Source organism: Lytechinus variegatus, chromosome 2, assembly GCF_018143015.1.
Source record: "Lytechinus variegatus isolate NC3 chromosome 2, Lvar_3.0, whole genome shotgun sequence".
Classification (NCBI taxonomy): domain Eukaryota; kingdom Metazoa; phylum Echinodermata; class Echinoidea; order Temnopleuroida; family Toxopneustidae; genus Lytechinus; species Lytechinus variegatus.
The window spans coordinates 47495633-47616742 of record NC_054741.1 but is presented as its reverse complement, the minus strand read 5'-3'; the positions used below and the strand labels follow the sequence as shown (position 1 = coordinate 47616742).

Here is a 121110-nt window from a genome sequence, read left to right as displayed (position 1 = left end):
GTTCCCTTTTTCTTCAAGCATTGTCTACGAACTTGCCGTTTCAAGTCATGACCTTTGTCTTTCTTAGAACCAGGCATGTCAACAAAAGTCTGTTGATCCATCCCACAATAATCGTGTCACCATGTACAAGGTCTAAAATTTCAGTAGGTAGTGCAAAGTACTATGCAAACATCAAAATATCAGAATGCTTTAAAAAGACATTCATACAAATTCATTCCCAGAGCTTTTTTTTTTAATCTTCCTCTTGATCAACTGCCAAGTTTCCTAAATATTAATGCTTTCACAACCTAGTGTTTGATGTGATGTCAGCACTGTTATACCATATTAACCTAATGTTAGTGAGATAACAGTTCGTAATAAATGATAACTTAATCAGGAAGGTCTATATATGTTCCATGTGCTTGCATTGGCACGTGGCAAAATAGAGTCATTATCCTGTCAGCAAATAGTTTTCATATGATATATTGTAAAAGGTAGTGAGTGCATCATTGTTAAGTCTGCAGACAAGATATGTTTACAGCTTGACGTGAACATATGTTCCTGCCAAGGTTTACACTTATACTGCTCTCCTTATTGGTTCATGTGATATGAAGTTTTTGTTCACAGGAAGAGGGGGGGGGGAAGGTGGGGATGGAGGGCACTCCACAAGATTGTGACCATCCCCCAAAACTGTCTATTCCAAATGTCAAGAATAGATAATACCTTATTCATGTATTTTAACTTGCTTGATATGTCCCCTCTCCATTTTCAAATTTGCTCTTGTCGCCACATCTACTTTGAAATCTTGAATGTGGCACATTGGTAAACTTCAAAATTTATTCAGTGTTTATCAAGTCGCAGTATGTATTGTATTAGATCAGGCTGCATGGGACTTTGACATCATTTTCTTTTTTGTATCATTATAAATGCCTTCTTATCTCTTTAGGATTTTATGTAAATTAACCCAATGACAGTAAATGTGTAAATATCATGTGTGTTTTGTCACAAACGGGAAACGTGTCTTTTGGTCTTAATGTCTTTTGAAGGAAATGTGTCAGTGACATTGATTTACTTTTTCCCCCCTAAAAAACTAATTGCCCCCACAAGATTTATTACATACATGTATGGTTAGCTATCTTTCAAATTTGCATTGTTCAATGATTAATCAATCTGTATTTTGTAAACACTGAAATCTATGCTAAATGAACCCAAGGGAGACAAGAAAATGGGTCTTTAAATAGGAAGGTAATGTTATTTGACAATTTGCTCAAAAAGCGAAGTTTTCCTGTAGTGCATGTTAAAATGATTTAAAGTAGCCCTATCCAAGGAATAAAGAAAGCATGATTTATGAGACAGGCAACCTTTGAATCAGTTTTTATCGCTTCCCATTTTTTATTAAGCTTCTCCTTTTTTTAAGTAAGTTGGCAGATAACTGTTTCTTCATTTCTCCATTTTGGGCATTAGTGTTCCTTTGTTTTAATTTTTTCAGGTTTGTTTTTATAATTTAAAGAGGAACAGTGAGCTTCTACATATTTTAGTAGTATATTTTAAAGTGATTTTTAAAAGCAGTAACCATGAAGTTGTATTTTATCATTGATGTACTTATCATCCATGTTTAGAGCAATTCTCTCTTATTGTCCTCACACTTGAAAAGCACTGTAATGGTCTGAGGTTATTTCATATCTTACAGTATTACCTAAAATATGTCTTTTTATCATTTCAAATGGAATTTAAATTTGTTGATGTATGTACACTGTACATCACAAATCATGTACTTTCTTTTTTATCTCTTGTGGTATGTTAAAATTGGAATAAGCATTGTTTATGTAACTTGTTGACAGTGATGTCTTATCTTGTCTTGTATTAGTTGCATAGTTTATTGCTCATTTGCATAAGTAGGGGATGAAAATTAGTTGATATTGCTCTGACCTGCCAAACTTGCTAATTTTGTAAATAGTTGTTGTAGAAACAAATGATTTTGATTGAGGCATATTATCTTTTCATTTGTCATTGACTGTATATAATGTACAGACATTAATGTAAAGACAATATTTAATTATTTATGCAGCTTGTTTGTGTGTGTTGTTGTGTGTATAAGTAGCAGTCTAAAGATAAGTGATTCGTACCAGGTTTTATGAGTGAGTGAATGCATGTGATGGAGAGAGAGAGAGAGAGAGGACCATATTTTATTTAGAAGCAGTTAACATGTTATGTGTGATTGATATATTTTTCTTCATCTGATGTGTTTACATGTCCATGCAAAAAAAAATAAAACTGATCAAAATATCAAACTGTAAAATCGAGTTGTCGTGTCTTTTGTTCTTGATATTTTCCCTGTGTTTATTTATCTTGTACGATGTTGCCCATTACTTTCTTTACTTTGAGTTCTGATAACAGTGAAAGTCCAGGGGGCCGTTTCATAAAGCTGTTCGTAAGTTAAGAGCGACTCTAAGAACGACTGGTGAACCTTTCTTACGCGCTAAACCATCGCCAACGGTGCATACCAGTACCAAAAGAAAGGATCACCAGTCGTTCTTAAAGTCGCTCTTATCTTACGAACGGCTTTATGAAACACCCACCAGGATTCCAGCTTGTTTGAATATGATGCGGGGTGGATCTTTCTCATAACCACTTGGGTAATTTCGTACCCTGGGGATGTTTCACAAAGAGTTAAGTGTGACTTAACTCATGCTTAAGTGTGACTTAAGTCATGCTTAAGTGTGACTTAAGTCATGCTTAAGTGTGACTTAAGTCATGCTTAATACCGATGCTCACATGATATGTTACGCTCAATCATTCTGATTAATACACAGTAGCGTGCATCCTTTTGTTATGATTTGACCAAAGTGATGATGCCTTTCATACCACATGTAACTGGGACTCTTTAAAGGTCAATTCCACCCCAGAAAAATGTGGATCTGTATAAATAGAGAAAAATCAAACTAGCTTTTCGCTGAAAATTTCATCAAAATCGGATGTAAAATAAGAAAGTTATGGCATTTTAAAGTTTTGCTTAATTTCACAAAACAGTTATATGCATAACTAGGTGACATGCAAATGAGTCAGTCGATGGTGTCACTCACTATTTCTCTTGTTTTTTATTGTTTGAATTATACAATATTTCATTTTTTACAGATATGACAATAAGGACCAACTTGAATGAACCATATAGCATTAAACAATGCTAATTCTACATGCTCAGGGAGGAATCAATCATTGTTTCACTTGACAATGAGGGGAAAATTAGAATATTTCATATAATATGAAATACAAAAGAAATAGTGAGTGGATAATGTCTTCAGTCTCCCATTTGCATACCGACCAGGATGTGCATATAACTGTTTTGTGAAATTAAGCAAAACTTCAAAATGTCATAACTTTCTTATTTGACATCCGTTTTTCGAAGTTTCAGTGTTATGCCGGTTTGATTTATCTCTTTTTATTAAAATCAACTTTTGGTTAAGTCACACTTTGTAAACACCCCCCCCCCCTTGTCTTTCATGAATATGAAACCTCTTTATTTGTGAAAGGTCAGGTCCAGTATTTTGTGCCGGCCGAATCTGATCAGATCGAGAACTGAGTTATTGAATGAAAGACCTGCATGGTTTCTTCACAAACGGGTGAGTAAGTGAATAATTCTTTGAATGAAGGAATACATGAATGAAATTGAATGAAATATTGATATCATGAATGGTTGACTGAGTGAACATTTCTGTGTTTGAATTAGAGAATGTGATTGAAAGGATAGATTGATTTTATGAAAGTTTGACTTGGTGAATTATTGTTTGAATGAGGGAATATATGATTGAAAGATACTAGTTGACTTACAGAATAAAATATTGGTTTCCTGATTGTTGAATGAGTGAATGATTCTTTGAAAGTGAATGATTCTTGAGTTTGAATGATGAAACTCGGTTTGATCGATGGATGTTTTAGTTATTGAATAAGAGATTCGTGTTATGATTGATGACTGGATGATTTTTAGAGGGACAGTAATAAAAGCATATAATATATCTATATATATAGAGAGAGAGAGAGAGATACATCTCATATTTTTTCATTTAATTATATAGTTATAGCTCGCAATGTTTTTCTTTTAGTTGGTATAGATTTATTTTAATTATTCATTCTTTTCATTCATTATTCTGTCAATTATTCATTCACCTGTCCTTTTTTATCCTTTCTTTCACTTTATACTTTTCTCTCACATCATTTTTTTAATGAAAAAAAAAATTAAGTGAACTTGTATGTTTGGTGGGTAGCAAAATGCATGTTTCATCACGGACCTATTACAAATAGTTCCATGATTACATTGATCTTTAATACAATTATGCATATTAACAGAGCATTGTTGTGTTACCCCAAAAACATACATAATCCCTTTTCACACAATATTTGGGAAACTATTTTTTAGCAATGTTACAGTTTGGCCAATTATGTAGCATTGGGCCTTAATTTTGTTTTTGTCTTTATCATTAAAACATCTCCCCAACGTCATACATATTTTTTTCAGGTTTAATCCACTGGGTTTCATTCTTTCGATCTTGTTCATTGATAAGTTGATTTTCGTAATTTGGGGCTCACTAACTTCTCTCACTTGCAAAATTGAGAAGTTTTTATTTTCTCAGAATCATTTGATCTCGATCTCCCGTCCGTTATCACTGAAGCCACACCCCCTCCAGGCCCAGCCCAGACCCCACCCCTCCTACGCTGTCCAAACATCAAACAGTAAATATGGCTAGTATTAATACTAGACCTCAGTTAGACCTCAGTTTGTAAAAAGGCTTGTTTTTTATTTGTTTTCAATATATACCAACCTCCGTATATGAGTCTATAAGTAACTGTTTTATTTAAAGGTAATATCTTATAATTCTTCAACTAAGTCTAAGATTTCAACTGAGACTGAATAATCATATAGTTAATTGATAAATACATGTATTTTGTAAAAAGGGTATGGAGATTAAGACAAACATGCTTTATTTGTTGACAAGTACCGATTCGAGTCGACAGTCACGGGGAATTAGGCAGTTTGGATAGACCCGCACAAAGCCCGCATTTATGTCACCAGTCTATCTGTCAGATAAGTGAATTTTGTCTGCTGTGGTCAACGTCAGGATGGTAAGATTCTGAAATGATAATCATAAGTACTCTACAATTATTTTTGTACAATACAGATGAAGTCGAGAGTACGAACTACCATGGACCATCAGAGTGTCTAAGCCCAGGAAAGGGCAAAATTTATTTTTTACTTGCCAAATTGCGAGCGAGTGGATGCGAATCGCATTGCGATGCGATGTCGAGATCGAGGCAAGTGTTGTTGTGACCAGTCAGTGTATGTACTGTAGTGTTGTTGTGTTGTGGGTGTTTAAGGACGTTCCAACTTCCTGATCCACAGTTCATTTTCACCAAATTTTGCAGTCTATGTACAGAGTTACTTTAGCACCAGAATATTTCAAATATGCAAAAACTAGGTTTATGTGCTTGATTGTTTTTTTCTATCGAACTTTGAAGTTTAACCAATTCAGTTGAAAGTTCTCGAGTCGAGAATAGAATTGCGCATTCAATTTCAAAAGAATTTGGTATTTTTACGAAATTGTAGACTGCACAAGATCATGTTTTAGTCAAATTCCATGTAAATCATGTAAATCTCTTCAAATTTTACAATATAACATTGTCGTTAGATCTAACGTTAGACCTAGTTCAGAATTGTAGACCCAAAGTCCACCTCGGGAAAATGTTAATTTGAATAAATAGAGAAAAATCGAACTAGCAAAAGGCTGAAAATTTCATCAGAAGTTGGATGTAAAACAAAAAAGTTATGACATTCTAAATTTTTGCTTATTTTCACAAAACAGTGATACATGTATGCAAAATTTGATTTTTTTTTTTTTTTTCTTTGAATTATACAATATTTCATTTTGTTATAGATTTGACAAAAAGGGCCAACTTGACTGAATCATATAGTATTAAACAATGCTAATTTCAATCACATGTTCAGGGAGGAATTAATCGTTGTTTCACTTGACAATGAGGAGAAAAATAGAATATTCTCTATTTCATTTTAAAAAATACAATTTAAGAAATAGTGAGTGGATGATGTCATCAGTCTCCTCATTTGCATACCCACCAGGATGTGCAAATAACTATTTTGTGAAATTAAGCAAAACTTTAAAATGCCATAACTTTCTTATTTTACATCTGATTTTGATGAAATTTTCAGCGTTATGCTTGTTGGATTTTTTCCTTTTCTTCAAATCAACTTTTTTGGGGGTGGACTTGTCCTTTAAGATTGGGAATTCATTTAGTAACAAAAAGTTAGGTACTGGTAAGTAGAAAAATCGTTCAAGGTGAGACTCAAACTTTCATCAATGACATTGACTTCAGTGAATTCATAATAGCGCAAACTTTTACTGATCGCGCCACACCAGACGAGTGATCGACACGTTGAAAATTATGCTGTTTTCTGTACTATGAATATTCAAGGCATAGTCTGACTAAACAAACCCTAATGTTTATTGAGTACTAAGTCTGTCGAATCGACGCCAATATGGTCTTAACAGTTGTTGTGTGTCCAGACAATCAATTTGTAGTGCAAAGTCTTAGGCAAATATTAGAGAGAACAAAACAAAAAAAATACAACTAGATCAATTGAACATATATTTTTTTGTGCAATCCAAAGACGAACAAGAAGGTTGCAAAATTTGCGTACAAACACCTGAACTCCCATCTTAGTATCCTACAATACATGCTGCACTTAATTAAAAATCTGTGTAATTTTCACCCAAATTCGCAAGCTTGTAGAGGAAGGTGTAAGCAAATGAAGTGATCATGTGAAAAATCAGCTGATACCTAGGTCTATAACTGATTAATCACTTGTTCATACAGATCATGATGCACACAATGTTAACTGGAACTCCCATAACTGCACTAACAGTTGATTTAGTGCCGATCTCCTCTTTAGTGACTTTAGTGCCAATCTCTCCACAACTGGGCGTTGTGGCATGCGCCTGTAATCCAAGTTACAAATTGATGCAGAGGTTCAAGCCCTGGTCACGTCTTTCAGATGGCAACGTTAAAAGTAGGTCCCAGGCGTAAATAATCATGTCTGATTGATACACGCGTGACAAAACTCAAATGCACACACACATTTTGTAGGCTTACTACACTACACTGTAGACAGTAGTAGGCTCCACAGACCACACCATGTACATCTTTGAAGGCACGCAGTCTCTGCCTTTCACTTCAAATTTTCTTATTTATTATTCTTTCTTCCTTTTGAACAGGAGAACAAGGACAACAAAGTGGACCAGGTCTTGATAATGGACCCATCTCTGGTCTATCGGCCTGACATCTCAGATGAAGAGAAGAAATACCTGGGCTTGACTGACATATCACAAGAGACGGAATTCACGCCTGGAAAAGATGAGGCTGAATTCCGGAGATTTGATGTAAGGTGTAATTACATGTATAGGCCCATATCCTGGAACAACGGACTACAACGTATATTGTAGAAACCTATATATATTGCCATGAAGGCAAGTGAGTCTGTAAGAATCCCAGCCCGCAATGCTGCATGCATGTGAAATTGAAAAAGTTTTCCCAAATATATGCTCTTGTAACAGTTAACAATAGATTGGTTTAAAAGTCCAATTCTGTCAACCAAACATTCACTGAGAACCAATTTAAAACCATGCCATTCTTATATTAATTCCCCAGTTTTGTGTGATATGTACATAAAATTATTCAATTTCCGGAAGGACATGGATTTGATGGAATTTCATTAAAAGCACAATTTTGAAGGCCAAAAAATTATTACCCTAGTACTGCAAAAATATTTTTAGAAATCTCCTTTACAACCCAGCTTTGCATTGAATAGCAGAAAATGTTCAGTTTTAATCTTAAGGAATTATATTTTTAAACAGATATTCCTGTTAATAATTGATTTTTCACTTGTCAATGAAAAAAATAATTTGTAGCTTTATGTTATTCCAGATATTTGATAAGATAGATCTATTTGCAATTGTTACCGGAGCACTATATGCGGCTTGAACTGTTAAAATTGCTGAATAGACACTCATTACTTCCACTCTGTTTGTCAAAAATCAACCCCTAATAAAAAATTATTAGCGCATCGAGGCATTCATAAAATCTGGCTTTTGTTTCACAATAGGCTGCTTGTCAGTTACACACAACTGGTGACCCTGCTAAAAAGATTCTCAATAATTTGCATATTTATATAGAGTTTCAATTAGAATTTTGTTGTCAACAAGCATTTTAATGCAAAATTTGTTTTTATAGTGAGTATTATACAAAGAAAATTGGGGGTGGGTGGGTATCAACTATCAAATTTCACACAAGAAAGATTCATCAGTTGTGTGTTGAGTCTTTCTTACAAACATCAGCTATGAAACAGGCCTTTGAAGACCATTGTGCAAGAAATAAATCAGAATTAAAAATCATTACTCATTTTTTCCATCCGTGCAAGGTTTGAAACTTCTACTTTTTTCTTGATGAAAAGTTCCTTAACAATATTGACATATATTAGCATTGAATATCGGATTAAAGCCACTGATCTGAAAATTTGGAAATAGATTTGAATTGATGGAAATTCTAGAATTTGTATATCTATTCATGATTTAATAGTTTGATACCAGGCCTCTTGATAACAGTTTCTAGCCTTTTTTTCTAGTGCAGATTTACCTGCAACTGAAATAAAAAAATATCTGTTATTTTGTTAACTTCTTTCCTTTAATTTTCCCAATAAAGATACAATTATGATTTGTCCAACTTTTTAAGTCAGCATTGAATGATAGGTATATAAATTCAAAATCAAGCCTGAAAAAAATACATTTTTTTTTTCAGTTTTTGTCAGATGAAAATATTATCATCATCCATGAATGAAAAAAAAAAATTTCATGCTTACATGTACATGTACAAATTAATTGGCCCGAATTCACAAAAGAGGTTTCAGATTTGTGGTTCGAAATGGTGGTTTGTGCTGATTTCATATATTGAATATATTGCATAAAAGGTCTGATAATCAATGTGTGTCTATGTCAGAGGGTGCTGAATTCGTGCTTGTTGCCAGGTTGGAGCATTTCAGTTTTTAAATGAGTCCATAGTTTATTTGAATTGATTTACATTGAATTGGACTTCAGTCATGACAACAAGCATGAATTTAGTGCCATCCTACCATGATGTGCATTCATTTTATCTTTGATACATGAAAATGTGCTTTATCCACATGAATTTAAACCACAGATTCAAACCCACCTTTGTGAATTCAGGCCTTTTCATGTCATTCAGTCTTGCGTACTTTGCACGAAAGCTTTCATTTCTGCGTTTCATTTTGCGCTGTGGCTGGTGTATATTTTGATACTCGTTCACTTGTTTTTTAGCATATATTTGATGTAGTGTTATGAATTAAGTAATTCTTATTTCAAAGTTGATAAACTTGCATTTACATAGTATCAAATCAATCTTGTTGTTGATCCGAAGGATATGGCAAACTTTGGGATTTTTGCATTTCAGGGTAGTAGGGCAATGATTTGTACAACAGATCTCCAACTATACCTCTTGCAAAAACTTTTCATTTTAAACATACATGTGGTATGAAATCGGTTTTTAAATTCTAGAGAGGACAGAAATATTTTGGACTAAGTGCTGAAACTTGCAATTGAACATTTCATTGTACATTGTTTATGTAGTTTTGGTTAATAACATTAGATTTTAGTTTTCACTAAATTTTAGTATGACAATGTAATACTGTATGTGCTATAATGTGAAAATTCTTTCTTGTCTATTTTAGATATTTGAATAACTCTCAACTTAGAGATTTTACTATACTGTACTTGTAGATATTGAACACTATATATTAGGACTTTATATGCTTTCTGGTAATTTAAATTTAATATTCATTTTCAATGATTTATAATCTGGCAGGATGATGACAGCAATGCCACTATGGCGCAGGTGAAGAAGACATACTATCTCATGCATACTAATCAAACGTATGATTATGTCATGAAACAGGTTAGTTTGAATTTATCTCATTTATAGAAAAAGTGACCATATTTGATACCGATCTGCTCAATGAATATGAAGAATTCTAAACACAATTATTAAGGGAGTACAAAGCTGTGCAGCCAAGCATACATGTGCATGTACATGTAGTTTTGTTGCAAAAATTTATATTAACAAAAAGATGTTATGGCCCAATAGCAAAATCACTAAAAGTTCTACACATAAAAGAAGTAAAAAACTGACATACCACTGTAGACTATACATGTATAGTATTGCACTCAATATAGGCTGAATACCTATAACTATGCATTGTGCAATTCATGCATGAATAGCTCTTGTCCTTTGCTTTTAGGATCTATCTTTATTTTTTTTACAGTGAAAAGCCTCATGCGGAAAAGGTACCATTTTAAAGTAATTCTTGGGGAGTGCCTGAATGGATTATTTTCTGACCCCAGACTTTGTAAAAGCTTTGGAAATACTGTACATGTGTGTCTGATACAGACTTTTTTGGGTGAAGTTACCAAACTATGTATTTCCCACTCCAGCAGATATTATATAAAACAGGTATGGGGGGGGGGGAATAACGCAGTTACACTTCGTAATTCCGAAGGTTCGTAATTCCGAAGGTTCGTAATTCCGAAACACGTAAATTACCTATACCTTGATTCCGTTAATCAGAAAACGTAACAGGGTTTGTTAATCCGAACATTTGTGCCGTTAGTCCTAAGGTTTGATAATCCGAAAACGAAATAAGGTTTGATGGTCCGAAGGTTCGTTCATCCGAAAACGAAATAAGATTCGTTGTTCTGAAGGTTCGTTAATCCGAAAACGAAATAAGGTTCGTTGTTCCGAAGGTTCGATAGTCCGAAAACGAAATAAGGTTCGTTGAGCATTTAGTTTTCGGACTAACGAACCTTCGAAATTACGAACCTCATTTTGTTTTCAGATTAACGAACCTTCGGAATTACGAACCTCACTTGATTTTCGGACGAACGAACCTTCGAAATTACGAACCTCATTTCGTTTTCGGACTAACGAACCTTCGGAATTACGAATGTATGCGGAATAACACACCCTTTAAACTGGTTGTCAGTACTCACAAAGAGGTATATGGGTCTCACTTCCCCCCCCCCCCACCCTTCATTGCTAAATACAGAGAGTAACATTTGGCATAAAATTCATATACCTCCTACATGTATATATTCAATGTAAATTGATTTTTGCAGAGTTATCAAAACAGTTGCATTCACAGTGAGGTCATGTGACAACTGACCAGAAATGATCTATCAGTTTTTGTCAAGGCCATGACAAGGCCTGGTTTAGTCATTAAACAGAGAGAACGAGTCACATAATAACAGGCTCTATGAACTTTAAACACCTTATTTTACTTCAGGTGTTATACAGACAACAGTAGAATTTGTTCTATAAAGTTGATAAATGTCAAAACATTTCAGTGGAAAGCTTATTGGAGAGGAAATGAATAGTTTTGACACCTTTGAAAGAACAATGAAAGTTAAGCATACTTCATCAACTGTTGGCATTTATTATTTTATTTGACTTCAATGCAAAGTCTACTTTACAACTACAAGTTATAGTAAGCTGGCTTTTGTATTTTGATTTACTATAGAATTTTGATTGCTTCTGTCAAAGCAAAGTTTGAAAACCCCTATCTATTTCAATGGGGATTTCATGCTTAATTGGTTTTTAATGATAATGTACATGCAATGTACTTTAAATCAACACACTATCTGAGATGTGGTTTTGGAGGCCACTACCAATGTAATAATTGATTGTTACATCAACAAATCAATAATTACATTGACACTGACTGACCTCTTATACAACACATTTCAATTGAAAGACTATCTTCTATGTGTATTTTAATTCACACAGGAAAATCCAAATTCTTGTATTGATTCAGCTGTAGTACCACAATTATTGTAATTCTTGAAATTAGATTTGGGTTATTTGAATACAGTGCTGAAATTTTATATTGTTTATTTTGGTAGTGTTTAATCTAAACTTTCATGGGTCGGGTGAAGAGAGGGTAGAATCTTGTCATTTTTGGATCGAAAGAGCTGCATCAGAATTGAGTTCAAATAAGATCAACACATGTTTAGGCAAGTCCACCCCAACAAAAAGTTGATTCAAATAAAAAGAGAAAAATCCAACAAGCATAACACTGAAAATTTCATCAAAATTGGATGTAGAATATGACATTCTGACATTAAAGTTTTGCTTAATTTCATGAAATAGTTATGTTCACATCCTTGTCGGTATGCAAATGAGGATACTGATGACATCACTCACTCACTCACTATTTCTTTTGTATTTTATTTTATTATATGAAATACGAAATATTCTAGTTTTCTCCCTGTTGGGTGAAACAAAGATTAATTACTCCCTGAACATGTGCAATTAGCACTGTTTAATACTATATGGTTCAATCAAGTTGGTAATTATTGTCAAATCTGTGAAAAAAAATATTGTATAATTCAAACAATAAAAAATAAAAGAAATAGTGAGTGATGGACATCATTGATTGTGTCATTTGCATGTCACTGAGTTGTGCATAATCACTGTTTTGTGAAAAATAAGCTTTAAATTTTTAATGTCATAACTTTCTTATTTTACGTCCTATTTTGATTAAATTTTCAGCATAATTATTGTTTGATTTTTCGCTATTTATTCAAATAAACATTTTTCTGGGGTGGACTTGACCTTTAAGGCAATTTGAAGGTACATGTAATAACTTTTCAGCCACTCTTTACTAGAAAAGGTACATACATGACAGTCTAATTTTTTTTTCAGCATGAGAAATGGCTAAGCTTCACCCTAGGTGAGATGACTGTCATGGAAGCACTTGATCTTCTTAACAGCCTCATTGATGAATCAGATCCTGATGTAAGTTCAATTCGCGTTCATCTCCATGGGTGTCAAGATAAAGGTCTGACTCTGTACTGAAATTATGGGAAATAAAAAGCTCAAATATGGGAAATAAAAAACTCAAAATTTTCCTTATTGCACAGAGAATAATTTTCCTGATTTTGCATTGCAATTTGATCTACATTTTTTACAGACTGTTACTCAGAATGTCTTCTGTGCAGCAGATTTTTGCAAATGACTATAGGCCTACAGAACTTAATTAAGCTTTTCTCTTATGACTGAAAATGCTGATCGATTTTGGTAAAGCAAATTATTCCTTGTTATATGTTTCCTATGTTAATGGTACTTTACCAAAGCTGCAATGGTGATAAACAAATTATCTTAGTAAATTTAGCATGTCCAAATGTGATGGCATATTGAACTTAGAACTGGGCCCCTTTGCATAAAACTTTTTACCTGAGAAAACTCAGGTTGTTTTTACCGGAGTTTTTGCCCTGTGTTAAAGTCAATGGCAGAAACCAGACTAACCTTAGTTTTCAGTTTTTTTCACCAGAGTTTTCTCAGGTAAAAAGTTTTATGCAACAGGCCCCTGCTGTTAGAGATTTGTGTCACAATGGGCTATCTATAGTAAAACCACATGTTTAGACCAGAGTTTAGATCAAACTTGAGTTTACAATTTGGGTCAAAGTTGTATCCTTGTCACAAGTTTGCATTATGAAAAGATATTTTGTTTAAGTGATATTGGAGGGTTTTTATAACTCACTATTAAAAGCAGATGTATACTAACTTGAGGCATTGGTGTCATGAGCATTCATAAAATAGGGAGTAACTGCTTTGTGAGAGTGTATAGCAATATTTTTGCTATATATTCACATCAAAGAATTTGCATTGTAGATCTAATGCTGCCTTATAATACATGGAGTGTCTTGGCCCAGTGGATTAGTCTTCGGACTTTGAAACAGAGGATGGTGGGTTTGAATCCCAGCCATGGTGTAATTTCCTTCGGCAAGAAATTTATCCACATTGTGCTGCACTCGACCCAGGTGAGGTAAATGGGTACCTGGCAGGAATTTATTCCTTGAAATGCCACCGCGCTGTAAAAAGGCTGAGGGGCTAAAGCCAGGGTAATAATATCCAATTAAGTGCATAGGGATTATGGATCATTGTAAAGCTGAGGATATCCTCTTCTAGAATTAATCTTTAATTAAAAATTCATGGATGGTGTCCATTTGATGATTCTGTGGTGTCTTGTGAAGAAGCTGATTTTATTTTAAATTTTAATTTCTCCCACTTTTATTTTGACAGACTGATTTGCCTAACATCTACCATGCCTTCCAGACTGCAGAAAGGATTCGAGAGAAGCATCCTGATAAAGACTGGTTTCATCTCATTGGTCTTATTCATGACATGGGTAAAATCATGGCCATGCATGGTCAACCACAGGTAAGATAGGAACAGATACCAGGGCTCCGTAACACAAAGGTTAGCGATTAATTGCTAATAAAATGACCAATAAAGATCATCGTTGCATGCGCATTTTGCTAAGTAGACTGACTATGAACCAATCAGAATTGTCCTTTGAAATTAGTGATCAATCGCTAACCTTTGTGTTACGGGACCCTGGGCTCCGTAACACAAAGATAAAATATTTACCAGGGACCAATCGGTGCGGTTCTTTCGTATTTGCGATTCATCGCAAATCTTTGTGTTACGGAGCCCAGGTGGGTGTGTCATAAAGCTGTTCGTAAGCTAAGAGCAACTTTAAGAATGACTAGTGAACCTTTCTTACACTCTAAATAATCACTAATGAACATTTAATGGTCAATATTTGCCACAAGAAAGGATCACCAGTCGTTTGTGAAGCCGCTCTTAACTTACCATCAGCTTTATGAAACGGTCCCCAGTCTACTTATTAAAAGACCATGCAGTTCTTATGTAAATAGGGAGTTTTTGTTACATGATTAAAACAGAGGATATAATGAATCAAGCCATTGTGAGGGAACATGAATGAGCTCCATCTTCCTTTTTTTTAATGACATTGTTAGTATATAGTGTTAGTAGTAGTTTTGTGAGTGAAATACACTCCATTTGGGAAGAAAACAGAACAATGCTTAGTAAAAGAAAGTGATCCGCTGCCTGTCAGTAGGTACAGTTTTGGGGCAGCATGGTTGTGGCTTTTCTATATGCTTGCATGGACTTTCATGGATTTCTATTGTCCTTCCTGCTACCATCTCCTAAGCTATCTAGAAATGAAAGATCCCCACTGACACCCTTTGGCCCATTACCCAATTCCACAACACTCTTCCTTAAAACTCCTTATCAGTCACATTTCTAGATAGAAACCCCTTTTGTTAGCTACAGATATGTAGCCATTTGATTGTATTGGAGTAGATTTGTCATAGAATGGTCTCTTCTTTTATGATAAGTTTTTGTGAAACCAGGTCCAGATGTTGGGTGTAACCAAAATCATGTTGAAAGAGAATGATATCATGTTCAAATAATGACTCAGATATTTTTGTGGTTTAGAAATCAAAGTATTTTCTATGGAAATTACAGTATTAAAGGTTTTAGTTTGATATTTCAAAACTACAACTCGTCATACCATTTTCAGGTATCAGATTAAATTTTGTTGTTTTATCTAAAAATACTATGCAATCACTTGGAGGATAGCTGTCTTATGAATGCAACCATTCTGTACCCAGTTTTCAACTGTAGGTGACACGTTCGTGGTCGGCTGTCTCCCTCCCGAATCCCTGCCCTACGGCCTGAAGAGCTTCACCAACAACCCTGACCTCCAGGACCCCCGTTACAACACCCGCCTTGGTATCTACAAGGAGAACTGTGGCCTGAGCAACGTGACCATGTCATGGGGTCATGACGAGTATCTGTATCACGTCTTGATCAAGAATAAGACGACATTGCCAGAGGAGGGTCTTTACATGGTGCGCTTTCATTCTTTCTATCCTTGGCATCGGGGTAATGAATATACCTTCCTGACAGACAATAAAGATAGAGAGATGCTAAAATGGATCCATGAATTCAAGTGAGTTGTTCAGTACTCTGATTTTTTTTTCCCCCTTATTTTCTTGTTTTGTTATGAATATATATATTTATGCCCCTAGTAATCCTTAACCACACACAAAAAAATGTATCTTCAGATCATATCTTTCTGTCCACCTTAATGACAATTGATTTTGAACTCATTGTTAATTCAATATGACTAGTTTGCATTTTGGATATTTTTGGGAAAATTTCCATGTCTTGTGTATCTGTTTTGCCACACTTTCTACATGTATCATTCTTTTGTTGCACTACTTCCAAGCATTTCAAATTTATTTTTTTAGTTTGCTTCTATCAAACTTTGTCTCTCTGTGTCTTTCTCACTGGCTCTCTTTCAATCCTAGTCCTCCCTTCCACTCTCTCCTTCTTTCATTGTGATTCCTCTATTATTGCTGATGTTACCTGGAAGATTTATAAGGTAATGAAAAATAAAAGAATATCATCATAAGAACATAATGGTCCATATTCTGAAGTCGGGTTTAATTTTGACCATGGTCTAACTCTGCTAAAATGATGGGAAGCCAAAAAGTGTCAAAAACTTTTATTAAGTTGAATGTTTCTTATATTTGCTGTACTCTTTCCTGATTCATCGATGGTGAAGACAATCATCTATTAATACTTCCTAGACAATTATGAATGATTTGAGAGCCAAATGAGCTGGGATATTTTATCTCTACTGGTAGTGATTTAGGTAACAATTGGCTATCCATACTTAAACCAAAACTTTAAACTTAAGTTTAAGTTAAACCCAACTTCAGAATACGGGCCATTGAATAAGTTTTAAAGTATATTGAAGATAAAACCACAGTGTAAGAAACCCTAATCACCAGTCTTGAGACATGCATGGTACATGTTGATATTCATTTCATCAATTATCATGTGGATTTCTCTTTCTTGTCTGACAGCAAATTTGATCTGTACTCCAAGTCAGACAGCGTGCCCAACATCGATGCCTTACGACCTTACTACCAGTCTCTTATTGACAAGTACCTTCCTGGAAAGCTGACATGGTAGATTCCAGCAGAATTCACTTTTGAACTTGGCCGATTTCATCTATCTGTGAGATAGCAACGTCCAGGAAGATATGCAGGAAACCATTTTGACTTGATCTAATAATTATTGTGTGATGTGCATGATTGCTAACGCAGGGACATTACAAGGTATATGTGTGAAATGGGAATGTGATTAAAAATGCAATAAGATATTTTTGTATTAACAGATGTATAAATAGTGATGGCTTATTTGGTTGGTTTGTTCATAAATCAGTATGTTTACATATATTAATAGCTATTAGCTATAATTGTGCCCTAACCTTTCCTACACAGCTCAGATGATCAATGCATGTAAAACATTGAGGAGGCATTATCTCTCTGTTGCATTTCATCTCTTTTTTTTTCCTTTCTTTTTTTTTTCACTTTGACTTGCCATTCCTTCCAAAATGAAAAATGAAACAATTACCTTGTTCCCTATCTCTTTGCCTCGATAACCTGTGATTTCATATCAAATTTCTCCCAATTGTTCACCCCTCCCCCAATAGAAAGCAAGTCATTTAATGGTTGTTTCATGTGGGCGACTTTTGATTATGTTCAAAGGGAATTCAACTTTATTATGCTTCTCTCCCCCCACCTCTTGTACTAAGGCTAATATCACAAAGCTTAATTGATCATAGAATTGACTTCCATGATTGATTGCATGGATCATTGTCTTCAATCAATCGTACAAATGAACTGTACGATTGAATGCTTAGTTTTGTGTTTGAGGCTGGGTCTTCTCTCTCTCTCTGTCTTTACTTGCCCCCTCCCCTCTCCACCTTCTCTTTGACTACATGGTGTGTGTTTAGAGGTAATATAGTACAGTGTAGTACCGGTAATCATTTATGGTCATGTATAGTTACATGTACGCATACTTTAAGTCGAGATATCATTATGTATATATGCCTTAATATCTTTCATTCACATATTACATACATGCATATTAAATGAAGTTTTCCTTTTTTATTCCTCCCCCCCCTTTCCCATCCTGTTGAGTTCTTCCAATCAAGCTTCTACAACTACTTCTGACTGATTGATACATATCTTCTTTCAAAAATTATTAAAATATGTATTTTTCACGTTCTAACTTGACATAGTATAGCCTTTAACATTTTACCCTTAAGCATCTCCACTCATTCAGGCCAACGCTGTGACCAATGAAATTCCTGGTCGCTCTCACTGTATGTATGTTCATGTAAAGCCAATCATGCATTGGTTGAATAATCACCCAAGTATGAGCAATTTTTAAAGGCCAGAGCCGTGAACAATAGGGATGGAACTTGAACTCAGTGGAAACAATGACAATGGTCAATCTAGATCACTTTCCCGAGCCTTCTAAAAGTTTGACCAGTACTCTATCAGAAATATTGTTTACAAATTATGATTAACTACAAATCTATATTTTCAAAACTTGTATCATACTCTACATGTCTGTCTTCTGTAGAGTCAAATGAATATCTATGAGATTTAACTTAGGCATAGTTACATTACCTGAACCTGTATATGTATACAAGTCATGGGGTATACCTACTATTATTTAAAATGGAAACCACATACCCTACCCTAGTCTGCTGTGCAAACACTTCACTCGAGTTAAGGGTCTGAATGTACAGCCTACTCACGCCTTGTATACTGAAGACCCTCCAGAATTGAAACAGCAAGTTTTGTATTTGCTAGTCTTTGCACGGAGACACACTTGCTGATCAAAGTTTCAATCAGGGTCTGTGCCTGCAGACTAACCCCACCCTGCCCTCATACTGACCCTTAGATGACTGACTCTGGGGACTTGTTTGGGGTCATGAACCTCCAAGGAACCCCCTCACCTTCATGCTCGCTTCATAAGGTCAATCGGACTGTACACTTACAAATGTACCGGTACTAGTCAAACTGTTAACTATCAAGAGTGTGTGAGCAGAAACGTTATTCTAAATAACACTGTCTTTTTTTGGTGTATAGATGTTTCACTTCTTCCAATACAAGATGATATTCATCTGTTTGTGATAAATTGCAATGCAACAACATGCACATTTTCAATTGTAGAAAAATTTGTATACTGTGCATACATGAATTCATCCTTATATGCATTATTTTTGTTATACATGTATTACTATATTCTTAGTCATATATGAGTGTTATAGATATGGTTATCTTTCTGTACTATTGTATGAAATAAAATTTTAGGAATACATATATATAAAGCTTCATGTGCCCCAAGCTCGAGAGGAAATTTGACTTAAGATTATACGTGTAATGTACCTTCTGTGGTGAATTGAATCAACTATAAATACTTATATATGCATGTCTAACAATATAATTACATGTAGATATTCTGCCCAAGCATATTTACCAAATATTAATGTTTTTGCCAAATATCAATATATTTTTCAAAAAGCCCAATATTGATGTTGCATCACAAACCTATCGCTGCCTAATGTTTTCTCGTGCAAATATAGGTATGATATTGATATCTCTAGATTTCTTCTAAGATAAGGGCTACCCACTTAGGGTTTTAGTGCTAAAGGGGTTAGTTTGGTGTTGCCTCATGGACTTTGGAGGAAAAAGGATAAGTTTTTGTCTGGGAGCAATTGGTGGTGGAAGCCTAGAATGAACCAAAGGTTTTATTGCCAGGGTAAAGGGGTATCTTACTGGGTGATGAATGTTTGCAAACACAGTGAATTCAGGAATTTTCTGGGGCCTGTAAAAGGTTTCAAAGGGTTTGTACAATCTAACAAGAAAGTTAATGAACACTTTTCCAGTTTTGAGATTTTTATATGTGTTCAAATTTCTTTGTGAATCTGTTTTTGCCAACGGTTGTTTGCGTTTGCTGGACAGTCATAAACTTTTTTGCAAACAGTTTCAAAATCGTGTCACAACCATATGGATTCTAAATGAGATAACAGAGAAAAAAAGTCTCGATCATTTTTTTTTTTGTGCATCTTAAACAGTTTGCAAATAGCTTTTAATGTTGCAAATAGAAATTTGTGAAGCATTTGCAATACTCAGCAGGAAAGTTGACAATTCCAAACATTGCTAGTCACAAACATTCGTTCCTCGGAAAGATACTATCTTTTGAGACTCTCGGAGGTTTCTCCGGGATAACCCTTTTAATGAATTCATTCAGGTAGGCCAGTAAGTACATGTATTGGTAATCATGTCTGATTTTCTCAGGAAATTGTGTGGACTTTGCTTTAATCACAAAATACTGTCATATCTGTGGATGACTTTAACATAATTTGGGCATTAGTTTTGTGCATGTAAATACATTTTAATTGTATATATATGATTCCTAAAAAATGGATTATATGTAATTTAAATTTTATACAATATTTTATGTATCATGTTGAACTGATCATTTTGGTGTATAAAAGTGACAATAGACTTATTTCATTTTTAACTGTACTTGCATAAATTTTTCAAAATAAATTTATATATCCACATTTAACTGTGTCGGAGGATTGTTAGTTGCAATTTGAAATAAGGAGAGTATGAAATTAGGATTGGAGAATATATGGTGGGTAAGAGAGAGAGATGGGGGGGGGGGTTAGGCATGATATTCTCCCCATTAAAATCGGATTTTGAATATTCAGATTTTTTAGATATTTTTTTCAATTATTATTTTTTTTTTTTTCATTTTACACGTGAAATCCTTTGCTGAAGAACATTCTCATGCTGTTTTTCACTGTTTTTTTAAGTCGAATGATAAAACTATCATGCAGAGTCACCTTGAAAAATCACTTTCAATTTCTTTACTATGCAAGAGATGGCAACCCCGACCAGGTCGCTGTGGACTTCGGCGGTGACTTGGCAACCCTTGGCAATTTTTCAGATTTTTTTCAGGGGGGAATATCATGCCTGGTGTATATGATTATTGAAAACTAGGTGAGAATTCAATACAGTGCAAGGGAAGGAAGTTGTTAAATTAGATATGTCTGTGGCAGTTTAATAAAGCTGTCCCGAAAGTCACGCACGGCCGATTCTCATCGGTTGATGTTAAATCCATTAAATCCAATCTTTGTAGAAAGATACATTTGTATTAACAATTTAACATGCATCTGATTGCAAAGTTCATCACTTTGAGAATTCACTCCCACAAAAACAAGGGACCTCTCCATATTAACCTTTTGCAAGTCAATCGTAACCTACAAACGGCTTCAAGAAAAGCCATCTTGGGCCCTTTGACGACTACAATCAAGGGGCCGTATTCTGAACATTATCTTTTCTCAGAGATATGACAAAATTGGTATTCCAGTGGATGTCATAACTTTTGTCACAAAAATTGTTACAAGTTCGTTCTTTTCTTTAGCGCGCACCAAAAATATGCGACTTGAAATGTGCGTAATCCTTTTATACAAGTAAAATATATGACAAAAGTTATGACAAGGGGGTAGCAGTCATAAATTTTGTCAGAACTTTTAATACCAAATATCCCGATACCCTGCCGACTAAACGTCAACAAAATAATGATATTACCGTATTTTAGATTAGATTGTGGTATTAGTTTCACTCATCATCCATGACAATTTTCAAAATTATTTTTTCATGTTACAATTAGGCCCTACATATATTTTTTCTGTTTTCCTTCTTTTTCTACTCTAGAATCTTTCAAAGCTCCCTGTCTCTCCTTCTAATTAAGCGCATCAATATACGCGTATATACTGTATTGGGGATATGCCCTACCTGCCACTGGGCCTTCCTATTGGCTAGAAGGGCTCCCACTGGGAACTAACAATTTTAATTGGTTTGCTTCCGAAAAGATGGGCGGGAACTTAGAGAGATATGACAGGGAAAAGACAATGTTCAGAATACTGATTTAAGACAATCTAGCAGTGTCACATCTTGGAGAGAAATGACAAAATTTATGACAAAAGTTATGACAGTGTTCCAGAATAACACTCGAGGGCTCTAAGTTAATGGTTCGCCTAGTAATTATCAACTTTTTAGCAACCACTATGCAGACGCTTTCTGGATTGTTGAAAACCTATTGAAAATGCTCGTCAAATCACACTGAACAGCTTAGAGACCATTTTTACAAATTGGGGATCCTGAACAGCAGACCTTCCCAAGATTCAGAGCTGACGAAAAATTGCAAATAGGTTTGTTGTCCATAGTACACTACAACACCGCTGTTTTGATTCACAGATTTTAGACAATGGCTGCTTTGTCATTGAAGGGCTCTGGACAATAGATTCTCAACATTTCAAAGAATCTGCATCTTGGTTGCGAAAACTCTGTATTGTATAAATGTACAATCTCTGGAGTGCAGAGACAAGATCACTTAGGCCTCTGCCTTCAAAGGAAGTCATATCTGGAATCAAGCACTTGGTTTTACAAAAGCAGAAAATATGAGACAACGGAAGGGGAGAATAATGATGCCCAGTCCTAAGGAAAGTTTGGATCGACATGCAGAACTTTTTATAAATCTGGCCTTGTGTTTTATGTCATGTCGTCAAAGGCTTCCTGATGATGCCAACAGCGCCACAAGACAAAGCATAATATTACAAGCAAGTTATGCAGAATAAATGCGGAAGAATCTAAACAGAATCTGAATTATATATTTTCATATCTATATTTATTAACAATAAGAACACATGAAACCAAATAAAAAGAATTAAGTATATAAAATAATAAATAAAAACGACAAGCAAAAAAAATAAAAATGTCCAAAACTATTTCATACATGATCTACATCAGCCATGGATCTACAAAGTATGACAAATGAAAGACATTGTCACTATCCATATTAACTTCTCCAATAGGTTAACGACCATGAATTTTGGGAGGTTTTTCACATCCTTTTACAAACTTATGCACAACTTTAAAGTGACTTGAATATCAAAGCCAGAGGGATATTTTGTCTCTGTAAATTGTTTAAATTAAAATTTAAAATATTAATAAGCTTGAAACAGAATCAAATCTTTATACATCAGGAACGCGTTGGGTGTCCTGTTCGGAATCATATTCCATTCATTCATAAAATCACTTGTAACTTTAGGAAGCGCACGGCAAAACATATCAATTTTATTGTCAATTTCAATATTACTTGATCGACAGGTGGTTCCTAATTTCTCAATGAGTTGATTGATCTTGATACTTTGCGATTGAATTCATAATTTGTGTTTGAAATAATAATATAAATCAATATTTGAGATTCAAGATCATCTTTCTTTGAAATATCATACAAATTTTAATGAAAATGATTCTCTCCTGTATGCCTATGTCATACTTTGCCATGGCAATAATGTTTCCCATCACAATTTATTGATGAAAAAAATAGATAAAAACATAAAATAAATAACCATAAAATAATACCATAAATATGCATAATAGAAATAACATACTTATATCACAAAAATTGAGTGGAGATTTTAAACATAATCCAAATACACCTACATTTTACCACATAAACAGTATCCTAACATAATCAACATATTTTAACATGAAAGATACATTTCAATAGGCCCTTACTTTCTAAGGGATCTGAGTTATATAATATGTAAATTTGCTGCTTAAACAGTTATTGCTTACGGTGTCTAAATACTAACATCATCATAGCCCATTGAAGGAAGTTTGGCTTCAAACTTAAATTAAAAAGAAAAAGAAAACCAAAGTCTCAACTAGGAGCTTCTGATTGGTTGAAAATAAGGTTGCAATTGACTTTTAATGTACTTTGACTGTAACTCTTTGTGCAACCAGCCCCATTTTATATATTTGAGTTGCTTGAATTAATTGCTATATGCCTATCACAACCAACTAACTAAAACACAGGTGTACATCCATTTATATTGTATGATAATTTAAAATCAAACCAGCGGCCCGTTGCAGAAAGAGTTGCGTTTAAACGCAAGCCAAAAAATCAATTGCAAGTCCCAAATGCGCGCTTTTGATTGGTTGAAAATCAAGTTGCGCATGATTTTTAGAGTTGCGATTGATTGCAACTTGTTCTGCAACGGGCCCCAGCACTGGTAGAGGTCTACTTTCCTCTGAATAATCAGTTTCACATATGGCAAGGAATATCAGTTGAATTTGATGATATACATGTGAACATTTCATGATAAAAAAAAGTGACCAAGATGACTAAAACGAGGACAAATTAAAAGGAATATAGATGTACCATGACAGATACCCTTAAAAAGTCATGGGATAGACAGCTTGAGATAATGTCCAGAATTCATAATTTAGTATTTTATGCTGATTTGTGCTATAAAATTCCCATTATCTTCTATAATTTTCCTTTATCTTATGTGTTCGGCAAGGGCACTCAGTCCGAACTACAGATTGTTTAGACCATGGTTTCTTCAAATAAATTTATTTATTATTATTTATCTTTTCTTTTTTTTGTGGGGGGGGAATGGAATCCATATGACATGACCTATACTTTCAACTCACATGACGTTAGCACCATGTGCCTGAAATTTGCCCTTCGTTTGATATATTTGGGATTTGATATATAATTCTACGTTCCAAAAGACATGAGGGATATTGAGAAGAAATTCTGTGAAAAAGAATTTTTCACTGGAATGTTTGCAAAAATGTTTATATAGGTCTAATCAATTAAGGGATTCCAGTGAGTGATGTGATTGTTAGCTGTGCCAATTCAAATCGCCAATTTTATCATGATGGAATGATTAAGAACTGGTTTGGAAAAATTATCGGCAAAGAAAAAAGAAAAGTGAGGAAATATACTCTTGAATGTTTCAAGTTGTGGAAATTTTGTAACTTTTGTACTCTGTATCAAAATGTCTGGAGGTGGCAAAACACAAGACGTAGCAAAAGTGGCAAGGCGCATGCGCAAGGCAGGCTTCTCACATTAGGTCAAACGTACACCGTTCAAAATTAAATAAGAATTATTATAAATACAATTTTTTTTGCAAAATCAATTAAAAATTAAATGTGAATGAATATGGATGCATGAAATAGATAACAAAATTACAATATAATATTACATCAATCAACACATACAGAGAGGGATATACGTTGTCAGATTAGCATTAAAGATAGTAATATCTATAAAAAAAAAAAATTACAAAATCAGGATAAATACATGTTTAGGTCATCTTTCTTTCCGCCAGTAAATGTTCAAGCCTCATATTAGAAAAAAATCCCCAACATTTTATCTGGATCATACACTCTACATAAAACTGCAGAAAAATAGGGATTTCTACATACAATATATACATGTACAATGCAAACATTAAATACAGCACATTTGAATATACATGCTTATTATTTTACAAGTCTGAACCAAAATAGATCTATGATACACATGAACAATCTATAAAATGGCAGGATCAGGATGAATTCTGACTATTTTTCCTTTCTCACATTCCTGTTTATTTGGAATCTAATAAAAAAAAACTTGAAAATAACATTTTCTAAAAAATCAGGAAATTAATTTCATGCTAATACAGCATCTGACCAGTGCAATCTGTGTACATCAAAAAGATATTTTCAAATTCTATACAATGAAAAGTTCTGTATATAATTGTTACATAAAAATTCAACATAAATAAATTTTTTACTGTTTGATCTTGAGCAATGACAATGATGTTTTTTAATTGTTATATTGGTTCATTCACAATGATCCATGCTGAAAATATATACTGTTTTTTAAGGGCCATGAAAGTTGAAAAAAAAAAGAATCTTGTCAGTGTCTGATGGCATAAATGGACATAGAAATGTGTCAGCAATAAAAAAATATGAGAGGAAACAATCGATCCATTGATAACTGAATTTTGTAACGCCTACGTGCAGTCTGTGCCAACAGATCACCCAGTTCCAGGAGACTTACAAAGAGTTGCGATTGATCCGATCAATAGCAACTCTGGAAAGCCAGCAAAGTCAACATATCAATTATTTGTTAAAAAAATTTCTAGATATTAATGTATATCCAATAAATTCATTGATTTCTTGACAATTTGGTGTGTTCTCCTTTGTATACAAAGGACATTTTACAAATTTCCTGTATTAAAAACTATGACACAGATGGATTTCCAGAGTTACAATTGATTAGATCAATTGTAACTCTTTGTAAGGGGCCCAGGGTCTATAACAGCAACCACTTCATAACAAACGCAGTTTCATGGCAATACCACCATCAGCTAAAATACACCTATCAAATATTGTCAATCTCTAAAAATAAAGACATCTAAATGCTTGGGTTCATACAAGTAGAATGTTTAGAGACCATGATATTCTATTCCATAGTCTTTACTCCTTCTATCTTGAACATGATACATATCGTCGCACGCACCACGAACCGTCCTCTATGCGCACTTCAATGCGAAAGTTACTTTGGCAGAAAATGCATTCAAAGAAAAGTTTCTTTTAAACCAGCAATAAGTACACCCACAGGAAGAGCAAATTATTTACCATTGTCTCCGTTTGATAGCTCAGGTTCCGAAGTTCCACCCCGTATCTTTATATTTTCTTGAAGTTAATTATTTACGCTACAGTGGGCATTGTAACAGAGCGGACGGTTCGTGGTGAAATCGTGAGGCGCGATAGCGCACTGTATCTTTTCCAGAGAAGACGGTTCGTGGTGCGGATGACAATATATAAAGCAAATATGCAAGACTAAGAAGTTTATTTACAGTTGAATCTAAATGGGTTCTCAATTTGTACATTTGATACATTCCAACCAATAATTCCTCACAAGATTGGATAAGAAGAAATTAAGTCTATACAAATATACAAATATTTATACATACATTGTTGAATTTAATTACATCAAATGGTCAATGATCAACTTAATTTCATAATTATTAGAATTTCAAAATTCAATTGCTTATATTCTCAAACATCTTTATATGTCTAATTCACTGATATGGATTAAAAATTAGAATAAAGAATATGAGTTTAATTAAAGCAATAGTATAATCAATATACACAAAATAAAACCTATATAACCTGCAATCCCTGCACTGGGAAATACATTCACATTTGTCAGTGGTTTGAGTTGTCTCTAATTGCTTGAATTCATGCTGCAATCATGCTGCATTCTATACTATACTATAAATATATAGATTACTGCATTTACTAACCCAATTGTACAAAGATAGCTTGTGTTTAACAAATTTATTTTAAGTTTATTGGCAGAGGGCACATCAAAAGGTGAGGAGTTGCTGGAAATTCCACTACCCAATTCATGGGGAAAATATGTTTTGGCAGGTTCATCAGGTACTCTCTTAGCTGTTTAGTAGAGGAGTTGCATATAATATAAAGAAGTTTGTAAGACATCTGTTATATCCATAAAGACCACAAAGCCATGAGTTTACCAGCTCATATGAACTTCTTGCCAGTATTTTGTGGCTCATGTGTTATTAAGCGTGTAGGCTATGACCATGATAATGAACTTGCACATGTACTTTGGCACTTTTGAAATACTTCATCCCCTTCATTGGACTAAACTTTAAATGATATCATAAACTATTTTTTTAAAATAGAAATCCACAAATGGCAGTCATTTCTCTCACTCTCCATGATATTCTGCAAGGAAGGTTTACTAGGAGAAAGCAGTTCCAAAGTACTCCATTCAGAATGGACAACAGACTTCAAAATCAACTTGGTGCTGAATTCCCTTATCTTGGTTTAAAGATAAAAGTTAGTCCTGGCTATGAGTTTGACTTTCAATATATAATTATACTTGCTTATATAGCGCTTAATATTTACTTTGTCAGAAGTCTCTAAGCGCTCTACAGTATCTGCAAACATAATTACCCTGGCTTTAGCAGTGCAGCTGTTACGCGCGCTGGGTTCCAAAGAATAAATTCCTGCCAGGTACCCATTTACCTCACCTGGGTTGAGTGCAGCACATTGTGGATCAATTTCTTGCTGAAGGAAATTACGCCATGGTTGGGATTCAAACCCACGACCGTTTCAGAGTCCGGAGACTAATCCACTGGGCCACAACGCTCCATATGAAACTCCATATATGAAACTGTATTAACTCTCAGTCAAAGTAAAAGTGAATAGCCGTTTATATTGCACCTACATGTAAGAACTGGCATTTGGCGGTAAGCAATGGAATCACCAAAATGATGACAAATTGAGCGGATTCTTCCAACAGGTCACATGAGCTGCTAACAGAAAAGAATGAATGGAAATACACCCAAATTGTTGCATGATCATTTTGCTTCTTGCTACAAAAAATGTATAACACAACAAACTAAAAATTGAGTTGGAATAATCTACAAAAGCAGGAATGAACTGATCATTTCATAATTAAAAATTAAAAAAATGTTTAAAACCAATGATTATCGTGTATCAAGCAATGACAATCATATATCAAGCATCTACACTGCCAGTCAAGAGAGAAATGCGTATTGCATCACTACTATTATAGGATTTCTTTCTTGGTAGAGCAGGGCTCTGTAACAAAGTGCTTTATCGTAAGTGCTTGATCGTAAAGCAATTTTTACAGTTGATTGGATTGACTTCAATTCACTATCAATTGTAGAAGTCAGTTTTACAATCACTTTTCTTTGTGTCACAGGATGCAGATTTATTATAGAGGCGCTTCCCCCATTCTAAAGGCATGGTCACACCGCCTGAGAGTTGTTGGAGCAGAGAGAAAAAAATCATCACCGCTCGCTACCATTCACCATTTTTTTTTTTTTTGATTGTTATTTTTGATATTTTCCTCAATTTTGTGAGCGAAATTTGACCCTCTCTCCCTACTGCTCCACGACCGCTCCAACAACGCTCGGGCGGTGTGACCAGCGGAGCGTTTCATGAAAGGACATGTCAGACGTTTTATCCAACAAGTCCCATTTTATCCGACAGTTACCATAGGAACAGAGCCTATCAGCCAATCAACATCAGGGAAAGATGTCAGATCTGACAACTTGTCGGACAAAAATATTGATGAAACACTCCCCACGCCTTAACATACTTCTTGCCATTGACAAACATGGCAATGACTATCAACTTCTCCACTGCAAGATTGCAGAAAATCCTATCTCTTGGTGCCCAGTCAATACTTCTCAGAATATATTTCAATGTGAGAGAGAAAAAAAACAGCTTAAGTTTTTCCAACACAGAGAAAAAATTCATTGAATCCATCATACACATGTACTGAGTTGCATTATATATTGCAAGACTACAGAAGGTGCAGTGAACATGCAATGCAGATTATTGTGCTTCACCACATAAATTCAAGACAAAGAATCTGTTAACAGGAAATTAACTCGTTTCACACTGATATTGCAAAATGTGTGTAACATTTATTGTGAAAGTGAGTTGAGTGTTACCAGTATTCAGAACACAAAATTTAAAAACACAAACAAATATCTAGGCTACTTCTACACGTTACCTTCAAATGCACCAAATATATTTTCTATTGAACAACACTGAAAATAATACTGATTACTGAGGATTCCACAAGACAGAGTGAAACTAGATAGGATAGTATTGGAGCCGTCATACAAGTTCATCACCATTCTAAATTGCAAGTCTCTTTCTTTCTGCTTTCAACATTGGCAGAGAGATCTTCAGTCTGCAGTGCACTACACCGTTGTGTTTCTCCCAAGCGTTGGTGACCTTATGGGCGACTGCGTTGACGATCGCGATGACGATCGCGAGGACGATCGTGTTGATGATCGTGCTGGAGATTGCGTTGACGATCGTGATGACGATCGTGGTGGCGATCGCGTTGATGAATGCGTTGACGATGGTGGTAGTGTTCGTGTTGGTGATCGGGTCGGTGATGACCTTGGCATTGTTGAGCTTGTTGTTGCTGATTGTTGCTGATCTGTTGCTGTGAGTATCGGTAACATAGGAGCCATCTCGGCAGCAGGTGTTACCGGCATGCTATCAGATGACTGGCAGCGATTGTATGGTGGCGGACTTGCCAGAGTTGATATTGTACCTGAACCAAGGGAATGATCATGGATGGATAAAGTTTTTTCAAAACAATAAGTGCTTGGTGGTAAAAAAATATGAATATACATGTAGCATGACTACAAGCACAGTTTTGGTAATATGATATGTTTGCTTCAGGGCACAACACACAGAAATGAAAAGAAATTTCATCTCATTTCATTTTTAAAGTCATTGGTAAGAACAATTACAAAGAGTATCTGAATCAAATTAGCTAAGCTTCCTTTCATGAGTTGAAGCAAAATGTCTCAAGTTGCATACATATGCATAATGCATGATCAGTAAAAAAAAAAAATCAGTTACTCTGGAGATAACGTTGCGATTTTCAGTAGTCTTTGCTTCCCGGCTGTAGCATTCCAAGGATAGTCGGAGTGAAAACAAATTATGAGCATGAATATGGTAATGGATTATTTCGAAGTTATCAACTGAATAATTGAAGTGATCTTTCTTACTTTGTTTCTCGTTTAAGAGATATTTATTCCTGCCTTATTTTTTTCCATCAATGATAAAAAAAAATCCATTTGAGATCAGAATGAATTTCCCCATTTTGATAAATCAATTGCAAAGTGAAACATTCTACATTTGCTATTTCTAATAAGTAGCTATTCAAGGTTAGAATAAAATATAGGGATCCATCTTACTTATATCTGATGGTGTAGTTGGTTCCGAACCCGGTAAAAGTCTCACATTGTCGGGTTGATCAGAACCTCTAGAATCACGGTTATGATTCACTTCCTGTCTGCTGATGCGTTGTGAGGCGTTCTGCTGTACGTTGTATGGAGGGGGCATCTCAATTCGGTTACTGTCTTTGAAAAACCTATGAAATAAAAGACATTTTAAGGATGAAGAGATTTTAAAATTGTTCATAATCAATTCTAATGCCTATAAATGCTATTAGGGTATTAATCAATAATAGTTAATTGATTGAGATGACAGGGTCTTGTGGATTAACTGCATATGATAACATTAGAAGTTTAATCTGTTACAATGTTAAATGTAATTTCCGTCACTCTCCATAAACACCTCATCTGTCAAGTATTCATCGCTGCCACCACCGCCAATACCACCACCACCACCAACAACATCATCATCATCATCATCATCATCATCATCATCATCATCATCATCATTATCATCATCATCATCATCATCATCAATGTCATGACTATCAAAAGCACCATCATCTTCTCTCACCTGAGATGTTTTAACATTATTCTGCATCACTAAAACCAACCACTCAAACCATATACCTACAATCCTAAAATTTAGTTTTACTTACGAGTATGGAGGTGGAGGTTCTCTGAATATAGCACCATCCAGGTCATCTAGAGCTGGGACAGGAGGGGGGCCTGACCCAGGCTCAAATTCTCCATCTTGAGTATCTCTAAGTTGCTGTACTCCTAGAACATATGAAAATATATATATATATCATGAAAATATGACAAATGTGAAAATAATTCTTTTTTTTATTCGAGAGTTAAGAGTTAATTTCACCCCAAAACATCACAAAAACAATAACAAATCAATAACATAATAATATTCATAATTTTTACACAAAAGATCTTTTTTAGACCTGGAAATAAACTACAAGGGCCTGGATGAAGGTTTCTGGCAGTAAACTAGCATGACTGAAGAACAAGTTAACAAAATAAGATATACTTACTGTATCTGAGGTAAGCTATTCTCTTCTGCCTCATCCTATACACCATGAATAGCATCATACCCAGTAAGAGGAAGGATGTTATCATCGTCAATACCCATCTCATATTCTCAGACATTATAGCTGGTGAAGGGAAAGGAGAGAAGGAAATCACATAAGATTAAAGATGGTTGTACAATCATGGTATATTCATACTTGGAAATCGAATGTGGAAAATGATATCATTCTGCTTTTATGCATGTAGTATTTAAAGGGATGGTCCAGGCTGGATATATATATCTCAATAAATAGAATGAAAATCACAAAACAAAATGCTGAAAATTTGATCAAAATGAATAGCAAATAATGAAGTAATTGAATTTTAAAGATTTGCATTATTCTGGTGAAACAGTTCTCGGCATGTTATTACGAATATTCATTAGGAGGGCTGATGATGTCATATCCCACTTGTTCTTTTGTATTTTATTACATGAAATCAGATTTATTAAAAAAAATTTCTACCAAGAACTAAAACAATTTGATTCACAACTGACTAAGTGCATGAGATATTTATTGCTGCAACTTATTTCATCATAATTGAGACACATCATTTACACATGTATGAAAAAATGAGACATTTATGATTTCATGTAATAACATAAAAAAAGGAGAGTGGGGATGTGACATCATCAGCCCACCTAAAGAATATTCATGATGATGTGCATCTAACTGTTTTCACAATATATTGATAAAAACTAAAATTCATCAATAACTTTGTAATTTGTTATCCGATATTGATGAAATTTTCAGCATTTTGCTCTGTGAAATGTACTCTATTTAGATATAAATATTTTCATCAGGGACCATCCCTTTAATACATCCTGGCTTGTCGCATAAAAATTATTTGTATGGTTTCTTTGCCATCAAGTGCTTCCTACCACAGTGCCTAACAGCCAATTAAAATGATTGGTTTAAAGGAAGTTACCACTTCTTATTATGACTGAATGCAGCCAAATTCCATGTGAGCAAAGATGAGTGGCAATGAGCAAAATCGAGCAAGGGCAAGCAACAGCGAGCAGTTTATGAATTAGCCAATGCAGTGTTACTGCTTAATTTACCTTGAATAACCTCACCTCAGCTCGCATCACCTCGCTTTGCTGCATGCAACTCGATACAAGCTCTAACGAGCTCATTAGTGTGATTAAGTGTGATTGCAACCCAATATTTTCTGGTTCAGTATGCTGCATATTGCTGCTTTCAGCTAACTCAGCAACGCAGAGCTTAAAATTCAAAGAGCAAGGGTTTGGGGCAAACCACTCCTGGAGAGCTCCGGGAACTAACGTGACAACCTCTTCTGAGTGAAACTTGCTAGTCACAGGAGTTACCCTCTGATCCAGGGGAAGTTGTCCATGAATCCAACAAAATAAATGTATCCAGTGATGCCATCAAGGTTTGTTTTTGTACTTAAAGCAGTTCTCCAAGACTAACAGATCTACAACATAAAGGTACCAAGACTGAAAGGAATCTTTTTTATCTGGTATGGTAAGATCAGCATCGAGGAAGGTATACTGACATTCATCAGGGTTGTTCGCGTACTTAGGTCTCAGGTCTTGAAGAATTACAGATTGAGAACATAGGGTACGAAAGACTGAATGTACTTACGTTCGGAGGGGTCATTGCTATCTGGTATGGTAGGATCGGCATCAAGGCAGGTATACTGACAGCATTCATCAGGGTTGTTCTCGTACCTGGAGCAGGTCGGAGGGGCACACCCTGCAATGCTGCAGATGTTGGGAACGCCATGGAGACACGTACACTGGGTGCACCCATCGTGACCAGGGGGTGTGAACGTGTCGCCCTCCGGAACCAGGTGACCTTTGCGATCGTAGCAGGACTTCGAGGCAGCTGTGTCAGGGAAAGGACAGGAGGGAATTTCTTAGGTTTTATTGCTTCAATCATGAATGTGAAAGGTTTGAATGTGATTGAATTTGATTGAACGAAAGCAAATTTGCTCCAAAAACCCCTGCATTGGGAAACACTTTGCTAGTTTTACCGGTTCCATGACATTTGCTCCGGCGATAATTGCTCTGCTGTAAATTCTACACACTAATGGAACGACCATCTTCAATCCTGGATTTAACACTATACCCTGTCCTAAACTTAACGTAAAACCCTATTGTGACAAAATAAAGCCAAGAGAAATTGTTGCCAGAGCAAATACTGAGTCACCAGTTCCACCATGAAAATAATGTTGTTTCTATTTTGACACGTGATAAAAAAGGTAAAAGATTGAATTTTATTCTGACAATGAAGAAAATTCAACCTCCTAACACATCAACACATAGCATCTAAAACCAATAAGATTACGGGTAGCAATCTAACATCATTTAATGATTATTCAAGGCACAACCACATATTAATGTTGATGATCTGAAAACTTAAAATACATATCAATGCTGATTAATGCTGATAGTGGACACCACTTTCCTCTATCCTACCATTATACATGGCAGTAGTCAAAGATGCAATCTACAGGACATTACTTACTTTTCTTGCAGATGAACGGTACACTCTCATCACATTGTGCAAGGTTCCATCCCCATTTCTTCAAGAATCCTTCAAGGTAGACCAGCTTGAGTTGTATGCATACCACAGGCTGGCCCTGCAAACATGGTTTTCAAAGCAAAACTTCAGAAGTCACAGAGAGAAAAGTTAGCGATTAAATTTAATCTAATTCTAAGATTAACACTTTCAAAATCAAGTTTGATTGTCACCATATCAAATACGTAGTTGATATAATTTAGGTGAACCGCATGTGAAGAAATGAAAACTATACTGAAAACAGAGCATACTGAAAATCACCAAACCGACACATAGAAGGAGGTGGGCATATTTAACAGGACATCCATTTGAAAAATTGTGTACTAGTCATTAAAAACAAAATATTATTATGGAAATTTGAGGTGTAAACATGCTATTTAGTATTAACAATAAATTTCTCTGTATAAAAAAAGTAGACGCATGGCTTTGTGCCCAAAACTGTACAAGAGCTTCGAGTCTTCACAGCAAACATTACATTTTTAGGTGTTCAAAATATGTTTTAAATTTTCATATGACGATATCTTGTAACATGCTGGAAACATTTTGTGAGCTTCAAAACTTGTTTCCCAGTCCATCAACATTTTTAGATCATGGTAAACTACCTTCAAATCCTCGGGTACCGTGGTGGGAATGTTGGCGCTGTTGTCAACCAGTGGCTCAGGACCAGTCTGTTCCTCCGTCTGTACCTGCCACATGTTACTGGAAGTGGTAGTGTTGTTGGAGTTGCTGCCACCAGAACCCGCTGGCTTGTCAACGTCGCCTGAAACACTAGGAACCAGCATATAGCCCATCCACCACACCAGAGTACTATTACTTGGATCAATGGCCTGTCAAGAAGTGTAGAAGGAAATGGTTTTTAGTTGTCGAAACATGTCAATTCAGTCCAACTCAATTCAATTTAATTCAATCTAGGCTTATTGTAGAAGTTTACACGATTGGCAGTCACATGCTGAATTGTACAGTGTACATATACTTGTGTACACAAAGCCAGTTTTAGCATGATCAATATCAAGAAACACAATATCAGAAGGTACATAAAATCTAGATGTGAATATGAATACCAGTAGAATAGTATGTAGCTAAAATAGGTATGAAGTACATGTAATAAACTAAACACAGTATTGAATAGTTGTCATAAATACAAGCTTGGGTTAATATTTGCTAGGGCACTAATGCTTTAGGGTGTGTGTGTGTGTGTGTGTGTGTAGAATTGCGGAGTCTGATCTGGACTATTTGTCAATATCATCAAATATGAACACTGGACACAATTAGAAAATTACATGTACAGTGAATACTGAATACAGTCCGACCTCTCTTATCCGACCTCCCTTATCCGAATCTCTCTATTATCCTGACACACAATTGCCGAGATTTTTTTTATTTTTTATTTAATCTAGTACCAGTACGTGAGGAAATGAGATTTCAATCTAAACTCAATCCTATACGTAAACTCACTTTGATTACATATATTTCCCAACATAGTCACCCTACACCAAACATATTTTTCATAAAAATATCTCACCCAAATCACCAAAAGAACTTTAGGAATGATAATTTCCAGTAAATCAGGGTGCAGCGCAAACATTTCATCACGTTTCTCTTTTTGCTTCGCGGGAAAAAACAACACGTCTTGCTAGCTAACTTTAGGCCTCAATACAGACAGCGCCATCTATCATGTTTGAGCCTACAGTCAGTGTAACAATGGCTGAGATTGCGAAGCTGCGATACCCGCCGCAATGATCTAATTTTAAAACTTGGTTTCATCGAGTCATTCTCTTTCTTTCGAGGTATGCTCGATGTATACCTCAGTCATTTTAGCAGGTAAATTATCCAAGAGTTTTGGCCATCGATCGATTTAATTTCCATAAAAACAATGCCTATAATTTGCACTGACTCTGCAGTGAATACTGTCTTTACTGTACGCCCATTTCAATAGTGTAGCTACCGCCGGTGGCCTGGGGAGGCAGTCGGCAGCACAGCTGCATGTATTTAATATTGGGTCTCCCAGATCCGGATAAATCCCTTATCCGTATTGGTGCTGGTCCCAACGTGTCCGGATAAGAGAGGTCGGACTGTATGTGAGAAGGAGGTCTTGAATGACATATTCTTGTAATACAAGATTCAACATTCACTGTAGAATACTACTCAAAAAGACCAAACATTTGGTCTTTAATAATACACGGGTGGTTCTTTCTGTGGTGCTGGAACATTCTAATGAGATGCACCTTACAAGAGGTAAGCATATAAACAATGGCTGGACCCCCCCCCCCCCCCCCGACTCTTTATTTTTTATTCAGCACATTTTGACAACATCCTTCAATAAATTGGTCACTATTAGAAGCATGAATGCTGATTAACTATACACTGTAGCCAGTGATCCTCCTTCACACCTGGAAACTGTTCACTTCAGATGCCAATTTCACCATTTCAACCAAAAACCTCTCAATTGACACTGTTTCAACCATTATTACCCGTTTAGTGAGGACATTCTGTAGCTCCTGCCCAGTGACGCTCCTTCATGTCTGCAGAACTACTGTACAGCGGTGCACTTCAGATGTGTACCCGTATAAACCAAAAACGTCTCAATCAACACTGTTTCAACCATTATTACCTGTTTAGTGAGGACATTCTGGAGCTCCTGCCCAGTGACTGTAGCCAGTGATCCTCCTTCATGTCTGCAGAACTCCTGGGCAGCTGTGTGCTTGAGGGTCTGGTACTTCTGAGGCCTTCGAAAGCAGGAGTTTGTCTGTGGGTACAGATACCATCCCTCAGGACACCATGGTAAATTGGCTGTCATGGAGAAAAGAGTGAAAATTATATTTAAATAAACCTTTTTCCTCCAAAGATATAATCATAAAAGTAACAGGCCTGTCAGGGCCACTACAACTGGTAGAGTACTTTCCATGAAAAATTTGAAGGATTAACACCCCCCCCCTTTTTTTTTCATTAAAAATGAATGATAAAGAGAACATAAAGAATGAAGAGGAAACAATTAAGTGGGGAAGAGGGAAAGATATGCATAGATCTTTTTTTACATTTATACATACCTATTCTCTATCATACAGATATATGTACGTTGCAAAAAAAGAAGGTAAAACAAGAATGATGCAGGTCACACAAAGTGTATACAGGCCAGGGCTCGACACTAGCGGCGGTCCGACGGTCCCAGACCGGTAAAAATCGCTATCGGGCCGGTAGATTTTCAGAAATAGGAAGATTTACTGGTCCGACATGACCAGTAAAAAATATGATTGTCGGGCCAGTAATTTTTCCAAAAATAGCAAGATTTTAAATTTAAGGGTCCGACATGACCAGTAATAAAAACCATTGTTGGGCCAATAACTTTTCCAGAAATGGTCAAATTCACTGCAAACCATTTCCCCCCGATAAATTCTGTCATTCACACACAGAATACACACAGAATGATTTGCACGTAATTGCTACTAGAGTAGATACAGTGTACATGTAGCCAGCCACACAACCAACATGGTAAATTCTTTACTGGCTGCGCGAACGAAGCTTGGCTAAACTCTGGCAGAAATCTCTCACAGAACTGTCAAAATTCACAGTTCATACTCATGAAAGACTCTATAATGTCCATATTTCCTAAAAATTGGAGTAAGTCAGTCATTTGTAAGCAGTAAAAGGATAAATTTTCACTTCTGTTTGGTTCAAACAGATCAGGTTTCGAGTGATATCGTCTGAATACATATTAGCACCACAAATGCATTTATGTGTGTGTTTATACACTTGGTTTCTGACTTTCGTTCGTAGCTATTTTAATTGAGCCAAAAAGAAATTGATAAATTATTTATGATGATAGTTTTTGCTTTCTTCCTCTGTTTTCTTCCTATCTTTTTTTGTTTCTTCTTTCATTGTTTTGTTACCTTCTTTCTTTTTTATTTCCCCTTTTTTCTTTAATTTGTTCTTTCCTTTTAAAAAATATTTTTCTCTATTTCTTTTTTTTCTCTTTTTCTTTCTTTCCTTCCTTCCTTCCTTTCTTCCTTCCTTCCTTCCTTCCTTTCTATTTGATATTTTTCTTTCATTAATTCTTGATTCCATCCATCCTTTATTCTTCTTCCTTTCTTTCCTCCCTTTTACCCTTTTCTTTCCTTCATTCTTTGTTACTTTCTTTGTTTCTTTCTTCCTTCCACCCATCATTTATTTACCTTTTTTATTTCTTCTTTTCTTTGTCTCTCAGTCTTTCTTTTTTCTTCCTTTCATTTATTCTTTTACCTTTTCTTTTTTATATTGCTTGCTTCTTTCCTTCCTTCCTTCCTTTATTTATTTCTTTCCTTCTGTCTATCATTTTACCTTTTCTTTATTTCTTCCTTAATTCCTTTCTTCCTTCTTTCAATCCTTCCTTCCTCTCTTTCTTTTCTCCTTCTTTCCATCTCTCCTTTAACCCTTTCTTTTTATTGCTTCTTCTTTCTTTCCTTTACTACTTTCTGGATTTGTTCTTTCTTTCTGTATTGCTTGCTTCATTTCTTTCCTTCATTTCTTTTCTTTCTTTCTTTTTTTTTCTTTTTTTCTTTCTTATTTTTGTTCCTTCTTTATTCCTTCCTTCCTTTCCTTCTTAAGTTCTTTCTTTTTTCCTTCCTTCACATCTATCCTTTCTTTACCTTTTCTTTTTTTACTTCCTTCCTTTTTTATTCTTTCTTTTCCTCCCTTTCCTTCCTTTCTCTTATTCTTTCTTCTTTTTATTCCTTTCTTTTTTTTCTTTCCTTCTTCGTTTCTGTCTTGCTTTCTTTTTGTCCTTCATTCCTTCATTTTATTGGGGGGGGGGGGGTAACGAAAGGCTAGAAAAATAAACTTGCGCCTTTTTTTATGTTTTCTTTATTTTTTGGGACCAGTAGATTTTAGGTTCGGACCAGTAAAAATTTGAAAAACTGGGTATCTACTGGTCCGACATAAATAGGTTGGACCAGTAGAATAAATGGGTTAGTGTGGAGCCCTGGTGTATATATAGATAGAGGGGCCACGAACAGTTTTCAAAGTGGGGGTGAGGCTGACCATGCTAAAATCACAATCATATGGTCATTTTTACATTTTTGTACACGGTTTTGGAAAAAAAAGTGGGGGGGAGGCTTCAGCCCCCCCCCCCCTCCCCCAGTTCCATGGCTCCTGAGATAGGCTATCGTCTCTTCACCTTTTTGCTATTAAATGTAACAAAATGAAACTTAATGATATGAAATACTGTAACTTGACAAAAATGAAAGCAACAAACAAAGAAGAGAATATAACTGAACAGAATGACATAATAAAAATTAGAAGGCAACTCTGTTTGTAGAAATAATGGAAAAGATCTATATCTTGAATGCAAATTTATATCGAATGTACGGTTTATTGCTCCATTGCACATTCTATTTCCTTGTGCTTGCTGACTTCTTGGAAATTTAATTCATGTTGGATTTTTATTAGAACTGTCTATATTACTGAATTACTTTCCACAAATTTTCCTTTTCTTTACAAACGTCTGTGCGCTTTTCTCAATACTTGTCATTCCAGTACTGTATTGATATTAGACTGACAAAATCATTGATCAACCTGAACTTCCCGACAGGCCTTTCTCTATAAAGGCTTTTGATCTTCACCTCCCCCTCTCCCACAAACTTGTTGGCAATAAGTTAATTTCATCTTGAAAGGATGAATTCATTGACTAGGGATTAAAATTCAAATCAGATAGGTACATGTAGTCTTGAGACTGCTTTCAGTTTGAGGCTGCATGGAGTTCAATACTGTACAGAACTTACACATTACATGTAAATGTACTATTACTGTGAAGAAAATACCCTTTTTCATACAATCATGTAAAGTTCTTAAAACAGTAAACAACAGAAATTGCATAATCACAAAAGAACTCTTTCACAAGTATTTCTTTTTAAAAATAATACACACTTCAGAACTTGAAGTGCTCCAGAAAGTGTCAGCATCCTGAAAAAAAAACTCATCTAGAGTGTGGGGTTTTCTTACTGCCTATAATACATTTGTATAATCATTCATATATATAAATGTACTTCAGCATTTGAAGTGCGGAAATGACAAAAATATGATTAAAGTGTTTGATCTGAAATGCAATACAGAATAGAAGTTTTAAAAAATGAAACAAAATATGTCCCTGATAGACTGTCAATCCAATATCTTGTTTCATAGTGGCACTGATAAACACATTACAGTATGTCTCTGTTTATATTTTGACTACAGATTTAAGATGACAAATTCCAATCTGTTATCGTTCTACAAACTCATTGGATAAAGATTATTCTCACAATGAAGTTTGTGCTATCTGTACAAGAATAGAATCTGTTGCTCTTTTATCACAATTTGTAAACTGGATTCCTTTTCATGATGAAATAAAGAACCTTTTCCCTCTTTTTTCCTGCTTGGTGTATACATGTATGCCTGTTTCAAACTCTTTGATTTTAATTGGAACATTATCAATACCTATTATACAACTCATACAAAGATTCTTGTCATTTGATTGGTTGAAAGCCATTCAATATTTGATCCATTTTGTGCTGCATGCAAATTTTATTTTCCATTGCACGGCGACCGTGCATTTTTTATTTTCCCATTGCACGGTACGCATATGGTTGAGCTCTCTCCTTCAGCGTGTACCACTAAGCATGTGTGTACGTAAATTTTATATGTGTGTGTGTTTGCGCGCATCGAAGTAAGCGCATAAACAATCAGGGCTCGAATTAAAGGGGAATCCAGCCTTGGCCTTAAACAGTTGTGTTGGGAAGGAGAAAAATAAATTAAACAGAATGGTGAAAGTTTGAAAGAAATCGGCCAAGCAGTAAGAAAGTTATAGCTGCTTTAAAATTGAAATCACTAATACTATGTAGATTCCAAATTGGCAACTGGGTAATTAAATTATGACAAGGGGCAAGGACAACTTTCCCATAGGCCATGTACTTTATTATCAGGGATTTGTGGTTTTCTCCTAAGTACCCATTCCCCAGGGGCAGTAATCTAAATATAACCCAGGTAGTATATTGTTTTATGTCCTCATGAAAGAAAAATATAATTTGAAATAAAACTTTTGGGAAAAATGACATTTTAGCCATAATATGTATTGGAGTCCATGGAAGAGTAGTCCTTGCCTTACATCACTATGACATCACATATGCGGCCAATTTGAAGTCTCCATGGGTAAAGTGATCACCAATATTTACAACTTTTAAAAATTCATAACTTTCTTGTTGTTTGTCCAATATTGTTCAAACCTTCACCTATCAACTTGTCTGATTTTTCTTTTTCTTATAAAAACAAGTTTTTATTTGGGTTGGATTCCTCTTTAAGAATTTAAAGGGGCAAGGCCATTTTTTAAAAGGGCACTAAGGGAAAGGGCAGGCAGTTTTCACTTTATGGGACATCCAAGGCCACCAAAAAAAGGGCATCAATAATAAATGCACTTTTCCATGGGGCACATGCACTGGATTACCGCAGGGCACCAAGGCCACAGCAAAAGAGGGCAGTTATTTTGGCCGTAAGTCTACAAATATTTGAAAGGGCATCAAGGCCATTTCTGAGGGCATCTAAGGCCATGGCCTTGGATTAATTCGAGCCCTGAACAATGCTGATGTTGCGCACTCAGATTCATGAATCAAAGTGCGTCACAAAAGAACAAACACATTTCATACACGGGGAAAATAATATTTTCAGAGAAAATGAATTGTCGGACAAAGGCAAAACATTTCTTAATAATTCCATCTTCTTTTGTTATTTTTTTTCTTCTCTAAATATTGTCAAATAACAAAATCTAGAAAATCTGTTGTATAAACCAAATGATGCATGTCGTCATTTGTCCATTATGCGACCTATCCACTCTCGTTGAGGCTGTGTTCACCCCATTGCACTCAACCTAACGGCTTCGTGCAATGGATTGAACAGAGCCTCAACTCGCTTGAGGATACATGTAGATCGCCTAATGAACTCATGTGCATGCATCATTTGCATACTATACTGATGGGGACGTTGTTTGCTTTCACTGGTATGAATCAATTGCCCTCCCCTCCCCCCCCCAAAAAAAAAATAAGGGGGAGGCTAATAACTTTCGGGGAATAAAATGGCACGCGCCACCTGTTTCCACAACTGGATTGTGACTACATGATGGTGTAGGTTATGTGTGACTATACATGTAGTTCATGGCCCCGTCTTACAGAGAGTTGCGACTGATCTGATCAATCACAACTATGGATGGCCAGTGATGTCAACATCTACATGCAGTATGCATGTTTGATCAAAATATTTTCTAACTATAATGCATATTCACTGTGCTTCTCTTCGTTTACAAAGGACTGTGAAAATCCCCTGTAGAATAAATTATGACACTGATGGATTTCCATAGAGTTACAATTGACGGGATCAATCGTAAATCTTTGTAAGACGGGACCCTGTTTCATAAAAGACTATGGTACAACTACCATGGTAACAGGCCAAGGGCTCAGCACCCAATCAAACTCACACATTACCATGATTATAAATCTTGGGGCTTCAGGTTAAATAGGGGAAATGATTATCAGGGCATTGTGAGAAATTGTATTTGTTTACCTGCAAATCCTGGGTATCCTTTTCTGTCACCACCTTGTACTCCTTCTGTTGGAATCTCCTCTGGTGAGGCCGAGACTGGATTGAGCTCTAACCTTGCCAATACCAGGGAAAACAAGCATGCTGCAAAGAAACAGAAAAATTGAATTTCAAAACGTAATACTTGTATAAATGGATGAAATATTTCTGGCTGCTATGCATGTTACTAATGAAAAAAGGGGGCAATGTGGCACCCCAAAAGGGCCTTAGGAAACTGAAAAGAAGTCAGAAAATCTGCATTTCTGAATGGGTGGTAATCAAGATTCATTCAAAACAAATTCTATGCCATTATGTGGGGGGGGGGGGCACTTCCATTGACGAGTGGATACCAGGTGCAACCATGGGGTTTCGAAAAAGCGCCCTAAACAAGTATTTTTCATATTTTCTAAAACTGCGGTCCCTATTAGTATTGGTGTGTAACCCTACACAGAACTTTCTAGCAAAATATACCATTTTTTCCAGTATTTTTGACAACCTTATTATATAACGTACATGTACGTAACATGCCCAATCTTGAAAAGAGATCCTTTTTATGTATTTCTTTGATCACGTCTGGTATCCACTCATCAATGGAAATGACCCCCCCCCAGACATAATGGCATAGAATTTGTTAGTTTTGAATGAATCTTGAGTCCCTAGCATCATTCCTCCTTAAGTACTGTGTAGCCCTGCACAACTGTACTGCATGTTAACCAACAATAGATGTATACACATGTCATGTAATTTTTCATCAGGCACACTCAGATGGCAGGCCTATTGCACCCATGGGTACATTACCGCCTCCGTGCACAGGATAACCACTGGCGCAGCACTTGCAATAAGTTTATGGCTATTTTGTTAAAATTAGAAATAGATTGATATTTCAAATCAGATAAGCTTTGGATATGAAACTTACAAAATGATATGAAACCAATTTCATTTCCTCTCTGTCTTTCTGGTAATGCATGATGATTTTCTTGATGTCGAAGAAGGCATGGACCTAGTTCGCTAATTTTCTCTATACGCACAGAGAGGGCGTGCGATATTATTTAAATAACTTGCTTGTTTAGGTTAATGTCAGATCAGCTGTACTGCTGGTTGCGTTCTAGGCCTCCGCATCTTTTTTTTCCTCTGTCTGTTTTTTTTTGCTGTTCAGCGTTATTTTATGATGTAGCGCCATCAGCCATCATTATGCGCCAATGACTTGAATCTAGACTGTTCGATAGGAAAAATTTGCATTTCGATTGTTTTTTTTTTTGCTGTTCAGCGTTATTTTATGATCAGAGATGCTAACTGATAGCTCAAAAAAATCCTGAAAACCCAGGCCGGGGGTCCAGGGGCCCGCCCAGGGCCCCTGGCGGGGTCAAGGGCGAAGCCCCCTGAAGCTGGAACGTTTTCTTATTCTTTAGAGGGCTGAAATCATTAATCTACAGTAGTACATAACAAATAATTAATGACATAATAAACTTCATATCATAGGCAAGGTGCTCAAAAAAAAAAATCATGTAACCCGTACTCATTACGGTACGGGTTAACCTGCTGCGGGTTAATATGCTGCGGCCAATGGGTGCGACTCGGGACGGGTGTATGTAGCAGCTGGGGTGCCCTTTTTCACTCACTGTACTCATCAACAAGACAATCCTATACTATTGAAAATCCATAAATCACAATTTCTATCAAAATGATGGATAGTTCACACATATGAATTGATGAATACGCACCAGAGAACACATATTTCATGGTAGCAAATAGGTTTTCAGCTGAAATCCCGCGGCAGACAACCAATCACTCACGCAGCAGCAGGCAATTGCAGCCGTACACCGGGCCGTGCTATGCTTCGAGCGGTTCTACCGGGCGATCGCCCGACTGGGATATAGCGCTGACACCCGTATCCCTGCAGGGTATAGGGCGGCGTTTGCAACTGCTACAATGTATTGCTCGCGCGTACCGTGCAAGTACAGTACCAGCTAAACTTCATGCTGCGCACAACGCTAATAATTTTCCGTCTGCGCAAATTGGCCATCCAAAATTGAAATTGCGCTCTCCGTAGCGAACTCCGTGACAAGATTTGGAGGGAAATTTTTACGGATTTCACTTTGACAATCGATTTTTTTTCCCGGAATATTTTTCAGCAAAGGAAAAAATCCGGAATTCCGGAAAAATCCGGAAAATTAGCAACTCTGTATGATGTAGCGCAATCAGCCATCATTATGCGCCAATGACTTGAATCTCGACTGTTCGATAAGAAAAATTTGCATTTCGATTGTTGTTTGCGTAATTTCCACAGCAGTATTACAGATCGGACGGAGTATCTTGGCTGAGATTTGGAGGTAAGCGTTTAAAATCACTTTTTATAAATAAGTTCAAGCACATTTTTAAAATTGAATAAGATGATAAGATTTAGATTAATAAATTTAGTTTCATTCTCCAGAGATGCCAAGTTCAAAGACCAGCTATGCGTGAGATTTTCTGTGAATCTGATTGAGATCACAGACATTGTGTACAATGTATATGGGGATAGGCTGTGATAGTTGCGTGAGACAGAGTTTTGAGGGGGTGAACAAGAGTCCAAAATGCTCGAGTCTCACGCATTATGCGTGAGACTTGGTAGCTCTGCATTCTCTCACATTTGTGTGATGAATGAAAACGTCAAAATTCATTATGAAATGACATGCGTTGTGCGAGGTTAGTACTCGCATGCTTGTGCGAGTGGGTCTTTTTTGCTGCTCAAACACTAGCTAGTCCTTTGCCAGAACTGTTCTGCTTTTCAGTTGATCAATAACACAATCTTCGACCTTTATGCCCGAAATGAAAACAGCCCCACGATTGGTGAGGGGCATGAAAGAGAGGGGATAGCGTGACCGCTGGGGATGGCGCCAGGATGGTGTGCAGGGGAGAATGAAGAAAGGGGAGAGAAATAACAAGTACACCCACGTCTAGAATCTAGACTACTCCAAGTCTCCAACACCAATACCAGTGTCCCTGGTATTTCCCAAATGGCTCCCACTGAAAGGGTTTTTATAATAATTGTGGGATAATTACATTTAGTTTCCAATGAAAGAGGATGTGATGCAGGGTATCATTGGCTACACTGTACATTGTACATACTTGTATATGTACAGGGCAGCTCTAATACATGTATGTTTAACAGAAGTTATCATGGTGCAATTATCACAATTTTTTATCATACCTACCTGTATACATGTACATGTACAATGATACAATGAAGGTTGTGCACACTACAATGTATGTGCAATCATGGATCTATTACGGATGGACATTCAACGAATCCCCTCCTTTGGGCTAAAGACCGTCACCGCTTATCCTTTTATGAACAGAGCGCTGGCAGCTGACGCCCATCAAGTCGGTCGTAAAACATGCTATCACTGATGGACAGCGGAGATCAATTGTGCGCTGCTCCTACCCATTGTGATGTTGTTCGTTCACTTTATCAAAAGCAACGCACAGCAGCGAACGTTAGCGCTATGAAAATGATTGCAGGAACAAGAAAACAGGCGTGCATAAACATATTTTTTACGTACATCGCAAATTACCGCACATGAAACGCGTTGACATCACCTTGCAGATCAGTATATTTACGGCAAAGATATGCTGTGATAGTTGCGTGAGACAGAGATTTGAGGGGATGAACAAGAGTCCAAACTTGGTAGCTCTGCAGGGGCCGCGGAACCGGGGGGGGGGGGGGCTTCAGCCCCCCCCACTTTTTTAAAAAAAAACGTGTACAAAAACGCAAAAATGACCATGTACAATTGTGATATTTAGCATGGTCAGCCCCCCACTTTGAAAACCGTTCCGCGGCCCCTGCTCTGTACTGAATGCAGTTTGTTAAGAATTTTCATGAATAATTTATGGACAAGTACAGGGCTGCCAACTCTCACGCAATCTGCGTGAGTCTCACGCATTTCACCCGATTCTCACACTCTCACGCTGATCATAGGAATTCTCACGCTGAACCCCGAAAATAGAGAGAAAAAAAAAGTTTATTGGCCTATATCGGATATTCAATAACATTATAACCCGGCCAGGCGAAAGTTTCAAAGTTTTTAACCACACAAGCGCAAAGCTAATATACCATCAATGCCAATTGGTTTCGGTTTGCCGCGCAAAGACAAGATATTGAGTTGCGATTGGCTTACTGTATTCCGCGTGTGAGTGCGGGTGGCGTCAAAATTTTACTATGAAGCGGGCAAGGCTTGAAATAAGCACCTGTGAGCCCATGTGTGTGTGGTGCAATTTAAAAAAAAAATTGCCCCCAGCTCACGGGCTTTTTACAGGAACCGGGGGCAATTTTCTGGAACCAGGGGCAATTTAAAAAAATATATATATAACGGTGAACCACATCGCAAATTTGTTTATAGTAAGCGCAGCTCCTGCAATTTTTTAATTAGTAAATGAATAGCATATGCTAAGTATTAGTCTTATTCAAACATTTAAGAAATCAGATTTAAATGTTTAAGTGTTTTGACACCCTCACTCCACATCCCCTTTACAACCACACACACATGGGCTTATTTATTTTTCGTCTTTAATGAACCATGATCAATGAACCCCCCAAAAAAAAAAACATCTAAATAAATTAATAAAATTAAAATTTAAAAAAAAGAGAGAGAAATGGAGAAAAAGAGAGAATTCAGATCAAATAATAAATTTACAAAAAAAAAATAATTTTTAAGGCTTTTTTTATGGTTTGAATCATGGGAGTGGGTGAGTGTTTGTGTGTGATTGTGGCTGTGAGGTGCACTTGGATTGCATATACGAAATCAATAAATAACTCAGTCTATTCAAATTCAAGCACATAGCCACAGGCTATGTACATGTACATGTATTGTAGGTTCACGTACCTTAAGTTTTTCACAAGTTATTTGAAAACGCAGATCTCCACAGAAAATGCCTTTCATTCTGGGAGAGTCTGAATTCGGTGAAAATGTATTCATTAATAACTTAAATATTCATCACAATGAAGAAATCATAAAGTTTTTTGACAGTTTTCAAAAATTAACATGAAATCTAAACTCTATCTCAAACGGAAAATCACCATCACTTAGGCCATTACTGATAGAATTCTCACCCAGAGCTCTGGCAGACATGAGCTCAAAACTGGCTTGCTAACACCACACTCAAGTGCACGCGGCGTCCTCCTTATTTTTTGCATTGACGCCCAATGGCGACAATGCATTGTTCTTGTTCCATATTCCTATTCCGTAATCTTCTTCTTCTTCTTCCACCAAAATCCCATTTGTTTAATACATGATTTTGTTAGCTCTACCCTGACTCCGTCCCTCATCCAAATTCATCCAAATTTGGTAGACATGTTGTCCAGCATCCCTAGTTGTGCCTCTCGTCTTCCATTTTCCAAAATCACTCATGCATGACCATCCAGGCGCCATTTTGTCAATTTCAAGTCCATTTGCATACCATTCTTCATTCTTTCATATCTCAATTATCCTGCATGCTACAGACTTCTAACAAATTGCTATAGATAGTCCAAGACTTTCTCTATCATCTGCGACGTATAACCTGACCTTCAAAATGCCATCTTCATGTCCTAAATTCAAATCCGAAATAGCCTTCCTTCAAAAACGTCATATTTATTGAAATGTAAAGTCAAAAATTCGTAAAATGGCCATAACTTTCTTGTTTTGATTCATTTTGAACTCATTATTTCAAGAATTGATTACGGTATCATAACATACGAGCTACTGAGATTTCATCGAAATAGCGCCCTCTAAAGTTTCAAAAACGCTTACCTTTGAATGCTCCTCATTGCGTCATGCGTGGCCAAACCCGTACCCTTTTTTGAATTTAGGGTCTTCAAGATATGATCTTTCATGCCATTTAAAAAAATATATACCTTACAACTGACGAAATATCTGAAAAATGCTCCCGAAAATCAGCAAAATACCCCAAAATGCACTTTAATGCCAGCACAACTTCAACTTGCTCTTATTTCCTTATTATTGAAGCTTATTCTTTCTAACTTGGCTGATATGAGTATTGATATATACTTCAACCGTTCGTCAACCTTTTGTAACAAAAACTGACAAAAATCTGACGTCAGCTTCAAATTATTGTGCAAAACCTTCATTTTTAATGTCTTTCTTTATATGGCATTTACTTCCGGTCTATTGCCTGCGCACAAATAAAAGTGGTATCAATGTCACCGCATTGGAATACTCTTTCCAGTGATACCAAATACGACATAGGTTACAACAGAAAATTTCAAGATAAGTCAATCTGAACACATGGTATACTGCTCACTATGTACACATTATCAACAACAGAATTGTACACAGTGTCTATTGCATCGGTTTCGCGCAAAAACGAACTGAACGTCCTATGGCACGCCATTTGTCCAATAAGGCGATTAACTCAGTTTATGCATGCACATCGTTCTGATATGTACTTAACACTGGGTTACGTTGATGAATTGTCAGCGAATTTGTATGCTTATTTCTATTACTCTCTCTGCGTCTTTCTCTCTCTCTCTTTCTTCAGCGGCCACATGGTCTAAAAATGGACGAAATTTGTTTTACTCGAGAATGTAATTTCCTATGAAAAGCAAAATCTGCCAAAATCCAATTTGATTAACATGTAATTTTTGTTAGTCCTCTCCTGCCTCCGTTTCTCATCCAAATTCATTCTGATTTGGTAGACATACTGTCCATAATTAGGGACCATAACCTTTAGAAATAGCGCCTTCTATTGCAAAGTCTTGAAATAGTTAAATTGCCATAACTTCCTTGTTCGAATTTACTTTGGTCTCATGTTTTCAGGGTTTGCCAATTGTATCATTTCACATACTCCAACTGTGTTTTACGCATCAGTGATCATTCCTTTAAGAAATAGCGCCCTCTAATATTTTGAGAATGTATATCATCTAGAGTTTTCTCTTGATCTCCTGTTTCTTGCCCTCTATTAAATCAGAGGCGTCAATGCATGCACATCGTTCTGAAACGATTGCAGTTCTAGTTTTTAGATGGAGCCTTGTTAGATTATTTATTGTCTGATATTTACCCCTCTCCAGGAAAGAAATTAAAAAGCTACAATTCACAACTATAAGCTAAGTTATTTTGGATTATTAAGGCTCCGTTTTGACAAGCACGGTCGGCGACTGTGAGGATAAAAGACTTGCACATCGTATGTGCTGTGAACAGGGATTTATCTCCTGTGCAATTCGAATTACTATACCACAGAATTGTGATATCCCGACTGGAAATGTGTGCATTAAAAATTGCACATGGTGAAGTATGGAAAAACCGCTACCGGAAGAACGCGCGCATATGTATTACAGGAAAAAAAAGACGGACGTAGCTCACTTTTTATGGTACAGAGAAAAAGACGCACTTGGCAATTTTAAACTGTGTTTATCGTAAATTGAAAGTTATTTGATTTTGGCTTTAAATTACATGTATGATATGGCTTCACTGCTCACTCACGGCGGGCGCAATTACCTGGAAAATATTTGCGCCCGGTCGTCAAAATTTTGATGATTTTGGGGCTTCATGGGCGCAATTGATGGCGTTATGAGCGCGAATTTGCGCTCAGCGCCCACTTATTTCAAGGCTTGGAAGCGGGGGTTTTGTGCGCACGAGGCACAACGAGCGATCGAGTGTCAATGCAATGCCAGCAGCCATGCCATGCGATAGCCCGCAGGCCCCGGCACGGCGCCGAGATGCCGCGCCGGCGCCCGCGCAACTCAGTATACTTCTACTTCAGATTTCAGCGGTAGGTAAGGTGTCTCGTCTTGAAAATATGTTTTGATCAGATCCTTTATATGCCATTATTATGATAGTAAGAATGACTTTGGAAGGATGTTTGTATAAATTGATATATGTTGTGTGTATTCTATTGAGAAAGAAAAAAATTTGGATTTTTTTCAAGGTAAGTGAACTTCATTAAAAATAATCAATTAACCTATTTAAATCCTGCCTTATGTATTTATGGAATCAGAGTTAAAAGTATGTGCCAGATTGCACCATTTAAATTGCAAAATTGTAAAAGCTCCCTACCGTGGAAGGGGGCACACCCCCCTTCCACACCATCCCCCCCTCGGGCGCTCCGCGCCCTCACAATGTCTCACTCCAAACTCGCAAAGGTTGGCAGCCCTGCAAGTATTACATGAACATCATCTGCCCCCACCCTGATTGTTAATATAATTTATTGACATGAATTCCTAATCAATAACCTGTTATAAATATGCACATGTGTAATACCTCAATACAGTAATTGCTTATTTCTCATTCAGACTTGTCTGAATGACAAATGAGCAATCTATAGACAAAAAATATCAGTAATGGATTTACATGCGTACTGTACAGTGTAGACCTAAATGCAGGGGCAAATGACAATCACCTACATGTACATGTATACATGTATGCCTATAAAAATTGACTCAGTTTTAAAAGCCCATGTTCAGAAGAAATTTATATTTCTCCTAACATACGTATACATGTCCATACATGTACACATCTATTGTAATTTCAACATCAACTGAACACGACTCTGTTTACATAAAAGCTGATAATAAAAAGCAGTACATGAACTTGTGTGTACAAATTACTTATCAGTTTCTTTGGCGATATGCAGGGCAAGTTCATAATCTATTTTATAATCCAGAAAGAGAACAAAATTGCGATACAAAAAATAGGTAACTATTCCCTCTAAATTTAGACTCAAAGTCATTACTGTTGCCATCTGGTCACTTGCCATGTTTTTTTTTGCTATATTAATTGCTGTATGTTAAGCCTGTAAAGCCATATGGCTTGATCCAACTTTTTGCAAACCCCAATCTGATTAAACGGGAAATCTAACATGAAACTTCCACACTTGCTACAAATCATCAAATTCTCTTTCATCCTCTTCCTATATTTAATGGCCAAATATTTTTTGTATCCTAGATATTTCACAATAAACCAGAAATTTGAGAAGCTATTTTGGTTACACAGTATGCAACCACACACTAATAATACTGAAAAGTATTAAATGATGAATTGGTTTTTGTACCCCTGGCTGTATACATACATGTACATGTAATCAAGTCACAAAATGCTACATGTACACTGTACATTACAACTTCAAAGGGTACTGCAAAATTACAGAAGTTCATGTACAAGTAGCAATATAATCTTCATTTCATTTTTACATGTATATAATGATTTAAAAAATGATCAAAAAATGATAAAAAAAACCCAAATCATATTATTATAAAATTACAATACAGTGTTCATGTATAAAAAACAATGGATATGTATAGGAATCCCTGAAGAAGCAAGAGCTTGAAGGTGTACATGGAGGACTCCACAGTTATAGGCAGGGGCAGAGTGACATACATCTGCTTTATAACAACAACAGCACTGACCTTTAGAGTGCGATGACAACAAAGTATAAGAAACACAATGAAATAGTACTCAGAAACAGCAATAAAATTTCAGAGATTCATAAACTTTCAGATACAGTATACAAAATGGGTAAACTTGATTATCACGACGTTGCACAAAGTATGAATGCGATGTTTGTGTATTATGCATTGTGGGTATGCCATAACGCAGCAATGCTGCTGTACGGGTCGCTAGTGCGTTGTTTTCATCAGCAGGTCAGTTGCTAAGTCTCGAGATAAAAAAAAATGCTTGGCTGTTCGCCCCAGGCTATATAGACATAGTGAAAAATAAACCTTGAACAAAAACAATCATATATATGGAGCACACCATAAAATGTATGTACATGTAGAAGCATTAACCTTCACTTGCTTCACTGGTGGGCCATATTAATAAAAAGCCATTTTTCATGTAATACAGACCACCACCAACAAGGAAGTTTTTTTTAAATAGAAGACTTGATGGCAACTGGAAGTGCCCTATGATAAACATTACCCTCTCCTGTCAAGCATCAAATTTGCAATATGGATGATTTATATGAAAATAAGCCAGCCTATTAAAGCTTCAATGTAGAAAATCATCTAACATTTTTGTGCTTTCAAATTTCATATTACATGTACAGTATACTGTACATGCAGGTGTACACAGAAAACTTGAGACTCTTACCTGAATTCACAAAGTTGGTTAAATTGAAACCGTGATTTGTATCCATATTTTGTACAGTCCTTGTTAAATTTATACGAAAGGAGAATGAATCTAAAACTTGTTTCATCAAAACTGGTTAAAGAATATCAAGCGACTTGAAAAGTCTTGTTGTACTTTCTATGGGATGGATGATTGACAACTCTCCATCTGTTTTGTACACAAATTTTCAGATTTTCCCCTTTAATTTACATATTTCACAATAATATCTCCTCCTGACTTTGATATGTGGTAAGAATGATATTTTCCATGACATATGTTATACTCGGAACTTTCTTCAGGAGGTTATATACGATTTGAAAGATTAATAGGAAAATCAGGAAATTTGTGTACAAATCAAATTATGGAGAATTGTCCACAAAATCTGCTATTTTGTTCAAAGCATGTTTGCCAACTTGAGGATAACCATAGAAAGTACAACAAGACTTTTTAAATGTCCACAACTTTAATATTTTGTTATTTCATAACCAATTTTTGATAAAAATTTGTTTAAAATTGTTCCTCTCATTTTGCTCTTTCCAATAAGATTTGCTTCTATTCTTGGGTTTTGGTTTCTTTTAATGGTGTGCTAAAAGCATGCATTCAATCTTTTTCCATGCTTTCTGAATATACTGTACATGTGCAAGTGTGCACTGAAATAAAGCACAAACAATGCAAGAAAAATTACCACAATCATGTATTAAAACCACCTTATTTTGGCCCTTTAAGTTTATTTAACAGGCCATGAAAATTTTAGGGTTTATACCATTGTGAATATAAATTGTGTCTGTGAGATGGTTAAACTGTAAATATACCTTCATGGTTCTTGGGAATATCTCCCAACAATTCTTGGCAAGAACAAATTCAAAGACAGTTTTGAGGAAATTAAAGAAAGATTAACATCTTCTCATTGAAAGTAAAATGTATCTGGGCTGTGTGCACTTAACAATTGAAGTCAGAATGCCACGTGGGATTTCAAGAAAAAAAATACACAAGGAAAATGCTAGAGAGAGATCTAGAGAAAAGACAGCAAATTCATAAACTTTCTCAAGATTCTCCTTGCTTGGGATTTGTTTGTTTTCCTGAAGAAACCTGGCAAACTTGTGCAGTGCAACCTTCAGACATGTCACACGTTGTTTCAATTGAAGGTTTCCTGAACAAGAATGACATCTCCTAGCTTGGTCTATCAACTTGGCTACTGTCCAATCGATGCTCCTTAAGAAAGTCAAAGTGGAGGACATAAGTATCTGGAAGAAACTGAACCCTGTCCAAGATATATGTAGTTGTTGTGTTATTTGACAGTGTAAAGACATATTCAAAGGGAAAGTTTAGCGTGAAGTCAAGTTGGTTTTTAAAAATTGAAAAAAATTAGGGAAGTGATGTACATGAAATGCCAATTATTAATGAAGTTCTGGGTTCATCAAAGATAATCTATAAATTTTCATAGTTTTGTTTTTGAGATGCCATCTAATGCTTAACCCTAAAAATACCAAGGGGGGGGGTGGAATCCACCCCATCAACATTTTTTGTGATAAATCTGTAATGCAATAAAGCTGGTGCTGCATCATTCCATGACTTTTCTTTTGAGTCAAAACTTATGAGACAAAATTTGTGACCAAGGGTTCTGAAATTACAGCATTTTTATGCAACATTTAGTATTAAGTGTACATGTATGTCAAACCCAAAATTGCTCAAAACTATACAGCCTTGTAGATTACATACATACATCACCCACAAACACTGTGCAGATTTTTGTGGCGCTCATGTGATCAGCAGCTGAGATCAAAGGGGGTGGAACCTGCCCACCTCCAAAGATCGATACCAGTATTTTTATTATAGCATAGCTGAGAAAAGCCTGATTAGGCTTAAAGGGGTACACCGGGCTGGAAAAACAGTGAAAATTTCATCAAAATTATCTACAGAAAAACAAAACAAAAACAAAAAATAACAGAGCTAAATTGCCTGAATAACATTAATAATCAAAAGTTTTGTTTTCACTCTAGAGTACTTTCCCCTTTCCACCCTAAAAATGATTGATAAAAATTCAAGCTTGAAGATAAATTCCAGTTCTGGTAACGATCTCAAAATGACTTTTTACAGAATCTAATGTAATGACCATTCAAGTGTCTGTTTGTATATGATTAAAAAATATGTGCCAAAGGATTCTGGAAGAAATTTTGTAATTGCTGAGAAATAAGCAAAATAAGCGCGGATTCGGTCACTTCTGTCGGGTCTTTATTCCAGCAATAATAATACACTGTCCCACGTGTCCCTATCTGTGTTGGTGATCTTCAGTGTGAACATTTTTCAGCATAGATTTCAAGATTTCACAAAGTTCAGTTTATGTAACTGTACCAGATCTACATGTAGATCCTCGATAATATACTGACAATTAAAGGTAAATGCTAGTTTTGGTAACAATATCAAAATGAGTTTGTACAGAATCCAATGAAATGACCACCAGTGTCTGTTTGTATAAATAAAACGAATGTGCCAAAGGATTCTGGAAGAAATTGTGTAATTGCTGAGAAATCAGCAAATAAGCACAGGATTCGGGTAGAGCGTCGGGCCCGACGCTTTTAGCAATAATTATACATTGTCCCACGTGCGCTTATCTGTGTTGGGGATCTCCGGTGTGAACATTTTTCAGCGTAGATTTCAAATTCACAAAGTTCAGTTAATGTAGCTGTACCAGATCTAGATCCTCGATGATATACTGACAATTAAGCCTTGTTTTACAGACTTTCTCATGAAATCAGTGTTTACTGCAACTACTGGAATTTCTCTTTAAGCTGGTTTTAAAGACTTTCTCATGAAATCAGTGTTTATTGCAACTACTGGCATTTCTCTTTAACACTGCAAATTTAAAAAAAAATGGATGTATGGAATAAAGGTTATGACATTCTAAATTTGTGCTTTATAATTCCATAAAACAGTATGCATGCCCTGTTCAGTACATTGAAATAAGTGAACCAATGACATGATAATCCACTCATTCAAACATCTGAAATTGTCATTTGATGATGAATCTGCTTTTGTCATATCTGCAATACTTATAATTGTATTACAATAAAATAAAAAAGAAGAAAGAAATAGTGACATCATCTTTTCTCTCATGCATGCATTGTAGAATATAATTTCCTGTTTTGAAAAAAAGAAGGAAATATGGGCAATAGTGATCAAGAAAGTTATAGAGACAAACAAGATAGAAAAAGGGTATGGAATTGACACATAAATGTATAGGAGATGAAATAACATAACTGCAAAAGATCTAGAACAATAACATAAGAACTCATGAAATTTCAAGGGGAAAGCAAATATAAAGAAAGACGTTCAGAATGATTTAAAAAGTCACTTTTGTACAAGATTGTTACAGGACAAGTCCACCCCAATAAAAACTTAGTTTGAATAAAAGAAAAATCAAACAAACGCTAAAAAATTTCATCAAAATCGTTTGTAAAAAAGTAAGTTATGACATTTTAAAGTCTTGCTTAATTTCACAAAGCAGTTACATGTACATGCACATCCTAGTCAGTATGTAAAATGAGCAGACTGATGACATCATACACTCACTAAATACATGTATGAAAAATTCTAATTTTCTGCTCATCGTCATGTGAAACAAAATTTAATCTCTCCCTGAACATGTGCAATTACCGCTACCACTATTTTAACACTTTGTGGTTAACTAAAGTTGGTCCCAATTGTCAAATTTGTAAAAATTGAAATATTATACGTATAATTCAAACAAATGGAATGCCTCTGGCCATCTCACCTGCATCACGCGGTTCAGTGCTGACTTTGAAAACTACTCTAACTCGCACAAGATGTTCAGTGATACATGGTTACTCTTATGTCCACTTTTTATGAACTAGACCAATAAACTTCTAGATATGATGGTTATTCAACAAAAAAACCCATCATTCATTAATCTTACATGACCTTTGACCTTGATCATGTGACCTGAAACTCGCACAGGATGTTCGGTGATACTTGATTACTCTTATGTACAAGTTTCATGAATCAGATCCATAAACTTTCAAAGTTATGATGGTAATTCAACAGATACCCCCGATTCGGCCAAAGTTCATTGACCCTAAATGACCTTTGACCTTAATCATGAGACCTGAAACTTGCACAAAATGTTCAGTGATGCTTGATTACTATCATGTCCAAGTTTCATGAATCAGATCCATAAACTTTCAAAGTTATGATGGGAATTCCACAGATGCCCCCAATTCAGCCAAAGTTCATTGACCTTTGACCTTGGCCATGCGACCTGAAATGCGCACAGGATGTTCAGTGATACTTGATTACTCTAATGTCCAAGTTTAAAGAACTAGACCAATAAACTTTGAAAGTTATGATGGTAATTCAACAGATACCCCCGATTCGGCCGAAGTTCATTGACCCTAAATGACCTTTGACCTTAATCATGAGAACTGAAACTTGCACAAAATGTTCAGTGATGCTTGATTACTATCATGTCCAAGTTTCATGAATCAGATCCATAAACTTTCAAAGTTATGATGGGAATTCCACAGATGCCCCCAATTCAGCCAAAGTTCATTAACCCTAAATGACCTTTGACCTTGGTCATGTGACGTGAAACTCATGCAGGATGTTCAGTGATACTTGATTAACCTTATGTCCAAGTTTCATGAACTAGGTCCATACATTTTCTAAGTTATGATGACATTTCAAAAACTTAACCTCAGGTTAAGATTTTGATGTTGATTCCTCCAACATGGTCTAAGTTCATTGACCCTAAATGACCTTTGACCTTGGTCATGTGACATGAAACTCTGATAGGATGTTCAGTAATACTTGATTAACCTTATGGCCAAGTTTCTTTTTAAGTTATGTCATTTCAAAAACTTAACCTCAGGTTAAGATTTGATGTTGACGCCGCCACCGCCGTCGCCGTCGGAAAAGCGGCGCCTATAGCCTCACTCTGCTATGCAGGTGAAACAATAAAAAACAAAAGAAATAGTGAGTGACATCATCATCTCTCTCATTTGCCCATCAATGACTTGTGCATAAAACTGTTTTGTGAAAAATAAGCAAAACTTAAAAATGTCGTAACTTTCTTATTTTACATCCGATTTTGATGAAATTTTCAGTGTTAAGTTCGTTTGATTTTTCTCTATCCATTCAAATCAACAATTTTCTGGGGTGGACTTGACCTTTAGAAAATTGACTTAAGTTTGATTTGATTTTATTGATTTCAATTTAGTCTACACTACATGTACCGGTATGTACAATAAACAATGTAAGAAAGTCGAAAATATTACAAGACTTAACATCATACATGAAATAAATCTAAGGAACACAATATAAAATTACCTCAGAGGTTTTAAACATTTTTGACATACAGCGTTTTACATGTCACCAGGAATAGATGTTACAAAAGAGCCATGCACTTTTCAATATTGCGTGGCACGGAGACTACCAGTGCAAGAATGGACCAAGCTACACAGAGTCACAGTCAATTATCAGTATTAAGGCTCTTTTAAAGTAATATTTTTTGCATAAAAAGACAAACACAGATGAATTTGTACATCAATTCAAGGTACCGGTACCAGTCAAATAAAGTAATTCATATTAACATACTGTATATGCAAGGCTCGACATTAGCGGTGGCCCGGTGGCCCGGGGCCACCAAAAATTCATCTCGGGCAACCATTATTGAAAAAATTTTAAGTTTTGGTGGCCCGAATCGGGCAACCAATAATTTTCAAAGTAGCGCAATTTTTCTCCCTGATTTTGCATGCATCTATCAACTTTCTACAGTTCAAATTGCAAGTCAATTCGTCATGCGCCTTTTTTGTTAATCTACACACAAATACACACACACAAAGATTGCACAGTCATGACAGTATGTAGGCCTATGTCTGGCTGAGCTTTGCATGCGTGAAACCAGTGCAGCTTGCTGTGCGCTAGCAGACTATTCAGACTCAGGGAGCTGCGATGCAAAATGTTACTGCTAAGAAATCTTCCCCAGAACTTTGAAAATCTACGTCAAAGTCACATTTTACACCAATGAAATGCCCTTCTACAGTCCATATTACTGAAACCTGATAATTTGCAAGCATTAAAAAGAGGAATTTTGACCTCTCTTTTGACTCAAAAAGACCGATTTCCAAATGCATTATTACACATAGGTGAGTACATCACAGTCCCACATGTGCATTTGTATGTATGTTGATATTTGGTTTATTTTCGAAGCTGTCTTGAATAGACAGCTTCTTTCTTTCTTGTTTATAAATGACTTCTTAAACCACTCTTAAGGAAGTAAATACTTTGGGAAGGCATTTTATTGATATGAAATGTGAATTTTTCCATCATTTTGTCAAATATAGGGAAGGAATTTTCTCACTGTTTTTTTCCAGATAACTTGCCGTTTTCTTATTTTTTTCTGTCATTTTTTTTTAGTGATAAAACAATTTATACCCCTTCCCATTGAATATGCCTGATTAAAGAACATGTTTCTACTGAATAATAATAATAATTTCCCCCATTTTTTCTGATAATTTTGTCTTATTCATTTTTCTTACATTTTCTTTTGTTTTTTTTTCTCAATTTTTTTTCCTGTTTGTTTTTTCTTACTTCATTTTTTATTTGTATATTTCACTTATTCTAAAAATTATTTTTGTTTATTTCCCCCTTTTATACATTGTTCTAATTCTGCAGCATATTTTCTGTGATTTTCTCCTGCTATAATATGCTGGAAAAGAGAAAATAAACTGGATTTGGGGCCTGCATAATCTAGGTTTTACGATCTGAAAGGAAGGAAAAATCATTGTTTTGTAAATCAATCTGAGTTTGCTTTATGCACTATTTATTTACTTTACCATTATGAGTGTGTGTCTATATGGAGATTAAAAGTCCACACATCCTGGGAGCAATACAATTCTTTTATTCTCTTTCAATCATTTCATATTCACAATGATAGAACAATTTATATATTACCACAAAATAAGCAAAGTAAAATAACAGCAAGCACGATTTACATACAAGATGTACAAAGAATAGTGGTACGTGGTAGTGACTGCAGAATATTTCAGTTTGTTTTATTCATTTTTAATTAATGTTTTTCTTTATATTTTTCGGGCCACCAAACTTTACTAATGGGCCACCAAAAAAAATTATTTGAAGGTTTTGGTGGCCCGAACGGGCCACCACCAAAAAAAGTTAATGTGGAGCCTTGGTATATGAATATATGTACATAAATTTATAAATCAATACAAAATACAATTGATTCATTCATTTTTCAAATTCAGCCAGAATACATAGCCCTACACTGATGAGCAAATAAACAAGATTTCCTCTCAGAACACCTCTCTTAGCTGAATTCACCTCCCTGCAAAATCTCATGAATTGTGAAAATTTCTTTCTCAAAAAATTTAACAACTTTATCCTCAAGTGAAATCAAATAGTATTGCATCATTACTATTTCATAAAATGGTCATTTATTTTAATGAATTTTAGGCCTGAAAAGATGTCTCAAAATATAAATTTCTTCCATTGTTTTCTCTTTCACATTGTGCAAAACCTTTTATTTTGAGCAAAAATGAATATATCTATATAATCGAAAAGCTCATTCTCTGTAGTTTTCTCACAATGTCACTCTTGATATGTGGCACCTTGGAAATGGTTCAGGATCCAGCAATTAAAGGTCAAGTCCACCACAGGAAAATGCTGACTTAAATAAATAGAGAAAAATCATATAGTGCTGAAAATTTCATCAAAATCGGATGTAAAATAAGAAAGTTAAGACATTTCAAAGTTTTGCATATTTTTCACAAAACAGTGATATGCACAACTACATTTAGGTGAGTCAGTAGATGATGTCCATCACTCACAAGTTCTTAAATTGTTTTCTAATCAATTTTTCATGTTTTATAGATTTGCCAATAAGGACCAACTTGACTGAACCATACAGTATTAAACAATGCTAATTCGACATGTTCAGGAAGGAATTAATCATTGTATCACTTGAAACTGAGGAGAAATTAAAATAGACGAATATGATTAGATACATGTAGATATGAATTTGCTGCAAACTTCAATGGGTGCTCATTCCCTCATTAATGATTGTAGAGAGCTGATCAAGGTATCCATTTGATCAGAATTATATCAATAATAGATACGCATAGAAAAAACAGCGAATTTATGATGCGTAACACTGCTATGCACAAATACATGTACGGGCACACGTTCATGCGCACAAAATCTTGAAATGCTTAAATTGACCTGAAACGTACAAAAAAAATTTATAGGCCATTTTGAGCATTTTTTTTAGCTTTGACACGCGCATAATGACCATTACATGACCTCTGATGACATTGACAGACGACCTTTGACCTAAAGATTATTTGATATGAATATGACTATTGATTATCCGTTATGTAGATATGATCAAATTAAGAATTTTACAAAATGGCGTGTAGATGACGTCATCATAACCAGGTGACCTTGAAAAGCTAGGTACCGGTATGCCGTCTCTATGATGGACTCTATACATAACGAAAAAATTCAGCAAAATTGATTCAGCCGACTCGGAGAAAACTTGGCGATAAACATAGGTGCGAAAATAAAGAAAGAAATAAAGAAAGAAAATTCTGACGAAATTAAGAGGTGATCTTTCATAGACAGACCACCTAATAACAACTTTTCTCAAGTGAAAAAATAATTTTGTAGCATGTTTTAGATAAAAAAATAATCTGATAGATATTTAGAGCAGATACAGACTGTATCATACAGAATGTATAACCAAATTAAACGAAGTGGTTTTTTTCTGCACCCAGCTAATTTAATATGCAAAACATTCTTGTCGTCACTATCATCTGATTGATCACTGGAATAAATGAAGATACTTTTTGAGGACCTGACTGACTGAATTCACCGAAAGAAATTAAAGGACAAGTCCACCCTTGAAACAAAGAGTTAATTTGAAAAATCCAACAAGCATAAAACTGAAAATTTAATCAAAATTGAATGTAAAGTAAGAAAGCAATCTTTATATTTATCGACCGATGCAAGTATTTTACGAATCATGATATTTATCGGCCGATGCAAGTAAAATTGGAGTATTTTTTCAAATCAAAGTTGGCAGCTATACACATGTGTGGTATCTGGTTGGGAGTTCGCTGAAATGCCACTTTCAGAATTTGTATCTGTCTATGCATCCATGTATAAAACAAGTATGAAGCCATTAAAAGGAGAAAAAACCCTATAAAAAGCTATATCAGAAACTGTGAAGTTTAATTAAAAAAAATTCAAGGGCATGCCTTGCCGCGCATAGCAGCGATTTGCACTTTTTAAAAAAGTATTTCACAGTCCCATTCATTGCATTTTATGTAAGTTATGAAAATCTACTTTTGCAGTAAAAAAAATCTGCACATTCTCCCCTTTAGGCTTTAAACAGAAATATCTCTATCAATATTTGACATCATGACTTGATTATGCACCATTCTTTCTCTGATTTCACAAGCTTTCCCATGGAACCAAATTTGTTGGGATTCCTTCAAGATTTCAAAAAGCCAGTCTCCCCCATTCAAACAAGCCTTTAATTTTTTTTTGACAGAACAAATTCTGCATATTTTCCCCTGTAAATTGGAATATCTCCATCAATATATCAGACAATGAGTTGATTGAAGCACCATTATTTTACTTATTTCACAAGCTTTCCAATGATATCAAATTTGTTGGGATTCAAGATTTCAAAGTCACCAAACTCCCTATATCTAGCGTATCGATAACAAGACGGCAGGATGGCAACGTACATTAAACAGATTGGGTAAGTAAATGCTCGTGCTCTTAATTATTTTTCAAATTTACTACTATTTATTCAATAAATATATGGAACGTTATCGAATTCGGGGGTAAATATTCTTTTGGGCCATGTACCTTAGTTTGGGCTCAAATTCAAAACGGTAAGTAAAAAGGTCTAGTTTCACAATTGGAAAACCTACAAGGCTCCACACTAACTTTTTTTCTTGGTGGCCCGATTGGTACACCAAAATCATTAATTTCATATTTTTGGTGGCCTGCAAAGCAAATTTAGTGGCCCTAAAACAATGGAAAACATTACAATTCATCAAAATTCTGGTAGCCAAACTGGGCCACCGGCAAGTGTTGGCTTTTACAGAATTTTGGTGGCCCGACTCTCTAGTCTTGAGGACTCTATGATGATGTCTTTTTAAAAAGAAATACGTATTTTCAGTTCAGTGGTTGAAGCGGGACATTTTAGCACTTTTTAATCTAGCACCGCTCATGATCATGATGATTTTGCCGCCCTCTAGCTCTATACGCGTCACGTAAAGTTCTAGGTTGCATTTAAGTAACAATGGATCAGATTCAAAGATGGCGATGACAACAAATGTGTGTGAGTAAACTCTCTTCTACTTTTATTTCTTCATCGCATTTCTGCAATATTTTTTAACCATAACTAGCCTAGACCGTCCTATCCATATTTTGCCAAACATTGCCAACCGATATTTTTAGTTTTACCCATGTAGGCATGTACAGAAGTGTTAACCTCAGATTCTAAACATAAGTTCATAACTAGAAGTTTGGTGCATTTGTATAGTTGCCTTTTCCCTTGGTGCGTGGGAGCCTAGCCCTAGGCCTACTATAGACCAGCGCCAGGCCCAGGCGTTCGGGGAGTAAAGGTACGATAGTACTATGATTTTTACTCACCAGACGCCTAGCGCCTCCAGGCTAATCGTAACGGGACGACGCAGCGCGGCTGGGCTGCCGACTGGGCCTTGCCGGAGCGAGGGCTGCGGATGACGTCCACGGACGTGCTGCGAGTACGGTACCGTACCGGTACCGTAGTGTGTGAATGTACCGTATGCGACGCGACGTGGGAAAGGGGGTGAAATTATTTCTGGCGTAAACTTACCTAAAAAACTTGCTTTCATGTAGCAATTGAATATATCAACGTCCATATTGATTTTGGGGGTATCGAGTCCAAGATTACAGATGCGAAATAATCGAAAAATGATTAAAATTAGCAATTACCACCGAAAATCGAAAATTTCCGGCTTCATGTTGTTGACAGTCAATACTCCCTTATTGGTAAAGTTCATTTTACAAAGGGGAAACACAAGTGCAAATAATATGCGTGCAAAAGGGAAATTTCTATAGTTCTCAGTTCCGCACGACTTTGTAAAAAATGTAATTATTTTTTTCTGAATTTACTCCATAGATCCCTACTACTATAGAAACGAATGTTATTATCTCCCCTTCTCCCATATTCTTCGGCTATTATATATAGCAGACAGTTGATATCCAAAAAACTCCCCCATAAAATCTTTGACTTTTCCAATAGCTCTATGATAAAAGCCACCAATCATAGCTTACGTTCTTTTCTTAATTATGGCCAATGCATGAGAATAACCCAATTAGAGCCGCGCTCTAAGAAAGATTGATTGGGGGCAGATCAATATGCATGGTACTGGTATAGTATGCATGATCGCGCATCGCCGAATCTTTCTCGTAACGCAAAGTCAATGATGGAAACTAAGAAAGAGGGACCAGGATCACTTCAAATGCTCTTTCGAGCTTATTTGAGATTTTTAAAGGAGAAGCCTATCATTACAAAATCGCTTACAAGGTTCGTCAGTTTAATCCATTTTTTTTAGACAAAATTGATATTTGGGTTGGTTTAAATTCAAAAATAAAAACTCGAAAAGAAAACGACTGAGTCACGGCCTCATGACTACTGGCGGCGCGTGCGAATAGCCATGCTCGTGGAATCATTAGCAGAAATCACATTTCCGTTATTGTGTATCTGTATTGCACATGCGTTTAATCGCTGTTACTGGCTACACTCGTGGACCTATGCAACACTGCATTACAGAAGAGGTTATCATTCATGTCCGGGGGGGGGGGGCAATGTTGTTTATTTTAGTCGAAGAAACTTTAGCAGAAAGAATCAGAAGAAATGAAAAAATCAACGATGGAAAAGAATTATAAAGGCATTATCGTGATATAGGTAACCACCGTTCACTTCATACAGCAGCGCTTTATTCAGTCGCACGCACGGTTCCCTATTTCCACCTCCATTCACTTTGTACACAAATGCGCGTACACAAATCTTACTATGACTGGTTTCCAAAACCACGATTTGGCCATTATAAATATAATCTCATCAGTAGTCGTAGAGGCGCTGGTCAGAAAATTGGGATCGTCCCAGTTTACAGGGACTGTCTCAGTTTATAAGGATTTCTTCACACAAGAAATCTAGGAATGTTCATTTACCTGTCAAGTGCCGACACCAATCAAGTGTGCTAGTCAATGTAAACATCAGGTTTCATAACAAGATTATTGGAAGATGGTAAGTCATGAAAAATAGACGGTGAACTGGGGGGGATTGAGGTCACTGATTCTATTTATTTTTAGCACTCTCAATTTCCGTAATTGCTGTCTTTGTCCGTAGGGGGAAGTGAAAAAAAAACGTCCCCATAAACAAGGACAGTCTCAATTTATCAAGACATGATTTGTCTTGGTTTAAGAGGATATCCGTGTTTTCTGGGACAATCCCAATTTTTGGACCAGCGCCTCTACTGCTCATTGACATTGAGTCAAAATCAGATACTAACGTTTGTCGTTAGTCTGCAGTGCAGTCTGACGCGAATGAAAAATATGCAGACATGGCAAGTAACCCGCGCTTCTGTCTGTGTCACTGCTATGGTAGTCAGAGTCTGGGGGGTTCTTATTTTTATTTGGCAACCAGTCAATTTGACTATTTTCGCCATAGTATATATTATATTATTAACGTTTGTTTTCTTAAAATGGAAAAAAGTAAAATTCAAATATTCATGAATATTTATTTCTTTTTCCTTTCTTTTTTCTTTTCTATGTTTTTTTTTTTCATTTCCTTTTTTATTAGGATACTAGGATTTAAAGTCGAGTAGGTGTGTCTCACAAATTAAAACCAGGGCTATTGCTAAAAATATGCTATATAGGCCTAGGCCTACTAGTATGCAAGCAGGATGGAGATGACAGAAAAAGAAATTAGGAAAATCACAGCTCCAATCCTACACCCGTACTGGAGTATGGGGATACTCCATCAATTGTCAATTTTGAGAGAGAAGTCTTAAAGCAAGGCTCCACATTAACTTGTTTTGGTGGTGGCCCGTTCGGGCCACCAAAACCTTCAAATAATTTTTTGGGGTGGCCCATTCGGAAAGTTTGGTGGCCTGAAAAATATAAAGAAAAACATTAATTAAAAATGATTAAAACAAACTGAAATATTCTGCAGTCACTACCACGTACCACTATTCTTTGTACATCTTGTATGTAAATCGTGCTTGCTGTTATTTTACTTTGCTTATTTCGTGGTAATATATAAATTGTTCTATCATTGTAAATATGAAATGATTGAAAGAGAATAAAAGAATTGTATTGTTCCCAGGTTGTGTGGACTTTTAATCTCCATATAGACACATACTCATAATGGTAAAGTAAATAAATAGTGCATAGGCCTATAGCAAACTCAGATAGATTTACAAAACAATGATTTTTCCTTTCTTCCTTTTTGATTGTAAAACCTAGATTATGCAGGCCCCAAATCCAGTTTATTTTCTCTTTTCCAGCATATTATAGCAGGAGAAAATCACAGAAAAATATGCTACAGAATTAGAACAATGTGTGAAAGGGGGAGATAAACATAATTTTTAGAATAGTATATTGAAAAAAGAAAACAAAAATTATAAAAATGAAAATAAAACAAAAAGAAAAAATGATGAAAGAAAAAACAAAGAACAGGAAAAAAAAAGAAAATGTAAGAAAAATGAATAAGACAAAATTATAAAAAAAATGGGGAAAATTATTATTCAGTAGAAACATGTTCTTTAATCAGGCATATTCAATGGGAAGGGGTATAAATAGTTTAATCACTGTTAAAAAAAAGTGAAAGAAAAAAATTAGAAAATGGCAAAAGTTATCTGGAAAAAACAGTGAGAAAATTCCTTCCTTATATTTAACAAAATGATGGAAAAAAAAATCACATTTCATATCAATGAAATGCGTTTCCGAAGTATTTACTTCCTTAAGAGTGGTTTAAGAAGTCATTTATAAACAAGAAAGAAAGAAGCTGTCTATTTTTGGCTAGAAGAGAGCATCCAAATAAACCAAATATCAACATACATACAAATGCACATGTGGGACTGTGATGTACTCACCTATGTGTTTTATGTGTATTAATGCATTTGTAAATCGGTCTTTTTTAGTCAAAAGAGAGGTCATAATTCCTCCTTTTAATGCTTGCAAATAATCAGGTTTCAGTAATATGGACTGTAGAAGGGCATTTCATTGGTGTAAAATGTGACTTTAACGTAGATTTTCAAAGTTCTGGGGAAGATTTCTTAGCAGTAACATTTTGTATCGCAGCTCCCTGAGTCTGAATATTCTGCTAGCGCACAGCTAGCTGCAGTGGTTTCATGCATGCAAAGCTCAGCCAGACAGCTGGCACGCCCGGCTGAATAATAGTTACTGTATGTTAGCAGTAGGCATACATACTGTCATGACTATGCAATCTTTGTGTGTGTGTATTTGTGTGTAGATTAACAAAAAAGGCGCATGATGTATTCGATTGCAATTTGAACTGTAGAAAGTTGATAAATGCATGCAAAATCGGGAGAAAAATTGCGCTACTTTGAAAATTATTGGTTGCCTGATGCGGGCCACCAAAACTTAAAATTTTTTCAATAATGGTTGCCCGAGATGAATTTTTGGTGGCCCCGAGCCACTGCTAATCCTGGCTAATGTCTAGCCTTGCTTAAAGGAAACCAAAACCCATGAAGAGAAGCAATCTTATTGGCAAGAGTAAAATGAGAGGAACAATTTAAAAAAGGTTTCATCTTTACAATTGGTTACTTTCTATGGGGATCCTCAAATTGGCAAACGTGCTTCAAAATGGCTGATTTTGTGGACAACTCTCCATTTGTTTTGTACACAAATTTTCACATTTTCCCCTTTTATTTTACATATTTCACATTATTTTCTCCTGACCTTGATATTATGAATTATATTTTCCCCATGACATACGGTATGTTGTGCTCAGAAGGGGCAAGATGCAATTTGAATTTTGAAAGATAGTGCGGAAAATCTGAAAATTTGTATACAAAACAAATGGAGAGTTGTCCACAAAATCAGCCCTTTTGAAGCACATAATTTTTGCCAATTTGAGGATCCCCTTAGAAAGTACAACAAGACTTTTTAAACGTCCATAACGTGCTTATTTTATAACCGATTTTGTTGAAACCTTTTTTAAATTGTTTCTCTCATTTTACTCTTCCCAATAAGATTGCTTCTTATCTTTGGTTTTGGTTTCCTTTTAACAGTTATGGCTAGGCTAGTCTTCCATTGAGATGAAGTATTAAATTTGGATATGTTGCTACGTAGCTAGTCCAGTTCAATTATTTTAATATTTATAATAAAGACAAAACAATGTTGAAATGCAATGGTTAGGCTTCAGTCTTAGCCTTGGCTTGAGCCTGAGGACTCTGTAATGATATTTTTTAATATTTTGACATGTTGTCTATACTTTTTCATCACGGAGCCTTGAAATGCTTGCCATATATATGCATAAGCGACAGATGTACATGTAAACACGGATGGATTTCCCTAGGAAATCCATCTTAAAACCTACAAATCAAATAAATTTGTTGCATTTTATTTATACACCTTCATACGCCTAATGCTGAAGGTGTGAATTTTTTCGTATATATATATATATATATATATATATAATATATATATATATATATATATATATATATATATATATATATATGAAAAATTAGAAGTTTCTTACCTGACCGATGTCGTGTACATCCCTCGATCCATTCGAAAACACCGGCAAATACAATAGGCTTGACCCTTGAACCGCTTTATGACGTAGCTTCGATATGAAAAAAAGCGATGTTGTTACAAAATGCTGTTTTGAAGAACAATTTATAGATAAAAAAATATTTAACAAATAGTAATAGAATTTGAAACTTGATTTTAATGTTATAATCATTATTTAAAATCAAGTTTTAATTTTTTTCTTTCCTTTCAGTGGTTTGATTGCTGGTATTGGAGATGTCATTGCACAGAGAATAGTGGATCCTTCAGCACCTTACACATTCAGGTCAACAGCAGCATTTGCAGTTCTTGGGTAAGAAAATCCATGAAATCAATGTTCAGTGGAAACATGCTTCTCAATAGTCTGAATGCTAGACTAGATGCACTGTGATTGAACATAACAGTAAAAGTGCAATTATGCTGGCCTTCTGCCCCCAAGGCAAGACTTCCATATGTCCCCTCCACTAAAATTGAAAGAAAAAATATAGAGGTTTATCAAGAATTATCTAACATATATCTAAGAGATTTAAGAAGGAAAGTTGGATACATACCAATATATGGCTTTATTCAAAAATTCAAGAGTGTGTTATTCCCAATGGCATCAGTTTATTTAGTCAGAAAAGTAATTACTCAATACTCTCGGAGAGTAGATTAGTCGTAATATCGGTTGATAACTGTTAAAGAAACCCATTGCTTTCAACAATTTCTGCTAGCTCAGTGAGTAAGGCGACAGACTAGAGATTCTTCGTTCTACAGAGAGAGGTTCAATTCCAAGTTCCCACCGGAAGTAAGAAGAAAAAAATAAGAAAAAAGAGAAAGAAAGAAGGGGGTTTTGGAGAAGTATTTTTTTTAATTAGTGGAGGGGACATAAGGAAGTCTTGCCCTGCCCAAACATGGAAATGTATGGCCATATATCTGCAAGAATAAGAACATTCACCATATCTAAAATTTGTATTAGAAAAAAAAATGAATAAACAGTGTAATAAGTTTTGAAAAATGAACTGGAAAAGAAAATATTTTCATGAAAAAGGTATGTATATTGATAGTTTGCCATAGGCTACTCTTCTAGAGTTGGCAATTTTCAGTGACATCTTTTTTACACATATTCTTAAGAGTTTATAATCAGCATCTTCAGCAGCCCTTATGTATACATGTAATACATGTATGTAAAGCGACTCTATGGACTTTGACTACTGTTAAGGATCTCTACCCTAAAATACATTGGTTAACCTGTAATAAAACATTGGTAAACATTAAAAAGGTTTGGTTAAAAAAAATCAAGAACTATGAATATTTTATATCGTTTATACCTAGTTCCCACTGTCACGATTCGACCCACGATTAAACCTGTTTTCTTACTCGTGGCGTAGTCGTGGTCATTTCAGATTGTATCAGATCTATCGTGGCAATCGTATAGATCATATACAAATCTTGAATGGCCCCCCAAAAATTTATGATCAGTTTCGAATCAAAAGGCCAATCATGTTGTTTTTTACCGATCGCAAGACAGTAGAAATGAGGCATTATATTTAAAAAAACAATCAGAAAAGTATATCATGAAGACTCTAATTGTAACATTTGTTTTACATCAAATGAAATTGGCATGGTGTTTCTAATCCAGGGTTGGCGGATTTAAATCACGTTGATTTAAATCGTGATTTAAATCGCGATTTAAATCACCATGATTTTTTTTAAAAAATCATTGATTTAAATCACTTCCATTGAAACATGTACAAATCATGGACAAAGTATTTGTTCAATGCAGTTTTAATTCTTCAAGTCAACTGAAAAACTTTGAATTAACTTTATATCAATAAAAGATCAACAAAGTCTTCATATCTACTTAAAACAAATTAAAATCAAATTAATAAAATCAGGTAATTCCTTAAAAACTACAGATGTATGTTGTCAATAGGTACTCATTTTTTGTAAATTATGTCGAGTTTTTCTTCTGAAATTTTACATTCTTTGTCAGTTATTATTAGTCAATTTCTTTCTTAACGTAAAGTTTTCACATAATCCAAAGACTTTTCAGAGAGCAGTTTGTAAAAAAAAAATATAATACATAAAAGTCGATGAGAAAAGGTTTGTTGGCAGTTTTCCAGTTTTGATCCTTCGCCTACACATAACTACTTCTGTCATGTAAAATAAAAAATGATACCTGCATGTAATCAACATATTTAACATGCCTCTTATTTCGTATTGTTACATTTATCATACATTTGATGTTTTGAATAACATAATTATAAAAATCACTTAGTACAGTCATAATTTGACTGTTGAGAAAAGCTTTCTCTTATAAACCTTTTAAGTCACTGCAGCCCATTTTATGTTCAGTGCTACAAATAATGGAAGTTTTGTATCTGCATGTAATAATGGAAAGAGCTCTATAACAACAATTTGCAAAACTCAGAATAAACATTTAACACTGTATTTTAACGTTAAGATGCAGGTACTTCAGTTACAATCATTGGCAGTTGTAAGCTGTGTCTCATTTAAAATAAAATACTTCTTTTTGTAATACATATGTTGTAATTTAAGCAGTTTTGCAGTTTTTATCCTTTAAGTTAAAAGTAAGTAGATTTTTTTTCATACTTCATGGATCAAACAGATTTTTTTGTAGAGAATATGGGAATAAAAATTGTAGATTAATGTAAAAAAATCACAGTAACAGAATGTAGTATAGTCACCCTTTGACCAAGCTATCTCCTATATTGTTCTCCAAAACTGAGAGTTTTGCATCTATATCTGTAGCAAGAGAAGAGCTTTTTATCAAAAAGATCCTTAACATATACAGTTGTAGTCTCTCTGTGACTATTGTAAAGCTGTGACTAATTGAAAAAAATCATTGATGAGAAATATTTCTCTTACAATATACATGAATACTAGTAATTGGCAAAGGGTTTGTTGGCAGTTTTGATAAGGGATTTTTTCTCTTGGATTTTTTTAAATATTTGAATGAAAAATCCCAGAGGGGAATTTTCTCTACTCACTGGGAATTCCCTATGGAATATTCCTTCATAGGCCTATGTATGATAGAATTAAGTTCAGATACATGATTCCTCAAATTTATTTTTAATTGTCCATTTTTACTGGATTTTAATTACAAAATATGTGGTTAAGAACAATATTAGGGGTGAAATGTATAACATCAATATTGATGTCATTGTAAGAGTAAGGGGGGGGGGGATAATTACCCTTTTTTTCGAAGGAACTTTAAAAAAATAAAAAAAATCAAAAAAATCTGATTTAAATAAAAAAAATCTGATTTAAATCAAATAAATCCGATTTTTTTGATTTTTTTAAAAAAATCAAAAAAATCGCCAACCCTGTTCTAATCCCTTTATTTTTCAATTTTTAAAGCACTATATTATGAACTTCTTGTGGGATATTCCAAAATGATTCATTTAAACAACATATCACATACACATAAAACAAATAGGACCTTACAGCTCAGATATTTTAAAAAGTCATTTTTAACCAGTGCCTTGAACAGAGATACATAAATGTTTGTCTTGAGAGAAAACAACTTATTTAAAATATGTTCCTTTTTTTCTAGGACCTTCTTCACCGGGCCCCTCTCTCACTACTTCTACGCATGGCTGCAGAAGACATTTCCAGGCAAAGATGTACCAACATCCATAAAGAAAATATTATGCGACCGTCTTGTGTTTGCCCCGCCCTACCTCTTGGCCTTCTTCTACCTTCTCGGAATACTTGAGGTACAAATAATGCAAGTTGGTGAATATATTCAGGGCCAAATAATGGACAAATTGCGAGAAGAGTCAATGGATATACTGCGTCGAGTGCAAGGCCAAGGTGGTGAATCAAGCGTATAGTTGATATTAGGGGTGGGGGATGGTCCCTTGATACACAAGCAAACATGCAGTGTTTTTTTTTTATGACTTCCATATCCTGTTTCATACATTTTGGATTGGATGTGGTGATTTTTTTACCTGATTGCTAAGAAAGCATGAATGCTTGTAAGCAAGCAACCAGAGGACCGACGGCTTAAGGTCCCCTCCAAAGGACCTGGTACTGAGGATTAATGCCTTTATACCAAAGGGCACTAGCACACCTACATGTGTAGTGGGAATCGAACCCAGGTCACCGGAATACGAAACCCCCTGTCAACCGACTGAGCTATCGCGCCTCCACTGCGAGGCGCGATTTTATACTGAGCTGCCCCAAATCTAAGTATGATATCTTACTGAAAACAAGTGAATTGTTTTCCTCATTCTACATGTTTGTGCATGATTGCACATACTGAATACAGGTAACGTGACAATTGCTAATATGACTATTGTTAATCCGTTAATATCTGTGAAGATATAAGTTGAGAGTTGTGATAGGGCTTTTGGTTCACAATTAGGTTAGGTTTGAAGTCCTAGGGGTTTTTCACAAAGAGTTAAGTATGACTTTGAGTCATGCTAAAAAATATTTATGTGCAGTAGTGACTGGCTATAATACCAGGGCCAGGATTCAATTGAAAATGTTGATTTTTTAAAGTATTTTACTGGACTTGGCTATCAAAGCAAAATGCTTTATAAACTCATATTCAGACCACATTTAAATATTTTACTTTATTAAGTCAAATTTTAAGCAACTTACAAATAACCATTTTGATGTCATAAAGTTTGAGCCAGTAACGCGGAAATTATTAATCAATCTGTGCACAGAATGTATGACTGCGCATGTACCTGAATCTGAAAAAAGCAACAAATTTTCAACAGTATTTTATATCATTTTAATGAGAGAATTTTTTTTCTCCCCCCCCCCCCCTCTCTTTCTCTTCCATGTTGCCACACCCAGGGTAAAGGTCATGCTCAATCTGTAGAAAAGATTAGAGAAACATACTGGATAGCATTGAAGATGAACTGGAGGATATGGACTATCAGTCAATACATTAACATCAATTATGTGCCTTTACAGGTTAGTCAAATGCACAGACTTTTCAAATAACAATATTTTTTACTGATAACACCGGCAAATCTGTCTAACTGCCCTTTCACACGGTAAAAAATCGTAATTTGAATGATTCCAGTGAAAAATCATGCTAGTGACTAATGTTTTGCACGTGTGAAACCAAACTAGAATCATAAACGGTAATCACAAATTCAAATAATTCTCCGAAGGTAAATTCCAGTTAAGTTTCACTCAAATTATGGTACAAATTTTATGTCTGAAAGGCTCGACCTCCGAAACAACTATTCGGGGGCAGAGCTTAACGTGATCTTTCAAGCACTCTCAAAGATAATACAATTGTCACTTACTCATTTTACATGTAGTTTGTATTTGCGATGCAGTGCTTTGATTGACAAGTCACCAAGGACACAATACCGCCTTCGCTCAGGAATTCAAATTTAAATCACAGTTTTCGAGTGAGCGTGTGAATGGTACAATGATTCTAAAGACGAATGCAATCATAGGAATGATTCAAGATTCACGTGTGAAAAGGCCCTAAGTTAAATCTAATGGGACAACTGAAATCTGTTCAATTTTGATGGAAATTGGCGTAGAGGCAAATGATTAATCCTTTGCATAATTTTTGTTGAAGAATTGCTTTGACTAATCAAATTTATATGGAATGTTAACTTACATGTATATGCAGACTCAACCTTGACCAACCTTTGTAGAAATAGAATTCTGAATCTTGGAAAATTTGCTTGTAATGCTTCAATAAATTTGCATCACCAAGGCCCAAATTCACAAAGGTGGTTTCAACTGTTCCATAGTACAAAACCATGGATTATGCAGATTTCTTGCACTAAACACACTTTTTTCGAGAATGAATTTAGTGCCCTCTGCCATGAGCATTAATGTACACAAACGAGCATAATCCATTGTTTAGTACCATGAAACGATCAAAATCACCTTTGTGAATTCAGGCCATAAAATCTGCATAAGTCAATGTGTTATATGTTGAAAGAGGATTGAAACAAAGTCATTATGAAAGTAAGTGAAGTTGATTTTTCTTTTTATTATTGCTACTAAAGAATCACAAATTATCACATTTTATGATTGAAATCACTGATCATCAATGATATGATCATTTGTTTTATGAGTTGCTCAGTCACATTTTTATACACTTGTTCTCTGGGTTTTCTCATAATTCTATCTTACATTTTTTTCTTGCTTCCTTTGTTTTGTAGTTCCGTGTACTGTTTGCTAGTATGATAGCCTTCATTTGGACTATCTATCTAGCTGTAATGAGGAGAAGATGAACAATAACTGACGATAGCCTAGTTTATAGCAGGGTAATCAAGCCTAATGACATCAACGCAAGCCAATTCATCATTTGGTCAAGCAATCCAACCTGCCCTGTGATTTGTCGATCCACTCATTCCTGCAGCTTTGATTCTGAGGTAAATTACATGGAAGATCAGTGCGAATCATGGCTCTATTAATTGATTTTTTTATAAATCAATGCATGGTCTCATCGAATGCAGGTGGTATGCCTTGATGTTACAAGGCAATTGATGATTTTGATATATCAGCATGACGTTCAGTACTCACTTCTGGTCACATTTCATAAGATGGGTATGCAAAAAGGGTGGCGTATGAACGATTTTCCACACAGTGCCATGGATAAATTGTTGGTACATCGCGGCATCTTGACCAAATTTATTGAGTAAGATCTCATTTTAAAGCTAGAACTATAGGCTAAATATATTATATTGAATTAGATCAATACAATATCAGGAATAAAATATAGCACATTAAGTTTGAAGTAACAGGGGTGGCGGAGTCGGTGGATGCGGAGCCGGTGGATGTGGTGAATGATAGAATATTAATTAAACTTAATTAACAACTTACTATAATATGTAATATGACTGTTATCCTCATATTTCTGGGTGTTTTAAAGCAGGGAACAGCTAAATGTCAAAGAAATTTGATAATTTTGAAAATATGCAGCAATGAAATACATGTGTATGTCAGCTCTGATCTGCAACCTAATCAATTAGTAAACTGGAGAAATTTGGTTAATTATCTAATTTGTAATCCTAATTTTTAGTATAAATGTTGTGTATCATTGCAACAAACATTTCTACCCATGATGTTGTCATTTTGCCAAGCATATAAATACAGTGACATGTATTTTGGGGGCAAAAATGTGAAATCAAATATGGTTAATTAATTAGTATCATTAATATGCGTACAATAATAGATAATTATTCAATTTTTGGTACAGATTTAATTATTGATGTTTCAAGATTATAACTGCAAAATACTAGAGTGATCCAATGTTGCATTAACTTTTGACACCATTTCATGTGCAGCAGGTCCAATTTGAGAAAAACCCATTTCAAAATTCACATTTACATTGACGTCTATGTAAAAATTAATTGTTAATTAGTCATTTTAAGGAAAAATAAAGGTATTTGAAACTTAAAAGTTTTCCATTATTTAGAGAATGGTAATAGCTTTAACATATCAAAAAATAAAAATTTTGACAATTTTTACCCTGTTCGCGAAATTGGACCACCTTATGACATTCCACCTTCTAGGAATTGCCATAGTATGTAGGTTTCATACAGGCATCATACAATGTCAAAGTCAGTTGCTTAACCTGTTGACTGCTGAATTCTGATATTCCCATAGTCTTTTTGCAGGGATCACCCGGTTCCAGTAGGTAATTGGTAAGTTGAGTTGGGCAGTTGTGGAATCAACTGCTAACTTACGCAGCTAATCAGTTTGATTTCTTGAAGTCCAAATCAGATTGTGTAAATTAGTGTGTGAAGCTAATGTTTGATTATTTACATGCAATCAAACATGATACAATAAACTGCAATGAAACAAGCGAGACAATAAACTGACTTTTGTTTAAGGCCTGGTCACACCCCCCGAGTGTTGTTGGTGCAGAGAGAAAAAAAAATCATCACCGCTCGCTACCGTTCACCATTTTCGATTTCTTTTTTTTTTTTTTGGTTTGTTTTTTTGATTTTTTATCCAATTTTGGGAGCGAAATTCGACCCTCTCTCCCTACTGCTCCACAACCGCTCCAACAACGCTCGGGCGATGTGACCAGGCCTTCAGTTTTTTAACTACTCATAGTTGAAGTTTTGATATTGATGACAAGATCTAATTGAGTTTTAACTGGGGTATATGTTGTAGTTGATATGTACAGTACACTTAATACAGATTCAATGATGACTGATTATTACTACATAGGGAAAGTTACAAACTGATGCAGACATGTGAGGTTTGATTCGTGGGTCCCATCATTCCAATGGTGACGCTAAAGATCAGCCCCTGACATAACACACTCTTGTTTGTATTTTCATGTTAATTTGTTATCTTACTGTCATTTGAATTACAAATGGCATGGCAGATTTATCCAATTTAGAGTGACAATTGATAGGAAACTTATACCCTATTAATGTAGATTTAGGGACAAGTACACATGCAACAAAATTGTCATGCTTTATATTGATAAAGATTGGCAGCTGTCTCATCTCATTCTTCAATTTTTTATTTATTTGAACAGGATCAACAATATGCAACATGTATTCAAAAGATGGAAGCATTTTAGTTTGTACTGCCTTTTTTGGAAGTATGGTCTACATAACTTTGTAATTAGATAAAAACGAATTCTACGAAGAAACACAGTATGCATTAATACCATGCATTTTTGCAGGTCTTGCACATGTCTTTGTATTTGTAATTATTATTTCATACAAAGTGTTATTCTTCTGATTTCTAGACCATGGGGAGTTGTAGTGTTTTTAATTAAGTTCATAATTAAATGTCGTATAGTATTATTCATGTGTTTGGTTTACTAGGTACTTATTACTATGGTAACTGAAAGCCTACTTGTCAGTATTGGCAACGTCCATGAAATTGTCCCTTGGATTGCTGATTTTACATACATGTATGTTCTGAGAAAAATTTATCTAGTTTTAAACATTGTATCCTTCTGTGGAATACACTTTGATGTATGCTTGATTCATCCAAGTAATATATTTCCAAGTAATATAAGCCTGGGGGTCCTTTCTTATAACCCCAATGTTATTTATATGAATGTGGATGTTATTTGCCTCTGTTTTTCTATGAAGCCAAAATCATTTTGTGATTTATTAACCACTGCTCATGGTGGGTTGTATACTGGAGGTTAACAGATTTTCATGTAATACATCCAGATGCCATAGGGGCCTGTTGCATAAAATTGCATGTGATGGTAACTTTGTCATGAATGGTAATTTTAATAAAATCTGGAATTGATTGCACATTTATGTTTAAGAGTAATTCATTAGTGAGAACTGGTCTTATATTGTCTAAATTCAATCAAAATATCCTTGTGTGAGATCATCTTATATTGCACTTGTGTTGTCTGGTATTAGTTTTCAGTTCAATAATTCAATGATCATGTAAACCATCAAAATCCTTAATACAATTCTATGGTAATCTATGCAAGGAGCCCCCTGCATCGAAGTATCCATTGTTGTGTATATAGAGGTACAAATTGACAAAAATCATTCTACATTGGAGTTTTTGTAATATCATTGCCCAAACCTCAAAGTTTTGTATCTTTGATATATCAAACATAAGAAATTTTGTTCAAATGTCACGATCAAATTTTTATGATTTGAAGAAAATGCAGGTATTTTCTATGACATTCCAGTTGAGAAAGTAGTTAAATATGTGAAGCATCAACTCTCCCACTTCTGGTTACTGAAACTTAAATTAGTTTCCATGGTAGTTGCTATTGATGGTTGAGTTACAATTAAAGCATTATGCAACGAGACCCTGAATATTATCTGCAATGAATATAGTGTTAAACTATATCCACATTTCTATTTATTTTCTGAGAAAATGTGTTGCTATTTGCCTACTCAATGATTTATGTAATGTATGAGAATGGAGGTTAAGAATAAAAGTATTTTTGTACTTCTTAAAAAATATGATTAAACAATGCATATAACACATCCCTTTCCTGCGTCTGCATTTCTGTTGACTGTTGTATTATTGAGAAAAATATGTGACAATGACAGTATTGCATATTTAAAATTAGTACAAAGTTGAAATATGTGTACAATGTAGTGCCAGAAAATAATATTTTTTAGTATTTTGTGTAATTGGTAATATAAATATCAAATGGAAATATAAAGAATTTATTTTGTAATTTGGCCAAACTAGTGACCAAGATAAGCTCACAAAGAAAATCTCTTAAAACTGAAAGTGAAAAAAAGAAGTTATCACACCTTTCGCACGGAGCATTTTCCCAAACACCATTTTTTTTTTGGATAGGCAATGCATTGAATGAGCTGATCATGATCATCATTGTATTAAAATATATTTTTGTGGGGGGGGATGAAAATTTCATGCATGAGCAAATGTCAAGAATGCAACATACTTGGCAGTACACACTTGTGATGTCATCAAAATTATGTTAAAAACAAACTTTCTTTTTAATCTGATTTCATTTAAATATTCAGCATCTGTTCAGTTACTATACAATATATATTACCTTAAAGGACAAGTCCACCCCAACAAAAGTTGTTTTGAAAAAAAAAAAAAAATCAAACAAGGATAACACTGAAAATTTCATCAAAATGTGATGTAAAATGAGAGATTTTTACTCTTCAAAGCAGTTATACTTTCATACTGGTCGGTAGGCAAATGAGGGGACTGATGACATCACTCACTATTTCTTTTAATATATGAAAGATTCCAATTTTCTCCCCATTATTCTGTGAAAAAGTTTTATTCCTCCCTGAACATGTCAAATCTAAAAAAAAATTGAAATATTGTATAATTCAAACAAAATACAAAAGAAAAAGTGAGGGATGTCATCGACTCTCATTTGCATGTCACTGTCTTGTGCATATAACTTTCATGAAAATAAATGAAAATTTAAATTGTCGTAACTTACTAATTTTATGTCCGATTTTGATAAAAATTTCAGCATGATGCTTGTTCAATTTTTCTCATTTGATTAAAAGCAATGATTTTATGGGGTGGATTTGACCTTTAATTATTAAGTGTTCCAATAAAAGAGAAGGGTGTTATAATTACTTTACTTCATCATTTTAAATAAATGAAAATGGAAACTCGGTCTTGGAAGCTCTCTAGCCTATCTGATATGCACCGGGCTATAGTGGGCAAGTTACTGGTCATGGGAAGCAGACTGACGGACTCAGGCCTCACCCGACACATATCGGATAGGCTAGGAAGCTCTCAAGATATTTTTCTCCCCCACTCATAATCTTATTCTCCATAGTACTTTCTCTCGTCAGAAAAAAGTCAATGATGGCAATAAGATGAGCCCAAAAATGAATGGTCGTTTTTACTTTATTCATATGTACATTTACAGTATCTTCTTATTTCATCTCTTCTGTCCACTAGCAAATGAATACAACAGAAAATACTTGTTAGATCATGTAACCCCAACAGCACAGGAGGAAATAGGTACCATACAGCCAAAATGCTTATGTCAGTACTTGCATGCCTTACAGAATTTTTACCCCACTGATTCATTACATGTGAGATTTCATTTCCACATGATGGCTATAATTGCATTTGAATTGGGAGTCATGAATTAGTGCATAAGATCTGAGGATGTTTCACAGAGATTAAAATGCAACTAAAAAAATGCACCTACATTCCCAGTTGTGTGTGTGCAATATAATGCATCACCTCTGTCTAGATCATGCATGGGTGATGCACAATATCTGCATATTCGTCGTCATCGATGTGGTTATGCATTTTATTCTATATACATGTTGGTGTTTAAGTATAACTTTAAAGTCACATTTAACTCTTTGTGAAACATTCCCTTCTTACAATTGAGCATTTCAAAAAGATTCACAAAACTAAATTGAAAAAAAAGAGAGATCTATTTGCCATTTTGTTTAGACAAAAAAAATCCACATGCTCTCCCCATACACACATAATGGAGACGCTAAATAATTTGTGACATTTCACACATGTGTGAGCTTTACAGTGATACAGGCACAATTGGCGGCTTTGTCATTCAAGCATTTTTGCGGCAATGATAATAGCAGCATTTCATGTTTCGCTGTTACGCGTGCCCAATTTGTGTGCTGGCACCCACGTCCGCATATGTGGATGTCATGTGACTTATCCAGCCAATCAGAGACATGTACCCCTCAAGGCACCATGCATATGGTACTTTGACACAGTATATAAGACCTGCTTTTACATACTTTGCTCATTCTCCTGAAGACGAAAAGAACACACTTGTCGAAAAGTCCAGTTGGGGTGGTCCTTTTAAGGACCAACATTTGCCCAAGAAAGATACATGATCCATGAAAACCTACTACACTGTTACAATAAATGTGACAAAACAAGCAAACTTCTCTCTGACACTATTAAGATCAGTACATATATTCTTTTCTTGATATTGATAGCAACATGAATGGGTACAAGGTTCACCCAATGATCAATCCTGATGAGGACTATTAGGTTGAAAGAGTTATGGTGGGGAAAAGAAGGAGATAAAATAGAAAGGCATGATCAGGTAACATTCACAATACAAAGTAGGATATCTTGATCTATTGAAATAGGCAAGTTGTTTACCAATGTTTTCACAAATTTTCTTTTCTAAAGACAATCATGGATAACATCCCTGGATAAAAACTTAGGGAAAATGTGCAATTAAAAACTCCATTGTAAATGGGGCAACACATATACTGATCAAAATTGTGGTTTTGGTAGTTCTTTTTCAACTCTTAATATAATATTTCCTTAATTTCAAAACTTGCAATGATGACCTGCAAATCATTTTAGAAAAATTAGTCAATATATCAATATTATTCTTAAAGGCTGACATGATATGAAATTAACTACAATAAAAAGAAGGGTAGTGGTACGAATGAGCACATATTAACTGAACTTCCCGTAAAGGGGAAATTCACGTCATTTCGCACATATATTCTAAACTTGGCACAATCCACGTTTGTTGCAGGCAACGAGTATAAAGTACCACTTTGCACTTTTCTACATGCAGATAAAAAAAATAACATTTTTCACAATGGCATGTGTAAAGGATACATAAATTCTTAATATGACGTGATTTCACATTACTTGGGGTTCTAGAAGACTTAAAGGGGAATCCAACCCAAATAAAAGCTTGTTTTTTAAGGAAAAAGGAAAATCAGACAAGTTGATAGGTGAAAAGTTTGAACATCTGACAAACAATAAGAAATTTATGAATTTTTTAAAAGTTGTTATTATTGGTAATCACTATACCCATGAAGACATCAAATTGGCCGCACATGTGATTTCATAGTGATGTAATGCAAGGACTACTCTTCCATGTACTCCTAGCTTAGGGATCTCAAATTTAAAACAGACATAACTTTCTGATTGCTTGGCTGATTAATTTCAAACTTTCACAATTATGTTTTATCTATTTTTCTCCTTTCTAACACAACATTTAATGACCAAGGCTGGATTCCCCTTTAACTTCTTAGCTTCAAAAGTTTTGAGCCACACACAAGTTTTAAGGTTTCTCAAATTTCTTCTTTATATACAACTATGTACAATTCCTTCAAAAGCAGGAAAATACAATACTAAATAGTACAAAGCCACAGCACACAGAAAGGACTCCTACAAATGCATATTTTATATCAATGAGTTTTGACTCTCTTACAAAGTTAAGGCATACATTACAGTGCTTAAAGGTAACCAACAAAGGGTTCAACAGATGACTGACGCGTGTCCCATTTATTCATCTAGCAATCGATTTTAACTCGAAGTGAATAGTTTCAGACTTGTGATTGATATCGATCAATTGGTTGATTGTGTTTCTCATTTTACTGAACACTGACACAAACAAGTAATGGAAGAATAAATAATCAGTATTCAAATTCGTGAGAACTGATGATAAAATATATATACAGTAAAGAGAATGTTTATCCTTCTGTATGAATGTATCCTGGTACTCTTAAAGAAAGCAAAATCAAACCGAGATATAAGCAATATATTACACAGCATTAATATTACACGTTCCCGAGAAAATCAGGGGGATGGCTCATTCACAAATGAAATCAAATTTGAAATGGCTGTAGACATATCTTGAATTGATGTTATCGCTCCTATTCGACTTAATATTGATTTCAATTGTTAGTGAATCATCCCCTGGCAAGCTAGGCAGTTATGACTGGTCATGAATGGAATTATTGAACTCTTTTAAGATTTTTTTTTCAATCTGGAAAGCATTTATCTTGTCACCATATTATTAAACTTGTCACAATGAAAGTGGTGAAAATAAGAATGAAGAATGGAATGTCCAGTTTCCACTGCAAAGATTGTTTTTATTAAAACACATCTTGAGGAATATATTAGACAATGTACCAAATTATCATCAATGTACGTGCTTAAGCCACCATTCTATAATTACTACTAGAATTACAACTCGATTAGGCCTTAACAAAAGCAGACCGGGGAATCATATCACTGCTTCAAAGTTGAAGTTTGCAAACACCATATTGCATTGTATGCAAAGTAACAGTTAAAGATGTCAGTAATTTGAAATTTTATCTATGAATATTCTCGTTAAACACTAACCCGGGATATATTTGATTCCTATTTCAAACACTATCTTTGAGCAGAGGTCGAGTTTAAATGAATTGAATAAAGCCCTTTAAATCTTAGGTTTTGCAAAGTAAATACTAAATCAAAGCAAAACTAGTTTATAATACACAAGGTTTAACGTTTAAATGACTGGAAAATGTCATTATCATCCTGTACAAGAAATTCACACACAGATTCTTTTGACCCTATGATTTATATACAACTGGAATAGATCCACCATGTACATAAAGGTTCTAAATTGCACTGTCATATAACTCGTATTGCCAAAAATTTATTTTTGGTTAAATAATCTATTTCACTTCCGCTGCATGTTTACTAGCATAGTAAACAAAGCACGATATTTCATTTCTAAACATTTTTTTTTCAGTTTGAATTTACCGGCTAACTTTTCCCTTCTTGACCAATCATAACTGCCAGTCACCGAACTGATGTCCCTCCCGGGGACTTATCATGTGATCTGTTATCATGTGATTTGTCACGTGATCTTGAGGGTGACCTGCTGTATGACCTATGATCCCCATGGTGGCTGTAGGGTGAGGAGTCCGAGTGTGCTGGGCTGGCTGCGGGCCTGTCGTACGGAACCGGCAACTTTCTCGCACTGTTTAGGAAGAGATAGGCAAGATTATTAGTACAAGCAAAGCTCATAAAAATTGACCAAATTTAATCCCTAATGTAATAAGTGGATACACACCAGGGTTGCGTTTCATAAAGCTGTTCGTAAAGTTATGCACAACTTTACGAAAGACTGGAACATGTTCTTATACATAAGTCAGCTACATAGGGATATATCATATAGCACAAGAAAGGGTCACCAGTCGTGCGTAAAGTCATTTGTAACTAACAAACAGCTTTATGAAACGGGCCCCAGGTTTAGACTTCAAGAAAATGACTTCTGCAATCATCATATTTCTTCAAATTAAGAATATGGGGACCAGTGACACAAGGTTTAGCACTTGATCATCAGACTTATATTTATAATCTATGACATAAATCATAAAGTGCAATGAATACAAATCAACTGTGTGATCAATTGCAAAGTTTTGTGGAACAGAGGCATGGTGAATTATCATCAGAATTAAAAACTGAATGGAAAAAACAGGGTTCTGTAATATTTACAGAAAGTAGTACCTGATGATAGAAAAAAATCTCAACTGATTGAATTGGCCATAATACACAATTAGTTGTGAAAACCAAAGACTAACTTTTGAGTTACAGACCCCAATTTGTGAATTGCCAAAATATGAACAACCTGAACAAATGTTTGTAAAGTTCTTATCTGCATTGAATTTGTATGCTTGTTTTTTTTTCTTCATTTTTCAACATACATAATATGTAAAAAGATTTTGATCACAAATTTTAGCAAATACAATGCCTTCATTGGTTGTATTGTAATGTCCTAGCTTACAAGGAATGACCAATGTTTTAACAGAAAAATTCGGTCCTTTGAAATATGACCAAAAATATTAAGGCAAAGTGAAGTAAATCACAAAATCAATATCTCCTCAACACAATTTGAATAATCATTGTTAGCTCTGAGTATCTACAATACAAACTGTTCAATTTATGGGCAGGTCCACCTTGATGTCAAATTGGTTTTATACAAGCAGAAAGATGAGAAGAATAAGGTAAATGAAAGCAAATTCAGAAAGCTGGTGTAAATTTTATATTTCCTTATTTCAGACTTTGAGGGAATGAGCTGATGTGGTATCACTCCTCCAGTAAAAAAAAAAACATTAAGAACTAGTAAAGGGTGAGATATTGCAAAAGTTAGATTTCCAATATTTTCATTGAATCTCCTTTTTTGACATGGCTGAAAAGAAACATAATTGAACTAATTACATATTTCTGGAAAACATAAACATAGTGGGATACCGTACAAAGTAAGAGTTTGATTACTTTGGTTGAATCTTCATTGATACTGGATTATACTTCTACTACCAGTAATAAGGTATTTAGAATTATGATAATAATTTCAATGTGTATGACTAGAATTTTTCAAAGTAAAAAGTAATTAGATATTTAATCCCTGCACTTATAACACAAGAGGGGAGCACCAATTTGATATCAGCTAAATTGTGATTTTCTTATTGCATCTTTTGAGGTTAACTTGTACCAACCTGTATCTTCTATCTTTTACTGCTTGTATAAAACCAAAATTTCATAATCTAGAGCGGTCTTCCCTATCAATGTTATAAATTCTTTTAAAAAATGCCCCCCCCCCCCTTCCTAAGATAAGGAATTCAAAATGAGAGACTCAAATGATCTTTTCTTGACTCTCAATCTCCTTTCCTTACCATCAAGTCAGCCCATGCATGCCATAGGTTGCATTCGCATGCAGTTGGCCTATATAAATAGACCATTTCACCAAAAAAATATCCTATGCTATCTATCTTATGCACATCATTTGACACCATAATCAACAAAAACATATCAATCATCTTATTCATCAAATCAAAATTAAAATCATACATCAGAGCAATGATACAGTAATTATAACAATCAAATATATAAAGTGTTATTCAGATGTCGTTTTGATATGTGCATTTCTTTGTTTCATATCAATTTGCAGACACACACACACACACCCACACACAAATCACCCAGACATTGTGAAGAGTGAAATAAAGCATGACTTAATAATATAGTTAGCATGACTGATTATATACTGCTCATGAAGTTAGATTGGTCAAGGTTAGATTTATTGGCTGGAATTAACAAAGAGTTGTTAAATATATCTGTGATTAATGCAATTTTCAAAGTAAAAGTGATTTTGATTTTGGTACACTAAGAAAGGTGTACCTAGAAATTCTGACAAGATGTACCTTTTTTTCATTTGTATGCTTTGCTTTAGCCTTTACAGGTATTTATAATTTTAATCAACCCAGAGTTCAATTAATAGACAAAATGTGGGGTTTAAACAATAACAACAAGCATTATTTACCACCAATAGCTGAATGATGCATTCATCAACAGACTTTTGGAAATATAATTTATGCTTAACCAATCCCTTGTACATGTACCATGAAATTTACACAAGCCTTAGCCAAGGGTCATATTTAACAAATGTGCATTCTGGTCACTGATGTTAGAAGCAGTAATTGATGATATACATGTAGTGGCATTATAATCATTTTTAGCAGATTAAGATTCAAAAGCATGAATTTGCACTTTTTATAGCCATTGGAAGAAGTCTAATATTTCAACTGATTTGGATATCCTTGTGCGAATTTGAAGCAGCCGCTGCATTAAAGGAATTAGGAGTTCATCTGATATAAATTCAATTCCTCCTAATGTTGGATTATATTTGATATATAATGTGACATTCATATAACCAGAAATCACTTAGATTAAGAATTATATTGCACATTTTATTGAAGCTATTAAAGTCAAATAGATGATCAAAATACATTGATATCAAAGGCAAGATGTTTGAAATTATTTCACCTTGGTTGGAAAGAACAATTCATGATCAAGAAATAAGTTATTTGTATATTGATTTCAAATAAACGTATCGACAGAGGTCTATCCAAAGTCTAAAGACCAACACCCTTTTTCAAATGAAAATCTTTAAAAACACAAAAAGACAGTGAGAGTCTATTATGCAAAGGAGCATGATATCTTGTTAAATTATTAGGTGAAAATTGTTAGGCCAGTAAAAGTTAGAACACACTTCATCAGTGCAAAAAAAACACACTTTAAATTAAAAACATGTTGAAAATTTAATTAAACTGAAAATGAACATCACTGATTTGTTAACACAGCACACAAAAGCAATTATTAGTATGAACACAGCAATCGAGTGTAGGGTTAGATAAGTGATGTGAACACACACATGATGTCACAACTGCAAGTTAAAAGAGAGAGTAGTTAGTATGAATAACAAGGTAAACTGAAAATGGGCAATGGTAATAACTTTGTTAAAGTAATTTCTTGTGATCATGTGCATATTATTAATATTCAATTTACTCTCATGGGAAATACTGTTATGTTTTATAGTTTGACATCATGAAGACAGAAAATAGTTTTGCGTGACAATTAAGAACATTGCAAATAGGGAAATAATATTCAGAATTTTCTTGGTAAGAAAAGATTTTAATAATGAATTCATGAAACACAAATTTACAACAAGGATATTCAGAACAAAAAATCTAGAATGATAGGCACTTAATAACTAAAATATTCACATTCTACAAACTCTACAAATAGTTTGGAACACCCTAACCATTATTTTATTAAAGCTTTCACCACTGACAAGCTTTTAATCAGTGACAGTTTCACAAAAGTAACACTGTTTGTCAGTAGTCTAATCAAAGGATTTCACTGAATGAGTACTAATAACAGCTTGCAAGTGATCATGATCTTCAAGAACTGGCTCGCGGAGAGCTTGTTAGAGGCTTAACAGCAACAGCAACAAATAATGGATACAGCCTTCACTTTAATAAGAGGTTAGTGGGGTACCATATCACTTTCAAAGTTCCATGAATCTGAAACGCTTAGTAAACTGGGCAATTTAATTTTATATAAATGCTACAATTTCTTTGTTTCATAACAAGTAATTTCCCTGTATGAAAGCAGCTCAGGGGAGACATGGAAGTGGACTCAATGAGCTGATGGTCTTTACAAAGAGGTCCCAATGATTCAAATAATATAGTATTATTTTGAAAATAAGGTCTTTATAACAAGGTGAATCGGGTTCATGCCTATGTCATCTGAATCATTGATTTGTATGAAACTTTTTTTCTAATGACTGAAATATATTGAAGAGAATAAATTTCTACTGTTTGCCCACCCTTGTCCGAAATGCCTAAGATCTAAACATGTAATGCAGAAAGGTATGAGATATGTTAGATTGCGATGCAATTTGCGATGAAAGAATCCCCTAAAACCATGAAATTCACATAATAAATGCAGAATTCTTTTTTTTAAAAGACAGAGTAAAGAAATGGAACGATATAGAAATTTTGATGGAAAATGCCCGCACATATCCTTGGGAAAAAACAACAACAAACAAGCATACACAACACTTATACACAAGACAACCATCATGACGCAATATGCAAAGCATGCATACACTGTACAATGCACAATTACAAACAGATACAACATGTAACTATAATTTAAAGCTATAACACTTCTGGTAATAAAGAGTGCAAGTACTTACAACAAATACAAGTTTTCAACATAAAAACATGCAAGCATGCAGTAGAAAAGGAAAGAAACTGGTATGATTATTCCACAATACATGCAACATAACAAAATTAGAGATTGCAAATGGTAAAAAAAAAATAAAAAAGGAAAATCATAGTTATTTTTCAAAATATGACAAATAACAAAGAAACATGTTATCTAAAGAGATTTGTTTAAAACGTTACAAACCTAAGATTAAAAAAAAATATGCATTTTAGATTCACTATTAAGGATAAATGAAGTATCTGACAATTCCTCATCAATGTGACTATGATAAAGTTAATAATTATAATAATTACAATAGATCCACAATTCTAAGGAATGCAGAAAATACAGAAATAATGTATGAAGCAATTAAAGCGCTGCGACACACACTAACAAAGTACATTAGTCCAGAACTTGGATATCCTTCTTTCTCATTTGAAATAGACAACAATGTTGACTAAAATGTTAGGTATTATTTTAAACAATAATCTTGAAAGAAAGATGTATCATTCAAGAAAACTTGTCAGACAGAAAACACCTCTCAAACCATTCACAAAATCCTATACCTACATGCCTACACATATATATACAGCCATGGAAATGAATAATACAAACAAGCATGCAGGTTATGAAATGAACATCAAATCTTCCCACACAAAAGCATAACCAAATGAACATGAATTTGTCATGTAATTTACAGAAAGAGTTTCATACTGTGAGTTGATTGAACAATTGCAGAGAGATGGCATACATATAGGGCTTACCAAAAAAAAAATACAACTAATAAAGTCGATGATTAACATGAAAGGCAGTTAAATTAGAGTTTCTAAGCCAGTATGAGAATGCGTCATGCTCATGAACATGCAAATGAACATGCAAATGAACTTGTGTGCATGGAATATAATTATGCACAATGCAAAACCATAGATGCATGCCTGAAAAAGTTACCGTTTGTCTTTAACACTGTGCGGCAATATAACTACCTTCTTTCTGACACTAAATAATTTCTGAATTCATGATGAATAAGAAATGAAAGCAAACGGCTACAGAATTTCTTCATGAATACCAAGTCGTGTACATGCAACAAAGCTTTCTAAACAATGTATGGATTAAAAGCATGTAATTTCTACTTAAAAGGCTATGATCACATGCAGATGTTTAACCACCACCAACATATTAAAAAATAAAATAAAATAAATTATGAAGGCATGCATGAGATGGAAAAAGCTTTATATTGCTTAACACTCTGAAATGAATTTTGGCTTTGGAGTCTACTATAACTATTACTTTTATTCATAAAATAAATTTGTTTGTAGCTAATCAAGGACCAATTGTATTTCCAGCATCCTTTCATTGAGACCCCTACAATGTATATACCAAAGTAACACTAGTAATGTATCTATTTGTAATGGACAATTATATGGAGGTTTTCACTTGTTTCTGCATTATCGGTACTTCAATTTACTAATCAAGATTCAATAGCTGCAAATGAAGTTCAGATATCTCCTCTTTTTTTCTTCTTTTCTTTGGATTGTAAAATTAAATCTAGAAGAATAAATCTTGTAAAATGTTTCATGAAAAGGTGTACACATAAAAAATCAAATTCTGTAGACAAGAAGTGCTTGGTAGAATGGGATAAAGGCACATTTTTTTTTCAGATTTTACAATAAAAAATTTAAAAAAAATAGCTGATATCCTGATTAGTACATCATACTGCGATTGGCAGATGTATACAAGCTTTCAATATAAAAGCTGACCTAAATTGAATGTTCTTTTTTTTTAATCTACGAAACCTTGATTGGATAATGAATGCTGTTAGTTAATGAGTGTCAGTGTATGTATCGCAGAGTTAAACATCTCTGCGGTACAGGATATTGCTGCTATAATAATTGTTTCACAGTAAATCAGTAACGTTCATAGTTACTGAGTGATATCAAATTCTCAGCATTTTTTGCATTCATCTTTGCATTACAGAAATAATTTAAATTTTTTAGTGAATACATTTCAGTCAATTGAATCCATCTTTCTTCTACACTACAGAAACCAACAAAAATATATAATTTCTTTCAATTATTCCAACAGTCAAAGCAGCTGTAGGCATTTTGAGCACTGCATCTTACTATGAAACAACTACCATAGCAACAATATTACTTATGTTAGCATTGTTCAAATCATGAGGCATTGTTATCATATTATGCAGCATTCTCTATGCATTCCTGTGAAACAAAGTAAAAAAAAACAGTTTGAATCAAACTATGGTTAGTAGATGAATACAGCTAGAGAGTAAAACTTGATGGTTCCCCTACATTGTGTGAAGATTGGAGTGGTGCGCTCATCGTCTGTAGTAGCGATCTCTATCTCGAGATCTTGACCGTGATCGACTGCGGTCCCTGCTGTTGCGTCGATGTCTGCTACGATCATTGTAGTAACCGCGATCTCGGCTGGATGATCTCCTACTGCTACAAGTTCGAGAGGAAGAAAGATGGGTAAAGTCATCACCCTAAACTAAATCATAGCCAAATGAAGACTTCTTTAATGTGAATACCAAATTTTTTTTCTTTTCCATGAACTCAACATAACTGAGGATGTTTTTAAGAAGAAAAAGTATGTACAACAGAAAATGTCCAAACTAAGCTGAGGCGCGCATATAAAGGAAGTCTTATATAAACTATGCTACACTTTAAAAAAGAATAACAAATATAAATAGTACAATCATGCCACTGAGAGAGCATAAAGGCTTAGTCACATCCTCCTGTGCAAGCTTTGCGTGTGACTTGCTGGTAACGTTTTGCTACCCGAAGGTCGGCCACATTGACAGTATCTCACACGCAGAAGCACACACAAGTTCTGATTTGCACGCAGAAAAGTTTTGTACATGCTCAAAACATTTTTGCGAGTGAGTTGCGGGCAATCCCCCACAACTAACCCGCAAGGCTTGCACGGAACGATGTGACTGGGCCCTAATTCATGAACCATACTAAGCATTTAACAATTATCTTATCTGTATAGCAAGACACGAACATGGTAAAAGATACTTACATCACACAAACAAAACTATAACAAAAGCACTATCAACATGCACAGAAGTGCATTATTGAGATCCACGAGAAGGATTATTCTCAAAGAAATAAACCTCTTTCCCTTTTCTTAATCAAGTCCAATAATTTTTAGTTTTTCAAGTTGATCAGTAAAGTTAGAATTGTGCTTCCACACTGTGATCCAAACCTAGAAATTTGTTACAGTTCCAGTGCTGAAAATCAATGATTGCACACAGTGAATAATTATCTCCGTGAGAAAAGTGAAAAAAATTTCAACAAGTTTTCTTAAAATTCTTTCAAAAATTGTTATTGTCAACCCATCAACATCTTTAACAAAAGGATGGAAATGAATTATTGAGCACGTACCGACTCTCTCTCTCTCAACATAAAAACAAAATGTTATTGAAATTCATTGCTATTTGTTACAAATATAAATTAAAGTGTTTCCATTTTTAATAACACTAAATACTATATATATGTGGATGTGTTTTTGATCAATTACAAATCTCTTAACATCTATTGAGTTATTTCATTTCTTTTGGGGGGAAATAATGTCACATAAAAGGTCTTAGTATTACACTGGTCACAGAATAAGCATCATAGTGACATAATTCCTATTTTACCCACTCTGAAAGTGATCTAAAAACAAGAGTCTTCATTGCTTAAAACAGGGGAAAAAATCACAGAGGATGTTGATAGGCTGAATATATCCTTTAAGATAACTACACAAAACAACTTTGTGGTTCACAGCAAGCAACACAAAATGTGGAGCACAAAAGAACAAACAAATTCAACGTTTTTCTCCTTCATGGGTAAATTCAATCTTGGTGTTGACAGCTGGTGTTGGTGTTTTGCTAATTTTAACACTAGCCACAGTACCAGAACTTGAAAAAAACCTCATGGTTAGATGTGAAACGTAATTTTGGGGTAAAATAACATTCGGTGTTGGTGCTGGTTTAGGCCGCTTAATGCTCTCAACACCAACACTAACACCGACACCAAGCTTGAATACACCTACAGTGATATCAAAACCTGCATTGAATCCTTTGATAATGCATTGAGGTCCATGTGAAAGCTCAGGAAGATAAGAAAAAACCTGCTGAATAAGGATGTGATTAGAACAAAAGCCAGCATCTGAACCTTTAAATTCTCAAAGGGTTATGACGGCCCAAACGGAAGATGGTTTATATTACCTTGTGATTCTCCTCCTGTCTAAAAAGCTAGGGGAATCCCGGCGTTTACGGATTGGTGAGAAGTTTTTCTCCTTGGTCTTGGAAGAAGGGCTCTTGCTTCTCGACTTGCGACGCTCATATGGGGAGTAACTGAGAGAACGGGACCTCGAGCGCCGATGCTCCTTGGAGTAGCTGCGAGACCTGGATACGAAACAAAGACAAGTCAAACGGTCCTTTAATTATCATAATAATAATAATAATAATAGGTCCATTTATATAGCGCAGCTACTATGTGCATATACTCTACTGCGCTTTGATAATTGGTATCATATTATTACCCCGGCTGTAGCTGAGCCGCCATATTAATAGGCGCTAAAGCGTTCAAGGAAAAATCCTACCGGGTACCCATTCACCTCACCTGGGTCGAGTGCAGCACAATGTGGATACATTTCTTGCTGAAGGAAATTACGCCATGGCTGGGATTCGAACCCACGACCCTCTGTTTCAAAGTCCGAAGACTAATCCACTGGGCCACAACGCTCCAAATGTCAAAATGGGAATCATAAGCAAGAGTCATTTGCATGTAGGTAACACCCACTGTGACCATTGACTTTAAATCTTACGTCCATAAAATCCTGTGGTAGTGATTTTTTTAACCTGATTGCTAAGAAGGCATGAATGCTTGTAAGCAAGCAACCAGAGGACCGACGGCTTAAGGTCCTCTCCGAGGGACCTGGTAATGAGGATTAATGCCTTACCAAAGGGCACTAGCGCACCAATTGGGAATCAACCCGGGTCACCGGAATCCGAATCCCCCGCTCTACCGACTGAGCTATCGCGCCTCCTTTGCTAAAAACTAATCAGATCATTAGCTCTTACTGGCTCTTACTCGCACACATGAGCCAAGTATGAAGCCGATTTGTCAAATATATTTTAAGTTATTGTGAGAATGAAATGGGATGATTGGAAGGACAAAAGAATAAAGTGACAGCCTGAAAACACAATGCCCACAGTGGGTGGAGAAATGAAAATTAATTCTTTGACTGCCTTTGAACCAGGCTCATTCTAAAATGTCATTTGTTTAAAAAATAATCTGGAGATGATGGGATCATGAAATTTACGCAGGGATCTAACCATCTATAATTTAACTATTCAGCAATCCCATCAAAAAATGTGTCATATAAATAATCTAATAGTATTTCAATAGGATGTAAAGAGACATGTAGATTCGAATTCTGAAAGTGGTTTTAAAAGCCACAAGTTGAACCCATGATTTATGCGGAATTCCTGTAAAAGTTACGCTTAATTTACTGCATATACATGTACTGAAAAGTGACCAATACTGATGCGCACTTTTGTCAAAATGCGCCAAATTGACGCATGTTGCCATGGTTACATATGCTGTTTTATTCATGAGTCCACTGTTTTGGACTGTGGACACATTAATTCAAAACAATGGACTCACGAATAATATCGCATGCTTAACCATGGTAACAGGCATCAATTTGACAAAAGTGCGCATCAAAATTGGTCTCTTTTCAGTATACAAGGTAAAATTAAACATAATGTATACAGGAAATCTGCATAAACCATGGGTTCAAACCGTTCAACACATGATTTCAAAACCACCTTTGTGAATTCAGACATTTAAGCTTGTTACATATACACAAAGATTTGCTATCGACAGCATTATTCAAACAAAGTTTCCAATTGGTGGATAGGGGTTATGCTGAACAACATTTTGCATGCAACAAGGATTGTGATTGGCCATTGCCATATTGGTATTGGAAATGCAATCTTTGTGTTACTGATCCCTGGTAAAACTTTCTTCACATGCCCCAACCATACCTTCTACTTCTAGACCTTGACCTTCTACGCGACCTCCTCTCTGGGGAGCGCGAGTAGCTCCTTGACCGGTCAGAATCGGAGGAGTAGGATCTTCTTTTCTTGCTGCTTTTGCCATTCTCCTCCTTCTTGTGACTCTTAGAATCTGGAGAGCGAGAGTGATGTGAACGACGACTTCTCTCCGGTGAGGACCTGCATCCACAATTATCCATAAAGATTTTCATACATATCAAAATTTTAGCGAATACTTCAACAAAAAGGCAAAAGCAATTTTGTGTCTCGCCCACTTATGAAAATAGCCAGAAATATCGTGATTTGCTAGGGCACGCAACAGAATTGTATCGAAACTTCATTGTGAAATGACTGGGATGGAATAACACTTGTCATGAGAGCCTTGCACGTAAACTTTAATGTTGACCTGAAAATGACCTTTGACTTTACCATGTGACCTCCCACTGCAACAAAAGATGCAAGTTGCCTAAGTACATCTACCATCCAAAATTTGTTGAAAAGTGACTTACGGTTGCGGAGTTAGTTGTCATAAGAGAGTCTTTCATGTAAACTTTAATGTTGACCTAAAAATGACCTTTGACCTTATCATGTGACCTACAACTGCAGCATAACTGCAGGTCCCCAAGTCCATCCACCATCCAAGTTTGGTTGAAAAGCAACTTACGGTTGCGGAGCTAGGTGTCATAAGAGAGTCTTGCATGTAAACTTTAACATTGACCTGAAAATGACCTTTGACCTTATCATGTGACCTCGGACTGCAGCATAACATGCAGGTCCCTCAAGTTTGGTTGAAAAGCGACTTACGGCTGCGGAGTTAGGTGTCATAATAGTCTTGCATTTAAACTTTAACACTGACCTGAAAATGACCTTTGACTTTATCATGTGACCTTGGACTGCAGCTTAACATTTCATCTACCATCCAAGTTTGATTGAAAAGCGACTTACGGTGTTTCATTAGGGTGCGTCTTATGTGTCATTAGATTTGTGACGGACGGACAACGGAATACATTTGGATCCCTAAGTGTCGCCTTCACCTCTTGTGGGCGAGACAAAAAACAATGGAACATGTGAAACTATCTGCCAATCATTCCTTCTTTTAATGTAATGAACATTCAAGTTTTCTATAAAACCTGAATACTTTCATACCAATAGTTTTCCCTCTAAAATCATAAAGTTGTCACAAATTAAAGGAGAATGAAACCATTGGAACAAGATAGCTTGTGTGAAAACAGAAAAAATCAAAGAAACAGATCAACAAAAGTTTGAGAAAAATCTGACAAATAATGAGAAAGTTATGAGCATTTGAATATTGCGATCACTAATGCTATGGAGATAGCAAATTGACAATGCGACAAAGATGTGTGATGTCACTTGTGAACAACTCTCCCCATTACTTTAGTATATATTTCACTTGAATTGCCTCTTTTATCACATCTATCCATAGATCATGTGTTCTTTCTACATGAGGGCATGTAATACATATTTTTTAAGAATACATCATGGATAAAGAGTTTGTATCATCATAAGAAAAAGCAAAAAGACATTTTGAGGGTATTTTATAGTCCACCAAAGGTAAAGTTGTTCATCAGTGACATCACACATCCTTGTCGCATTGCCAATGGGAGGATCTCCATGGCATTAGTGATTGCAATATTCAAATGCTCATAACTTTCTCATTATTTGTCCGATTTTTCTCAAACTTTCTTTATTCTTATTCTTTGATTTTTCTGTTTTTACACCGGCCTATTTATTCCAAAGGTTTCATTCCCCTTTAATTGGAATACTTGCCTTACATACCTGGCAGCCATAGGCAACTTGGTATCGCAAACATGGACGAGCCCTCCCCCGACTTCTAACAAACATTTAGGACTAGATATATAGTATAAAATGTCAAAATATAATGATTAATTTCTCAGGAATTTTGGGGACGGTCATATTCAATGATTACATCATTGATCTCCCAGTGGGGAAGTAATTTTCCCACCAGAACTACCAGTCTTTGTGTCTAGTAAGCTTGTGTCTATTAGTACCATGATTTTTCACTCTTTAGAAGCCTCCCCGCTAAAGTTGTTTCAGAAGTTGTGTTTAACTTTCATTTAAGCCATGGTCTAGGCCTGGGCTGAAATTATTGAAGCCATCAAATGCTGAAACTTATTTCTTTCTCTAAATCCAACATCTACTAGGATATAAAAAAGATCACTGACACATGTGGCTATCCATAGTTAAACCACATTTAGACTGCAGTTTGAATGCTACGACCAAAAATATTTTAAAAACGCTGAACGATTTTTATACATAGCAATAAATGGTATGAACTCATTTGTAGGGTGTTCGTATAGGTATTTGTGACTGTGGCATAACCCAGAGTTTGGTATACAGTCCCATGGTACTCACCCTGCTGACTCTAGACCTGATTCTGATTCACTGTCGTCTCTAGACCGATGGCGATGGCTTCTCTTGCTGCTTCTGTGTTTATCAGACTTGTCCTTACTGTAAATAAATAAATAAGTAAACAAAATACATCTGTCATGTCTATGTCATAAGTTGACTGCTGAGCTATAAAGGTAAAAAAAAATCTATTTCATCCCTTAATTTTCATTCTAATTACATGTATAATAAACTATCCATTGCAAAAATGTTTAATTCCAGTTTGGGACACAGCCTTGACAAGTTCAAGTCTCTTTTTGAACTTTTGCCGTGACCCAATTCCATTTGACTTTTTTCTGTATGTGTTTGTATAAATTGTATTGTATTCAAATGTAAATCTTGTAAATTTGTACGTATACGAAAATTTTGTAAATTTGTATGTATGAATTGTATCTTTTTATCGAATGGAATGAATAAATCTTGAAATGGTGATGGTGGAGGTAGGAAAGGTAGTAGTAGTAGGAGGAAGAAGAGATGGAAAAGAGATGGTAGAGAGAATGAGAAAGAGGAAGAATGATGAAGAGGAGGAAGGGAGGAGGAAGAAGAGGAAGGGAGGAGGAAGAAGAGGAGGCGGAGGAAGAAGTGGAAAAGATGGAAGAGGCGGAAAAGGAAGAGGATGAGGAAAAAGAAGGGGAGGAGAAAGAGGAAGAAGGGGAGGACAAAGATGAGAAATAGGAGAGAAAGGGGAGGAAGGGGAAGACGAGATGGTACAGGATGAGATGGAAGAGGGGGAGAATGAGTAGGACAAAATTGAGAAGGAGCAGCAGCAGAGGAGGAAGAATAGATGGAAGAGGAGATGGGACATGATGAGATGGAAGAGGGGGGCTGAAGAGGACCAGATGGAAGAAGAGGGGAGGATGAAGAGGAAGAGCGGAGGAGGAAGAGATGAAAGAGGAGAAAGAGGAGGAGGAGATGGAACAGGATGAGATGGAAGAGGGGGAGAAAGATGAGGACGAGATAGAGGAAGAGCGGATGAGGAAGAGCGGATGAGGAAGAGGAGATGGAAGCGGAGAAAGCAGAGGAGAAGGGGGGAGGGGAGAAAAAAGAGGAGAAAGAAGAGGAAAAAGAGGGGAAAAAATAGGAGATGTAAGGGAGAAAAGAAGAGGTGGAAAAAGAGGAGATGAAAGAGGATAAAGAAGATAAAGAGGAGGAAGTGTAGATGATAAAGAGGAAGAGGACAAAGAAGATGAAGTGGTGGTAGAAGAGGAGAAAGAGCAAGAGGAAGGATGACAGGGCTTAAAATAATATTCATCCTGAGAAAATATCTTACCTCTTGTGACTGCTCTTCTTGTCCTTCCTACATGCATAAAAAAGCAGAAAAATAAAAGTTAATTAAAAGTATCTGAATTATGTACTTCAAGAGGAAATGAATTTTCTCTAAAAATTCATTCTTTTGAACAAGTCACTCATGCAATATTCATGGTTGCCACTTTAACAATGTTGGTGATAAAGGAGGTAAATCACCCACATTCAGGGCTGTGAATGGTCACAAATAAAAGAATTGAAATATGTTTGAAGTTGCAAAAGCTCATAGTCATTTAACAGTGAAGCTTCACATATAGGGGAAAATAATGTCTTTGGGCCGGTTTGGGGTGCTTGAATCATCAAAGCATGTTTCCAAGCAGGAATATATATGTATGTATTGACTTGAAAATATTCACTCTGAAGGTTTTTCAAATAAATGTGAAAAGTTAAAGAGTAAAAAGGGATTTGCAAATGAAGTGCATTCTTTTCATTAGTGGAGTGAAAGCAAGCTTGAAATCTTGGATGGACAATAAAATACTTTATCCTTTAACATACACATTCATCATTTTGCAAAGTATGAAAACTTATCTTCTTGCAATAACATTATTCTTTCAACCAGGCTTTAAATCCGATTTATTCCCCAAATATGGGAGTGGCCAGATTCACCTCACACAGAGATCACCCGCACCCCCCCCCCCCCACCACTTTACTCTATCCTCATCCCTAAAACCAACCCTTATACTCTCCCCCACCACTTGCATTAAAAATAAAGTGTCAGCACACAAAGAAGAAAATATCAACTCACTTAAAAAAAAGAAGCTTGAACTGCAATTGTTTTATGAAGGGTTCTTTTTTTTTCATGCATAGCAATGGTGTACAGTAGTGTGTATGCATAGTCTACAAATTGCTATATTATGCAATTTTTTTTTTGATAAATTATGAATGAAAAGTGAGCTATCAGTCTAAAATACAAGAAGAATTCCTCTGAAGTCTAAGTCATGAAAGCCAGACATCAATCAACAATTAACTCTGGACAGTAAAACCAAAATTTTAAGGAGTTGTAAAATGCAATGCAGTGATCAAACGGTGATTAAAAAAGCAAACAAGTTCAAATACTGATCTCTACACCAATTTAAAAAAACTCAATTCAAATTATCCAGGAAAATTTCACAAACAAACAAATATGATAATGGACAAACTAACAAGTATTTTTAAAACAATTCTGTGCAGTATTAGAAAATACCATTTGAAAGCATACAGTACTCAGCTATCAAAGCAATATTAGAATGTGAAAGATTGCATCAAAATACATGTAACATGGTGTATGACAGCATAGACCTGATATTTCTCATAGAGATAAGTGTGGCTATTGGTTTAGCATAGCTTAACAAAATAACCGTCACTGCATCATTCAGATCATGCCTAGGGAAAACATGCTATCTATGAGATAAAGCATTTAAAATATATATCATTATATTGTATAAAGTGGGCTGATCAAACTATAGATCTCAAAATTTAGAAAATTACAAAATTTTGAGAACAGGTCAGAATATTGCATTTGGACGTTGCATGCATGGCAACAGTGGCAAGTGCCATCACATTGTCTGAAAACAATGTTGTGCATCAATTCTTGTAGAGAATGCTTTCTAGGCAAAGAAGGTTGCCACTTTCATCATGTACAATGTAATAATAGAGCCCCAAAAAAGATGTGTGGATTGAAAGTTATGCAAGATTTAATTGTCACTGAAGAATTTCATGTGATCGGTGGATTGGTGTGATAGTGCTTGATCCTAATATGGACGCCAAATCGCTTATGGCTATTAAAAATTGTTTTAAAATCAAGCAAGTCTAAAAGCACAGGAGACCGGTTCTACATCTATGTATATTGTGCATCATCACTGTACGATGTATGTTTAGAATATTAGTCCATCCTACTAAGATTAGTCACATGCAAATAATTAAGTGTTCAAAGTCATGTGAATCTCAATTTAGACACACATAAAACAATAGTGCCACAAAAATTATTAATGTACATGTACTGCTTAGTATAAAACAGGATAAAAGTAGACTTGATGTCTGATATGTGCAAGATGTACCATAGCCGATAAAGAACACTACTTTTCATCCACCTGATTGCTTAGATGGTCTAATAATTAACCTACCTCTATTTCTAAAAATTTATGCGACATTAGACTATCGAAATATATCTCATGACAAGATAACATGGCTGATCCATCTTTCATAAATCCATCCATAAAATAGCATGGATGGATGACATTTTGTCATAGGATATCATTTAGTTATCTTGTCAAAAAAAGAAAGAAAAGAAAGTAATCATCCCAGAAATTTCACACACAAGATCTTGACATCAATATGTTAACCGGTATCCCCATGGTACTTTTCTTACCCATCATACAAAAAAAAGCTACATTAAATGAAAATATTACAAATAAAAAAAAAATTCTGCAGACAGAAATGGAAAAAATAATGAACTAAGAACATAAAGCACGAAGCAAAATGCAGAAACATACATCAGGACAAAATTACAGGACAGAGCAACATTTGCACCATTTACATGAAATATTTGTAAAATATAAATAGCACCAAAAATATGAAGCATTTACAGAATGTACTATTTAAATCAATAGATTAGCTACAATGTATGCCCTTTTTAGGAAGAATGAAAGATTAGAATGGGTACATTTGGTTTATCACAGCAATAATCCATACAAGCAATACCTGTGTTTTTTACTCTTTTTCTTCTTTCCAGATCTAAGGGAAAGCATGTCATATCATAGAGAGAAAAAACATTTGGAGGCAATGTTAGATTCTGTGCTGTTAAAATGTTCACATTTATACATATATACAGATGAACACAACAATGACAGTGACAATGGACACAGTGAAAATAATACAGAGAGAAATACTGTACAAAATCAAAAGTCACAAAATAAACTCTATTCTATAAAATATGAATGTATGAACAAGATGTGTAGTTAGTAAGTTGAAAAAAGAAAATTTGGAGAATTGAAAGGGATGCCCATAACAATGTTCTGTGTCAAAGAGGTATTTGTTGAAAGGGATCGATTGGTGGAAAAGGGGTGAAAACACAGCGTATCGCATGCAAGGGACTATCATTTATTACTAAAAAGAATTATATATCTTTTAAAACAAATTGCTTGTCAAGTAGAAAGTAAAAATGCATATTTGAAAACTTTGAGGGAAAATTGGAAGTCTAAAACAATATCATATTTGTTGAAATTTTTGTTTTTCTTCATGTATACTGAGGAAGATTCTCTATAAAACAAAAAATACAGTGATTAGAATGTGAGGGAAACAATGATAGTTCAGGAGGATTTAACATATTGTGACGTTATACAAGCACAAAGTAATGAATTCAGCCAAAAAGAACCGAGAATCAGGATTTCAAAATAACTGAGAAAACACTCACTATTGCACAAAGTATCACCTACCTTTAGCCAGCATTTTCACAATATATCCTTGCATAATCTTGCTCATGAAAATAAAGACTTTTGAATAAGTTTTAATGTATTATTGATAATGGCGATATAACTAATGTCGAAATACACATTCCTCTTTGCTCACAGCAATTCTATGTATTAAAGCATTCCAGTGGAAAGTTTGGTGATGACGAATTCACGATTTTTCATTTTATTCTTTGATTTTGACTTTTTCATTGACAAAAGGAGGAAAAGATTCTTTTTAAATATGTTACGTGATAATCTTTATTTCATACAGATATACGCCTGTCAGATATAGATATTTACTTAATTGTTTTCAAAATTACTGAATATTAAAGGCAATTATAACTTAATTCTTCTGTTGGAATGGTCAGTCTATTATATATTGGCCAGGTCAAATACAATCCTGTTTTGAGATCATGTTTTTAGAATTATTCGTATGAAAATGTAAAATACTTAAAACAATGTTCCGTTGTGAATGGTATCTTTCACAAGAGGCTTTAAATTAAACGAAGATTTTAGAAATAATAACATCAAACCTAGTTCTCCTTTAGATATCGAATTGCAAAATTTCTCAAGATGCAAATGTCTGGGATGAGAATTTGATAAAATATGCAACTATTCCTGAAAAAATATTACATCTCCAGTGATATTCAAAATGGCAATTATATGTACACTGTGTGAGTAACTGAATACCTATACCTTAATAATTTATTTATATTGTTGAAAATACAATACTATTAATTTCTTTACCAGCATGTACTGGATTTGAAATGATTTGATTTAAAGTAGAATGGCCTATGTATGAGCATTATATATTTTTTTTAATGATTCATAAAATTGCCCAGATACATGATCATTATTGATGTTCATTTGCAGGGATTGACATATTTACATGAAGTCACAATCTCCAGAACAAAAATATAGAGTGGTATCCAGATGCTGGTCATACATTGTATGATAAAAATGACCATTTGAAATTTTGATCTATCATAAAAAATAATGAACATAACCTGGGATTTTCTTGTTGATGAATAGATATATACATGTATATCTTTAAGTTTAATACAATCTTCTTATTTTCTTTTTATTTTCATGTTTAAAAACTCTATCCTTCTATAAAGACTCAGAAAAAGTGTACTTTAAAGGCAATTCTTATGATTTTACACTTAGCAACACAACAAAACACAATGCAAATCATATTTACGGCTTTGATGATTGATCTAAAAGAAATTCACCATACCACAATGAGATGGGGAAAAGTATTTCATTATAAAATCAAGAGCAAAAACAAGAGTGACAGAAGTAAATATAGAAACAAGGGGGTGGCAGATGGAATGAATATTAGAGGCACTTTAAGACTTGATACATGTGGGTAAAGAAAAATACAAAAGCTGACTATAAGAGACACACACAAGCTACCCTTTATTCCATACACCAAAATCAAAAGAGAAATACAAAATTAAAAAATCAAAGAGACACTGGACATAAAGCAACAGCGGTTTTATTTCATGGAAATTATATCATTACTTTGATTCTAAAATTTGTGTCATGTACCAGCCAAAACAAGGGGAAATTATCAAATGTACATGAAGATTTAGCTTATCTGAAGAATTACATTTTCCTAGTTTTAATTTTTGCTTCATGCATTAAAGGTTTTCCCAATCATGGGAAGTAGCCTTTCAAATAGCAATTTATTCATTTTTCTGTCACTTTGAAGCTGCCATCATATCAGCTGTATATTTACCCTGCAGAATGATCTGGCAATGAATAGTTGGAACTTGCCCACCCCCCTTATTTTTTTTGGGGGGTGTCAATTTTTTTTACCAACAATTTTCTTTTTTATATAAAAGAACTAAAAAGAACTAAAATAAATGGAATTATTTTCTTAGCATTCCCTCCGATTATTTTTATCCTAATTTATGGTGTGCCACTGTACAAACTAGGTCTAGAAACATACTAGAATCAGACACTACATGTACATGTAGAATAAAATAAAAATAAAATTTTCAGCATGAGAACATTTTCTTTTTTAAATAGTTTTGTAAGAGATGAAATGGAAAGGAAAAGAATGGGGGAAAGGTTAGGTCAAGCTTTTTTCATGTGCTTATGGAAAAGTTGTGATTTACATTAGTAGTATTTAATACAAAGCAGTTTAATGTTAGCACACAGGTGAACATACAAAATGAATCTAAAAAAAAACATTCCATCTGGATGCTAAAGTCAAAAGCTATATTCATGATGTCATTGTCATGCAGATGTGATTGGTGCGATTAAGCCTGTGTATCAGCATGCAAATGATAGTCTTTAATCAAGAAAGCATGCAAAAATGTGTTATTAGGTGTGTGTACATTAATATGAAAAAAAAATCATGATGAAAACAAACTTATATCACTCCCAAAGAACAGACAGTACAGAAAACCATGGAGAGTACAATAGATGTGTGGGTGGTGCCAGTAATAAACAAATCAAAGTCATTTTGATAGCATGATTTCATCAAGAATGGTATGTTTATCTAATCAATAAGTACAAAAAAAACCAATGCAATATTGAAAGATGGTACATGGATTATTTTGCCCTTCTTGCAAAGAAAGACATGTTGATGGGAATCAAATGTTCTAGCCTACCCAGAAAGAAGCTTCATTTTTATAATATTTCTTAACATCTTTGCAGAGATACCGTAGACATGGATCCTCATTTAGATAAAAAAATCACACAAGTTTAGAAATATGATGTACTAGTAACTATATGTTTGACTTGTTTGGTAATTGTGCATACCATCCGCATTATATATGATGCCATTTTACATCTTAATTATGTAGAAATGAACATATTTTAATTTGCTACTGTGCTTCCTTGTGATCAATGTATTATCCACTTTAACAGAAAACATTAGTGTTGCTCACATTTTCACATAATTTATTTGATCAGGTGTAGAAATGCTGTTGATGCACTTGGCCACAACATGCCGTATACAAATAGTGAATAGGCATGAGTGCGATGGTGCGAGATTTCGCATAAGGTGAAAGAAAGTGTCTTTTTCTTTCACCGAATGCAAAATGTCGCACCATCGCATGAATAAGAATATTCGCTATTTGTGTTGTATAACGCCTCGGAAGTTAGCGAGAATATGAATAATCTTAATTTTTTCCAAGGTGAATCTATGAAAATAAAGAAAATTTTGAAAGCGATAGGAAGATCCATCAAATGTGCATCTGATCTGCAGCAGCAATGCGTATTCAGCCAGTAAGCCCTACGCATGTATTGCACCTGCATTTACTATTAAAGCATATGCAATGTGTTGAATCATTTTTAGTGACGTCACCTTTTCCTGGCCTGTGAAACGGTACATTATGGACGGTACAAGAAATTCAGCCTCCCATTTGCTCACATACAACAAGCTCAGTAGCCGTGTAGGCATTGTACATCTGCTACTGCACAGATGCAATGAGCCTAAAATCCCAAAATACATGTAGTTTCTGCTGATGCAACAGAGTAATCATATCTTCTTGTGTTTTATGTATACCAAGTGTCCAAGAGAAATTGGAGTGCTCAGCAGATACCAAGTACCTTGACCTGTTCAATTGGGTAACACAACATTTTTCTTAAACCATAATAATTTCTCTCTGAAGACAAGGAAGAGGATCGTGATCAGGCTTTATGGTTCAGAATCATGTGGGTTTTTATAGGATTAACGTTAATGTTTCGTTTAAAGCTCTGGCTTACATGTATGGCGTGCAATTTCAGTAGAAGCAATTGCCGCAGAGGTAATTGTCATGGGACCATTCAAGAAAGGATCATCACTTATGTAAGGACTATGGCTACATTTAATAATGTTTACACAACATTGTACTTTTGAGGATTCAGCTAATATTCCAATGCAAATATGCAATGACAAAAGATTCAATTAATGACTCAAGGCTCTAAAAACCCAAATACATCAGCAATTTATCTGAAATGAAATCGCCTCCAAAATGATTATGCTTATACTTTTGTTTACCTAGATTTAAACAGAATTGCTCTGAAAGAATTCTACGGAACATTTGAGGACAAAATAGACTACTTGCTCGCTTTCATAAGGTACTTCTATGAGAATTATCTACAGATGAAAACAAGTTCTGAGATTAGAATTGTCTTTATTTGAACATAAGGATAATGAGCACAGGATCTTCATTCACACTCTCTTTCTCCCCCTCTCTACTTGTCTTTTTATTTGTGTCTTCCTCTTTTACTCTCTCCTTCCCTTTCCTTCCCCTCTCCCAAAACCTCACAGTTACTCCACTCTCTTTCTGCCCCTACCTTTCACACTCTCTATACCCCCCTCCCCCGGGAAAAAAGTAGTTCTATGAGTGTATTCAATCTTACCACCACCATGTGCATGTGACTGCATTTCCTACAAAGCATTGCAAAGAATGCACATCTGAATCCTGCTCAAAAACCTACCAAAATGGTGTAAATTTTGCGATGGACGGTAACCAACATGGAAGTCAACCAAATGTATAATTAATTGTTGACCTCATAGGGACATGCGGGGGTGTATTATGGCACCCACAAATAAAGATACAACACAGAAATTCACAGAGTGAATGATAAGGCTTGATGTCGTTGGGTTTGGCAGATTTGATTTTCTTTTTCTTTTGATCACCAATTTCGATGGATGAAATTTAAAATTTTGCAACAATTTTTACAAAATGTACAAAATATACATTTTCACATAATTCCCACAAATTTCTTAGATTGATGCTTGAAAGCGTGACAAGTACACAAATAGTTGTGTGACTCATATAGGGTGGTAGAATCTTGCTTTCTTTTCATTGGCTGTCAACTTTACTAGGTGAGGGTCTTTATTATTGAGAGCAAGGATACCATTAACGGTAATGCCATGGTCACATTTGTTCTACGGCGGCCGTACGGCGAGTTGAAAACAGCCGTTTTATCATTTTTTGTCCAACTACATATAGGTGGTTTGAATCGAAATTGATAAAACGGCTGTTTTCGACTAGCCGTACGGCCGCCATAGAACAAATGTGACCATGGTATTACATGTAGTTTTAAGAAACAGGCCAAGATGTACCCCTACAAAATAATTAAGTTTCTATTGGCTATTGCAGCATTGTGAGGAGGCAGTTACTTATGTGTGTATTTTTCATGGCAATCTAGATGTACATTACACACTAATATGTCTCATACAAAAATGTTTTCTACTAATCTGTGAATAACTAGTATCCGTTAACATTTTATTAGCTTCATAATAGTCACTCTTTAATATTACAAAGACGCATAAATCAAATTTGTGTATCAAAACAACATATTTTATAAATTTTCAACACTTTAAATCCCTAAACGATCAAATTTTATGGATTGCAACTTTTTTTATTTGTATTTTTTTTATTGAATTGTATTTTGGAAAGTGGAAATACACGTACTTGTGTCATGTACATGTAGGCTACATAAGCTCAACCCACCCTGTGTTATCAAGTACATGTAGTTTAATAAAATGCAATCTACTTTCAGTAACAGAAGATTTGTCTCTGAAATTAATTACAGTCCATTCTATACCCTATAATTCATTCATTCATAAATAATCTTGACACAAAGATCTCCATAAAATGTAAAAACTGTGGTTTGTAGACATCTTCATAATCACTGTTCACATGAGTTGGTCAAACATACAATAGTAGGAAAAGCAGATCAACTTTTATTCTAAAATATACAATATTAAAAAAATAGGTAACAGTTCAATCAGTTTGAACTTTAAAGACAAGATTTACACTTTATGAGCATTTCCCTGATTTTGTTCTTTCACAATGAAAACTACACAAACTCTGTTTACAACACTAAAGGTAGACGAAGTAAGATTACAGGTGACTGTTGTTGCATAATACAGTCCTTATTTATCAATCCTTATTTATCCCTCTCTACACATGTAGGTAAGTAAAGTTTAAAGAAAGATAATCCTCATTATTTTGTTTTCTGCAATAGCACATTTTGCTCTGTAGCTCAACTGAGAACTTCCTCAAGTCAAAATGTAATAGTTTTCTATAAAGGGTACATGGACAGGAGGAGTATTTGGAGCCATTCGGTGTGTGCCTGTTATCCTTGGTATTACATGTACCATCATAAAACACTATGGCAACCAACATTCAATCATATCCAATCAATCATATTCAATCACTCCTTTTAAATTCTTTAAATTCTTTAAGGTGCCAGCAGACATCATTAATTTCTCACGTGCTAACAGCTAAAAGCATTCTCACCTCGGCACTACACACATGTGAACACTCATATCAAAATTACATAACAACTTTAATATTTATCACCACTATTCAATGTTTTGTCTCTCTCACAATCACCATCGGCACCATTAAACATCAAAGGCCCATTGCATCAAAAGTTGTCATCAAACACAACTTAAAACTTAGATAGAACCTGATTTTCAACTTATAAGAAGCATGCATTAGAAACCTGCATCTGATTTTAGTTTACCGATGTTCAAGTGCAGCTTTTTCTAAAAACTGGCCCTCAGTTACTCACCAATATCTCCATATCAGACCAGTAAACATCAATACAGTGTAATTCATATCATACATAACATGATCCCTAAGCGTTATATTCACAAAACACTGAAAAAGCAAAAAACTTAATATTGGGGGGGCTTTTTCTCCCTCATCCCCCACCCCAGTATCAAGGACAACTTGCCACTAATTATTTGCAATCAGTGAATACACACTATTTTCTGTTGTGTTGTTCTTTATATAACATTGGAAATATGCCTTTTTTAGAAACTGATGATAATATTATGTTATGGCCTGTATAATGGATCCATGCAGATATCAACAATTGGAAACAGTATAAAATACAAGTATGTATGGTCCAAAAAGTCTGATTATCATGGTTACTACTGTAACATAACATTAATATAGTTGGAATGATTATGTTACAGAATACCCTGGAAAAAATACATTTCACGTGTACATATATCTCTGACATGACTATTCAATTAAAAATAAATGTATCAATAAAATGAAATACATACATGTTTGTGAGCTATAAATTTTTGAAAAGGAGAAAAAAGAAAAAAAAATCTATTTTCTATGTCCACTGAAAGCTTCCATATGTCTTCAAGGGTAAAACGAAAAACAAAACAGGGGAGAGAGAATAATATAGAATATTAATGTAAATGCGTATGAAAGCATTTGTGTTTAGGGTTAGAAGAAAAATAGCAAACATGTTTTAAGACTATGATAGACACAAAATCATCTCTTGAAATGGTTGCTTAGAATTTCTCTATTCACCCAACCAATAAAAGAATAAACTTAAACATCGGAATAACAACTTTTCCAGTGCTTTCACACTTTACCTCTAATTGATACAATTGTATCACCTCTAAAATAAATATTAGAAATAAGTTTCTTTTAAAGGAATGACACTCAATTTTTAATCTGAATGAGTGGAGTTAAAGACAAAAAGGTCAAAGAAAGTTGCTGTACTATTGGTATAATGACGCATTATTGCAAATACTGAATGTACAACACATGTATGTTTAGAGCGATTCCAACGTATTGACAAGTCACATGACTGAAAGATTGTTATAATATATATGAGACGTTAGAGTTACAATCCAATATTGCGTTTATTTCAATTATATGTTGAACATTCATTTTGAAGCATGCAGCACACATAGAAGACAAACAGAGAAAGAAAAAACAAGGAAATGAGTTTGGATTGGGGAAGTGTATCTTACCTCGAATGCTTAGACTTGTGTGACTTTTTCTTCTTCTCTTTTCTTGCTGGTGACCGACTTTCTGAACTGGTGCATCAAAGACAAATAAAAGAATCATTTACAAATTCTGCACACAGAAAAAAATATGCACATACATCGGACTATACACAAATGTTGAGTCCACACATCTCAGCCGTTTACAAAAATGCAATGGCATTTGAAGAGCAATTCCAGTGCATCAATTACGAAAAAAAATTATTTACACAAGTTCTGATCATGAGATTGATTATTGGCTTATGCCGTATGATAAGAAAGCTGAAAATATCTGTAAGCCAAAATATGAGTTTTGGATATGACTGATAATCATTAATGCATCCATGGATCACTACTTTTTTCCACACAGTTTCATAAACTATCATTATAAGATAAGATTAAGATTTAAAAAAGGACTGTATAATTACTGGCTTCTGTGTCCGCTTTTCTTTTTCTTCTTCTTTGGAGGTGGCGATGGTGATGGACTTGGGTCTCTCAAAATTCTGAAATTAAAAAAAATGGAAACTTATGATAATAAAACTTAAGTATTATTGTGGAAGAACAATACCACCACTCTCCTCAGGTGGGTGTTTCATAAAGCTGTTCCTACATATAAGTTAGGATTGACTAAACGCACGACTGGTAACCCTTTCTCGTCGTACATGATATATAGAAAATGGTTATTAGCTCATCCGGCCCTTGGGCTGGATGAGCTAATAAGCATTTAATCTGGAAATTCAACACTTTAAAAACTTTGATCAGGGGTGCAGGAGAAGCACTCACATTACGTTAAAACAGTGAAAATTGGGGGTTTTCATTGAGCATGAAGAGGGGTCATTTATTGTCAATAAAGTCAGGAATAACTCACTAACAGATCTATGAAACAGCCCCAGACACTATCTTGAAAAGTTACAATACATGAATAATCTAGGTATATAGGTGATAGTTTGATTAAAACCCAGACATCTTTGGAAGCAACTTACTCATATTTCTTCTCAGCCATAGCTTTGGCTTCTGCTTCTTTTGCCCTTCTCTCTGGGTCAAATGAGCTGCCATCAACATAACCATCCTTGATACCAAAAGCTTCTCTCAGTTTGGCATTCTGTTTCTCTTTAGCTTCTGCTATCTCATGTGTGTCTGTCAAACTATGTAAATAGAAACAAATACATAATGGGATTTTTTTTAAGTGGGGTGACCCATGTTAGAAAATGGCCATCCAATAATAAAAGCAGAAATCTACTTTGAGATGTATCAGTGGAATTCATGATCAAAGCAAGAGATTAGCTCAAGTCAAATTGTCTTTCACTTCTGTGCATTTCTAAATCTCTGATACTACTTCACTTGCTGTTCATACAATGTATGACTTAGTATCATGAAAGGGTTCCCCCCCCCCCTTATCCAATTATGTTACATGTACTTGTCCAGTATGATATTCAGACATGAAAATCAAATCAATTATAATCACTTTGGGTTGCAAGCCAGACTGATATTTTTTATGTTATCAGTCAGAGTCAAGTGGCACAACCATCAGGCTAACAGCAGGTCAAGTGACAGATTTAAAAAAAAAAAAAGAAATCTTCATTTGTTACAAGATTCAACAATTATATCAGTCAGAATCAAGTCAACAATGAATTTAGTCAATGAGACTTACCTAGCCCTTTCAGGAGTTGCTTTGCCTGCGAGGTCAGAGATTCCCTCCTTGTCAAACAACATCTTTCGAAAAGCACTCACTTTCTTTTCAATCTCCTCTTTGCTGTACGTTCTAAAAAAGACCAATAAAAGTGCATCCATGTCATGAACTTAACTGTTTTAATAGTCCTCTTTTGCAAATTTTGCAAATTATTATAATACTTGCTATAAAAGAAATGATTTTCATCATGCTCATCATGCTCTTATGTTATTGCAAAAGTCACTTTTTGACCAACTACATTGTAAATACGCATCAGTGAAGAATATTGGGTCAAAAGGCTCTGGTTTCTTAACATGGGAAGTGTTGCCATATATACCGATGAAGTCTCAGGGGTGCACCTGTCATCTAGGCATTAGGGAACCCATCTAAATCAAGGATGCAGAAATTGAACGTCACCTTGAATTGTGACGTAGGCTGATCTCTACAAACTTCAAAGACTTTATTACCAAATCATATGCCATTTTAATTTGATGAGGGTCAAATGGGTAATTTTCCTGAGAAAAGCGATAAGATTTGGCCGAAAATCTGTGACTAAATATCGGTATTTCACTTTTTGAATTTTCCAACATTTGGATCAAAAGCTTAGCATATTGTGGTATTCAATTCCATCATCTGGGCCCCATTTCATAACAAGTTGCTATGATGGCAAGTCTCGCTAGAATGTCAACTATTGGTCATGACAACAGTGAGAAATTTTCTTTTTGATCGGCTCTTCCAGTGATATAGTCGCACCTTTTTATGAAATGGGGCAATGGGGAGCGTTTCATGAACATTTTTGTCTGACACGTTGTCAAATCTGATATATTTCCTTGATTCTGATTGGCTGATAGGCACTGCTTCTATGGTAACTGTCGGATAAAACATCTGAAAACTCCTTCCATGAAATGCTCTATTGGACTTACCCTTGTTCCTCCATGACTTCCTTCATCTCCGTGCACTTGAGTTCCACCTGTCGCTTCCTCTTATGGGCCAGGATCTCCTGGTTAGGAGGTCTGTAGAGGAGTGCCTCTGCCTTCTTGATCTCTTCCTCAGACTTGTAGTCCACCTTCTGCTTCTGGTTGCGCACCAAGGCAAAGTTTCGCTGGACGTACCCATTGGTGCCGCTACCACGGGCTGTCGTTAGACCGACCCCGTTATACATGGTGCCACGTTTGGCTAGGCTAGGATGCTAAAACCTGCGGAAAATGGGCATGGATGAAAGATAAAAAATTATAGGCCTATCATATGCCACAACTTGCTGGGCTAAAATGCTAAAACCTGTAGAAAAGGTGCATAAATAAATTCAGAGATCAGTGGAAAAAGCATACAAAATATACAAGCGGCAATCTGAAGTGATGAAACAAACAGTATACCAGTAAGTGCTTGGATTTCATAGTGTTTATTACAATAACTGTATTATCACTATGATTATCATACAAGAGCATTAACAATAATAATAACTAGAACTATTACTGAAGATGATTAATACCCCACCCTATGCCATTACCATGACAACAGTTTCCAACATATGCATGTGTGAGCAAAATATAAGAATCGGTTAATTTTTTTTTTATTGGAGGGGTGGGTAGATTTTTACTTCCTCAATAAGTTACATTGGATAAAAACCTTAGTGATTTCGGGGGCTCCTTTTCTCAACTTGGAAAAAAAATAACAAGACGGAATGAGAAGGCAAGTCAATGAATAATTTACCCATAATGCACTACAAATCTATCTTGAAGGTGATACAATATTCCTCTCATCGAGAATACATGTAGGAGCCCAAAAGCATAATTAAGTTCAAAATCAATCATTCAATAACTTATCACTGGCTTATCGATATTTAAGTACCTATTACATGTAGATGACATAATTTGCTTTGGCAAAGTTTGGCATAATATACATGTCTCACTCAAGTACATGTAGAGTGACACCAACTGAAAACATCTTTCAGAGTAAAATTCCATTTAATGGATGCAAAGATGTATTTGTTTGTACATGTATGACGATGACTCTGGTCTACAGTGTAATCATCATCTTCACCAACAATATAAAGAAGATGAACTCTCTCTTAAGAACATTGTCAATCTCTCATTGTAAACATCATCACAGTACAGGTACATATACAGGTGTATATAGATATCAAACATTCTTTTTTTCTTTGTAACAATACAAACTTTACAAGTTATAAATTCAACATTGCAAGTGTACGTACAATACATGCCCACATATACGGTATGTACCTTAATAAAAGAAACAAGAAGCATAATTGTATAAAATACAGTTTAAAAAAAGATCATCAATACAATTACAAACTTAAATGTTCCTGGGAGTACATGTATGTACATGTACATTCATAGCATCTGACCCTGACATGTAAAATCAATACTAACTGAAATGAGTCAAGAAGGGATCTACATGTAATGTACATTCAATGCAGTACAAAAAGCATTCATGGATAGCAGTTCATGTATTGATTTTTTCACCCTGTATTCTGCTTTCTCCCTGTAGCCCAAACAAAGAGTGTTAGAAAGAAGGCTAAAATATATTGGTCCACCATTTTGTACATACTATAACATTAAAGGACATGACATGATTGAAAATTATCATTTTTGTTGATGTATCTTGAAGACATTCTCCAGCTTGAGAAAGCAATTTACTTTGACTGAGAAATTTAATGATACACCCCTGATGTCATTACAATGTTGCCAAAATTCAGGTGATGGATCAGGTAATACATGTAAGATAGATCTTATGAGATTCATTATTAAAATTTAAAGCTAATTACAAGTAACTAAATTGGGCATTTGAACTGCCTACCAAAAGTCTTTGGAGTACTCATAGCTAATATCATGATTTATATATATTGTCCACTACTTTTCTGCTGTTGAATCTTAACATCATTACAATTATCCTACAAACCTCAATAGTGTTGCAACACCCTCTGTAGTAAGCATTGCTTTAATATAAAGGTACAAAAATGTACATTGCTTTGAATAAAAAGAAAAAATCTAATAAGCATAACACTGAAATTGGATGTACAGTGTAAAATAATAAGGTTACAAACATTTTTATATTAAGCTTAAATTCACAATTAACAACAGTACTTGGTCGGTATGCAAATGAAGAGATTCATGACATCACCTACTCACTATTTCCTTTGTATTTTAATAAGAAATATGAGATATTCTGATTTGCTTCTCTTTGATTGGGTGTTGTTGCGTGCGCCTGTAATCCAAGCTATGTGGGGAAGTTACAAATTGATGCAGAGGTTCGAGCCCTGGTCAGGTCTTTCGCATGGTGATGTTAAAGGTCGGTCCCAGACGTAAATAATCATTTCTGATTGATACACGTCTGAAAAACTCACATACTCATTCACTCACTTGCTTTTCATTGTCCTCTGAAACAAAGTTTTCTCTCCATGTGTAATGACCATTACTGTAACATTTCATGGTTTCTGAAATCACAGACCAAAAGATCTGCCTGTGGCAGCTTGATTTAATTCGCAAAATTTTGGTCCGTGACTTCAGTCCGTAAATGTATATTAAAACTACGGCGATGGCTGATTGAGCGAAGTCTGAGAATTCAAAGGATAACATCTAGATAGAAGCCAAAATACAGCCTTCCCGATGCCTGATCTGGATGAAATTCAGATCAAGGATCGATTAGATCGATATTTGGCAAAAATTTTGACAAAATTTAAGGTAAAATTAGTTTCCCAACATCAACAGGTAATGCAAAACTGCATTAGCGCCCACATTTACATAATAACAGACTGCAATAACAAATGTGGATTTTTGAGGGAAATCCATATTTACCATTGTACCTGTAAAAGACATGCAAGTCTATAAGGTCCGTTTTTAGGCTGTGATGAAAACATCTCAAAATTCTATTCCAATTGACGAATGCGCGCTGTGCTGGAAAACTGTTCTGAAAAAGTGTGACCTAACTTCGCAGACCAAAGTTTTCAAGGAGATAAAAACAAAAACTCAAGCTCAAAAGGTGAGATATTTATTTCAGATTGACGACAAAATGCTATAGAATTTAGTCAGTACCACAATGAACTCCCATTTTTGATGATATCTGCTTGCAAAAGGATGATATTGTGATGCTTGTTGAGGATATCAGATTTCTTCATAACGGGGCGCTAACAGTGACAAATTTGCTGATCTTTTGTCAACATTTTCATGAATACTTATCTCATCCTGAAGAAACGTGCACCAAAAGATAATTTTAGGTCGTTTCACGTTGAGGATGTCAGATTTTAAGGATATTGGCTAGTTTTTGAGATGACCGTCCGCGAAGTATAGTCATGCGCGAAGTTTGGACTCACTGCCATACTGTATAGGCCAGTGTATGGCGAATGGTCGGGGTGGACCGGCTGTGGTCACTCAGAGTCAGACTCAGACTGAGTCAGGTGAAAATGAAAGATTTGAAATAAATCATGTTGATTGAAATTGCGCAAAAAAAAATGAGTTGAAATTCGTCTTGAGCGTCTCTGAACTTTGTGTGCGCTTAATAAGATATCACAATTATCAATATTTTATTATTATCATTAAAACAGACCAGTTGAGCAAGATACCAAGACAAGTCCAAGGCAAAGCACAGCTCAGCTCACTTTACCCAATTACGGACGTAGGATGGGGGGTCGGGTGTCCGGACACTTTATCTTTTTGACTTTTGTAGCCTTCTTTTTGGTCTGTGGATTACACCAAAAATATGAATTCATTACTTCTAATAAGTTTCTATTTTGTTCTTTATAATATTTCCTAACATTTTGTACTAATAATTGATAAAACTTCGTTTGCAATTTTTTCCAAATGACATTCTAAAATTGATCGTCCGGATACACAACTGGGTATACTGGTATCTCACGTCACAGTCACACACTCAACGAGTCACAGAATCGAATTCTCACACAGCTTGTAATTCGGAAATAGTAATACCGGCTTATACCCCATCTTATATTTCAGTTTACAATCGTCTTTCGATCGCCTTTTATTTCATGACACACTAAAAATCCATATAATTAAAAATATTCATCAAAATACGACATATTCACCTTATTTTCGTGAAAGATATGTGTTTTTCGGTCTGCCACCGTCGTCGCCTTCTGTCTTGTTTTCTCAGGCTCAGCTAGCGCTTAAAAATCGACGGCGATTTTACAGAAATGTAAGGATTTGTCCAGAAGAGGGCGCGCGACAACTACTCTCAAGGCCCTACGTAATATAAACTAGCTCCTAAAAACAGTTTGGAAATCTGACTTTGATCGATAATTCCTCCTCGGTTTTAGAAAATATCAATGTGTAATTAATATTAATGAATAGATCATTTAATTTTCTTTAAAATTATACCCTACATGATATGATTATGGTTCATGTGGAGGTGCAGTGCCTTGAAATGTGGGGCAAGGTCAAAATTCAAAAGTTGCAAAATGACACAATATTGAAAGTCACTGTTCTTTTCTTCCATGGTGATGAGTGAGTTTCTCAGCGGTTTCTTTTAATTATTTTCATGCACCTTAACATCAACATTAAAATGGAATCAAACACACCTCTGCACAAGCAAACACATAACAAACAAATAAACCATCACTATATAAACCACAACAAAACATAAAAAATGAAGAAGCAGGGGTTTGATTTGAATTTTCATCTCTATTGACACATACAAAAGAATGCCCTGTACTGACCCTTCATGACTATTTCTGCTCGTTTTGCAGCTTTTCAATTCAGACCTCACCCAACACTTTTGAATTTTGCTCTTGTCTTTTTGGATGGCATGATCATAACAAGCATGGCATCATTTTATAGCGAATCAAATGATCTTTTTGAAAGATATTAAATATGCATTGTGTAGAATTTGGAGTTGGGAGAAATTAATGGCCAAACTCAGATTTCCAAACTTTTTTTTGCTCGTTTTGCAGCTATTCAATTCAGACTTCATCCAACACTTTTGAATCCTGCTCTTTTCATGATGGCATGATCACAACAAGCATGGTATTGTAAAGAGAATTGAATGATCTTTTAAATGATGTCAAATATGCATTGTGAAAAAATTTGGAGTTGGGAGAAATTAATGGCCAAACTGAGATTTCCAAACCTTTTGGAGGGGTTTATACATGTATAGGGCCTTGACTGCTCTGAACTGAGATACCGGATGAGCTCGATTATAGCAACAAGAAATGTGGGCTATGAACTCTGAAAAATATTGGGTAAAATAAATTGCTCTATGAGGGTGTGTCCAACCAACATTGGGCATTTCTTTTGGGCATTTTTTATTCAATTCAATTCAATTCTTTTATTTCATTTCCATTCGAAACATAATACAAAGTAATATAAAACAATACAAATCAAGTACAATTTTACAGAAGGGCATTCTTACTTCGTAAAAAAACAACAGTATAATATAGAGCATAAATGGAAATGGAAATGTGATATCCAGTGTGCTTAAAATATTTAGCCCATTCCAAAGTAACCTTACATTCTTCCCGCATTTGGTAAAAGGGAAAATAGGCCTATACTGCCCAAATTGTTTGGACACTCGCCAGGTGTAGTAAAAATTCTACCCAATATTTTTCTTACAGTGTGGGTCACAGCCTTTATCAGTTAGCTGGAACATTTCTTGCCACATTGATTCGTATTAAAAAATCGTGGATTTTCTTTTTAAGATTTAAGCAAAAAAGCAATGCTTGATAGAGATGACTAGAAATTAATCCAAGGACATAATAAGAAGCGATGTTGTTTTACAAAGCCTGTACTGCGATCAAGAAGAGAGAGAAACCCATTATAATACATACATACATACAATAAATTGCACAAAAATGTGAGGACTCCATGGCATGCTATAATAGTTAAAGGACAAGTCCACCCCAACAAAAACTTGGTTTGAATAAAAAGAGAAAAATTCAACAAGCATAACACTGAAAATTTCATCAAAATCGGATGTAAAATAAGAAAGTTATGACATTTTAAAGTTTCGCTTCATTTCACAAAACAGTTATATGCACATCTCCGATTCGGTCGGTATGCAAATGAGGGAACTGATGACATCACTCACTCACTATTTCTTTTGTATTTATATGAAATATTTGATTTTCTCGTCATTGTCATGTGAAATGAAGTTTCATTCCTCCCTGAAAACGTGGAATTTTATTATTTTAACATTTTGTGCTTCAGGCAAGGAGGTCCTAATCATATCAAATTCGTAAAATTGAAATATTGTATAATTCAAACAATAAAAAACAAAAGAAATAGTGAGTGAGTGACATCATCGACTCTCTCATTAACTGTCTAGTTCATATAACTGTTTTGTTAAAAATAAGCGAAACTTTGAAATGTCATAACTTTCTTATTTTACATCCGTTTTTGATGAAATTTTCATCATTGTGCTTGTCTGATTTTTCTCTTTTGATTCAAATCAACATTTTTCTGAGGAGGACTTGGCCTTTAAAAGCAATGGATTATGCCTACACTTAAAGGTGATTTCATTTTTATTCAAACTTTTCATCTCTTCAGTTCTAAATGAGAAATTCCTTTCATTCTAAACCTTTAATCAAATAGAAATGAAAATAAGTTTTGCCTGATTCAACATTTTTAAAAAGGTCTTTATTGTTTATTTTATATCGTTCATTATTTGGCGTGTTATTTATTTTTTTATTTTTTCATTGCAATTTCACTTCGGTGATGCATTGAATTAAAAAGAGGGATGCTGCCCCATCCCTTTCTCATTTGTACTTGCCCTTAAACCTGTCGTAAAATAGTGATCCTGGCAGCACTAGCGTACCTACGGGGGGGGGGGCGATCTGCCCCCCTGACGAGTCACAACCCATGCAAAGGACGTATCCCTGCCCCCCCCCCTGACGAGCTTGAAGACCTTTTTTCCCCCTTTTTTTTGGTTGTCAATTTTTTTTCTGGTAGGAAATCCTTTTTTTGTGTGTGTGCTTGCTTGTCATTTTTTTTGGGGGGCGGACGAATTTGCCCCCTCCCCCGTGGAAAATCCTAGGTACGCCACTGCCTTGCAGGATAATGGTTAAAGACCGAAAGAAAAATAGGCCTAGAATTCCAAATAAAACCTAAAACTAAAAAACAAATCAAATGCCCTAAAAAATTAACCTACACAAGTGTTATTTTTTTCTCACCAACCTTAATCATCATTATATTCTTCTATTTATCCTGATCAATACATGTGCTAATATTTTATTCGCAGTATTATTATCATTTGATATGTACAATATAAAATACTGAATTGAATCTTCACAATGATTATTATGGAAGGAAAGGTAGTTCTGTGGCAATTGAATTCTCGCAGCTATAGTAATCAGGACCCCCTCCCCATCTTTTATTTCAGTTGGCCCACGTCTATCGATCGTCTTTATCGTCTTTAATTTCTACAAAATCCATATACCTAAAAATTTTCATCAAAATATGACATACTCACCTTATTTTCGTGAAAGATAATGTGGCTTTTTCGGGCTGCCACCGTCGCGTCGTCGCCGTCTGTCTTGTTTTGTCAGCTAATATCGTCGTCGTTTTTACAGAATGTAAGGATTTTTCCAGAAGAGGGCGCGCGACACTATGAGCTCGACTCGGGCAAAGCAAGCAACAAGAGATGTCGTGGGCTATATAATGTGTCAAACTTAGCTGGTGCATTTTCATGCCACATTAATTCGTATTGACAAATCAAGGATTTTCTTTAAATATTTAAGAAAAGCAATGCTTGATATAGATGACTGGAAATTAATACACAGACATTATACAAACTGCGATCATTTGTTTTTGTATCTGTATTTTAATGAGAAAAAAAATGCACTCACACATGCAAGCACTATATTTTGGATAGAACATGGCCATGTTTGGTTTTGTAGGCAAAAAAATGTGTTATATGAGAAATAGATTGTAAGACGAGGATGAGAATGAGGGGGATATATAATAAGAGAGGTCGATAGAGGAAGAGAGGGTGGGGAGATGGGGAGGTGAGAGCTATAGCTGTGGGAAAAATGAAGTACTTTTATGGTTATTAATTTGCATAGTCCTATTTTCTTATCGTTGACGTTAGGTGGGATGTGTTTTTATAGATAAGTAAAAAATAAATCTCTATATTGCATAGTTATTCAGTCGACGACTTAATAATGAAATCACAAATCCAAGTATTAAGTACAGAGCATATTGATTGGAATTATTATTGCCTTTTATTGGCATATTTGCACCGAAAAGATCTCCTTGGTATAGTTGGTAAATGGAATACCCTCGAGATGAACCAGGGCCGTTTCATAAAACTGCTCGTACGTCAAGAGCGACCGCCTTAACGACTGGCGATCCTTTCTTGTGGTAATGATATCCACCATTAAAGGGGAAGTTCACCCTGACAAAAAGTTCATTGTAAAAATAGCAAAAAAGATAATGAAAAATATTGCAGAAGGTTTGAGAAAAATTCATCAAATAATTAAAAAGTTATTAGAATTTCAATTATTTGATTTGTGACGTCATATGCGAGCAGCATTCCTACATAGCGAATGGTAAAAAATCATTGAAATGTCATTTTCTCAGAAAATTGAAAATGTTTTTTACTGTACCTTTTTTATATCAATAGGAAAATCAGTTCACACCCGATCGTGAATAGAAAACAAAATTAAGTCATCAGGAACCATATAAAATTTGAAATTCATGCGTTTTATATTACATAACACATGGGGCAGCTGCTCGTTTATGACGTCACAAATCCAAAACTTTGAACTCTAATAACTTTCTTACTCTTTAACGGATTTTCCTCCAACCTTCACCAATATTTTTTACTATTTTTTCTGCTATTTTTACAACAAAGTCTTCTTCAGGGTGAACTTCCCCTTTAACGTTCATTGGTGATTAGTGCGTGAGAAAGGTTCACCAGTCGTTCTTAAAATCGCTCTTAACTTACGAACAGCTTTATGAAACAACCCACCCGGTATTGATTATTCTGTAAGGCGGAATGGGATATCATCGATATTGCTGAAGAAAATGTTTGCTCAGCAGGCAATAGGGAGGGGACAGAACAGGAAGAAAGCAAATACTGAGGAGAAAATGATGGAATGAGGGGAAGACAAGTAAAACGAGAGAACAAAAAAATGATAGAGTGAATGGAGCAGAAGGGAAAGG

General features: G+C 35.1%; 4 protein-coding genes across 7 annotated transcripts; 2 read left to right on the top strand and 2 right to left on the bottom strand.

Moving 5' to 3' along the window:
- The first annotated feature begins 5009 nt into the window (after window positions 1-5009).
- Window positions 5010-19355, top strand: LOC121408200 (inositol oxygenase-like). The gene is made up of 7 exons (XM_041599581.1): window positions 5010-5097; window positions 7263-7427; window positions 9922-10011; window positions 12814-12906; window positions 14194-14331; window positions 15591-15931; window positions 16854-19355. The coding sequence occupies exons 1-7, from the start codon at window positions 5095-5097 to the stop codon at window positions 16960-16962; spliced, it is 939 nt and encodes a 312-aa protein (XP_041455515.1). The 5' UTR covers window positions 5010-5094; the 3' UTR covers window positions 16963-19355.
- A 9662-nt stretch (window positions 19356-29017) lies between these two features.
- Window positions 29018-63847, bottom strand: LOC121408199 (integral membrane protein DGCR2/IDD-like). Its single transcript, XM_041599580.1, has 10 exons — window positions 63652-63847; window positions 42652-42771; window positions 36707-36885; window positions 34698-34922; window positions 34042-34156; window positions 33157-33399; window positions 31519-31638; window positions 31135-31255; window positions 30497-30672; window positions 29018-29844 (listed from the first exon to the last, which is right to left on the bottom strand). The coding sequence occupies exons 1-10, from the start codon at window positions 63695-63697 to the stop codon at window positions 29483-29485; spliced, it is 1707 nt and encodes a 568-aa protein (XP_041455514.1). The 5' UTR covers window positions 63698-63847; the 3' UTR covers window positions 29018-29482.
- A 389-nt stretch (window positions 63848-64236) lies between these two features.
- LOC121408197 (peroxisomal membrane protein 2-like) lies at window positions 64237-75054 on the top strand. Its single transcript, XM_041599579.1, has 5 exons — window positions 64237-64365; window positions 68818-68916; window positions 72163-72325; window positions 73416-73535; window positions 74756-75054. The coding sequence occupies exons 1-5, from the start codon at window positions 64262-64264 to the stop codon at window positions 74825-74827; spliced, it is 558 nt and encodes a 185-aa protein (XP_041455513.1). The 5' UTR covers window positions 64237-64261; the 3' UTR covers window positions 74828-75054.
- A 4823-nt stretch (window positions 75055-79877) lies between these two features.
- On the bottom strand, window positions 79878-119504 carry LOC121408196 (serine/arginine repetitive matrix protein 2-like). Of its 4 annotated transcripts, XM_041599578.1 has the most exons (13): window positions 116040-116129; window positions 111904-112176; window positions 110963-111073; window positions 110295-110456; window positions 109740-109814; window positions 109300-109365; window positions 100813-100845; window positions 98099-98125; window positions 96796-96891; window positions 94393-94581; window positions 92566-92745; window positions 90641-90793; window positions 79878-83760 (listed from the first exon to the last, which is right to left on the bottom strand). In XM_041599578.1, the coding sequence occupies exons 2-12, from the start codon at window positions 112140-112142 to the stop codon at window positions 90667-90669; spliced, it is 1305 nt and encodes a 434-aa protein (XP_041455512.1). In that variant the 5' UTR covers window positions 112143-112176; window positions 116040-116129; the 3' UTR covers window positions 79878-83760; window positions 90641-90666. The 4 variants fall into 4 exon arrangements, with proteins under 4 accessions (XP_041455512.1, XP_041455510.1, XP_041455509.1 ...); XM_041599576.1 differs by lacking the exons at window positions 90641-90793; window positions 116040-116129 and adding an exon at window positions 119417-119504; XM_041599575.1 differs by lacking the exon at window positions 90641-90793.
- Between the last annotated feature and the right edge of the window lie 1606 nt (window positions 119505-121110).

What these genes read in the sequence shown, in the direction of transcription:
- LOC121408200 (XM_041599581.1), top strand. An exon ending in ATGATTATGTCATGAAACAG is followed by an intron (nt 10,012 to 12,813) that starts GTTAGTTTGAAT and finishes TTTTTTTTTCAG; the next exon opens with CATGAGAAATGGCTAAGCTT. An exon ending in CCATGCATGGTCAACCACAG is followed by an intron (nt 14,332 to 15,590) that starts GTAAGATAGGAA and finishes TTCTGTACCCAG; the next exon opens with TTTTCAACTGTAGGTGACAC.
- LOC121408199 (XM_041599580.1), bottom strand. Translation starts at nt 63,697, where the DNA reads ATGGACGTTGATATATTCAATTGCTACATGAAAGCAAGTTTTTTAG. An exon ending in AATAGCTTACCTCAGATACA is followed by an intron (nt 31,256 to 31,518) that starts GTAAGTATATCT and finishes CATATGTTCTAG; the next exon opens with GAGTACAGCAACTTAGAGAT. An exon ending in AACTACACCATCAGATATAA is followed by an intron (nt 29,845 to 30,496) that starts GTAAGATGGATC and finishes CCCTTGGTTCAG; the next exon opens with GTACAATATCAACTCTGGCA.
- LOC121408197 (XM_041599579.1), top strand. Translation starts at nt 64,262, where the DNA reads ATGATGGAAACTAAGAAAGAGGGACCAGGATCACTTCAAATGCTCTTT. An exon ending in GCAGCATTTGCAGTTCTTGG is followed by an intron (nt 68,917 to 72,162) that starts GTAAGAAAATCC and finishes CTTTTTTTCTAG; the next exon opens with GACCTTCTTCACCGGGCCCC. An exon ending in TCAATTATGTGCCTTTACAG is followed by an intron (nt 73,536 to 74,755) that starts GTTAGTCAAATG and finishes TTTGTTTTGTAG; the next exon opens with TTCCGTGTACTGTTTGCTAG.
- LOC121408196 (XM_041599576.1), bottom strand. Translation starts at nt 112,142, where the DNA reads ATGTATAACGGGGTCGGTCTAACGACAGCCCGTGGTAGCGGCACCAAT. An exon ending in TCAGGTCTAGAGTCAGCAGG is followed by an intron (nt 94,582 to 96,795) that starts GTGAGTACCATG and finishes TTGTGGATGCAG; the next exon opens with GTCCTCACCGGAGAGAAGTC. An exon ending in GACAGGAGGAGAATCACAAG is followed by an intron (nt 83,761 to 92,565) that starts GTAATATAAACC and finishes CTTCCTAAACAG; the next exon opens with TGCGAGAAAGTTGCCGGTTC.